This window comes from Megalobrama amblycephala, linkage group LG16 (genome assembly GCF_018812025.1).
Source record: "Megalobrama amblycephala isolate DHTTF-2021 linkage group LG16, ASM1881202v1, whole genome shotgun sequence".
NCBI classification, from domain to species: Eukaryota; Metazoa; Chordata; class Actinopteri; order Cypriniformes; family Xenocyprididae; genus Megalobrama; species Megalobrama amblycephala.
This window is the reverse complement of record NC_063059.1, coordinates 10,116,405-10,258,904: the sequence shown is the minus strand read 5'-3', so window position 1 is coordinate 10,258,904 and position 142,500 is coordinate 10,116,405. Positions and strand designations below refer to the sequence as shown.

At 38.0% G+C, this 142,500-nt stretch overlaps 5 protein-coding genes across 6 annotated transcripts in view; 4 read left to right on the top strand and 1 right to left on the bottom strand.

The window, feature by feature from the left end:
* Positions 1-22,167, top strand: part of nphs1 (NPHS1 adhesion molecule, nephrin) — a 115,622-nt gene extending 93,455 nt beyond the window's left edge. The window contains 9 exon segments of the mRNA XM_048161845.1: positions 2,265-2,446; positions 6,407-6,463; positions 9,681-9,742; positions 9,744-9,801; positions 10,464-10,509; positions 18,873-18,996; positions 19,179-19,245; positions 21,479-21,618; positions 21,862-22,167. Coding sequence (XP_048017802.1) covers positions 2,265-2,446; positions 6,407-6,463; positions 9,681-9,742; positions 9,744-9,801; positions 10,464-10,509; positions 18,873-18,996; positions 19,179-19,245; positions 21,479-21,618; positions 21,862-21,978 — 853 coding nt within the window. The 3' untranslated portion in view covers positions 21,979-22,167.
* A 20,316-nt stretch (positions 22,168-42,483) lies between these two features.
* On the top strand, positions 42,484-67,527 carry fxyd5 (FXYD domain containing ion transport regulator 5). 2 transcript variants are annotated; one of them, XM_048161529.1, is made up of 9 exons: positions 42,484-42,638; positions 50,882-50,927; positions 52,185-52,314; positions 52,673-52,792; positions 53,421-53,495; positions 54,150-54,179; positions 59,349-59,423; positions 59,530-59,575; positions 66,955-67,527. In XM_048161529.1, exons 3-9 carry the CDS (start codon positions 52,305-52,307, stop codon positions 66,977-66,979), a joined length of 381 nt encoding a protein of 126 aa, XP_048017486.1. In that variant the 5' UTR covers positions 42,484-42,638; positions 50,882-50,927; positions 52,185-52,304; the 3' UTR covers positions 66,980-67,527. The 2 variants fall into 2 exon arrangements, with proteins under 2 accessions (XP_048017486.1, XP_048017487.1); XM_048161530.1 differs by lacking the exon at positions 42,484-42,638 and adding an exon at positions 42,755-42,864.
* Positions 67,528-68,934: 1,407 nt separating this feature from the next.
* si:dkey-262k9.2 lies at positions 68,935-93,527 on the bottom strand. The gene is made up of 8 exons (XM_048161531.1): positions 93,464-93,527; positions 84,338-84,389; positions 82,309-82,353; positions 81,937-81,972; positions 81,066-81,155; positions 80,881-80,946; positions 79,793-79,835; positions 68,935-71,615 (listed from the first exon to the last, which is right to left on the bottom strand). Exons 2-8 carry the CDS (start codon positions 84,378-84,380, stop codon positions 71,570-71,572), a joined length of 369 nt encoding a protein of 122 aa, XP_048017488.1. The 5' UTR covers positions 84,381-84,389; positions 93,464-93,527; the 3' UTR covers positions 68,935-71,569.
* A 15,310-nt stretch (positions 93,528-108,837) lies between these two features.
* Positions 108,838-121,223, top strand: LOC125249269 (IgGFc-binding protein-like). The gene is made up of 5 exons (XM_048161528.1): positions 108,838-108,948; positions 112,829-112,880; positions 113,055-114,290; positions 115,833-116,134; positions 120,758-121,223. Exons 2-5 carry the CDS (start codon positions 112,835-112,837, stop codon positions 120,794-120,796), a joined length of 1,623 nt encoding a protein of 540 aa, XP_048017485.1. The 5' UTR covers positions 108,838-108,948; positions 112,829-112,834; the 3' UTR covers positions 120,797-121,223.
* A 4,720-nt stretch (positions 121,224-125,943) lies between these two features.
* LOC125249268 (IgGFc-binding protein-like) overlaps positions 125,944-142,500 on the top strand; it is a 17,472-nt gene continuing 915 nt past the window's right edge. Inside the window, exons 1-8 of the mRNA XM_048161527.1 lie at positions 125,944-126,090; positions 126,226-126,809; positions 130,007-130,206; positions 130,320-130,461; positions 130,656-130,984; positions 131,252-131,828; positions 136,009-136,607; positions 136,930-137,494. Of these exons, the coding sequence (XP_048017484.1) occupies positions 126,074-126,090; positions 126,226-126,809; positions 130,007-130,206; positions 130,320-130,461; positions 130,656-130,984; positions 131,252-131,828; positions 136,009-136,607; positions 136,930-137,494 (3,013 nt within the window). The 5' untranslated portion in view covers positions 125,944-126,073. The remainder of the gene's footprint in view (positions 126,091-126,225; positions 126,810-130,006; positions 130,207-130,319; positions 130,462-130,655; positions 130,985-131,251; positions 131,829-136,008; positions 136,608-136,929; positions 137,495-142,500) is intronic.

The following is a 142,500-nucleotide window of genomic DNA, read 5'->3' as shown; positions in this document are numbered from 1 at the left end:
ATGCAGACTGCTTCTACAAACATTTGTGAAAGAATGGGTCGCTCTCAGGAGCTCGGTGAATACAAGCGTGGTATCCGTGATAGGTTGCCACTTGTGGAATAAGTCCATTTGTGAAATTTCCTTAGAACTAAATATTCCACCCTCAACTGTTAGTGGTATTATAACAAAGTGGAAGCTATTGGGAACAACAGCAATTCAGCCACGAAGTGGTAGACCACGTAAAATCACAGAGCAGGGTCAGCGCATGCTGAGTGCGCAGAAGTCGCCAATTTTCTGCAGAGTCAATAGCTACAGACCTCCAAACTTCATGTGGCCTTCAGATTAGCTCAAGAACAGTGCGTAGAGAGCTTCATGGAATGGGTTTCCATGGCCGAGCAGCTGCATCCAAGCCTTACATCACCAAGTGCAATGCAAAGCGTCGGATGCAGTGGTGTAAAGCACACCGCCACTGGACTCTAGAGCAGTGGAGACATGTTCTCTGGAGTGACAAATCACATTGCTCTGTCTGGAAATCCGATAGATGAATCTGGGTTTGGCGGTTGCCAGGAGTACCGTTTACTTGCCTGACTGCATTGCACCAAATGTAAAGTTTGGTGGAGGGGGGATTATGGTGTGGGGTTGTTTTTTTCAGGGGTTGGGCTTGGCCACTGAGTTCCAGTGAAAGGAACTCTTAATGCTTCAGCATACCAAGACATTTTGGACAATTTCATGCTCCCAACTTTGTGGGAACAGTTTGGGGATGGCCCCTTCCTGTTCCAACTGTGCACCAGTGCACAAAGCAAAGTCCAATAAAGACATGGATGAGCAAGTTTGGTGTGGAGGAACTTGACTGGCCTGCACAGAGTCCTGACCTTAATCCGATAGAACACCTTTGGGATGAATTAGAGCGGAGACTGTGAGCCAGACCTTCTCGCCAACATCACTGCCTGACCTCACGAATGCACTTCTAGAAGAATGGTCAACAATTCCTATAAACACATTACTAAACCTTGTGGAAAGCCTTCCCAGAACAGTTGAAAAGGGTGGGACAACTCCATATTAAACCCTACGGATTAAGAATGAGATGTCATTAAAGTTCATGTGCACGTAAAGGCAGGCATCCCAAAACATTTGGCAATATAGTGTATGTAACCCAGTCCACTGAGAAGGGAATGAGACACTGCGTCATGGCGTTGGTGCTATGGAAACGTCATGAAGCAGTGTTGAGTTACCTCGAAAGGGAACATCTCAGGGTTACGTAGGTAACCCGGTTCCCTGAGAAGGGAACGAGACATGCCGTCATGCCGTTGATGCTATAGGAACGCCATGACGCAGCATTTAGTTCCCTCGAAAGAGAATGTCACAGGGTTACATATGTAACCTGGTTCCCTTAGAAGAGAACGAGACACTGCATCATGCTGTTGGTGCTATAGGAACACCATGATGCAGTACTGAGTTTCCTCGAAAGGGAACATCTCAGGGTTACATTTGTAACCCGGTCCCCTGAGAAGGGAACGAGACACTGTGTCATGGCATTGGCAGTGAAAGGAACACAGTGTTGAGTTCCCTCATAATAGGGATACACATGATATATATATATGACATATATATATGAATAAGAAATGTGTGAGCACCTTGAATGCAGAAACTTTAATATTTCTTATTCATTAATTAGTTTCATGCTGGATCACATGATCATCAGGTTTTACACAAACTTGGGGAGTCATTAAAGCAAAGGTGTAACAAACCAAATATAAGAAATTCTGAAATTCCTGTTCCTTTTTTTAATTCAGCTTTTGACACAAATTACTAATGAAATGAATAATGAACTATTAATTGATACATTTATTCATATGTATTAAAAATCAAAGTAGAAAAATAGAAGCAAAATCATTTAAGAACATTAAAATGAATAGAAATAAAAAATAAATACAAGTCTAATATAAAAAAATCTATGAAAATAAATAATAAAAATAAAAGGACATAAATTGAAATCAATTGTTTTAAGTATATACATTTTTTTTTATGTTTCTTTTTACTTTTTACTTAGATGTATATGTGATCATAAATTTGGTAATAATAATAAAAAAAGAGTAAAATTAGAAAAACAAAAGCATATCTAATAGTGGTCTCAGACTTGTGGACCCAAGTCAGGTGTCATTTAAGAACACAAGATGAATAAAGAATTAAAGAAAAACATAAATTTAGTTTAGAATTGTATTAAAGTAAATAATAAAAAAAGAAACATGCAAGTATATAAACATTAGCATTTGCTTTATTGACAGGTACCAGTGGACGGGATCGGTGAGTTTCATGTATGTGGACGTGTTTCCTCCGACAGCTACTGTGTATACAGTCACGGGCCTCAACCCTTCAACTGCGTACAACTTTTCGGTCAACGCTCTCAATACAATGGGAGAGAGCAGCTATGCAGACAACAACAAAATACTGACGGTCACCACTACCGGTAAATTCAGCTCAGTCTGTCTAATAAAGTTTTCCTGACACATAAACAAAATTATTCATCATTTGGGTTCCGACCACGGTGGGTTTTCTTCTAGGTTTAGATGCAGGCTTTACTTTCCACTGATTTGATGAGCCATTCATCAATCTGACCAATCACATCTCATTTGTATGGCAAAGATCACGGCTGAGTCTCATGCAAATAAGCCGAAAGGCTGAATGTCTACACCAATCAGTGCACCAGTGTGTTTTCTGAATGCATATTTCAGTCTGTATTTTGCCCAGTGTGCGAAGGAGAGGGAGAAAAATCGAGCGATAGAGGAAGAGAGACAGAAAACAAAACCGTGTGATGTATGATAAATGATGATAAGCTACATTCCCTCTGCAAACATAATGAATTCTGCAATTGTAATGTCATAGCATTTGATTTGCAAAACAAATTAGTCATGAGCACAGGCAGCTGACGGAAGTACAGAAAGCACAACATGGCTCTGCCACAGAGTTCACTGACAGTAGAACTGACAAATCTTAGTTATTTAATAGTTATGAGTAATTTAAAGGGAAATTTTACTCACTCTCATGTCATAACGAACCCATATTTTTCTCTCTTCCATGGAGCATAAAAGGAGATATTTTAAGAATGTCCAAGGTAATCTTTTACTTAGAAAAAAAACATAGAGTGGCTGTCATGATTAAAAAAGGACTATGGCTTTCTGTGAAAAACAGACCAAAATTCATTTAAGTCTCTTCTGCTCATAAAGGCTGCATTAATTTGATCAAAAATACATTAAAAACAGTAATATTGTGAAATATTATTAGAATTTAAAATATCTGTTTTCTATTTGAATATACTTGAAAATGTAATTTTATATGCATTGTCAGCATCAATACTTCAGTCTTCGGTGTCACATGATCCTTCAGAAATCATTCTAATAAGCTGATTTATTGCTCAAGAAACTTTTATTATTATTATCAATGTATAATTTTTATAGTGCTTTTTTCCAAGATTATTTGAAGAGTGAAAGCTGCAGTCCCCATTCACTGTAATTGCATGAATATTTCAAAAGCATTTTTGTCTGAACTGTCACTTTAAAGTAGGGTTAGGCAAGTTCGGTCCTAGGGAGCCGCTGTCCTGCAGAGTTTAGCTCCAACCCTGAAAAAAAACCCGCACCTGTCTGTAGCCTTAGTAATCCTGAAGAGCTTGATTAGCTTGTTCAGGTGTGTTTGATTAAGGTTGGAGCTAAACTCTGCAGGACAGCGGCTCTCTAGGACTGAACTTGCCTACCCCTGCTTTAAAGGATTACTTCACCCAAAAATGGCCTTGTGCCGTTCCACATCCATAAGACCTTCGTTCATCTTTGGAACACAAATGAATATCTTTTTGATGAAGTCTGAGAGCTTTCTGTCCCTCCATAGAGATCCAACGCAACTACCAATCCAAGGTCAAGAAAGGTAGGAAATGACATCATTAAAGTACTCCATGTGACTCCAGTGGTTTAACCTCAATTTTATGAAGCGACATGAGTGCTTTGTTTGCGCAAAAAAAAAAAAAAAAAAAGATTGTACCACTTTATTTACAAAGTAATAATATTATCCAATGCATGTTAATGCAACAATGTCAGCTCTCATGTGAACACAAAACGTGCGTTGAGTTGAGTGTTGCTGAAAAAACGTATGCGTCGTGATGTTCTCGTGAACACTCGCACATGTGCATTGAGTTGACGTGCGAGACTGAAAACACATATGCGTCGTGATGCTCTTCGTGAACACTTCGGGCATGTGCGTTGAGTTGACGTGCGAGACTGAAAACACGTATGCGTCGTGATGCTCTCGTGAACACTCGCACATGTGTGTTGAGTTGACGTGTGAGACTGAAAACACATATGCGTCGTGATGTTCTTGTGAACACTCGGGCATGTGCGTTGAGTTGACGTACGAGACTGAAAACACGTATGCGTTGCGATGCTATTGTAAACACTTGCGCATGTGCGTTGCGTTGACACGCAAGTCTAAACGCATGCGTCGTGATGTTCTTGTGAACACTCGCGCATGTGCGTTGAGTTGACGCACGAGTCTGAACACGCATGCGTCGTGATGCTTCTCATGAACTCTCGGGCATGTGTGTCGAGTTGACACACGAGTCTGAACACAACACGCATGCGTCGTGATGCTCTCGTGAACACTCGCGCGAGTCTGAAAACAACACACATGCGTCAGAATGCTCTCATGAACACTCGCGCATGTGTGTCGAGTTGACGTGCGAGTCTGAACACAACACCTGTGTCATGATGCTTTGTGAACACTCGCGCTTGTGTGTCGAGTTGATGTGCGAGTCTAAACACAACACGTATGCACTCGCGCATTGAGTTGAGTTGACGCACGAGTCGTGATGCTCTCGTGAACAACATGCTCGCATGAACATGCGTGTGAGTTATGCAAGTTGAGTTGAACACTCGCACACTCGCGCTTGTGTGTCGCGCAAGTCTGAAAAAACTCGCGCTTGTGTGTCGTATGAATCTAATCACAACACGTATGCATTGTGATGCTCTTGGTGAACACTCGCACATGTGCAGTTGAGTTGACGCACAAGTCTGAACACGCACGCGTCGTGATGCTCTTGTGAAAACTCGCGCGAGTCTGAAAACAACACACGTGTCAGAATGCTCTCATGAACACTCGCACATGTGTGTCGAGTTGACGTGCAAGTCTGAACACAACACACGTGTTGTGATGCTCTCGTGAACACTCGCGCTTGTGTGTCGAGTTGACGCGTGAGTCTAAACACAACACTTATGCGTCGTGATGCTCTCGTGAACACTCGCGCATATGCGTTGAGTTGACGTGCAAGTCTGAAAAAACACGTATGCATTGTGATGCTCTTGTGAACACTCGCACATGTGCAGTGAGTTGACGCATGTGCGTTGAGTTTGAACAACACGCATGTGTTGTGAAACTCTCATGAACATGCGCTGCAGATCAATATTTTTGCAAGTAAAGTGGTAAATTATATATATATATATATATATATATATATATATATATATATATATATATATATATATATATTTTTTTTTTTTTTTTTTTTTGCGCAAACAAAGCACTTCGCGTCGCTTCATAGAATTGAGGCTAAACCACATGGGTTACATTTAATGATGTCATTCCTACCTTTCTTGACCTTGAAAGTGGTAGTTGTGTTGGATCTCTATGGAGGGAACAGAAAGCTCTCAGACTTCATCAGAAAGATAATTTATGTTCCGAAGATGAACAAAGGTCTTACGGATGTGGTACGACATGAGGGTAAGTAATTAATGACAAAATTTTCATCTTTGGGTGAACTAACCCTTTAATGGATAAATAACAACAAGTAGAACAGGTTAGTTTGTACAGTTTTCTCTAAAACCCCAATAAAAAAAATCCATGGCGAATGCTTTTGCTTGAAAAGCATTCAGCAATAACTAGACTATGAAAAAAAGCATTTGGCAGTTTCATAGGTATATGTACTGCTTTCTGCAATCAATCACCTTATTTCAACTCACTTTAAGCCGAATGTAATTTAATGCAAATGAAAACAAGGGTGTAAGAGTACAGTCCATTAAAGTACCTCATTTCGTTTATCAAATTAAATATGCCATTTACTCTGACACAAGTCTTTACATATTACAATGGCACTTTTCAGGCTAGACTAAGTCTATAATCTTTGATTTTACACATTGGTACCTCTGTGCCTTTAGTGGAATTCATTATTTTCCACTTTATACTTGCCATCCACTGTAATGGACTCTAATGCCGACTAGTGTTTTAGGTGCTACAACATGTTTTTACATACATTGCAAACAAGAAAAATGCTTGAATCAATATTTGGTTTGATTTTCTGATCTTAGACTCATGGTCAGAGCAGAGCAAAGTGACTGCACTCTGTAACCTCTGCATTAAGTGATTTACCTTGTCTCTGTCTTGCTCTCAGATGCGGAGGAAGCTGACGACGGGGTCTCCACAGCAGACAAGGACCCAGCACTTGCAGGTGCTGCATTTCCTCCTCTGGCACACTGCAGCTGCTATTTATCAAATGTAGAAAAGGCCTGACACCCCAGAATTCAGATCAATTTCTCAGCTCGTACTTCAGTTTCCATGGCCTTTACCGGCCTATTTCATGTGCTTTTATAAAGCCTTGGGGCTCAATGTTTTCTCTTCTGTGTTTTGGTGCAGTTTTGCTCAGGCTGAATGCTTTGGTGCTGTTTAATGGGACACAGTGGCAGTTATTGACCCTTGATTTGGGTATACGGAATAAACTGACATTAGCTTGCAGCAAATTCGAGGTCTGCCAGATACTGCTTTGCATTTTGATTGGGTTTGTGTAGAAAAGATTCATTAGGGTTTTCAATTTCCTTAGATAGTTCCTATGTCATCAGTTTGATCTGGGAATGATATACTGTGTGAGGAATTTTTTTCAGGGAGAGATTTATCAATGTCTCTTGTCTATGTGAATAAACTAGTTCATGCGGCATTGGAGGTATTTTCTCGTGGCGAGGCATGACTCGAGCATGTCAAATCCGTAGTCACACATTCTCTTTTAGAAAACAGTGACATATAGAATAGCAAATCCAACAAGACAGTGATGCAGTTGTGGAAATTTGAACCATGACATCTTTCAACTTCATGAACATATATATGGAACAGCTGCCATTAATATATGTACCTTCTGCCCAAAAGTATTTGAATTCTTAAAGGTGCCCTAGAACCAGTTTTTACAAGATGTAATATAAGTCTAAGGTGTCCCCTGAATGTGTCTGTGAAGTTTCAGCTCAAAATACCCCATAGATTTTTTTTTAATTCATTTTTTAACTGCCTATTTTGGGGCATCATTAACTATGCACCGATTCAGGCTGCGGCCCCTTTAAATCGCGTGCTCCCTGCCCCCCGAGCTCTCGACTATAATACAGTGCATTTACAAAGTTCACACAGCTAATATAACCCTCAAATGGATCTTTGCAAGATGTTTGTCATGCATACTGCATGCACGCGTCGGATCATGTGAGTATAGTATTTATTTGGATGTTTACATTTCATTCTGAATGAGTTTGAGGCTGTGCTTCGTGGCTAAAGCTAACATTACACACTGTTGGAGAGATTTATAAAGAATGAAGTTGTGTTTATGAATTATACAGACTGCAAGTGTTTAAAAATGAAAATAACGACGGCTCTCTTGTCTCCGTGAATACAGTAAGAAACGATGGTAACTTTAACCACATTTAACAGTACATTAGCAACATGCTAACAAAACATTTAGAAAGACAATTTACAAATATCACTAAAAATATCATGTAATCATGGATCATGTCAGTTAGTATCGCTCCATCTGCCATTTTTCACTATTGTTCTTGCTTGCTTAGTCTGATGATTCAGCTGTGCACAGATCCAGACGTTAATACTGGCTTGTCTGATGCCTTGAACATGGGCTGGCATATGCAAATTGGGGGCGTACATATTAATGATCCTGACTGTTATGTAACAGTCGGTGTTATGTTGAGATTCGCCTGTTTTTCGGAGGTCTTTTAAACAAATGAGATTTACACAAGAAGGAGAAAACAATGGTGTTTGAGACTCACTGTATGTCCTTTCTATGTACTGAACTCTTGTTATTCAACTATGCCAAGGTAAATTCAATTTTTGATTCTAGGGCACCTTTAAGTCATGCTTTAAAATGTCATTGCATTGCTTAACAAAATATCTACCGAAGTAAATGATTCTCTAACTGAGTCAGACTAACACATTTCTCAGCTGTTTTTGCAAATACCTTTAAGCAACTGGTGTCAGGGTGATTTTTAGTGGTTGTATTAAGTCTGTTCCTTTATAGTACTTTTGCACCAAAGCACTATTTGATTTGGTATTCCTTAAAAATGTAAGTTACAATCAGAGTTATCGTTGTCAAACTAAAACCATAGAAAATGCATTTCTTGAAATAAAATAAAGATCAGCTGAATTAAAATAAAATATAAAGCAATTGTAAGCTCTATAATCTCTCAAGGCAACATTCTCACTTTTGTTTAACTTAAGTTGAAGTACTAAAATAACTAAAACTAAATAAACAAAAACTAAAACTCGATAAAAACTAAATAGACATTTAAAAAAAAACAATAAAAAAAATACTAAAACTTACTATTAATTTAATTAATAAAATTAAAAAATGAAAACAGAAAATATAAAAATAAAATTTAATTGAAAATATTAACAAAAACTAATATTGACAATGATACTAAAAAACTGGTTACAATTAATTATAATTAATTTATTAAAATCTGGCTTTAGTTACGAATTAAATGCTGATGGACAAAGTAAATGAGAAATTTTTTTAAATATTAACAATAATAATAATAATAATAATAATAATAATAAATTATTATTATTATTATTATTATTATTATTATTATTAGTATTAATATAGTTATAATATAAAGTAAGTATTTATGTTATTTTTTAATAATTATTTAATTGTATTATATAAAAATATTATGCTGCACTTACAGATATTCCTGTCCAGACAGGTTTTAATTTGTCAGAAGTTAGCTATAAAATTAAAAATAAATAAATAAATAAAAATAAAATAAATAATAAAATAAAATAATAAAATAGGTCATTTATTCTGTACAACATGTTTTGAGGAAAAACACAGATGTTTGACAACCAAAAGGTGTCCAAATACTTTAGACACTTTGATCTTAATTTTTAATAGTCAACAATTATTGTTTTACAGTTTCAAAATCATACAACTTCTTTTTAAAATGTTTAGCTTAAAAAGTCAATTGTCTATCCCTAAAAAAAAAAAAAAAAAAAAAAAACAAACAAAAAAACAGTGACTGTATCTCAATTCGCATACTTATGCACTATTCTATGACGTTTTTAAGAACAAATAGTTCGAGTAGTGCGTTCAGACAAAAAATTTCAAAAAGAAAAGGTGCACTTTAGATACCCGGATGATGCACTAAATTAACAGAAAAACAAAGAGTGGAATGTTGGACACTTCATGCACTCAGCAGTCGCAGCTTTTATTACGTTGCGGAGGGGGAGGGCGGATCAAAACAAACTTTATTATTATTTTTTTAAATTTATACACTACATGGATAAGTACATATTACATAAGTACATAGTGTATAAGTGTGTGTATAGTGCATAATTTGGGATGCAACTAGTGTATATTTTTTATCTATATATTTTTGTTAATAACACTTGTTCCTCAACAGGTCATGGTCTTCCTGTCTATGCCGTGGTGATCCTGGTTGTGGGTGGCCTACTTTTATTCCTAATATCCATTGAGCTGCTTTCTATTGGCCAGGTGGAAAAAAAGAGGGTGGAGCCTGAAAGGTAACCAACAACGAAACTCCTCAGTGTGTCACCGTTTCTACTTTGCACTGTTAGACAGCGTGTCCTAGACTGGTCGTCTCTCAGCGACAGCACGCAGCGCAAAAGGGATGAACTGTCTGAATCCTAATATGACTTCTCACTTTTAAATCCATCTCTCTCTCTTTCTCTTATCTCGCTCGCTGCCTCCTCAGCCATCTGCATCATCCCGCCATCTCTCCTTTCCACGGCAGCTGTCACTTCCTCCCTTCGTCTCTCCCCTTATCTCGCCCCTTTCCCTTTCGTCCTCTGTCATTCTCTCTCTCACTCACCCCATCTGTCTTTTTTTCGCCTCGCCCCTTCCTTCAAACTGTCAGGTGTCTTGTCTCTCCCCTCTCATCTCTCGCTCCCGATTTTTTCCTTTTCCTCTCTATTCATGAACCTGTCGTCCTCTCTTCTCGCTTTCAATTTGAACGGTCCTTTTTATCAGTTTATTAAAGCTACTGTCACAACACAATTTGTAAGGAGGAACCAATAATTGAAATGGCGTATGATGAATGTTCCGTACACAAACAATCTTGTGTTCCGTCTATCTGGTGTTCTGGCTTTCCTTTCATTTCTGTCATGCTCTCCTTCCTGTGACCTTTGCCCTCTAACACCCCACTCTCCTTTTTTTTTGCCTTTAGAAGACACCAGAAGCATTTCACAGGAGACGAAAAGTGAGGAGCAGAGGTCAGTCACGTTAGCTTTCTGAATCAAAGCTCTATTGCAAGTATGCCCACTCAGTCCTGACACTGAGGTGTCTTCACACTGAAAAAATAAGAGACAAACTAGTTTCTGATAAACATGTGACCGCAAAACGTGTTGCTTTGATGCTAGGGTTACCAGGACTTTGTTACTTGGTTGCTAGGATGTTATTAGTCTCGGCCTCAGATGTCACGCCCACGGACCGTTGGCTGAACGTCTGATGTATATGGCTCACTTAACTTGGAAACACTTCAGGATTTTCGAAGTCGTCATCTGGTTGGTTGAGTTCTGCAGGATGTTCTTTATCACGTTCTTTAACGGTCCGCCTGGAAACAAATGGTGTGATGCCGAACCCCCTCATGGAAAAAGAACACCGTTGTGATTACAACTTTGACAATGAACGCTTACCAGGATCAACTTAATGCTGGATTTTCAAAAGTATGTGAAATTTGTGGCTCGCAGGCCAATAAAAGCTGTGATAGAATCCAGACCTTCTGCCGTCAGTCTGAAGGTCTGGCTACATTAGACTAGGTTGTTACTTATTGCCAAAGTGTAATACTTGGGATTAGGAGTGTGAACAAACCCCTACGCCATAATATGAGCAATAGTAATGGTGATGTGTGCCTTAGAAAGCTGCACTAACAAGCGAGACCAGCATGCTGTGATGGCTTGAAGGCATTCAGAAGAACTTGTGCCTGTCTAGATCCTTTCAGCTTCCAGTGGCTATAGAAGCCCTCCAGACAGTGTATAGAAATGCTGCTTAGCTTGCATCTCCATAAATAGACTCCAGAGAAGTACAGAGTGTTCATTTCACCAGCCTACAGGTGACAGAGTCATGAGCTACAAAAAAGCAAAAAATAAATAAATAAATAAATAAAAATGGCAGAATAGACAAAAGTTTTGGAGTTTTAGTTGAATATTAGAAAAAAAGAAATCTAAGCCTTAAGCGTGTAACTTAAGTGCAAGTAACTTTAACGGTGCACAGTGTAACTTTTTTTTTTTTTTTCCAAAATGAACACCAATTATACACCATCAATCCTTCTTCCAAAACACGTTTTTGTCTTAATCTGATTCACTATGTAAGACCTGACGGGATAGTTTTCACACAAAATTTCGAACTTATGTCACTCGTCTGTGCGTCTCATCATATCCGTATATAGAGAAATGTTGCTCCGCCTACTTTGAGGTGTGTGGGAGTGGCAGAGGTTAGCTGTCACAACGAGTGAGAAAGGTTGACATGGAGCCGCTAAATCTCCAACTTCCAGCAAATCAATCATTTTAAATAAATACAGAACAGAGGAGAGTCTGCTGGCAAAAAGACAACTTGACAACTCGTAATAAAACAAGAACCAACATTGGCTTGGCTTTTCAGAGATGCCGAGAACTGAGGGATTTGAAATGTTGTAAAAAGCGATGTGAGATGGTGTTTTTATTACTCAACAGGTGAGTAAGGAATTTTACTGAACAGATAAATTGTCATATGTAGCTCTCTAACAGAGTTCATTGTAAAGCATTATCTATTGTGAAGGGTCATTTCATTATGGTTGTTGCAACACTGTGCTGGAATTTATTTTCAAGGAAGTACCGTGTCTATTAATGGGTAAAGCTACAGTTACATCTTCAGCTAGTCAGCTTGAGATCCTTTCCATCTAAACTGGATATATCTCTTAAAGGTGCCATAGAATTGAAAATTGAATTTACCTTGGCATAGTTGAATAACAAGAGATCAGTACATGGAAATGACATACAGTGAGTCTCAAACACCATTGTTTCCTCCTTCTTATGTAAATCTCATTTATTTAAAAGACCTCAGAAGAACAGGCATACGTCCCCAATATTTACATATGCCAGCCTATGTTCAAGGCATTAGACAAGGGCAGGCAGTATTAACGTCTGGATCTGTGCACAGCTGAATCATCAGACGTTATGCAGGTAAGCAAGCAAGGACAATAGCAAAAAATGGCAGATGGAGCAATAATGACTGACATGATCCATGATATCATGATATTTTTAGTGATATTTGTAAATTGTCTTTCTAAATGTTTCGTTAGCATATTGCTAATGTACTGTTAAATGTGGTTAAAGTTACCATCGTTTCTTACTGTATTCACGGAGACGAGCCATCTTTATTTTCATTTTTAAACACTTGCAGTCTGTATAATTCATAAACACAACTTCATTCTTTATAAATCTCTCCAACAGTGTGTAATGTTAGCTTTAGCCATGGAGCATACTATCAAACTCATTCAGAATCAAATGTAAACATCCAAATAAATACTATACTTATACGATCCGATAGGCTGCATGATGAACACTTTGTAAAGATCCATTTTGGGGGTTATATTAGCTGTGTGAACTTTGTTTATGCAATGTATTATAGAGTCGCGAGCTTGGGGGCGGGGAGCGCGAGGATTTAAAGGGGAAGCACGCTGAATCGGCACATTTATAATGATGCCCTAAAATAGGCAGTTAAAAAAATGAATAAAAAAAAATCTGCACAGACACATTCAGGAGACACCTTAGACTTATATTACATCTTGTGAAAAAGCATTCTATGGCATCTTTAAGCCTAGTAGTGAATGTTTTATGAGCAGTAGGATAACCACATTCATCCGCACAAGTCACACAGAGCTGAAGAACAACCAAAACAATGTTCTTCAGCAAAATGTATGCAGTTTTGTTTTTTAACCACTAGAGGGCCAAAAGTTACATAATGTACATTTAAATTGAACAGAAAATGACATTTGTAAAGCAGCAAATGTATTAGGGGTATAACGGTTGACAGAAGTCACGGTTAGGTACGTAACTCGGTTTTGGCGTCATTTCGGTACAATAGAAAAAATGGTAACACTTTAGTTTAGCATTGTATTAACGTGTTGTATTATAAATTATATTATAAACAACTTCACCCTGCAACAACAAAAGGACAGTATTACCATCCATTTCTCTATCACTTCACTTATTGCATCTAATACTCACCTGTGTTCGACATATTCTCTACTTGTGTCAATAAAGCACCTAAACTGTGATCTTCTGTCTCCGAGCCATCTGTATTGTAACAGAATACCAGACCATCACCGACTCACATAAGTATGAGCCATCCCGATCCATTTCAAGACCTGGTGGACGCTCTGCGTCGAACACTCACCGTACAACCAGCTCCCACGCCAGCACCTCGAGCGATCACTTCCGTAAACACCACCATCATCCTTCACCGCTGTTGTACGCCAGTCCCATGGCCAAACTGGCGCCTTACTCTGGTTCGGCGGAGGAATGCAACGGATTCCTTATCCAATGCTCGCTGGTCCTGGAGATGCAACCGCACATGTTCCCCACCGAACAGTCCAAGGTTTCCTTCATAATCTCAAAGCTGAGTGGCAAAGCACTTCAATGGGCCAATTCCATCTGGTCCCAAAATCATCCAGCTATCCAATCCTACTCCGGTTTTGTCAATCATTTCAAAGAAGTGTTTGGAAAACCTGCCTGGGACTCATCTATTGGTGAGAAACTTTACAATTTGAAGCAAGGGAAAATGTCTGTTAACGAATATGCTCTTCAATTAAGAACTCTCGCTGCCAAGAGCGGATGGAATGAACAAGCACTTCTAACGACTTATCGTCAAGGATTGGACCCTCAAGTGCAGTTACATCTTGCTGCATACGAGGATTCCATCGGCCTCGAACGGTTCATCCAGCCACTCGTATGCAGTCGTGTCTCGAAGAGCACCAGGGCCAGCCACTGCGCAACACCATCCTCTGCCGACCAGAATCCGTCAGCCCTCCAGAACCAGCCCACGAACCCATGCAAACAGATACCACTCGTCTGACTCCCGCTGAACGGCAGAGAAGGCTGACCCAGAATCTGTGCTTATACTGTGGTGCTCCTGGGGGATGTCATCCCTGCATGCCCCATTCGTCCTCCTCGTCCCATGGTGAGTGCCATCTTCCCTTCTCTAAATAAGATGAAGCCACTCACCACTATTGTGAAGCTTACTGCTGCTGATGTTTCCATTCCAGTTACCGCACTTCTCGACTCTGGGTCAGCAGGCAATTTCATCTCCGGCACCCTCTGCCGTCAGCTCAACCTCAAGACCATGGCTACGCCTGCTGCCTTCCAGGTCCACTCGATAACTAGGAAACCTGTAAGCAGACGTCAAGTTAGTCGGAGTGTCGGCCCACTACTACTTCAAATCGGTGTTCTTCATGTGGAAAAGATCTCGTTGCTGGTTCTGAAGGAGTCCACTGCTGACATGATTTTAGGGCATCTGTGGTTGGAGCAGCACGATCCCATCCTCTCCTGGAAGACCGGCGAAGTCCTGAAGTGGGGCGACACCTGTTTTAAAAACTGTTTCTCTGAATTTCCCATTCCAAGTTCTTCAAGCTCCACGTCTCTTCCTGTCTGTGCCACTTCCATTGAGAGCCTGTTAGAGAAACGTTCAGTGGATATACCATCTTGTTACGCCCCCTTCAGCGACGTCTTCTGCCCCAGCTTCTAAGCTGCCTCCACACTGGCCATGGGACTGCGCCATCGATCTGCTTCCAGGTGAGCCAGTGCCCAGGGGAAGGATCTATCCCCTGTAAATCCCGGAGGAGAAGGTCATGGAGGAGTACATCGAGGAGGCCCTGGCTCAAGGCTACATCCGTCCTTCGACTTCCCCTGCTGCTTCCTGCTGCTTCTTCTTTGTTGCCAAAAAGGACGGAGGCTTGCAGCCTTGTATTGACTACTGAGCTCTCAACAACATCACCGTCAAGTTCAGGTACCCCCTTCCTCTCGTCCCAGCGGCCCTGGAACATCTCCGTGGTGCCACTGCCACTGTCACCAAGTTGGACCTCCGCAGCACGTATAACCTCATCCGGATACGTGAGGGGGACGTGTGGAAGACCGCCTTTGTCATGCCCACAGGACACTACGAATACCTGGTCATGCCCTATGGATTGGTCAACGCCCCCTCCTTATTCCAGGACTTCATACATGAGGTGCTCCGGGAGTTTCTCCACAAGTTCCTCTTGGTTTTCATCGATGACATCTTAATATACTCCCGGAGCCTGGCTGGACAACACCACCATGTTGCAGAGGTCCTGAAACGCCTGAGGGAGTTCCAGCTGTTCCTCAAAGTCGAAAAGTGCTCCTTCCATCAACCCTCAGTGCAGTTCCTTGGCTATGACATCGACAGCAGTGGTATCCGGATGGACGAGGGGAAGGTGGCCGCTATCAAGAACTGGCCAACTCCCACCACAGTTAAGGAACTTCAACGTTTCCTCAGCTTCGCCAACTTCTACAGACGGTTTATCCAGAATTAAAGTTCCATCTCCAACCCTCTCACCAGCCTGTTGAGAAACAAGCCCAAGTCTCTGTCCTGGACACCGGCAGCCGAATCAGCTTTCAACACCCTCAAGGAAGCCTTCACCACCGCTCCTCTCCTGGTTCACCCTGATCCAGACAAAACCTTCGTCGTGGAGGTGGACGCCTCCACTACAGAAGTAGGAGCAGTCCTCTCACAGCAGCAGGGGAATCCGAGCCGCCTCCATCCATGCGCCTTCTTCTCCCGCAAGCTCAACCCGGCGGAGGTGAATTACGACATTGGCAACCGAGAGCTCCTTGCTGTCAAGCTGGCCCTCGAGGAGTGGAGGCATTGACTGGAGGGAGCAAGACATCCGTTTCTGGTTCTCACTGACCACAAGAACCTGGAATATCTACGGTCCGCCAAGAGACTCAATCCCCGACAGGCCCGCTAGGCTCTTTTCTTCACCCGTTTCAATTTCACCATTTCCTACAGACCCGGATCCAGAAATGTTAAGGCCGACGCCTTATTTTGACTTCACACTCCAGAAGAGAACATTGATGAACCTGAAACCATCCTCCCAGAATCAGTCATTGTCAGCCCCATCACCTGGTCGGAGGAGACCATTCCGTCTACCAATGCCTCCACCAACACTCCGCCGGGTTGCCCGTAGGGCTTGCAATACATAACTAGAGCATGACGCACTCCACTTATCCACTCTGCCTATACATCACTTGGCACTGGCCACCCGGGGGTCAATGAAACCCTCTCGTTGTTGAAAGATCGCTTCTGGTGGCCCAACATGGCATCTGATGTCAGGAGGTACGTGCAGGGATGTAGGGATTGCGCAATCTCCAAGAGTCCACGCCATCTACCATCAGGCAAGCTCCTTCCTCTGCCCATTCCCAACCGTCCATGGTCACACCTAGGGGTGGACTTCATCACAGATCTCCCAGCATCCGGAGGCTGTACCTGCATATTTGTGGTGGTAGATAGATTCTCCAAGTCATGTCGTCTGACTGCTCTGAAAGGACTACCCACTGCCTTAGAAACGGCTGAGCTGATGTTTAATCACATCTTCCGCTACTTCGGAATCCCTGAAGAGATTGTTTCAGACCGAGGACCACAGTTTGCTTCAAGAGTATGGAAGGCTTTCTTCTCACTCCTAGGTGTGACCGTCAGCCTATCGTTGGGGTACCATCCGCAGACGAATGGGCAGATGGAAAGGAAGATTCAAGAGATCAGCCGATTCCTCTGTACCTTCTGTCACGGCCACCAGGACTCTTGGAACCAGTACCTGGGTTAGGCCGAGTACACCCAAAACTCCCTGCTTCAGCCTTCCACTGGACTCACACCCTTCCAGTGCGGCTACCAACCCCCTCTGTTCCCCTGGTCAGGGGAACCCTCGGACATACCATCTGTTGACTACTGGTTCTGAGAGAGCGAGAGGGTCTGGGACTCAACGCACCACCAACTGCAACGTGCTCTCCGCAGGCGTAGACTGACAGCCGACCTTCACCGCTCCGAAGCTCCACCTTACCAACCTGGGCAGAAGGGTGGTACTGTCACAGACACGCCAGACTCCACCGTCCACCAATCACAGCGCACCCCATCTCTGGAGTACTGATCACTCTCACCTGCACCTCATCAGCACGCCAATCTGCACCAGTATATAAGACACTCACACACTCAGTCACATTGTCCGGTCTCGTTCGCAACTAGGACTCTTCCTGTATGCTTACCTCAAGGACTCCCATGTTACTTACCTGTCTCCAGCGATCCCTCGTCGTCTCATGCGTTACCTGTGTGTGAGTGTCTCCAGCCTCTAGTGTACCTCACAGCTTTAGCGATCAGCATCAACTTCACCCTGCAACCACAAAAGGACAGTATTACCATCCATTCCTCTATCACTTCACTTATTGCATCTAATCCTCACCTGTGTTCGACGTATGACTCGTGTCAATAAAGCACCTAAACTGTGATCTTCTGTCTCCGAGCCATCTGTATTGTAACAATATGATTCTGTGTGTATATATATATATATATATATATATATATATATATATATATATATATACAACATGCATTAAAGGGTTAGTTCACCCAAAAATGAAAATTCTGTCATTTATTACTTACCCTCATGCCGTTCCACTCCCGTAAGACCTTCGTTCATCTTCGGAACACAAATTAAGATATTTTAGTTGAAATTTGATGGCTCTGTGAGGCCTCCATAGGGAGCAATGACATTTCCTCTCTCAAGATCTGTAAAGGTACTAAAAACATATTTAAATTGGTTCACGTGAGTACAGTGGCTCAATATTAATATTATAAAGCGACGAGAATATTTTTGGTGCGCCAAAAAAAACAAAATAACGACTTATTTAGTGATGGCTGATTTCAAAACACTGCTTCATGAAGCATCGGAGCATAATAAATCAGCGTATCAAATCATGATTCAGATCGCGTGTCAAACTGCCAACGGCTGAAATCACGTGACTTTGGCGCTCCGAACAGCAGATTCGATACACTGATTCATTGTGCTCCAAAGCATCCTAAAGCATTGTTTTGAAATCGGCCATCGCTTTATAAGTCGTTATTTTGTTTTGTTTTTTTGGCGCACCAAAAATATTCTCGTTGCTTTATAATATTAATATTGAGCCACTGTACTCACATGAACCGATTTAAATACGTTTTTTAGTACTTTTACTGATCTTGAGAGAGGAAATGTCATTGCTCCCTATGGAGGCCTCACGAAGCGGATTTCAACTAAAATATCTTAATTTGTGTTCCAAAGATGAACGAAGGTCTTACGGGTGTGGAACAGCATGAGGGTAAATAATAAAAGACAGAATTTTCATTTTTGGGTGAACTAACCCTTTAAGAAAGTAAATGTTGTAATTTAAACCTTCTAATAATTTACCTTAAATATTAAATTTTCCAGACATCTATGGACTGCTTTTTGGAAAATTCTCCCCGGTTGCAGAAGTTTTTCATTCTTGTCTGGTTTTTTAACTTTCATTTGCGATTTGTTGTGATTTGTGACTGTGATGTTTCTCTGTTTCTGCAGGTCCACGTCGAGCAGCTCAACACGCTATGCGAGCAGAGAGCTTATCAACGCCTCGGCACAGCGAACGCTCCTCATTGACAGCAGCTCCGAGCCTGACAGCAACATCTATGAGAGCTACGGACGGGTATATCACTGGACACTCACGCAGTCTGTTCAGGCTTTCCAATAAAAAAGGCTGTTCTAGAAAAACGTTAATGAAAGGAATGTTTGCTGCCTTGTAATGAAAAAGATCCCACCTGAATTCACAAACAATATTTATTGCTACTGAAGTTGTCCTTTCTTTTTCCTTTCCCAACATCTCAACAGCAGGAGAGTCCTCATTATTACTACAGTCCTGCACTGTATACTCACCTTGAAGGCCCTGAGGATCATGGTGAGACTACATTTAATGTGTTCATACACTTAATAGGGATTTTAAAGCTTAACTTTTGACATTTTTAGGCTCAGATCTTGCCTTTATGTCCTTATCCCTTTACCAAATAACTTCCTGCCTATTTAACAAAAATCCCCTGAATAAACTCCAGATACTTACTTCTACAGTCACTGTCACAGTGTTAGGGTGTTGTAGGTGGGGTGTTGCTATGCGACTGCTAATGTTATAATGTTTTTAGTACATTGCTATGCAGTTGTGTGTGTTTGTAACTCATCTTTATGCAGTTGCTAGGGTGTTCTGAGTATTTGTTGCCCATCACTATGCAGTTGCTAGGGTGTTCCGAGTGTTTGTAGCCCATCACTATGTGGTTGCTAGGGTGTTCTGAATGTCTGTACCCTATCACTATGCAGTTGCTAGGGTGTTCTGAGTGTTTGTAGCCCATCGCTATGCAGTTACTAAGGTGTTCTGAGTGTATGCAGTTGCTAGGGTGTTCTGAGTGTTTTTTGTCCATCACTATGTAGTTGCTAGGGTGTTCTGAGTATCTGTAGTCCATCACTCTGCAGTTGCTAGGGTGATCTGTTTGTTTATAGCCCATCGCTATGCAGTTGCTAAGGTGTTCTGAGTGTCTGTAGCCCATCACTATGTAGTTGCTAGGGTGTTTTGAGTATTTGTAGCCCATCGCTATGCAGTTGCTAGGGTGTTCTGACTGTATGAAGTTGCTAGGGTGTTCTGAGTGTATGTTGTTGCTAGGGTGTCCTGAGTGTTTGTAGCCCATTGCTATGCGGGTGCTAGAGTGTTTTGAGTGTTTATTTCTCATCGCTATGCAGTTGCTAGGGTGTTCTGAGTGTTTGTTGCTCATCGCTATGCAGTTGCTAGGGTGTTCCGAGTGTTTGTATTCCATCGCTATGCAAGCGCTAGAGTGTTCTAAAAGTTTATTTCTCATCACTATGCAGTTGCTAGGGTTTTCTGTGTGTTTGTTGCCCATCGCTATGCAGTTTCTAGGCTGTTCTGAGTGTCTGTAGCTCATCACTATGCAGTTTCTAGGGTGTTCTGAGTGTCTGTAGCCCATCACTGTGCAGCTGCTAGGGTGTTCTGGGTATTTGTAGTGTATCAATATGCAGTTGCTAGGGTGTTCTGGGTGCCCATCACTATTTGTATGTTTTGGGTGTGTATCACTAGTTGCTAGGGTGCAGTTGCTAGGGTGTTCTTAGTGTTTGTAGCCCATCACTATGCAGTTGCTATGATGTTCTGGGTGTTTGTAGCCCATCACTATGCAGCCCATTGCTGATGTAGGGCTGCACAATATATCGCATGAGATTGTCACGTGCATTTCGTCAGTAAAGCCGGTTCCCTGTACCGCTAAATCCCATCACTGCTTTCAAATAGAGCGGCATTTAATAGCCGTGATCATGAAAAGCCAGCAATTCGCGTTCTATGCAGATGAATGCCTTCGTTGAACAGATATTGCGGCTTTTCAGTGAACTACGGCTTGTCTATTAATGCCGTTCATTTGAAAGTGTTGATGTAATTTAGCGGTAATCACTATGCATGCGCGTGTTGCTAGGGTGTTTTTAGTGTTTGTAGCCCATCACTATGCAGTTGTTAGGGTGTTCCGAGTGTCTGTAGCCCATCGCTATGCAGTTGCCAGGGTGTTGAGTGTTTGTAGACCATCCATCGCTATGCAGTTGCTAGGGTGTTTGAGTGTTTGTAGCCCATCGCTATGCAGTGTTTGTGTGTCCATAGATACTGTGTGACTAGGGTTGCTCTTTCAGTGTTTGTGGGATTTGTTCACCCATTTTATTATCTGCCAGTCAAAATCACTAATAGCTAATAGCTATTATAATCACTAAAAACTAATAGCTTATCTCTCCTCAACAAGCCACATGATTTGATGTATCATTCATGCCTATTGCACAAACAGCATTTAACCTGTTTAATAGTCAGTTAGTGATTTGATCAAACCTAAGTATGAGTAATAGTAATAGTGATCCTTGCCTTAGCAGACATAAGAAATAAATATATTCTTGCTCTTTGAATGTGTGAGGGGGAGGCATTTTAAATCACTTTATCACCCAGGTTTTGTCAAAGCTCTTTTGTTTTTATGCAAAGTATTTGGTATTTGATCAAACCCCCCTAGTGACAGTTGTTTACAAATTAGTTAACAATTAAAACATCTTTGCAACTTGAAGGTACACGGCTGAAGTACTGATGTGCTGAGTTTCCTTCCCTCCAGATGGCAGACACGGCACAAGCCCTCTCGCTCATGACTACGAAGAGGTGACAGGCTGGGGGACGTACCAGGATCTGCAGGGCTACTCACTGCTGCCCCCTTCTGCCCACTCTGATCCACGAGCACTCTCCACATATCATGAGGTGGGTGTGAACCAACAACCAGCTGGAAAGATGCACTTAATGCCAAATGTGTGATTGCTAATTTACAACTGTGCATTTCATATCTAAATTCACAGTTTTAATTCAAAGGATACATGACATACAGAAGCTCTGAATTATGGTATTGCACAGTAGTGGTGCAATAGTTTTTATATAATAGATTCTGTCAGTTTTCTGTTTTTCTTTTGTTTATAGCTGTCGTCTTTTCCACTTTTTTTTCCACAGGGAAGAGTATACGGTAAAGCTGATGTGGACGTAGCAGCCGGAGTTTATGATTCTATGGTGTACAGACGCAGGAGAGACACGGACTTGCCGTTTGAGCTCCGAGGGGAGCTTGTTTAATAAGAGTGGGGCTGGTGAATGCGCCAGTCTAGACCAGCTCTATCCTGAGACTGGCTTGAGTTCATGAGTTGATAAAACGTTTCCTTTTACTTTTTCCTATAATTTGTCTAAAATATGTTCTCTTGTTACATTTTAGGCCCTAAATGTTTAATTTGTTCAATAAATATTTAATTTGTTTTAAATTTGGTCTGAGTCAGATTTTTTTTTTTTTTTTTTTTTTTTGAGATCTGCTACTTCCATACTGTATGTCCCCCCTTTAAAACATCAAACAGGGTTTCTGAACACTCCTCATATCTGTTATTGTTTGGACAAACAGATCCTCGTCCCCAAAATTATACCATTGGGTTCTCGGAAATCATCCAATGAATGTCTTACTTATACACTACTGTTCAAATGTCGGTTTTCTTGATTCTCTTATGCTTACCAAGACTACATATATTTAATCAAAATACAGAAAATAAAACTAATATTGTGAAATATCATTACAATTTAAAATCTTTTTTTTTTTTTCTATCTGAATATACTTTCTATCTGAATATACTTTTTGAATATACTGAATATACTACTAAATTACAACAACAATGACAATGTGCAATTACAAGCTACTCTAGTAATTGCATATTAGCTCATTAATTTGTATTCCTAAGAATATATATAGCATTTACTAAGTGTTCTCATCATCTACCTTCAGTAAAAAAAAAAAAAAAAAAAAAAAAAAAATGATAAGAACACAAGTGTTATGTAATGCAGCATTTTAAGTGATGAGGTACTATCAAACATCCTATTATTTATTCTGAGCTTAATCGTTTTTCCTGATGGCATGCGTTCCTCTTGGGATTCTTGGAAAGTGTGGAGCTTTGTCCCAAGAGGAAGTCTTTGAATGTGAGAACGAGGATAAAAGTCTTGAATCCTTGAGTCTGCGGAAGCCGACAACAATAACATCAACAACAGCCTTCTTCGACACACATTTGTGTTGTTATCATGTATATGTCATCACAATGAGTTAAACAGGGAAACTAGGCAAAGGGTAAATTTTTTATTAGCCTGAGAAGAAATCATTGGCTTGGAAAAGGAAAAGGTTGCCTTGAATAAATATGGAAAAAAAAAAACTCCTGATATCAATTATTTACCCTCATGTCATTTCAAAAGCATAATATTCTTTTTTTCTGTGAAACACTAGATGTTTTGCAGAACGTTCATGCTGCACTTTTTCATATAACAGGGAATAAAAGGCTGTCAAGCTCCAAAGACTTAAAATTCAGCAAATACTCTAAGAGTCTGTTTACATGACACCATTTTCAACTGAAAACTGGAAACTTTTTTATGTGTTTTGGCCATCATTTACACGACAATGGCGTTTTGTGGGCCTGAAGATCAATCTTTTGAAAACGGGTTTCAAAGTGCAAGTTTTTGGAAATGATACTGTTATTGTCTCTGTGTAAACTACAAAAACGTGAATTTGTGAAAACGGTGACGTCATAGTGTTTCTTCACCAACTATTGGCCTTGCAGCATAATACAGCACTGGATCAGTGTGGATAGGGATCGTTTTGACGACGTTGTTGTCTGTATGCAAAAAACTCAAAGGAAAAACTTTTTCATTTTTAGTACATCGTTGTCATGTAAACATACCCTAAAAAATAATAAATAACTACCTTAATTAAATATTTCAATATCACTTAAATGATTGAGTTGGACATACCAAAATAAATGACTAAAAATCCAACAGTTAATATGACATATTTAAGTTTTTGTAGAAAAAAAAAGAAGGTATTTGACCAACAGATTATATTTTTAAGATACACTTAATATTTGTGTTAAATTTGAATCAAAATATTTGAGAATGGAGAAATTATACTGACCAGTTTCAAGGACTACAATTAAAAAATATCTTTAACAGCAAATTAATTTAGTAGGAAACAACTATCACTCTCATTAACAGCAAATTAATTTAGTAGGAAACAACTATCACTCTCAAAGAGAGGAAAATTTGATTTTCCCAGAGTGCTTTGATTCAGACTTTTGAACAAAATTAATATAGAAGGAGATCTGTTAATGTTTAATGTTCTGTTATGTTGCTGTTTTGGGGGGTTACCATTGTGGACCAAATACATCATAGTTTAAGCTTTCGAATCACATGGCCTACTTTTGTGGTGCTTTTTTGTTATGTTCTGGAGCTTGACAGTCCATTGTCTCCATCTACCTTTGTTTTATGGAAAAGAGCAGCTTTTAGATTAAAAATCTTCTTTGTGTTCCACTTAAGAAAGAAAGTCATACCGGTGTGGGTATTTCTGGGTGAACTGTTCCTTTAAAATTCAGCTTGTTTCTTCTGTCTGCTTTGCTGGATGCTTTCAACTAAGCTGGCTTATCAAGAGTGGATGGTAAATTACAGGTTGGGAAGGATGCCAGTGCTTCCGTATATTGGCATAACAGCTTGTTTAATTGTAAATCAAAGGTAGTCTATAACCCATTGTCTTCTGCAGCTCTAATTTCTGAGATTTTATTGGTGTTGTTTGGCATGAGAACTAACACTGCAATCTCCCTCCCTTTTTCTCTGATGCTCCTTTAATGCTGATATTCACCTTCATGTCCATCGAGCCCCGGCCGTGACCCTCCGCCCTGGCACCGCCGTGACAGGGAGCAGACTTCCAACGCTGCTAATATGAAAACAACTGTTCAGACACCTGGCTTGAGGTGGGCTGATCTCATCTCCTCTCTTCTGTGTACCCACAATCCACTTGCCCTGTTGACCAGTTCACCAGCCATGTCAAACGCCTCAAGCAGCCACAACGTCTGGAGATGGAAAGTTATTGTTGCCATAGTTACTGCCCCTTTCCACCACGTTTAATGTCGTCTACATTGCAGGTGCTTTATGGTGGAGGAAATACCTGCATTTTTAGTATTCCATGATATATCAGAGCATTTGGGCATCTAGTTGTTTTTTCTTAAAGATTATTGCTTAAATTGGAATGAAGCCATCAGTGATTATCTTTAGCTTTCAAGCGGATGTGATTTCACCTGGGAAAAAAAGTTTATGCCTTTTCTTCTCATTCTCCTCTATAAAACTCAGATCAATAAACCACAGTCTTACAACTGTTTTATCAAAGGTAGGCTATGCAAATGAAGGATGAGGTGTTGATTATGTCAAGTAGTACAGCCGGATATTAAAAGAAGTGTTATTATGCTGTATATATTTATTGTACAATTTTCCGCTTAGTATTCATCACAAGGTTTCTTCATGCATACAACTGTATATCGACATACAGTGTAAGCCTGTATAAAGGTTCATAAATTCAGGTGTAAATTAATCACAAGTACTGTTTGTATGTACTGTAGATATTCGTGGGTAAAGTGTGCGAGAGGCAACAGTTGCCTGTATGCAATGCAACTATCTTGATTATGCTTGATTAATAGGATAAAAGACATATGCTGTATGACCAAATTTAATTTCATATTAAACAGAAAATTAGCTCTCAGTTTTCAAAGTGATGGTATGTGCTTGCAGGCAGGCAGACAAAGGCAGGAGGTACAGGTTCAAAAACAATTAATATATATCCAAGACAGGCAGGCAGGCATAAACCGTACGGTGACCGGACAAAGAGTGCAGGACAGGGAACAACTTAAGTAGTGACACAGAAGATTAACTAAAATGACGAACAGCTGATGATGATGATTAGTGTCCATGGTGACAGATTGCGGCGGGAACATAGAACAAAGGAACACATATGATCAATGATAACAAACTGAAAGTCCATAGAAACAAACTAAATGGAACTAAATGTGACATATCACCTCATTTGGACTTTGGAGGAGAACGAGGTGAAGGAGAAGGTTTGGTGAGAGGCAGATGAGGAGGGATGATGGCAGGATGAGGCGAGTGGTGATGGTGGGACGACGAGGCTCCTGCGACAATGATGGAAACACATAGACACAGACCCAGAGCTCCCTAGTGCCGACAGCCCGCGGCAAAGGGAGGAGGAGTCCAGGTGTTGATGTGGCTGATGACAGCTGGGGGATGACTGATGGAGGCGTAGCCGATGGATCCGCAGGCACAGATGGAGAGCTGTTGGTAGTGAGCGACATTGCTGGTACTGGAGACCCAAGCGATGCCGCTGCGACGACCATCAAAGGTGGAGCCAGAGTACACAAGGGCTGAGGTGGAGCCGGTGTGCTTGAGGACAGAGGGGAAGGAGGAATCCTCTGCAGCTGTAGGGGTGGAGGGCCGGAATGCAGTGGACGGCTCGCAAGTCTGTGGAGGAAGTGGTGTGACGACTGACCAAGGGGGAACAGGCGGGACGAGGGGACCCGGAGAAGCTGCAAGTCCAAGGGGCTCCGATGGAGCCAAAGGTGGGAGGAGCCAAGACGTAACCGACAGGCCGAGATGGAGCGAAGAGTTCCGAGGCCGGAGGCGGAGCCGCAGAAACCTCTCGCGCCGATGCTGGTGGTGGTGACATGACATCAGAGCGGGGCTCCCACGGAGATGGCTCAGAGCTGTGAACATCCGGCAGCGGCAGGGATGGAGGACTGGCTGAGCTCTGGGATGAGGATGGTGAGAAGAGACTGGACATGACGATGGTGAGTAGGGTGACTTCCACACACATCAGAGAAATAATTAAATTACAGTCCATGTTGGTAGATGAAGGAGATAGTTCAAATTTGAGATAGTCAATGGTGTTGTTTGCAAACAGCGATGATGGTACCGGGTGGGATAGTGTAGGAAATGACGAGTCCTCTTTGAAGTCCATCAGCCAGTCCTCTTCCATCATCACGAATCCCTTGTCTGCAGATGTTGTGGGCTCACTCCCCTGGCCAGACTCATGATGGAGCTCCACTTCTGGGGTGAGGGTCAGCCCTGGCCTCTTCTCCTTGAGCTCTGGTTGACGCATAACAGTGAGTGGTAGTTCTCCATCTGCGGAAGGCACGTGCTCTGTGGTCAAAGGTGGTGATTCATGCTCTGGGTCTAGCGGGGTCCTGGAACAGGGACGGATGCTCTCCAGACAACTAATGATGGCTTCTCTCCAGTTGAGATCGGTGGTGTCTGGGAGGTCCGCGGGATGGTGAAAGTACGCCCTGATCCAGAACATAGTTTTCAGGGTTTCGTCGTCAAAGGGGCAGGAGAGTGCAAGGTTGAAAAATAATGTGCAAAAGACAAAAAATCATGGCTCTCCTGAGCCACGACTGCAAACTTTGTGGCGTAATCCATTTGTGGTCCGGTCATCTGTAACATGCTTGCAGGCAGGCAGACGAAGGCAGGAGGTACAGGTTCAAAAACATTTAATATACAAAGACTGCAGGACAGGGAACAACTTAAGTAGTGACACAGAAGATTAACTCAAATGACGAACAGCTGATGATGATGATTAGTGTACATGGTGACAGATTGCAGTGGGAACACAGAACAAAGGAACAGGGATTGGGAATAGGGAGCATTGAACACTGTGGACCCTGTATTTGTGTCTCATTTCAAAGACTGCACCATCCAGAGGTCAAAGTAAAGGTCTGTTCAAGCAAAGAAAAAAAAATTCTAAAAATGTTCTGTTCTATTAACTGGTTCCCCACCATTGACGGAATTTTCTGTCATTAATGACACAACGGATGCTTCTCAAACAGAAGGCTGCTAGTGAGACTAGTCCAGTCCCTTCCTAGTCCAGTCCTTCTGAGGCTTGTACAGTAGCTCCTCACTGCAGTACATGAGATTCAGGGGGTGGAGACAGGTAGGTTTAGGGATTAGTGTTTGGTGTAGGCAATTAGTACTGTGATTTACATGACCAATAAAATCTTAAGAATCGTCTGCAGGGTGGCACTGGCCTTGCTTCTGACGTCACACTTGGATGTGGGCCAGTTTAACCCCTCTGGTCCTACACGCACCGCAGGCTGCAGAGAGACGCTTCTTAGCGAGACACTTCTTATATATATATAAAGTGGGAGGAGTTGGATCCGGATCCAACCTTGCCCCCTGGATTTCATGTTCTGCAGTGAGGAACATCTCAGATTATAGTCTAGAGTCCTCCTCAGCATTAAATGATCTTTTAAACTCAAATGTCCTTTGATGGACCTTGATGACGTGGCAGCCAATATATGCAGCCGTACTAAGACGCAGCCTTCCGTTTGAGAAACACTCAACGCCATTGACGGAATTTCCTGCTTTTCCACCGCATTATGGAGGTTGATCAGATATTTCTTTTAATTTTATTATTAATTTCACATTGCTTAATTAGCTCACTTGGCCAGCTACAGAGAAACTGTTAGCCAGGCAACAGAGAAGTGACCAATTGCGACGTCACTACACTTACTCTACCAGCATGGTTAGCCAACCGTGATGAGAATTTCGGGCCAAGAATGGTTTGTAATGGTAACGATGGTGGCTCGATGGTGAAAAAGCGGTAGATGTTTTCAATGCTATATGGTATGGGGCGCTATTACGCATCTTCTAAAAGAATACAGAATCTCTAGACCCAAAAACAAGTGAAGAAGCAGCAGAAACAAGTGATAGAAGCATTGAATATGCACATGTAAGCTAGCGTGAACCCACAAAGAGGTGTCGAACCCACAAAGAGGTGTAGGACTGTGCAAGCTTTTGGGTGTGCTGATTCGATCTACTCTGTTTTGATTATCGTTATGAATCTGATCCAGCTTTTTGTTCGAAATGTTTTTTTTATGAAAATTACCCACATTCAAGTGTTTATAAAAAAAAAAAAAATGCATGAAGCTAGATTAATTTCTATTTATTTATTTTTAAAGCAGAGGCTCTGTTCTTTCTTTTAATATATTGTATGTTCAGATATTCATACTTTTCTTTTCTTTTTTAAATGCTGGCGGGGAAAGAGTTACCTGGTAAGTTTGGTTAACAGAGCATTAGCCAAATGTATATTACAGTACATAAAACTCCATCTCTTGCTTGTATTTCTTAAATTATACACTATGTTCTTCTTTTGTTATCTTTTAAGAATTACTTTGAGTTGAAAAAATAATTTTTATATGAACTATCAGGTAAAAATTCTGAGAAAGATTACTTATTTATGAGAAATTATGCTTTATATGTAAACAATAGCACAGTGACGGATAAGGATGCTGCCACAGATGAGATAATCTGTACGATAAAAGAACAAATCCCATACTTTCCCTGTTATGCTCACATTCCCCCTTTGAGCTGAATACATGAGAGCATAGAAAAGTCACAAATTCTACACACGCACACAACAAAAACACCACACAGAGCCCTCACTCCAACTTCCCCTCTTGAGCTTGTACTGTATGTTGTAATCTGTCACATGATAATGAGTCCTACACAAACACACCCACATGCTCACGCACACAAACAAACTCAATCAATGTTTGTGTTCTCACGCCAATTGAAAAAACACAATCTGAACCGCTTCTCCCTTCATTTGGATCATCATCTGGCCAGCACAGTGAAATGCTGTTTTGCCGTAGGGTAGATCCTCTCAGATCTCTATTGTCTATCCATCTAATGATGGTGAAAGTGCCAAAACTCTTTTAGAGGTTCTTTTAGATTTACAGCACAGTCACAGTTCAATATATCTTAACAAATGGGAAATGTTCATTTTAATTAATTTGTTAGTGAACTTCAAATTTTCTGAGAGGTGTGCTATTACTTTTTAAATGGTTAGTTCACCCAAAAATGAAAATTCTGTAATTTATTACTCACCTTCATGCCGTTCCACACCCATAAGACCTTCGTTCATCTACAGAACACAAAATAAGATATTTTTTGTTGAAATCCGATGGCTCATTGAGGCCTCCATAGCCAGCAATGACCTGTACTAAAAACATATTTAAATCAGTTCATGTGAGTACAGTGGTTCAATATTAATATTATAAAGCAACGAGAATATTTTTGGTGCACCAAAAAAACAAAATAACGACTTATATAGTGATGGCCGATTTCAAAACACTGCTTCAGGAAGCTTCGGAGCATAATGAATCAGCGTATCGAATCATGATTCGGATCGCGTGTCAAACTGGCAAACTTCTGAAATCACGTGACTTTGGCGCTGATTCATAATGCTCCAAAGCTTCCTGAAGCAGTGTTTTGAAATCGGCCATCACTTTATAAGTCATTATTTATTTTTTTATTTATTTTTTTTGCCGCACCAAAAATATTCTCATCGCTTTATAATATTAATATTGAACAACTGTACTCACATGAACTGATTTAAATATGTTTTTAGTACATTAATGGATCTTGAGAGAGGAAATGTCATTGCTGGCTATGGAGGCCTCACTGAGTCATCGGATTTCAACAAAAATATCTTAATTTGTGTTCCAAAGATTAACGAAGGTCTTACAGGTGTGGAACGGCATGAGGGTAAATAATAAATGACAGAATTTTCATTTTTGGGTGAACTAACCCTTTAAGGGATCAGACATAGGATTTTTACCTCATGGGTAATAAAATAATTTATAGGCTAGTCTTAAAGTCACAATGAAATCAAAATTGACAATTCTTATTTTTTTATGGAATATTGCAGTATTTATTATAAATGATCTATCTGTGTACAACTCTTTTTTTTTTTTTTTTTTTTTTTTTTTAATTCACATGCCTCATAATCTTTAATCAAAATAACTCCCCCTCCCTCTTGCAGTGACATCTCTTCTCTTTTCTGATGATGTGTTTACTGGCAGAAGGGCGGGACAACCTGTCACTCACATGACATCACAGCAATAGCAAACCACAACCATCGATTCACTTCCCGAAGGACAAAATTAAGTCCCGTCCTACATTTTTTTTTTTTTTTTTTTTTCGAGAAGCCGTTTCACTTGGATATACATCACAATAAGGAAGAAAAGATGATCGCAACTTCCGTTTCATGCCGACTTTAAAGGTTCAATGTGTAAATTTTACCGGCATCTAGTGGTGAGGTTGCACCCCTCCCTTTCGAAACACAGAGAAGCTACGGTGGCTGGCACAGGACAAAAGTTGTCGTGTGCCAGCCAGATGAGAGTAGCCAGTCAAGCAATGAGCAGTTTGTCCGTTTAGGGCTATTGTAGAAACATGGCGGCGCAAAATGGCAACTTCAATGTAAGGGGACCCGCGGTGTATGTAGATAGAAATGGCTCATTCTAAAACATATTCTAAAACATAACGATTTATTATGTAAGGTCTTTATATACCACTGAAAACATAGTTATGTATATTATACTGCATTTCTGTCAATAGATCCTCTTAAATATTACTTACTGGATCTTTAAAAAATGTAATTCTAGTTTATTTAATTATTTTTCAATAAGCTCAGTTAATTATTTATTTAATGTATTATTTATGAATAAAACAATGAATTAAGTGAATTGCAGTCTTTTTAATCCAAAGTAAATCTTATTGATACTAATTTGTGGTCATCATACAGTATGAAAAATTAACAAGAGTAGACTATTGTCTTGAGAGACCTGAGGAAATTAGATTTTGATAAATTTCCATATAAAAGGCACAGAGAATTAATGAATATTTCCTGCAATTAGTCTTGTGTTATATGTGCATGTTGTCATTTTCTCATTTCCAATGAAGCATTACCTCAAATCAGGATTGGCGTAACACAATAAAGCAGTTTATTTCAATGCACTGAGTACATTTAACTCTGTCTGCGTGGTCAGTGATAGCTAACCAGCTTTCATGCACAAATCTGTCGCAGGTAATTTGGGTAGAGCGCTGTAATAAACTACATCCAGTAGGTTTACTGTAGCTGCAGCTGTGCACACATAGATTATGTCACCGCTGTTAAAGGCCCACAGAACAGTTGACTCTGCACTTTTTTTTTTTTTTTCCTAACTTTGAAAAGTGAAAAATTACTTTTCTCTGCAGAGGACAGATTAATCTATTTTTTATATGTGTATATAAAAGATGACTAGTCATTAATCACTATCCCAGGTTATTCATCAGGGGACAGGAAAGCAGGGGAATCCGGTTAATTTATGGTGTATCTTTGTCACTTTTGGGTTGATATAAACTGTTCTGTCTATAGGCTACAATGTATGTTGCTTTATTCTTGCCTTAAAGATTTGTTTTGAGTGTCAAATGTTTCATTTTAGTCGCATGTCCAGCTTGTTTCTGCTGGTCACAACTCACATCCAAGCTGTAACTCTCTCGTTCTGGCAGCGGGTTGCTGGAAAACAACCTTTTACTGTTTGCCGTCGGCTCATAAGCACTTCAGCGCAAACTAGCAGCATTTTATAATGGAATTTGCATGCTGAACTTTTCTATCAAAATTGCCTTTTCACACTGCAGATTTTAAAATTACATGAATAATAAAGCAACACGAACTAAGGTAATAAGAATTTTGATTGAATTTGGCTTGCAGTCTATCTTCCATTACTCTGCGGCCGCAGTATGTTTTGGTTCCTGGTTTCTGCTCATTTACCGTTTGAAAATGACACAAAACGCAGTACATTAGCAATCAGAGCATTGTGGAGTTGGCCAAAACAGTGAGCAAACACAATTTATTCCGTAATCACAGATGATAAAGTTCTGCAAATATGGTTATTCTCCGACATTACCCAGGAGGCTTTGCGCAGGTTTACTGTGACATTTCCAAATGCAGCATTTCAGCCTCGTTTTCTTAGACAGCCGCCCTATGTTCATTATGTAATACCAGACTTCATAATATATGATATACTTGATATACAAAACAAAATGTGAATTACTTTTTTGTTGTCTACCAGGTCAAAATCATATCACTTTGAAAAGTACTAGCACACCTCTCCTTAACAAGCTGAACAATTGAAAGTATAATTCATTTTTATTGAAAAAACAAATGCGAGAGCCAGCAATTAAAATAGTACCATTAAAGAAAGTGAGAGTGATTGAAACTGACAGACTATGGCAGACTAAACTCTCTGACAGCTTTATTTTCCATTTAACGTCCATCATCTTTTTTTTTTTTTCTCTCTCTCTTTTTTTCATATCTTTTTATAGGACACTTGACAACCAGAAAGACGTTTTTGCACAGGCGCTTACTGAACACCTCAAAAGATTTCAATCAGGTAATTACCTCTAAAACATGCAATAATAACCCAGGCATGCGTTTCAGCCAAATTGGTGTAATCAAAGACTCATCTGGAGAGGTGTTTTCTTTTCCAATTCTCCCATCAAAAGCAGTTTTATTTGTGCATTGTACACATTTGTAATGTTTTTCTCTAATTATATTTATTATATTTATAAGAAAAAAGTCTCATATATGAGTTATTGATTATATTGATTCACAGATGTTACTTCTGTCAAAGCTTTCAAGCAGCTGCAAAGGGAAAAATATGGAAAACAATGGAAATTTTATAATTTATTTCAACAAAAGGAATAATGTGAATTATGTATATCTCACACTTTTTCCAAAAAGCATCATAAAACTTCTGTGGACTATTTTCAAGACGTTTTTCTGAAGTTATACTATAACTTTGTTTGAGGAACAGACTTAAATTTAAGTCATTATTTATTTAAAGGGGTCATGACATTTTCCTTGGTCTTTTGGCATATAAGAGATCTTTGTATCATTATTACATCCTGCAAGTTCCATAACTTAAAACGTCCTCGTCATCAATAAAATTGAATTATTGATTGTTGGAGCAAAACAACAATGCCTACTTTCACATCATCACATCATTGTCCCCGCCCACTGGTGTTCAGCCAATGTGCAGCGAGTGGATCTAAAGTAGGCCTAGTTGTTTACGATAACATTGCAATAATAACAAGATTGCGATGCCACGCAGATGTTGTGCTCTTCCTGGCTGTGGAAAAAAGATAAACAGCTGGTTAAATATTTGTCAAAGTATAATCACCTATTTAGCTAGCAAATTTTAATCTCAGAATAAACCATCAGCAGCTCGCTCTGGCACATGTATAATTGTTACGGCTGTAAAGCACTGGGCCGATTACGTGCTCTAAAACTTCCTGGTATACAGCTGCGTTGACCTTGGACCTCAGAAAACACAGTGGACCAACACCAGCAGATGACATGGCACCCCAAACCATCACTGACTATGGAAACTGGACCTCAAGCAATGTGGATTGTGTGCCTCTTCTCTCTTCCTCCAGACTCTGGGACCCTGATTTCCAAAGGAAATGCAAAATTTACTTTCATCAGAGAACATAACTTTGGACCACTCTGCAGCAGTCCAGTCCTTTTTGTCTTTAGACGCTTCTGACGCTGTATGTTGTTCAAGAGTGGCTTGACACAAGGAATGCGACAGCTGAAACCCATGTCTTGCATACGTCTGTGCGTAGTGGTTCTTGAAGCACTGACTCCAGCTGCAGTCCACTCTTTGTGAATCTCCCCCACATTTTTGAATGGGTTTTGTTTCACAATCCTCTCCAGGGTGCGGTTATCCCTATTGCTTGTACACTTTTTTCTACCACATCTTTTCCTTCCCTTCGCCTCTCTATTAATGTGCTTGGACACAGAGCTCTGTGAACAGCCAGCCTCTTTTGCAATGACCTTTTGTGTCTTGCCCTCCTTGTGCAAGGTGTCAATGGTCGTCTTTTGGACAACTGTCAAGTCAGCAGTCTTCCCCATGATTGTTGTAGCCTACAGAACTAGACTGAGAGACCATTTAAAGGCCTTTGCAGGTGTTTTGAGTTAATTAGCTGATTAGAGTGTGGCACCAGGTGTCTTCAATATTGAACCTGTTCACAATATTCTAATTTTCTGAGATACTGAATTTGGGATTTTCCTTAGTTGTCAGTTATAATCATCAAAATTAAAAGAAATAAACATTTGAAATATATCAGTCTGTGTGTAATGAATGAATATAATATACAAGTTTCACTTTTTGAATGGAATTAGTGAAATAAATCAACTTTTTGATGATATTCTAATTATATGACCAGCACCTGTATATAGTAGGGAAGTATGCGATTTCGGACGCAGCGTCTGTCATCTGCTCAGTGCTCATCACTGCAACCTTCCATGAATAGATCTAAATACAATGCAATAATAATGTAGTAAAAATATTCGAAAGGATTCCACATGTTTCAATTGCAAAGATGTCAGCGAATCACAACAGTGGGAGTTTACACTGAAGTCTCACAGCAGACACGCCCCTTCAAACAGAGTGTTCAAATCAGAGGGCTAAAATCAGGGTAGAAAATAGCCATTTATTTCTTAATTATGACAATTATTTGATGTCAAATTCATATTAACATTATAAGTGCACCTCAGGAAACATAAAATAATAATTTAAAAAAATCCATTTCATGACCCCTTTAAAACGTTCTTTTGTGGTTAGACTTGTGAATGAATCTTTTGATCCAGTTCATAAAACTGGCCTGGAATATTATTTCACAAAAAACTGACATGAGGCTATTCTAATGATAGAATTATGAACTATTCCTTTAAAGAGAAAAAGGAAGTTTAAAATGAGTTCACAAAATCTGGACCTGAATCAGTCCAAATGTTAATGCACTTGAATAGATTTACTGGGCCGACACACTAATATGCATGCTCAACAGATCATTTTGTTTGTGTTCTCTGTTGTTTTATAGCTGGTTATTTTTTATCATTTCATAATGATAGGCCTGTCCCATCCTCTGATGACCAGTGACAAATTATGGCTACACTGGTCCCTAATTGCCACTTTTTCTGTCAACTGCAAGGACATGCACTCAAAGCTAAGTGGTGCTCAAACAGCCTTGTTAAAACTCTGTTCTCTTCATTATGCTAGGTAGTGCTAGAGTGGGAAAAAATTAACTTGATCTGTCCCACTTCAGTTAATAAAAAGCTTTTGGGGAAATTACACTTTTTTTTAGGCAGTCTGAATAACTTTTAGTGGAATGACACAACGAGACCATTGAGTCCTTGTAAAAACCTTTTTATTTTTTTTTCGAAATTCTTACCCTAATTAATTCATTAATTAATTAATGAAACAGAAGTTACGATAGTCTTTTCTTCACTTTAATGACGTATATCCAAGAGAAACAGCTTCTCGAACAAGAAAAAATGTAGGGCGAGACTTTATTCTGTCCATAGTGAATTGATAGGAGTGTTGCCGTTTTTTTAATGCGCTTTCATACTTACAAATTTTCCATGGTGAATGATAAAACGGTTGAAAAAATATCACAGAGTAAAGGTCTGTTCATGCCAAGAACATTAACTATAAAGATAATAACAATAACTATTTTAGAGTCCACACCAATGAATGAACATTGTTTATGCGTGCTGCAGTTATGGCGTCGGTCACTTTAAATTCTGAAGCTCTTTAAAACAGGATGGATTCTGATTGGTTATCAGTGTTTTTTTTATTAGTATTATTATCAGCTGGAAAAAAAAACATTACATTTATTCCAAGGATATCGTTCCCCTGTGGTGTTATCGTTATAGTTGTAGTGTAGACTACTATTCTTTTAGTTTTTAGAGGGATTATTAAAGCTTTATAGTTATCATTATTCAACCTGAATTCCGCAAAAGTTGGGATGTTTTTTAAATTTGAATAAAATGAAAACTAAAGGACTTTCAAACCACATGAGCCAATATTTTATTCACAATAGAACATAGATAACATAACAAATGTTTAAACTGAGAAATTTTACACTTTTATCCACTAAATGAGCTCATTTCAAATTTGATGCCTGCTACAAAAAGTTGGCACGGGGGCAACAAGTGGCTTAAAAAGTAATACATTTTGAAACGATTCAGCTGGGAGAACATCTAGCAACTAACTAATTAATTGATATCAGGTCTGTAACATGATTAGCTATATCTTAGAGAGGCAGAGTCTCTCAGAAGTAAAGATGGGCAGAGGCTCTCCAATCTGTGAAAGAGTGCAATTTGATGTTGAGGAACATTGTTTTTAAAGTACTCCACAATCTTTTTACACAAAGGCTTTGCAAATATCATCACCTATAGTGCATGACATTATCAAAGATTCAGAGAAACTGGATAAATCTCTGTGCGTAAGGGACAAGGCCAAAGACCTTTATTGGATGCCTGTGGTCTTCGGGCCCTCAGACGACACTACATCACTCATCTGCATGACTGTGTCAATGACATTGCTAAATGGGCCCAGGAATACTTCCAGAAACCACTGTTGGTAAACACAATCCGCCGTGCCATCTGCAGATGCCAACTAAAGCTCTATCATGCAAAAAGGAAGCCATATGTGAACATGGCCCAGAAGTGCCGTCTTGTGTCCTAGGCTCAATTAGGCCAAGGCTCATTTAAAATGGACTGTGTCAAAGTGGAAAAGTGTTTTATGGTCAGACGAGTCCAAATTTGACATTCTTGTTGGAAATCACGGACGCCGTGTCTTCTGGCCTAAAGAGGAGGGAGACCTTTCATTGTGTTATCAGCATTCAGTTCAAAAGCCAGCATCTCTGATGGTACGGGGGTGCATAAGTGCATATAGGATGGGCAGCTTGCATGTTTTGGAAGGCACCATGAATGCTGAAAGGTATATAAAGGTTTTAGAGCAACATATGCTCCCCTCCAGACAACGTCCATTTCAGGGAAGGCCTTGTGTATTTCAGCAGGACAATGCAAAACTATTACAACAGCATGTCCTTCTCGTAGAAGAGTCCGGGTGCTGAATTGGCCTGCCTGCAGTCCAGATCTTTCACCTATAGAGAACATCTGGCGCATCATTAAACAAAAAATATGTTAAAGATGACCACAAACTCTTCAGCAGCTGGAAACCTATATCAGGCAAGAATGGGACCAAATTCCAACACCAAAACTCCAGAAACTCATAACTTCAATGCCCAGACGTCTTCAAAATGTTTTGAAAAGAAGAGGAGATGCTACACCATGTAGCAGGTACCTGTAGCAGGCATCAAATTTGAAATGAGCTCGTTTTGTGCATAAAATTGTAAAATTTCTCCATTTAAACATTTATGTAATCTATGTTATATTGTGAATAAAACATTGGTTCATGTGATTTGAAAGTCTTTTAGTTTTCATTTTATTCAAATTTAAATAAACATCCCAACTTTTCCGGAATTCGGATTGTAGTCATTGTCCTTGGTGTGAATGTGCCTTAAAGGAATAGTTCACCCAAAAATCAAAATTCATCATTTATTCACCTGCAAGTTGTTCTAAACCTGTATGAATTTCTTTCTTCTGCTGAACACAAAAGAAGATATTTTGAAGAATGTCGGTAACCAAACATTTGATGGACCCCATTGACTTCCATAGTATTTTTTTTTTTTTTTGTCATACTATGGAAATCAATGGTTTGGAATTCTACAGGTTTGGAACAACTTCAAGGTGAGTAAATGATGACACAATTTTCATTTTGGGGTGAATTATCCCTTTAACCTGTTCCATATCCAGAAAACAGATAATATAATGACCAGTAAGTAATCCCCTAGAAACCACCCAAGGAACCCTAGCAACTACATGGCAACACCCTGGAAACCACCCGTAACATCCTAGCATCATATCCATGACTTTTGCACAAGCAAGCTCTCTTTTCTTCAGAGAATCAAAAAACGTTTTTTCTTAAATATTAAGTCGTATTTTCAAATTGACAAGACAAAGGGACAGAGAATATTGCGACAATATGCAGCATTCTGTGAAAGGGGAAGGAATCCTGGGATTGTGGGGTCAGTGTTGAGAACGTGAGGCGAGGACGAGGCGGTCTGAATTATGGAAATCTTCTATTGTTTATTGTTGCAGAACAGACAGTTTACAGTGTGATTTATATAACATGTAGGTGTTTAAGTATGGAGGACATACAATAGCAGTGGTCTATTTATACCAGGTGGGTTCAGTCAACCGTGCTTATCCGCGCACTATTGAATCAGAGGGACAGATGAGTATGTTGATCATTTGAGAACTGTGCAATTAAATTTCTTTCTCAAGAAATGTTGAAGTGTGTAGGAGGAGGCTTTCCAGAGATTGTGTGATGTTCATTACAGCTCTTTTGAGGAGGCTAAAAACATCTAAAAAGAAACAAAAGTTTCAATAGTTTTGTCATTGTAATCTGACCAAATTGTAAGAATATGAGGCCTTGCTGTCATGACAACATTTGGAACATATTGTTCTATTCCGTTACCACATATCATTGTGGTTACATGGTTTCCTTCCTCTCAATTTCAGAGAAGTTTGTATATTGCTGTATGTCACTCTCAGGTAATCCCAACATTTAAAAGAGAAGAATGCAAACTAAGAGAGACAATTCACAAATATAACATATACAGCAATGTGACTGAATGCAGAGTAAATGAGACTTTTGTTTAAGTCTGCTGCTTCACAAAATGTTCAAATTATGAGGATACTAAAGTGTGCGATCAAGTCAGATTTCAATGCAAGAAAATTTCAAATAATATTCACTCAGAAATTGCTATTAAATTTTACAAATAATTATAAAGAATCAGCATGTAACACATTGAATTATACATGGAATTTTGAAGTAGAAAGACTGAAAGAGTTTTTTTCTTCTAAAACATACCACAATAATATGTTTTATTTACAACTTTACATTTTTACAGTGAATGAAATAAAACATTTTTCAAATTCTCCTTCAAATACCAAATGATCTGAATGGTGTGTATTCAACATTAATTTTAGACCTTTATAGTCTTACCTGTATCAGCAGTTATCTCATGTGTTTCTTACATGAAGTTTATTATTTATATTAGAAATTAGATGAGAAACAACTGAGAAGTAATTTTTTTTATTTCCTAAAATAAATGTGAGTGACGCTTGCTATGCAGTTGCTAAGGCATTGTTGGGTGGTTGCTACTGAAGCCCTGTTCACACCGCCAGCGACTTTGTCGCTGCATGTCGCTAGTCTCTGTACTGTGAAGTCGCTTGTGGGCGTTCCTAGTGCTGTCTCTCTTTGTCATTGGTAGACTGCACATCTGATCATATCTATAGAAAATGCAACCACAAATGATATATAAAACTAAGAAATCATTCTAATACGACTAGTAATTAGATTTAAAAGAATTAAAAGTAACATTCTGCTGTTGTAGAGTGTACTGACTGCAGAGCTCAGTGCATTAAATCATTAACTAGATTAATGATAAGTCTATCAACAAATTAAACTCATTCATACTGTCAAACGTCATTCGAATTTGACAAATAATCAATTTTCTTGTCCCTAATAATCAACACAATGCAGGGGAAACTCTAATATGAACTGCAGCAGTGCTAAACTGCTCACATCATCATATAATTAACAACACAAACTATCAATGTATGAATCAAACTCAGAAGACCGCCGACAGTTTCTTTTCCACGCATCATTTTATTATATCCATGTATGTAGTTACAGTCAGATCAAATAAAACAGTGAAATCGCTCCGGAATCCGGTCTTGCCTGCACTTAAAACGTTGATATAAGCTCCAGAGAGTCTTTACTCCTATTGGTTGTCGCTCGTGAAATTCGCTTCTCATTTGCATAAAGTTGCAATTTCTGAACTTTTGTTGCATCTCTCATCATTTGACACGGCTACATTCTGTCGCCAATGGTCACTGTCGCTCGTGTTGCCGGAAGTCACCAGACAATATTTGACCCACATCTGAATAGCAGAACTACAGAAACGTGAGTTAGCCGGTTAGCAGGAGACATACTGGTGAGGTTGTACGTTACACAACATAATATACAAAACTGCGAATTTTAAACGATCGCTAGAAAATATAAACATCAATTATTAATCATACTTACAGGTTAAGATTCAGAGGAGCAAGCTGGTCCAAATAAACTCGGCATCGATCCATATTTAAAGACCAAGCATTTTTTGAATCCTGCGTTAAACTCCCCGAGCTTTAAGAAAAAGTCGTCAGTAAAATGATGGGAACACAACAAAAGATTGTACTGCTGTGGTATTGCTGAAAAAATTAATTTTCGCTGGAGTCTGCGCGTGCAATAAGTGGGCGGGCAATATGCTAATGTTTCGTTGTGACATCACAACGAAATGGCTTAGGGTTCGTTTTTACAATCGACTCGTTTAATTGATTCAGAGTCGACTCTTACTTTTGAGAGACAATAACTTTATATACGGTGCACTTTCAGATTTAAAACTTTGCAGGATGTTTTCATTCACTTAGAGCTATGTTACACACTACATGAAAAGTAATTTTCAAAAATCCATAATAGGGGCACTTTAAGTCTGTGGTCCAAAGCATTCAATATTTGCGACAGTTTAACCCTTAAATGCATACCTCGGGTCTTTAGTGACCCGGGACGTCATTCACTACCCTCCTCCTCGTTCATTTTTTAAAGTTAGACATCAACCTTCTTGGTATTCCTCAATCAATTCATTATAAATAATATAACAAGAAAATAAGTCATAAAATTATAAAAGAATGCCTATTTTTGTATAAATTTTTTGTAAAAATTGTATAGGGTCGCAAACGACCCGAGGTGTGTATGAGTGTACGTATATTTTTTCTGCAGAACAATAATTGAATCTTAGATAACGGAATAAGTGCAATTCACCTTTATTCCACAAGGTGGCAATGTCTGATACACAATGCTGAAGTGACGACTCATTTAGACAGAAAATGAAATAATAAGAAAAACATGAAATGGCTCAGCGATTTACTGCAGAACAAGTACTGAACGCAATCAAATATGACTGTAACTGTTACAGGATGAATCTGGTGAAGCTGTTAGCGATCGAAATATTGATTTTAAAGATGTTGAAAATTATATCGTTTTGAGAATACGTTTGAGATCGCGAATGGGCTCATATTCATGACCTCAAACATAAAACTAGCCCATTATTTGCTGAATTTACTGGGAAATAAGCTCTGATGAGGACAGTGATGATGGCATAAAACATCTGCTCAAACTGAACCCTTTCAAGCTCCAAAAGGTAACAAAATATGATTTATTTTATTCTTCTGTAATTGTTACTCTAATATCAGAGTAATTTTATATTATCGCGACAGGTAGAGATCCTTCCGTGTTAGATATAGATCCGGGTCGATAAAGACCCGAATATGTAAGAATGACTGGCGAAACAGTCATGCATTTAAGGGTTAAGTTGGAAATTGTATTTTCAGCTCTATGCTCAAAAAGTGAATAAATGGATTGTAACTACTGCATAAATATATGCAAAAATAAATAAATAAATAAATAAATAAATAAAATCATTATCAAACTAAAATACAGTGCATCAATTTCATTGAAATAATAATTTTTAAAAAAATTTGACCGCCACGCGAAGAGCACCAGAGGCTTAAATTCAAGTCTATGGTTTTTACACATTTTATCCACATTTTATTGACCGACAAATTAAATTTGCCTGATAAGCAAATATGTTGTTGTTTTTTTCTACATTGGTATAACAATAAAAATTTAATAAAATAATTTGTATTTGTGTATTGCATATACATACAGACTTTATTTTGATCTCAGGGTAGATTTTGAATGAACAGACACAAAGAGCTGCTTAGGCAATGAGCTACAGTGCTGATACACACACAATGTGAGAGGCTGGCATTAACACAGTTTGAACTGTAGACAATAGCTGATGAGACGGGCATAAAAGAGGACTGGCAGATGTGGATGGAGTGAGGGGCTGAGGGGCCTCAGCACCAGTGAGAACGACAGACTGTGAGAGGAAGTCTGAGGACAAGGAAGTTTGACAAGGGCGTGGTCAATCATCTGCCCAACTTACATTTCCTTTCCGTTACAAGGAACTGACAGATGCTGCACTCTGTTCAACTCTGATTGGATGTGATACGCAAGATCAAAATGAGCATCAAGGTAAGTGAAACAAAACAGTTAATATTTGAAGTTAGACTTATTTTAAGAGATTTTGAGCTTGTTGAGTATTACATACAAGGTAAGCATTAGAGAATGAGAGAAAAGTAAAGATATAGAGGGAAGGCACACGTGCTCCAAGCATGTGAGGTCACTGTGGACCAGCCTTATCGTTTATCTGATCCATCGATCATGTAAGACCCAGAGGACGATCTGTCTTTAGAAACAGGTAAACATACTCACTCACCTGCAGTTACACAGCCACAGTTCAATACAGACTTGCCCTCACATATATCAAAGTGGCTACTTCTAATGAAAAAAGGTCTCGGAGGCCACAAAATAAAAGATTAGAATTTATGGAAAAGGGGCAAATAAATGTGTAGTATACTTATTTATTGTTATTATGAATGTTTGGAATGGTTTGAAAAGACAAAGGTCAGGAAAAGCTGTATTTCATGTAGAAATGTTATAGGTCATATTTCACCCCAAAATCTGAAGAAAATAATTTTGCATGAAGAAAATGAGCCATATTTTAGTGCATATAAAAATAATAAAAAATTTTACTTTATGACACAATAATGTAATGTCACAAACACTTTACACAGTATCAGCTTATGAAGTTGTTTGAGTTTGTATTATTTTAATAGTTAATGCCATGTTAGGAATGTTACTTTGAAAGCTGTTGCACATTAATGGATAGGTCCGTTGAGACATTCACTCTATTTCTTTATGACTCGAGTCATCTCTGCATTAAATTGGTGTTATACACGATACAAACTATTGGCTTGATCTAAACGTTCAACTGTAACTTAAATTGAATGTTCAGTGATAACATGTGGACAGCAGTACTTTACAGGAAGTAATGCATAGTAAAATTAAAACAAAATGGCACCACATCCCTTCTTATTTGTTGTTGTAGGTGAAGTGGAGATAACTGTATCACAATTTGCTCATTTATTCAGAAAATGTTTCGCTAGCCTAAAGCTGTGATATGATGCTTTAATTATCTTTGACATGTCAACAGTCATACTTGTAATTAAATTTATAACTTAATTGAATCTGATACAATTTAACTATAAGGATACAAAGGTTTCCTGCTGCGTTGCATTCTCCATGTGCAGATTTTAGCATAGGGCCACATTTCTGCCGGCTTACAGGAAGCTTTTCCTCTCATGCAGATCATTGCACAATGTGTTGCAATATTGTTACCAAATCAGACCAGATAGCATGAAACTATTCAAACACTTGTGGAGGTTTTTTTTTTTAAATCTATTTAAAATTATTTTTGTATGATTTAAATGATTATAAATTAAATTTCAACCCTTCAAAAAATAAAACAAATTAGTGTTTGTTACTAACTGCCTGTTATTTGTGATATTATTATGGTGAGTGCATTGTGCATTTAGTAATGTTACATTTACTCAACGGTTTTACACTGTTTCTCCCTCGGATTATTAGAAAGATTGACCCCTACTTGTCAACAAGATGAATGTAACAGTATTTCTTGCATTTGAATGCAAATCTCAGTATTACTATAAATTTTGATGCTGGCACAACTTACCCCGAAGCATCTGGCATAGTTTAGATCACAGCTAAACTACCATTCAAAAGTGTACTTTTCTCTTTTTTTTAAAGTAATTGATACTTTTATTGAGAAAGAATGCATTAAAATGTGAAAAGTAAAGAATTTTTTTGCATTGTTACAAAAATTTCTATTTCGCATAAAGGTTTGTGCACACCGGCACGATAATCGCATGCGCTTATCACCATGATTAACGCCTCGTGACTAAACAAAGGGCGCCAATGTGAGTGTGCACACCAACATGCCAAACGCCAGGTGTAAAAGCATAATTTAAAAAAAAAAAAAAAAAACACCTTGGGTTCGTTTTTGGGTTTGACATGCCGTGTTAGTAGGGCTGCACGATTAATCGCATGCTATTCTCACGCGCATTTCGTCAGTAAAGCCGGTTCCCTGATTACCGCTAAATCGCCATCACCTGTTTTTAAACGCAGCGCCTTTTAATAGACGGAGCCGTAGTTCACGGACAAGCCACGCAATATCGCGTTCATTATCGCAGGCGACGCCATCTGCGATATGAACGCGATATTGCGTGGCTTTTCAGTGACCTACGGCTCTGTCTATTAAATGCCGCTTCATTTAAAAAAAAACCAAAAAGCAGGTGATGGCACCTTGGGTAATCAGGGAACCGCTTTACTGACGAAATGCGCGTGAGGATGCATGGATTAATCGTGAGCCCATGCCGTGTTAGTGTTAAAAACTGGCCAACCAATGAGATTGGCTTTTTTGTTCACGTGCTTGGAGCTACTGAAGTTATAGTAAAACACAAGTTGGTGGCGCTCAAGCACAAAACGGTCTTGCCGAGCACACATTGATAAGAAGAAGACGACAAAGAGGAAGTAAGTAGACTAGGTGCTAGGGTTGTCACGATACCATAAAAATGTCTTATGATACTATACCAGCTGAAGTATCACAATACCAAGTAGTATCGCGATACCATGCAGTATACAAAATGAACCAAACTTTCATAAAAACATGAAAACAGATCAGATTTTTCTCCGAATACTTCATTAATGAGAATGGATAACAGGCTTTTATTACCAATCAAATGAATCATTGTAAACAAAATTCATCTTAGCACTGCACAGAAGCTTTATGAACTGACATTACGATGTAGCATTTATGCATTTACACTTCAATTACAATTGCATAAATAATGTTATGATATTAATGTTTCAAATATAAAAATTTGAATATAGAAATAAAAATGTTGGCAGAAAAAAATGATAGAATATACCTACTTTTAGATGGTAAAAAAAGATAGAATAGGCCTACTTTTAGATGGGAGACTAAAGTTGCCAGTAGGTGGCAGCAAGTGTTAATGATTAAGTCAATGAATCATTCAACCGATTCCTTCAAAACGGCTGATTCATTCAGGAACGAAGCAAATGACTGTCTTAATGAATGGATTAGTGAGTCAGTGACTCGCCCAATTTGTTCAAAAACAGATTAATTTAGGGTGCGTTCACACTTGTCATGTTTGGTTCGATTAAAACGAACCCTGGTGCGATTGCTCGGTTAGTGCGGTACATTTGAGCATGTGTGAACGCTTCCATCCGAACCCTGGTGCGCACCACTTCGGTAAAGTCGGTTTTATATTCACGCATTCGGACTTCTGATAAATTCAGACTTTCCAATAAATGTGCAATAAATTAATGTTTGCGAATTTTAAGCAGCGACATGATATTGACAACCAACGATTGGCAACTTACAACATTTTTTACAGTCGATCAAAATAGGCAAACATTGTTTTAATGGCATATTTACTTGTGAATGTCCACTTAATGTCCAATGTAGTGTGATTAACAAGGCTATTGAATACTGATGTCTGAATGTGCGAATATAAAACCAACTTTACCGAAGTGTGCGCACCAAACAAGCAGACCGAGACCGCTGAAAAGATGGGTCTCGGTCCGCTTCCAAACGAACTCTGGTGCGGTTCGAATGATTATGAACGCAACACGGACCAAAGACATGTAAACGAACCAAAAACAGGAAGAGGAGACCCTAAAAAGGACAGAATACTCACGCATGTCGGTTTTTCTCGTCATAGTCGCGAGTTTGCCCATCACAGGCATCAGACGCGCGTCTCCACGCAGCAGATTGTTTGTGTGTGACGGAGGGATTCCCGCCGCTGTTTTGACTACTTTACACATTTTATAAGCTCTTCACGAGTTCCCAGCTGGCCAAAATACCATCACATGCAGGCTACGCACCGCTATGCACACATAATGAGCGCATTTACATCAGCACACAGCATTGAGCTTGTTTGAGATGCATCGGCGCTGCGCAGACCGATCGGTGTATGACATCAAAGTACCGCGAGAGCGATTCAAAAGCATAAGGAATCATATGCTCTCCAAACGCTCTCGCAGGAGTTTGATGTCATACGCCGATCGGTCTGCGCAGCGCCGATGCATCTCGAACAAACCTATTGTTTTGGATGTTCGGTAAGTTCCGTCTCAAAATACGTCATAAAATCCGACCAATCACGTTGTGTATGTATCCCTATGCCTTTAGGTTTGGTATCTTTTGGTTCAGTGATTGCCAATCTGAACGCTAATCGAACCAGGACTAAATGTTTTTTTTTTTTCTTCTTCTTTGGTCCAGACCAAATTAACCAAACGAACTGAACTACAAGTGTGAACGCACCGTTAGAAACGAAACAAAAACAGCGCTCTTGCTTGTGTCACGAACTATCAGGAGCATTTTTGCCATCTTGAAATATCTAACCCTGACTGGAGAGCAGTATGTATATTAAAACATATAATACATTTATAATAATAAATTCACCATTGATATGATTGATAAGAACCGAGTGCAAAGCTGCTATAGCTTATTGATGAATGGAATTGCAGTTATCTGAATCGTGTTCGCAAAGATGTTTCTAGAAACAAACTATTTAATCTTTTCTAGAAGTGGTCAAATGAGCAATGGAAAAACTGTGAGAATTCATTCTTATATAAAGATTTTATGATGTTAATTAAGTGAATTTCAGACCCTTTCTCCAGATAAAATGCACTGCGAACAACAACGTGCAAGTGCAGCTTTATCTCATTGCAAAATTAACTGAAGCATCAGAAAACAATAAGGCGCTAATTCTACAGAGCATTTACTACACAGGGCACAGCAGACAGTCAACGGCAGTCTCTTGTAATGTTTTTGCAAGGCACGCATGTTCAATTTAAGTGTACCTGCCGCACATACAACATTCCTTAAGGTACTGACGATACTACCGTTTAAAAAATACAATGGCATCGCCAGTATTTTGAAGCTTTAGTATCGCGATACTACCGTAGTTACCGGTACACCGTTCAACCCTAATGGGTGCTCTGCCAGTTCTTGGCCACACTAATAGATGTGTAGGCCATTTTATTTCTGTATTTTTATTGTTTTTTTTTTTTGTTTTTTTTGTTTTTTGTTTTTCCAGAAATACAGTTGAGAATGTTATTTCATATTTATGTTTATTTGCACTACCGTTCACTTGCACTACTGTCATTGTGAGTTATTTGCACTACCGTTTCTGACTACCATCTCCACATGTCATGTATATGCCATATATGCCATTATATATCTGTATTTTTATTGTTTTATTTACATTCAAGAAATATTATTTAGAATGTCTAATTCATAAATATTTTATTTGCACTACTGTTCACTTGCACTAAGCACAAGCGCCATATACTGTCAGGGAGTGAATCTGTAGGTGATCACCAGTGAAAATCGCTTGGATATGAACACAAAGATGCGTCGAAAAAACGCTGGTGATAAGCGTGCGTGATAATCATCCCGGTGTGCACGAGGCTTAATGCTGTTATTTTGAACTTTCTATTCATCTAAGAATCCTTAAAAAAGTATCATAAGAAATATTAAGCAGCACAACTGTTTTCAACATTGATAACAATAATAAATGTTTCTTTATCATCAAATCATCATATTTTCATCAGATTTCTGAAGGATCATGAGACACTAAAGCTTTGCATTACAGGAATAAATTACATTTTAAATATATATCAAGACAGAAAAAAAAATCTTTTAAATTGTAATAATATTTCACATTATTACAGATTTTACTGCATTTTTAATCAAATAATGCAGCCTTGGTGAGCATAAGAGACTTCTTACAAAAACTTACAACATTTACCAACCCCAAAATTCTTGAACAGTAGTGTATCATTTTGGGGAAAAAATGTTAATTTTATTAATTCATTGCTTTTTTTATCAACTTGCATGATTATAGAAAATCTGACATGGAAAATGTCACATCATTCTCATGTGCATCCTTGTAATGTATCTTTTCTAAATATATGTGCACAGGGGCGACAGTTTACCCAGTGACACATCTTACCCCGCTTTCCCTGACACACTATTACTCTGCTATCATTGGTTCATATTTAAAGCCATGAGTTTTGGCTGCAGCAGTCTGTTCTCCACACCTACAGGATTGCAGTATTTTGGTCCTGCTGTTGTTTGATTATACTAATGGAGAGCTTGGTGACTGTAATGCCGGCCTGTCATCTGATGTGTCATAATCCAGTGTTTGTATTATGCGCTTGCTCATGTCACTGTTGCTAAGTAACCCCTCCCATCAGAAACACTGGCAGTCTTCTATTGTTTGGCTTTAATGGATCAAAAGGCACAAATTTCTAAAACAACCATCTCAGAATTGATTGGCTAATGGTAATGTTGGGAAATGTCAAGACCTTTCATCTCAAACACCCTCATTACACGGGCAGAATGTTTACGGCAGTATGAGAAGATCGTAAAGCACCATGACATACGCAGTTGCTAAATATTCAAAATTAAATCTTAAATGACCCTACTTACTACCTTTCAAAAGTAAGTTTTTTTTGTTGTTGTTTTTTAATGTTTTTGATAGAAGCCTTATGCTCACCAAGACTGTATTTATTTGATCAAAAATACAGTAAAAACAGAAATATAGTGAAATATTATTACAATTTAAAATAAATGTTTTCTATTTTAATATATTTTAAAATGTAATGTATTTCTGTAAAGCATAGCTGAATTTTCAGCATCATTACTCCAGTCTTCAGTGTCTCATGATCCTTCAGAAATCATTCTAATATGATGATTTGCTGCTCGAGAAACATTTCTTATTATTATCAATGTTGAAAACAGTGCTGCTTAATATTTTTGTGGAAACCATTATTTTTTTTAGTTCAACAAAACAGCATTTATTTGAAAAAAGAAATCTTTTATAAGAAAGACTGGTAGTACATTTAGGCATTGTCTTGGCAAACTCTCATTCTGGTAACACACTTTTCTACACACACAATTCGTAACATACTTTTCTACTATCCAACTATGCAATTAATCACCAATGAATAAGCATAAAACATTTGGTAACATTTTAGGGGCTAATTTTCACTATTAACTAGTTATTAACACATATTATTAGCATATTGGCTGTTTAGAAGTATTTATAAATCACATATTAATGTCTTATTATGCATGACTATTCTACGTCCCTTAATCCTACCCAATGCCTAAACTTAACAACTACAACTTACTAACTACAAGTACAATGAGGAGAAAGTTGTAGTTAATAGTGAATTTGTTCCCCAAAAAGTGTGACCAAACTTGTTTCTGCAATATTAAAGGGTTATTTCACACAAAAATGATAATTCTGTCATTAATTACTCACCATCATGTCGTTCCACACCTGTAAGACCTTCATTCATCTTCGGAACACAAATTAAGATATTTTCAATAAAATCTGATGGCTCAGTGAGGACCTCCATTGCCAGCAAGATAATTAACACTTTCAAATGCCCAGAATACTAAAGACATATTTAAAACAGATCATGTGACTACAGTGGTTCAACCTTAATATTATGAAGCGACAAGAATACTCTTTGTGTGCCAAAAAAAACAAAATAACGACTTTATTCAACAATATCTAATGATGGGCAATTTCAAAACACTCCTTCATGAAGCTTGAAAGCTTTACAAATCAGTGGTTTGGAGCACGTATCAAACTGCCAAAGTCACATGATTTCAGTAAACGAGGCTTCGTTTTGTCATAAGTGTTTCGAAATTCCAATGGTTCACCATTAGGGGGCGTGACTTTGGCAGTTTGATACACGCTCCGAACCACTCACACAATCGTCTATCTCTAGATATTGTTGAATAAAGTCATTATTTTGTTTTTTTGGCGCACAAAAAGTATTCTCGTTCGCTTCATAACATTATGGTTGAACCACTGTAGTCACATGAACTGTTTTAAATATGTTTTTAGTACATTTTTGGGCATTTTAAAGTGTTAATTGTCTTGCTGGCAATGCAGGTCTCACTGAGCCATTGGATTTTATGAAAAATATCTTAATTTGTGTTCTGAAGATGAATGAAGGTCTTACGGGTGTGGGTAATTAATTAATGATTGCGTAAGTAATTAATGACAGAATTTTAATTTTTGGGTGAAATAACCCTTTAAACAATTCACATTATAGAAAGTAAAATTGGTTGCAAATGGCATTTCATATTGCTTTAAAGGTGCGATAGAATAGAAGAGAATAGAATGCTAAAGTAACAGCAGAACTTTGTGGGAAAATCTCAAAGTAATTTTGTACATGGAGAACATGGAGACATTCTTTCTAAGTATAACCTGTTTGTGTATTTGTGATTGTGGGTGTTTTCTCTTTTTCAGATCATGTTGCGAGAGGTGTCCTTTTTTCTGTTACTTGTCTTCAGATGTGAGTTTTCACTATCCTGCTCCTTTCTCTCTTTCACACACACACACACACACACACACACACACATTCACTCCATCTTTTATTACGTTACACATAGGCTATACACTATAAACATTTGTCAGCATAATCTAATAAAGCCTATTTTTAATAAAATCCTACATTACCAAAAACCACAAATGACCAGCAGGTCTAATATGTGGGATTTTTCACATGAATATTTCCGATAAAAGATTGATTATAGTCTTTCTGCAAGTAATCACAGTGTTTGCCAGAAGAATTGCTCAGTCTCATGTGGCCATTCATCTTGTGAAGAGATTCATTGGAAAAACTGTGTGTAGCCGGAAAATGCATACAAAAATGCTGCGACTCATCTCTGCTAGACCACAATTAGTCCTTGTTCTGTGGCAGGGTCTATGAGAGGCCTGCCTTCATTACAAACCACTGCACTCTACATCACCACACTGTTATTATGCCAGACTCAGAATACATTTGCATTCATCTGCTGCATGTGTAATCTTGAACTCTGAAGTCAGCCATGATCATTGTGCTGAATGTGTTCTTCAAACACTCATAAGTTATAATGGTGTCAGGAGGAGAATGTTGGTTATGCTCTAAAAATTCCTCAGGTCGTCTTGTAACAATCTCAGATATTTGTCTCCACAGCCTTAATGAGAGTATCAGTGATTGGACAGTGCCACAGAACACAGCCAATCACAATCTAACTCACTCATTCTGTAGTTTTAATAATAATAAATCTCTCCTTTATTATCTTTATCTTTTTTATATGGTGTCTTCATATTTAATACAAACTTCCTTTCTCACTGTTACTTTGAAATACATTTTTTTTTAAGCCTAAAATTATAAGTCAGTTCATCTATGCAATAGATATTGTCCATTTTAAGCGGGTGTGTGTTAATGCCATTTTCTGGTCTTTTTATACACTATAAATAATATCATAAGATACCCATCAGCCTTTAAAATAATATTTGAAAACTTGCCAGGGCACATTGTTGAAAATTCCCCTGGGAAATCAATATCCCAAGATCTTGAACAGTATGCCAGAAAACTTACTTTACAGCAACTCTAAAATATGTGAGAGTATGATCAGCATCCAAATGACCACGTATAGGTAGTTGCTTACTCTATATTACTTAAAGAGAAACACAAGATTTCTTTATCCAAACTTTTTCTGTCTTTAAAGAAGCAGATGATGTCTTTTACTCCAAAGCCAAAATGTGTCTTTTTCTGTCTGTAAAGGTTACGCAGTTGAGAATGTGACAAAAACAGATACCACGACACTACCGGAAAGCTCTACACCTCCTGGAAAGCTCTACACCTCCAGAAAGTTCTACACCTCCGTCCAACGCTACTAGAACCATGGGTCATGGTAGGATTTTTTTTTTTTTTTACATTTTTATTTCCCTGCATAACCATTCGGAGATTGCCTATTATGTCTTACAGAATTGTTAGTTCATGTTTTATCTGTTTATTCTATGCTATGTTTGCTGTTTTGAATCTAAGTGTTTGCAACAGAGCTAAACTGAGTTACAGATCCAGTACAAAATGTGTAGCAACATTCCCTGGTTTCCCTCACCTTGATAACATACTCTGTAAAGTTTAATCTGTCTCGGAAGGAATTGATTTCTGGTGGCATAATAAACCAGCGCTTTTTGTTTTTGACTTGTATCACCATCTCATAACTCAAATACAATTCAATCACAAAAGTGTTCTCCTTGTTCCTCCAGTTAACCAGGATGAAACAGGGGTGACAATGACCCCCACCGTACCTGCGCCGATCACAAACATCTCTACAGACTCCTCTGTGACCTCTGCTTTGACCCCCAACAAGACATCTGACATACAGCGTAAGCTTTGATGGCTATGACTGAAGTATAACTTTGGTAAAACCTCAGACTCAAACAGAAGGACTTTCAGTGTGGAATTGTGGGATTGGGGGAGGGTAACAGAGCCAGGGATTGCATGAATAGCTGAGAGGCTTCCTCTTTACTCATGCAATTCATATCAAGGGCACACATAACTTAGAAACTAATTAGCAGGTAATTAGAAAATGTTCAACGCTCTTTCCATGCTGAGAGGCTTAAAGATAATGCTGCATTTCTGCGGGATTGCGGAGCACTGTCGTGGTGAGCTGATATGCTTTATGAAGAATCAACCAACCATATATCCTGGGAGAGCGTGCCATTGAAATATGCAAGAATTGAATTTGAAAGACAGGGCCGGACAGAGAATGAGTGCTGCTGGAATTTAATTAGAAGCAATTACGGACAAATCCATAGGATTGAGATAAGGGGGAAGCGTCTGCTTTTCACACTGAAAGTCTTTGCTGTCAACCTAAATTTATGGACAAAAACGGGATTCAAAAGCTCACTCCTATTCATAATTTTGTGAATTTGAGGAAAGAATGTACATGCTAGATTAGGTTTCTCTCCTTGTCTTTCTCCCTGACCTCCCCTCCCTCTCATTTTCTCATAGCAACTGACGTTACCACCACCACCACCACCACCACCACCAGCACCAGAACCTCCACAACCTCCAAAACTGTGTGGGGTAAACTTTCTCATCTTCCTCATCTGGTGCTTATTTGACTGACTTTTCACTCATGATAGGGTGATATATTGGAGGAGGTAGTTTCCCCCTGTTTTCAAAAAGATTTTGTGACTTTTGTGTATAAATACTATCTAAAAATATACAAATATAAATATGTACATATATAAATGGTCAACATAAAAAAATTAAATTGTACTGAAATGCAAAAGAAACAAAAAAAATTAGTACTTTTCATTGCATAATTTTTGGGTAAGATATCCTTTTAAATTCCAAATGCATATATGAAATATGAAAAACCCATATCAGTCTCCATTACTTTTCACTACAAATCATTAAGTCATTTGCATAAACAGCATCTCATTGGCTCAACCCTGATTGGATCATAGGAAATTCATGTTGGAGATCATTTAAGGTGGACAGGTGAAAGGAAAAGTCCTCTGATTGTGTCATCCCATTAGAGCCATTAGAAGCAGCAGGCTCATGTATCCATCATAATGAACACAAATATGCCAGCACACACCCACACATATAATAGTAGCTTATTTTGCATATTAAGAAAAGTATAAAGTCCAATACATTTTATAGGCATATAGACTGTTTTCAGGTCTTGTTTATATGTCAAAATCTATCTAAACTGTACATTTTCCTCAACAGATAAGAGATGGGATAAGCCGTTTACTTACAGTAAGTATCTATTTAATCAATCAGTAATTAATGCTGCTTGCTAATGCAGACATCACAGTTACCACTGGAACAAACCCCTAACCCAAAGTATTAAACGTCGGCCTATAAATCATCCCACACCGTTTGTGCTATAGACATGGATGAAACTTTAAATCATGTTTTTTGGGGAAGAGTTGTGCTAGAATGTTTCTAAGTTATTGGACTTATGATTCTCACTTAATGGATGGTAAAACATCACAGTAATATAATCACAGGGTTATTTTATATTATTTATATACTATTATAGTTTTAGCAATTTGATGGTTTTTCTTCTTTTTTTAAATATTTCAGTTTCGAATTGAATTTTATTTGTTTTAATTTTGTGTTAATTCTAGTTTAATTTGTGTTCAATTCATTATGTGCTTTTGTCATTTTATTCTTTTTTTATATTGCTATTTAGGTTTAATTTCATTTTATTTCAGTTTTAATTAGTCTTACTTTTTATTTATTTCCTGTTAATAATTTTTATGCTTCTACTTATAACTAAATTGAAATTCAAAATGCTGCCTTGGCAATAAACTGAAATTTAAGTTTAAGTTTTTCAACTAATAATTACATTTTATTTTATTTCAGCTTTATTTTGATTAAAATAAATGTTTAATAGTTTTGCTGTGTCCGAAATTGCATACTGCATAGGTACTACATTTGGTTTGAAACTTACTTCACAACTGTTAAAAATGTACAGTATGTTCTATATTTTGTATGAATTAAATTCGGACATACAATATCCGCCATGTTGCCACTGTCACGTGACCTAAGCCACGTGCCACTTGAATGTTCGCCGGTTCCTGCCTCCTTCTTCCCATTTTTACGAACTGTGTTACATTGGTGCCGAAACCCGGGAGGAAGGAGGGACATGCTGTCGGAGAGCCCTCGCTGCTAAGGGGGATCGCGGTGCTGCGTAGTTCGGGCAGCGCGGGAGTGTGTGTAGACCGCGAGAGGCTGCCCGAGGCAGTGGTACTGGAGCCTTGTGAAAGGTGGGACGGAGACCCGGATGCCGTGCTCCTGGGACGAGGTGGGGTGGCTGCCGTCCTGGAAGGAGGCGGGAACCGGCGAACATTCAACAAAACTTTAATCTCAAAATAAACAAACAAAATGAAAGTAATGCCGGCAGACCTTCGCGGACGTCTGCCGGCCACACAAACATAATAAAACATAAAATAATATCCAGGCCTGGTCCTCTCTCGTCCTTCACGGTCGTCGCTCCTCCTTTTATGCTCCCGGAGCTCCTCCGTGAGAGACTCAAGGCCGGTGCGCCTCCCAGGTGATGCTCGTTATCACTTGCGTCACCGGCCTTGCGCCGTTCCCTCACGGCTCTCGCCCGCCCCTGGTCGCCACAATGAAATTGGACATACTACTAGTGATGGGAGAAAATTAGCAAATAAATGAACAAATTGCTTTGCAAAATGATTCACTGTTTCAAAACGTTCAAAATGCCTTTCGCTGGTGATGCCTGCTGGTCAGAACAGTGTAAATGCAACAAAATCTCAGGCTAAACATGAATAAAATGTCTCAGGTTACACATGTAACCGTGGTTCCCTGAGAAGTGGAACGAGACACTGCGTCCGAAGACAATATGGGGAATGCCTCCAGCGTGTGTCTGAAGCACATGATTGTCACACAATGTCATTGGCCGGCGATAGCCCGAGAAGTGACTATGTGTGCGACTGTAAGTACAATAGGGCACTTGTAGTACGTCAACAACTTCTTTGTCTGAAGGAGACGTTACCAGGTATCCCCGAAGCATGGCAGCTAGATGCAGTGTCTCATTCCACTTCTCAGGGACCCATGACTACATGCATAAACTGAGATGTGCTCTTTCGAATGAGAACTCACACTGCACCCGAAGAAACTATGGGGATGTACCTACTCCGCTATACTGAGGGAACAACTGCCTAAAAGGCTAAGATAAGCAAAAAGAGGGCTCAATAGACTTAGATGCCAGAGACCAATCCCTCACTCAGGTCAAACACAGGGCTGTCAGTGACACTATTCCCTAAGGCCACAACCAAGGCCCATGCCCTATGCAAGGAAAAACCCTTACTGGGTCAGGAAAAGAGTGCCTGCCCCAGGGCAGAGCTCAAGTTCTGGTAATGCCTGTCAGGGAATTTTCCTGTATTCCCTTTAAGGGAATACAGGAAAAGAGAAAAGTGAGTTCCCTCACCTTGTCACTATACTAGGGGGATCAGGTTAAACCCCTGAGGACCCCAGGGGAGCTGAAAAGACATGCTCAATCCTGCCTGACTAGAAATCAGCATCTCTGAGCCAAAAAAAAAAAAAAAATAGGGCCAGGGACAGGTCCAATCAAAGACCAAGGTGGCCTCACAGGGGGCCGGACATTTGATGTCACTGTCTAGCTGGAGCTCAGGTGAGCAGAAGCCTCACCAGAACGACTCTCATAAATGAGAGGAGGCCAGCCCTACTCAACCTTAGAGAGTTTACCAAGGCAGCCTCACAGAGGACCAACACTTGATGTCACAGTCCATCTGGAGCTTCAGCGTTAGGACAGTTTATCAGCATCCCGGAGGGCCGGACACTTAATGTCACTGCCTAACTAGAGTTCAGGTGAGCGGAAGCCTCAGCAGAATGACTCTCAAAAGCGAGAAGTGGCCAGCCCTACTCAACCTTAGAGACAGTTTACCAAAGCGGCCTCACAGAGGGCCAAAACCTGATGCACTGTCTAACTGGAGCTCAGGTGAGCAGAGGCCTCAGCAGAAATGCTCTCTATAGCGAGAGGAGGCCAGTCATACTCAGATCCAAAGATAGATTATCATAGCGGCCTACATAGGGCAGAACACTTGATGTTACTGTCTAACTTGAGCCCAGGTGAGCTGTGACCTCAGAAGAATGACTCTCTATAGTGAAAGGAAGCCAACCAGCTCAATATAAAAACAGTTTATCAAGGGGGCCAAACCAAGGCCCGAACACCTGATTTCACTGTCTTATTGGACAGGAGTCCAACCATGCTTAACTTCAAAAGACAGTTTACCAAGGCAGCCAGACTGGGGGCCGAACACCTGATGTCACTGTCTAGCTGGAGCTCAAGTGACTGGAGGCCTCAGTAAAACAACTCTCTATAACGAGAGGAGGCCAAACACACTCAAGGCTAAAAGACAGCTCACCACAACGGCCCACAGAGGATCTGACACATTTGATGTCACTGTCTAGCTGGAGCTCAGGAGAGCAGAGGCCTAAACAAAACAACTCTCTAGAATATGAGTTGGCCAACTACACTCATCCTAAAATACAACACATCACAGCGGCCCGCAGAGGGCCGACACACTTGGTTTCACTGTCTAGCTCGAGCTAAGGTGAGCTGAGGCCTCAACAGCTTTGTTTTATAGCAAGAGAAGGCCAACATACTCAGCCTCTGAGATAATTTACCAAGGCGGCTTCAAAAAGGCCACCAAACTGTACTACTCAATTTAAATACTCATAATTCCTCAGAATTGCATATATTATCAATTTTTCAGTTTTGTTTGTTCCATGGATGGCTCAGCTAAACAGACCAATTAAGAGAGTATTAACTACTATTATACCTTTTAATTATACTAATGTCTAATTAAAACATCTACAAATGTATAAAACTGATCAAAGATCAGGTAAAAACCATTGACACTGGGCAGCGATCTCAGTGAATCTGCATTATTTATAGGTTCTCAGAGATCATCACTCCCCAGCGGTGAAACAGTTATGATGCAACAAAGCCTCGTTTACTGAAATCATGTGACTTTGGCCATTTGATACACACTCCGAACCACTGATTCGAAACAAAAGATTCATAAAAGTTTTGAAGCTTCATGAAGCAGTATTTCAAAATAGCCCATCACTACATACTACTCAGCTCACATAATGTTTTTTCGCCTGCTATATAGTATGGAAGTAGGCATATTCGAACGCAGTGTTTTAGTTAACTATAATAACTCTGTCTTGTGTAACCCGTTGACGACTAATCAAGAAATGTGACAGTTTCATTTTTAACGTCACAGCTGTGCTGTTCAGATGTTAATTGTCTGCTGTTTTTTCTGGTACAGCGGCATACAAGCCGCTGACAGTGCGTCCGCACACAAAGACCGGAGGAACTCAATCTCCCTGTCAGTGGAAAGTATTGTGTTTATAAGAAGCACAGAGGTGCCGAACATGGGAGAACTATTACTGACTCAAGTGCTGTAATTTAAAGCTTTTGACTTGGCGACAGTCGCTGTTTCAATCACTTCCTATTGTTAGGGCAGCTACAGGGCATCTGATGTTCAAGAAATAGCCTCATTAGCCGTGACCCGTAGATGCCTCTGTTCTGCAATCATTCCCCAGGAACTGAGTTTATAAGTGCCTGAATATGTTCCAGAGTCATCAGTTAAGGGTGTTTTATGCCGATTGATGTTCACTGTTACTTCAAAGGTGTGTGGGGGGGGGGGATCAGCTACCAGACAAAAGTCCCTTAGGAAAAGGGCATACTATAATAATTACTTAATAAAAATGTTTAAGTGCAATTAAAAAAAAAAAAAAGAAAGAAAAAAAGAAATTTTACCGCAATACAATTTAAAAAAAAATCTTTGATCTTGGGGTGTGATGTGATCATGTTTGTGAGATTCACACTAAAATTTAGAGAGCTCATAAAACATTTTATTATAATGTTATATTATTATTGCTGTTTTCACCTAGTTCTGGCATGAAACTCTGACGGTGCAGGCTGATGGGTCTTTAACTCGTTTCGTAGCATCATTATCTCACAGTACAGCTGACTGGTTGCTGTTGCATCAGCGGCCAATGAGCTTGCTGCTCAAACATTCAAATATTTGGCATTGTTTGCTGTTAGCAGTCTGCAGCAAGCTTTCAGAACCCTCCTCCTTCCCCAGCTCCAACCTGTGTAGATCTGCTACTGGGGATAATTCATGTATGTTACATTGCTGAATGTGAAGTTTAAGATTTGTTAATAAAACTGACTTTTGCTGCTTCTTCTTCTGAGGGAGAGACACAGTGATTTAAGGCCGTATGTGACACCCGTCACATGAAATTAAAATTAACGTGACTTACGTATGTTTTTAGACTGTTAGACCAGATTGTTGTGTGTGTGTGTATTTATTTATGCATAACATGATTTTTTTTTTTTTTTTTTTTTTTTTTTTTTAGATTACACATCTCTGCGTCAAGTAGGGTTGACCATTGCTGCTGTTCTTTTCGTGATGGGAATTTTGGTGCTTGGTTGTAAGTTAACCCAACTTCAAGTTTCAGTCATGATTGCTTCGAACAGTCACGTTTGAAATCCTCAAACCTCTTTCCTCACTTTTTTTTTTCATCCTCCGTCTGAAAGGTGGAAAAGTTAAACGAATCCCACGGTGTCGAATTGGCAAAGGAAGGTGAGCAAAATCTCTCTAGTGTGTGTTTGTGTAATGTTTAAAGTTAAAGTCAATGGCATACTACCAAACATATTATTTCTTCAGTATAGTATAGACTGTGCAGTATGCTTATTTGACAAAATGTGCACTATGTATACAACAGAACACAGTGTGGAGAATACTGCATGCACACAATGCATGATGAATAAACTGGAAATAGTATAAGCAGCCATTTTTATACCTTTCTTGATTTATTACTTTATACTTTATTTGTCCCTGTTAAGGGAAAATTGTCTTGGGCAATTATTATTTTTTTTTTTATTGGACTGCCAAAAGGGTAATATTTTCATTCTTTTGGACTGCTTAAATATATTTTTATATAAACAGTATGCCATTCTGAATATTAGGCTAAAATAGTAGGTGGTATACAGTATATACTGCACATAATTTAATATATTCAGTAATTAATAATTGTATATAACATTTTAAACCAGTATTTATATATAATAACTAGTAAAACACCAATAAATATTTTTTTTATTGTTTTTTTATTTACACTATGTAATTGTTGGCCCTCTAGCAGTTAAAAAAACAAAACTGCAATCATTTTACGGAAGTACTTTTTTTGGTTGTGCTTTAGCTCTGTGTGACTGTGCAGATGAATATGTGACCTGTGCTGGCAAAATGAGTTGGAATGCACTACAGGCAAAACAAGTGAAAAATGTCAATTTTGGTCTAATTTGAGGTTTTCACAAAAATTTGTTCATTAAGTCCTTGTCTAGCGATCCCAATGCTCCAAATAGCAATTAAACATCTAAAAGTATCTTTATTTGTATGTTTTCTGAGAGGAGTACCTTTCCTTTGACCATGAAAAATGCAGTTTTTCTCTGCTCGCTTCTTGACGACTGGCGCTTCCAGTCTGGTATCTTTGTAAAGCGTAGCATTCCAACTTTGTGAATATTCATAGTGAATTCTCGATGGCATGAACCAATGAAATGTGATTTTCAAACTCATGCTGATGTAAACAAAATTATCTTACGCTGACTGACAGATCCAGAGCGCTCACACAAAGACACCTCAGACAGCGTGCAATCCCGATATACACATATTACAGTATTTCAAAAAATCTGTCTTGACAAGTATTCACGCAAACATGTTTTAAGTGAACGTTTGGTTAACTGTTGGGAAAAAAAAAACATCTGTTGTGTAACATCATATTAGAATTAGATCCGTGTGGTACAGTATGTCTTAGGTTGTCTGTTTCATTAAAGGCACAATATGTAAGATTTTTATATTAAAATATCCAAAAACCACTTGCACAGTGTTATATATTTCATTCAGATTATCCTAAATGTTTCCAAGAATTTGTAAATTCAGAGAAATTCACAATTTTAAATAGTGCCCGTTCCTCCCTTGTCACTTGTCACCTGTCAATGACGTAATAACTGCTTTATTTCCGCTTGTACTGCATAGTAACCAAGCTAGCGGCACACTGTTGTTCTTGTTGTTTTGTTAAAACATTATGGACCATGGCAAGCAAATTTTGGGCCAAAAGGAGAAATAAAATGAGGATCAATATCGGCGTGGCGTTTCTGAGATAGTGAGAGTTTTGCGACAAACTTTGACTTGACAGAGACGCCGCTCTTGCACGTTATTAGACAAGGTAAGCGAATGTACATAAGACGAATCAATGTTATATAGCTCAACACGATGAAGTGTTAGAATATCATCAGTATGATATTCTAATGTTGATCTAGCTTACTGTTAGTCTCATACAGCCAACAAACTAATACATAGAATAACATTACAACTTTCAACACACACAAATGCAGTTTAGTATGATAGTGTTATGTTAGACCAAGTGAAACAGCGCTGCGCTAGCTCACAATTTTAATTCATCAAATAAACTGACCTGTATTAATAGTATTTTAGCACTTGCAAGTAGTTTGGTATGAAATGTCCTCCTTCCTTTGTATCCCCTGTGACTCACGTGTGGCACTGATATCTGTCTCTGGTAACACTTTAGAATAACTCACGCTATGAAGCATTAGTTAAGCATTAGTAAATAGTTAATTCCTCATTTATAAAACATGAATAGACATTAGTAAGCCATTTATAAATACAGCTATAAATGCTTTGTTCTTGATTTATAAGCATATCTATAATGAGTTTAATAATTGTATTTTCATACTTTATTAATGATCAATTTATCATTTCTAAATTATGTATTACATTATTCACAAACCAGTAATTTAGGAGTTGTCAGTGGTTCATAAGATCATTTAGGAAGTGTCAGTAAATGATTAATAAAATATTTAAATGTACATTTATGCATCTTATTATTTAGACATATAGTATTAGTTACTCTGTGTGTTAATAAATGCTTTATTAACATATTCCTAGTGTCAAAATTACCTCGGTACTAACTTTAAAACATTAGAGAACAGCAGTGCAGAAGATCACTGAACCTTTAAATCTCATTTATAAAAGCTTTACAAAGCATAAATAGTCCTCACTTTAGATGAGCTCACAAAAATAGTTAACTGACTACTTCTAAATGTTTTATAACTACCTGAATTAATCATGAATTGCAGTAGGAATATGTGTTAATAAAACATTTACTAACACACTAAGTAACTATTACTATGTGTCTAAATAATAAGATGTATAAATGAATGTTTAAATAGTTTATTAATCATTTACTTACACTTACTAAATGAACTACTGACAACTCCTAAATAACTGGTTTGTAAATAATGTAATACTTAATTTAGAAATGATAAATTGATTATTAATAAAGTATGAAAATACAATTATTAAACACATTATAGATATGCTTATAAATCAAGAATAAAGCAATTATAGCTGTATTTATAAACTACTTACTAATGTCTATTAATGCTTTATAAGTGATGAAATAACTATTAACTAATGCTTAACTAAAGCTTCATAGTGTGCAGTTATTATAAAGTGTTACCCTGTCTCATTAGCAATCGCACCCCGTTATTGTTGGCCACGCCCTGCTTCATATCACTGTCATGTTAAAAACATGAATGCATTCACTCATCCATAAACATTATTTCCACATAAATATTATTAGATCTGTCAGCATGGCGACAAGTTCCATGATTCCAAGCTCATTCACTGCGTCATCAATAGACCCCTTAAAAGTTTGTAAACACTGCAATGTTTCCTGGTGGGCGGGGCTTAGCTGGAGGCAAAAAGAGATGCTGGACTCAATGTTGACAACCGTAAGGTAGCATGTTTTTGGAGGGATTTATTAAACATAGATGCAGAAGAAGGTTCAGAACTGTCCGAATATGTACAGTCACTGACTCTGCGGGACCGTGACAGAGCTTTTTGTAAATTAACTTAAGTTTTGGATGTTTTCTAGACAATATATGAATTACTTTCGGGTGGTTCGGGGAATTTTGTCAAGGCTTATTGTCTAATGTAACCTAATGCTGGGCTAACTATGATTATGGCTAGCAATGTGGATTATTTTAAGAGACCATTCAAAGGATGGCACACACATCTATCGCTGTATGTTTGTTTAACATTTAAGCTAGCTAGTGCCCTGAAAGTTGGCGACTTTTCACCTATAATACAGAAACTTGCTGATTTGTACTAGATAAAACCAACACACCATTAAATATGCATCGATTATTTTACCTGATATGAAGTGTGCACTGCAAACACAAGCATTATTTATGATCGTCTCTGTCCAGTCTGTACGCCGTATTGCATTCAACTACAATTATCTTTTTGATTTCTGTGAAGGAATGTCTGCCGGGATCTGGTAAAACTATAGTTTTGGACCAAAAGTCCTGTTCCTTCTATTCTGGCAGCCAAAAACACAACAAGACGACATTTTAAAGTCAAAACCTCAAACTTTTAGCGCGCCTGCTATGAGTTCTTATTTATGTTTTGCCTCCAGCTAGAGCGGTGACGTCACAGTGATGTAGGCGATTAAGGGGTCTATTTATGCCTTTGTCATTGTTTTATAGTTTAGCGACCCCTAGCGGAAAAAAAACAAACAAAAAAACATACTGTGCCTTTAATGTTAATCGAACAACTGTGGAATCAAGGAAAAAAAGTTGAATATATATATTTTTCCTTTAGATATGGGTTTTTACGGAGCCCCGCACATGACATGCAAGAAAAAAAAATTTAATCGTGGGCACGATTTACTAATTCATTCCCTCGATTTATAAATCATGTGCATGATTTATAAATCATGTAGGGAACAAATATATGGGAACAAATGGGAACAAATTTTGTTCCCATATAGGGAACAAAATAGTAAATCTTGCGCACGTTTTAGTAAATCGAGGGAACTAATTAGTAAATCGTGCGCTGTTTTTTTTCCCTGCATGTCATGTCCGGGGCTCCGTAGGTTCTGGGTTTTGTGCCAAATTTGGTGGTATTACCAGGGATTTCAAGGTATGGTTGCTTGGTGATTTTGTTTTGGAACCTTCAGAAAACTTGAACTCGATTTTTCTCAAAATTGACTTTGCTGATTCTATCGACTTCAAACAGGTGTAGCTCAGTCATTTTTTGTCGGATTCCAAAAAAAAAAAAAAAAATCATAGGCTACATAATTTTGAAGGTTTTTTTAATAGAGAATGTGAAAATAACAATAACTCATTTTTGATAATTTGCTCATTGCGACTCATTTTTCAAGCATGGGTGAGGTCACATATGGTTATCCTACTGCTCATAAGTACGCAATTTCCTGTGAAATCCATCCCGACAGGTTTAAAATATAAATACTTATAATAGGCTTACCATAGTCAATCAGGGTAAGACAAAAACACGCTTTAAAAGGACTGATGATGTATTGACTCATTATTTATATTCTGTTAATTTTGATTAAAAAAAAGTTACATGGTGTACCTTTAACAGGAAAGAAACCTTGTTCTAAAGTGTTACCTTGGCATCATCTCTTAAATAAGAGTGGTTATTTTGCTCTGTTATTTAGATTTTGTGTAAAGATGTTTTCACTTTTGGCACACTGGAAATAGATGGGGTGTATTATGGGATACATACAGTAGTCCATGCTGTTAGCTCTCCTGTAAACTGATTATTTAGGCAAATGTAGTAATTAATTCAATTTACCTATGCATATAGAACATTTGCATACTGTGCATAGAATACATGCTATATACTGTATCAACTGTAAAAGTAGTATGCTATCCATACATAGCCATTGTTTGCTGCTTGAATGCATTCAATGATTGAGCGCCTAATAACTTTTGACCTCTTTTGTAACTTTATGATGTGTCTTTATAATCATTACAGACTTCATTGTGTTTAGACGCCAATAAGGCTTTTATACAGATTGTTCCAAAGCACATGATTTCAATCTTGCCACATATGATGAATGCAAAGAGTTTAACTTTAATGTGCTTATTATACACTCTCTGTGCCATTTTAAAATGGAAATTTAAAAATGAAAATACACAGCAACTGCATGGGCAGAATGTCAACTGAATTGACTTGTGCAAGAGAGACAACAAAACAGTATATAATTTTAGTAATATAAGAGAAGAATAATGACATGCTTCTCTTTGAAAAGAGCCTTCAAATGGTCTCAGCTATTAAGGCAAAAAGGCGTAATTTTCTTTCTTTGCAAAATTGTTACAAACGTTAACACTTTACCTGGAAAAAAGCAGCTGTTGACATGGCTTTACCTCTCACAGAGCTGATGTGAAAACCCGCTAAAGGCTTTAACAGCTGATTTATGTTATATTTAGTGGAATATTTAATGCCCTATGGGCTATAAAGTTACATTATATGACTTTGGAGGGAAGGGTAAATTTTGTAAGCAAGCAGTCATTTTGCACACACTTTTAAAGTCACCATGAAATCAGAATTGACCATTCTTATTGTTTTATATATAAATTATATATCTGTGCACATCATTTTTTTTTAATCAATCTGCCCTTGTAATTTTTAATCAAAACAGCTTCCCCTCCCTCTTGCAACAACATCTCTTCTCTAATGATGTGTTTAATGGTGCAAGGGTGGGACAACCTGTCACTCACATGAGAGCGACCAATAGCAAACCACAACGATCCAACCATCCAATCAATTCCAATTCTATCCAGTCAATGGACAAAATCAAGTCCCGCCCTACATTTTTTTTTTTTTTTTTTTCTCGAGAAGCCATTTCACTCACATATACATCACAGAAAAGTAAGAAAGGACTATTGGTAACTTCCATTTCATTCCAACGTTAAAGGGTTAGTTCACCCAAAAATGAAAATTCTGTCATTAATTACTCACCCTCATGTCGTTCCACACCCGTAAAACCTTCGTTCATCTTCGGAACACAAATTAAGATATTTTTGATAAAAATCCGATGGCTCAGTGAGGCCTCCATTGCCAGCAAGACAATTAACACTTTCAGATGGCCAGAAAGCTACTAAAGACACATTTAAAACAGTTCATGTGACCACAGTGGTTCAACCTTAATGTTATGAAGCAACGAGAAAACTTTTTGTGCGCCAAAACAACCAAAATAACAACTTTATTCAACAATATCTAGTGATGGGCGATTTCAAAACACTGCTTCATGAATCTTTAAAAGCTTTCTTTTGTTTCGAATCAGTGGTTCGGAGTGTGTATCAAACTGCCAAAGTCACACCCCCCCAGTGGTGAACCATTGAAATTTTAAAACACTTAAGAGGTAAAGAAGCCTCATTTACTGAAATCACGTAACTTTGGCAGTTTGATACATTCTCCGAACCATTGATTCGAAACAAAAGATTTGTAAAGCTTCGAAGCTTCATGAAGCAGTGTTTTGAAATCGCCCATCACTAGATATTGTTGAATAAAGTCGTTATTTAGTTTTTTGGGTGCACAAAAAGTATTCTCATCACTTCATAACATTAAGGTTGAGTCATCGTATTTTATCAAAAATATCCTTAATTTGTGTTCCGAAGATGAACGAAGGTCTTACAGGTGTGGAACGACATGAGGGTAAGTAATAAATGACAGAATTTTCATTTTTGGGTGAAATAACTCTTTAATAAAACCGTATTTCAGTTGACTTGTTAAGAGCATTCCCACAGGTGAAAATCTGATCACAGTTTATTAAAAAATACATCATTCTACATTGATCAAGAATCATTTTTATAATTTTGTACTGCCGCTTATGTGCATAATGTTAATGTTGACGAACTGTTTTGTATGTTTTATTTCTGTTTCCTTCAAAGAAAAAAAAGGTGCCTTGATGAATTATCAAAATGACTTCACTTTTTTTTCTTTTCTTTTTTTTTTTTCTTTTTTTTGCTTGAGAAAATTGATAAAGCACACAAATAGCCATTCTGTCCCCCATTATTTCCTTTCTAATCTTTTTTTATTTTATATTTCTCTCTCTCTCTCTGGGTGTCTAGTTCATACCAGGTGACCAGAAGTTAACACTCTTCTCGGCATTGATCAGCGGCTCGGCAATAAACAGAAGAACAGCAGAACACAAAGGAGCCAGTCAGACCTGTTCCGACAGCAGTTACAGACTTACATTTCCCCCTTGTGAGAACAACATCATAAGGACAAGATGGAGAGGTTGTGTGTGTGAGCGTGTTCATTATTTCAAACTGATCTCCGGGTTTGTCACACCGAAGCGCCGGGGAATAAGATGTGTGCTATCGTGCGGCACTAAACGCCAGCGGTAACACAACGGCTGAGACTTCGGCAGATCCCAACGTAATCACGCGTCTCAGACACAAAATCCCTTCATCCCTCCGCTCTCCTGCACCAAACGGCTCTGTTTAAGCGTCAAACTTTGTACAACACAGGCCTGTACTTCTGTTTTATTATTATTATTTAAATTTGTGCATCCTCAGGTGTGTCAATCATTTGGAATTGGAGGGAAGCGTTGTGTAGCTCACAAGCGCCCTCAAGAGGCCTTCAGACACATTTATCATGAGTTCTCCCAAGAGGAGAGAATAAAAACCATTTGACTCTGATTCATGTATCTGAATTTATCTCCTACATCTTGTCCTTGTGAAAAAATACAGCCAAATAAGTGATAAGTTTCATATTACTTATCTCACATGAGGTCAGTTGGTCCGTCAACAGTGGAAAATGTGTATATGATGATGTCAGGGGAAAATGAAAATATCAAAACCATCTCTCTGTGACATTTACCATTAGTATATCAGTGCTGAAAACAGAGCAAGGTGTTTATGTAAATGTCAATAGTTGAACATGCAGATTCTGTCATTAGAAAGATAGCCTACATAGGGTAGAGTGGGGGAAAACACCCCCTTAAGGACTTTGTAAGTCATTTTTCCTATGAAACAAAAGTTAAATGTACAGTATAGTTATCATAGTTTTATTGACATTTACATAAATTATAAACCAAGTGGAAAAATGTCCATTTTTAGTAAGAAATAAATTTGTATCAAGGGGGTTGTTTTATGCCCCCACTCTGTCAAAACGATTTGCTTTATACATTTACAGCAAAATCAGAGTACAAACACTTACTACTATTACCACCACAACTAAAATAAACTAAATCAGCAATGAAATATGAACCATAACCAATATGAATTACAAAAAAGTACTTTTTTTAGACTTCTTATTGTAGACTATTTGAAAATTGTTAGCTGATGCTAGCTAACTAGCTAGCTGATGCTAACTTGAGGTAATTTTTAGATATAAAGTCCAAATATTTTTATTCAACCACCTAGTTAGATTACATTTGATGGAACAACAAAGGATTTGATGTTGAGGACAGAGTAACTACAGTAATTATGATAGTGAGAAGGGGTGTTTTACCCTTCGTGGCTACCCCACAGACGGTGTTTGAAAAAAAATTGTCATTTAAAAAAAATAAATATGTTTTCCTTAAATGTACTTCATAACTACAGGCCTTACTGTTCTCATATTATATATAACTGTGATGTTTTGCAAAACATCAAGCTTTAAAACTCTATTTTCGAACTGTTGAAAATTAGATGAATTACCGTGAAATTACCGTGAAGTACGTCGCCAGCGAAAGCTTCACAGTTAATACTGTGAAATCTCTCTTGTCAACATAGCCCATAGCAACAACAAAAAAGTATCTTGACTCAATCTAGTGGTTATTTTGGGAAAAACCGTAGGGGGCGTTTGACCCCAAGTGGGCGTTTTCACCCTATTGCAAGCAGATCTGTAACAAATGTCCAAGAGGTACTTTTATGAACAACATAACTGAATGACAAGCTAAATAAAACTATTAAAAATTCCGATAATTGAAATAAAGCTGAAATAAAATAAAAGAACTGATGAGTAGATGATGATCAAATTTTCATTTTAGAATAAACTTTCAGATAGTAGACCTGGTGGAAATTTGTGCCATTTCCACCTAAATCAAATACATACCAGCATAGTTGAGAACAATAATATTTATTTAAAATAAATGTCTTATACAACAAATAGATGACAGGTTGTCTTATCAAATATATACAGCAACAGGCATTAACGTTTAAACTTCAGTAGAAATCACACAAATGTCCGTGAATAACAGTAATGTTTACCAGAGGTCAAGCACTGGGAGTGTTGTATACTACTACATGATAAAAAAAAAAAACTCTGAAAGACATACGTATACCTTTTTGCTGATAGAATACCTTACATAACAAAATAAAATAAGCGCTGATGTAAACAGCCTCCATTGAAAGGAAATACAATACAATCTCTTATGATTTTCCCTTCAAAGGTTGTTGAGAGCCACCTTCAGAAGGAAAATCTACATCTGCATTTTCCACTCCGTTCTTACATCAACTAAGAGAAACTGCTAACAGAATTGAAATGTGAATCTGTGTGAGTTAAAGGTTATCTTGCATTGGGGTTTCTTGAATGGGTAAATATCGAACAGATCTTTTTTTTTTTTTTTTTTTTTTTACATAAGTATAAAGTCCCTTCACATGGAATAAAGCAACCTGCCCAAAGAGCCCAAAAGAAAGTTGTTGTAGTTAATGAAGCCCGACGGTTTTAATATAAAAATCTCTATAATATATATATATATATATATATATATATATGAAACTGGCTTTTCGAATGACTCTTAGAAGCTGAAATGTTTTTTTGTTTTTTGTTTTTGTTTTTTCCTTTTTCTTTTAATTTAGCCTGTTTTTCCAATTCCAGCTATCTGAAATGCTATTGTCTAAGGACACTTTTAGCGAATGATTTACCAGAATAGCTATATTGCAAATCTTGATTAATATTACAGACTAATGCCTTTATACACACCCACATGCATCAAAGTAACAAGCTCAAGCTGTCTAATGCGCACAAGATTGGATTTGGATTTAGATTTAAATAGAAAACCAGCAAGCACAAAAAAGCAGGTAATCAAGAAACATGAAATCCAGCTAAAGAAATGGAAACATTTTTAAATCGAGATCTGGGTTAGCAGCCCTCCACTGTTATATACAAGCCGGGAGGGCAGAGAATTATTTTTTAAGTTTTGTTATTATATACTCTAGGCCTATCCTTCATGTAATTCCAAACCTGTCTCACTTTTTTTCTTATGCAGAACACACAAAAAAGATGTTTTGAGAAATGTTTTTTTTGCCTATACAATAAAAGTCAATAGGGTTCAATGTTGTTTGGACCCCAAATGTTCTTCCAAATATCTTCTTTTGTGTTCGGCAGAAGAAAAAAAGAAAAGTCATACATACATTTTTAGGTGAACTAACCATTTAACAAGACAGTAAGAAAGCGCAGAAGAACTGTTTTTGCTAGCCTGCCGTCTTTGTGTAAATTCAGAATAAAGAGCCGAGACACTCAAGAGTCTTCAGACTCAGACTAAAAGGGCTTTGATTGATTTCCATTTTAATCTAAAAAATGGAAGAAAAAGGAACGGTGAGAGAGAGAACGAGGAAGATAAAAGTATATCTCGCTATAGTGTCTTAGTTTCAATCGATGATGCTGTAGATACAGTGCGGGGTCCAAAGAGTCCATGCTGAAGATTCAAAAATCTCATTTAAACCTGAATATATACTTCAGCTTTCACTTTTTTTTTTTTCCATTCATAATTCAACTTTTCACTCATATTTTTATGCTGATAATATAATTGCAATGGCAAGGAAAATGCTACATTTCACTAGTAGACCTTTGGACCCCATTATACGAGTGTCGTGTGTTTTTCTGTATCCGTATTTCGTCCACCCATTGGATTGTCTCCATCCCCATTAAAGCCAGCAGGATGAAACATTAATCTGCTACCCAGCATCCCAGAGCTATTTACAATCTACAGTGCTTTAGAGGAGTTGTCCGCCATGAAAGAAAGGAAAAAGAAAACAACATAATTTAAAGCGGTTGATTAATTCGCCGCTTGACAAGTGGGTGTTCAGAGCCACTTTTCCACTGACTTTTCTCTCTCTCTGCTTCTTTCTCTAGTTTGTCAAATAATCAGAGAGACAGAGCCCAGCTTTATCTTTTAACCGTCCTGATTTTGTCACTTTAGCACACTGGGGACGGCTAACATCAGAGTACTGGAACGGAAAACGGGGAGAATGTTTGCTTAAAGCTACCATTGGCTAGTCGAACAGACAGTCCCGCCCCAAACTCACGCCATTGGTTGAGCCGATGTTGTTGTGTCAGGGTGTTCCAATAAACAGAGCCACAATATTTGTTTATTCTTTTTTTTTTCTGTGTGGAAAAAACTATGAATGGCTTACTTTTTAGGAGAAAGTATTTAAAGAATATTACACACTACACCTTTAAGAACAGTTCTGTACTTGATTTAAATAAAAAAAATATTGTAAGTGGAGAGGGAAAAAGTGAGCTGTGCTACACAGGGACTTTCTCTGTGAGTGCAACATTTGGCATGTGTGCATGAACGCTATACGTTGTGCATTTAAAAACGATGAATAGAAAATTCATGATAGCAATACATTCTCGTCTACTGACGTTATAGAATCCGCTATAGATATAGATACATTTGGATGAGAAATCACATGCTTGCAGCACGTCCCTGAAAGGATCCAGCGGAGAGAGGAAATGAAAAGGCCCTGATGGTTAGACAGCAGCTTTCTGTCCTTGCTCTGCCGGCACAGAGTAGACCCTAGAGAAACACACAGAGAGAGAGAGAGAGAGATGAGAACAGTCAGTTCACTATGGTAACTTTGATTAAATCTTTAAGACTTGCTTGAGCTCATTATTTCTAACTTTCCCTTAACAGTTTTTTTTTTTCTATATTTAAAACACATAATGAAATTAATGACAAATATTTTTAAAATGACACACTAAATAAAACTTAAACTTAAAAAACGTAATAAAATATTTTTTTTTTAAATGAAGTGGGTCATGAGATTAGTCAAATATTACATGCTTTTTGTAGGTAAATTAGATATTTTTGCTGACTGTAAATACAAAATGAAAGGTTAAGTTTGGGTTATCTGGCCTTAATTTGTGTTTCAAAAGAATAACCAAAGTCTTATGGGTTTGGAGCGAAGTCTTATGGTTAAATGATGACAGAATTTTCAACTAAGTTCATTTTATTAAAGCTGCAGTCCACAATTTTTGTCCCTCTAGCGGTTAATAAACAGAACTGCACACGTCTTGCGGAAGAACATTGTAGCCCGAGCTACTTTTCTCTGTGTATGTCTATGGCGAGTCACGCAGTTACTGTGATACTCTGCGGCGAGTCCTACCAGCCCGGTCTGAAATAGTCCGAATATAAACACTTACTATAAGTGTACCATAATGATTCAGGGTAAGACAAAAACACAGTTTGGAAAATGGATTCATGTTGTATATTCTCATTATACAATTTTTGTAAATTTTGAACACAAAAAAAGTTACGGACAGCAGCTTTAAGTATACATAAAGTTCAAGCAAATTTTGAAGTATATTTTTGTAGTAAGTATACTAATATCAATGTACTAGTATACTTGTAAGTGTACTATTTCAATACTACTTGGGACTAAATTAGCCCACTTTTTAGTGTATAAAAGTATACTTTCAAGTAAACTTTAAGTGTAACAGTAGCAAACAAGCACAACTATTTTACAACAGTTTTTCGTTTGTACTGCAACTACATTATAAGTGAACTTATAGGTATACTGATAGTTTACTTGTTCATAAACTGTTTTATACTGCAAGTATACTTGTAAGTTTTCTTTAAAGCCCAAAGTATACTTTACTTTTTACGCGTACACAAGGGTCAACGTACAGTACGCGTTACACAGGACTTTGTACACACAGGTTGCACATGCGCATTTAATTTTTTTTGGCAGTAATTAGTTTGTCCACAAGGTGGCAACTGTGCCCTGCGGGTGACAATGAACAAGGTAGTCAAAGAAAAACTGAATAAACAGAACAGACTGGAACACGTGCAAGCTACAGCGACAATGGAGGCCTGTATAGACGACAGATTGTGCGAAAAGGCTAGAAAGTACCCTCATTTGTACAACTCTAGTATGAAAGAATACAAATATATTTACAAGGGTTGTAACTTGTGGCGAGAGATTGCTCAAAACTGCGCATGCGTCGAATGCCTGTGTATGCAAACGAGTCGAGTGAAGTTTACTTAGCAAGACTGTGCGTTCGACTGTGTGCATACGCTACAAAAAAAACAAACAAAACAAAGTATACCCAAGGCTTAGGTAAACTTAACATCATACTTATAGTTTACTTATAGTTTTTTATGTTTTTGTACTTTAAGTATACTACTATGTTTCCATTTAGGTATTAAGTAGATTTGAAGTAAATTCCTATGTACACTACAAATGGACTACACAAAAATTCACATACTCAGAAATAGGAACATATAGTTTATGTATAGGCTTAAATTAATATTTTCAAACAATGTAAGTTTATAAGAAGTAAAAACTGTGTATTTAATAGGCTACTCAATCAAAAGAGTAAACACAACTACAAGCCAAGTATACTTAGAATACTGCAGGGATGCCATATTTTTGTTGGACAAAACCCAGAAGCGAGTTAGCATTTTAGCACTTCCGGTTCCAGTGTTTCAAAGTCAATGGGTTTTTTGAATGGGTTTCTGGTTAAATGCCTGAAATAAGGTTTGTGGTGAACACAAGCTCAAGACATCAGTAATAACCTTGTGTGGTTTATTAAAAGCTTTTAGGCCTATTTGTCTTGAAAATGGCAGTTGCAAACAAGTGGCTAAATGGGACTAGAGAGATCGTCAACATTAAAGTCATCAGCAGAACAGGTAAACTCATTATTTTCTGCAATAATCCAAAATCCAATTGAAAACTCCTTTTGGACCCTTTTCACATTTTCAAAGTTCTCAGAAGTGGAAGTCGTCATAGTTGTGTAAATATCTATAGTGGCGAACGGGAGACAACAGCAAATATAAATTTTTGTATTTGCATTTGCCCTTATAGCAAAAGAAACAATCTGTGATAGTGTTTCCATGACTTTCCAAAAGAGGGAAAAAATATCAAGAGATTGATTACAGCAGTCAGAGGAGAAAAAGATGTCAAATTTGCTGTCACTCCCTCAGCCATTGTATTTGAAACACTCACCAGCAGTGTAAATATTAAAAAATGTACTAGATTTGCGATGTTGATAACTGTGGAAATGAGTCATGTGAAAAGGGTCCATTGGGTTTTTGATGAGGGAACCAGGGTGTTGCGAACTTCCAGTTTGGCCAACAAAAATACATCATCAGTGCTCTATTGCACCAAAACAACTCTTTAGCTCTTTAGCTCTTTAGCTTGGTTGTGTCATTTGCAAAGCTTCATGGAATTGTAGTTCTTTCCCTCATTACAGCTGTTAAGTACACAGTCTTTTTGCTTCAAAATAAAGTTTGTAATGTTGTGATTGACCTGGTTGGTTTGGTTTGTGTTTTCTAACTCTTAAACAAAGACTTTTTTTTAAAAATCCTTATTGAAAAAATGAATGAATATTAGTACATATCAGACAGCTAAATGCTGAGACTGACCAATCAGAATTGTAAATCCACAGTGCAGTGTAATCATTTTTATTTTTAATCTTATAATATACAATATTATATAATGGCCTGGTTTCACAGACAGGGCTTAGCCTAAGCCAGGATTAGGCCTTAGTTCAATTAGGGCATTTAAGTAGCTTTTATAAACGATCACTAAAAAATAAAAGAAAAATATATATATATTACAAGTGTGCATTTTGAGACAAGACAATGGCACTGACATATTTTAAGCAACTCGATCTCGTGGAAATATGAACGTATTTTACGAGGTGGCTAAATCGTACGAATTTATACGTTTTTTGCTAAATCCTACGTATTTTACGAGTTGACAAATTCGTATGAATTCGTATGAATGACCTACCCCAAACCCCGCCCCTAAACCTACCCGTCACTGGGGTTTAGACAAATCGTACGAATTCGTACGAGTGAGGTCGTATGAATTCATACGAATCAGCCACCTCGTAAAATACATACGAATTGGTCGTGAGATAGCGTTGATTTTAAGATATGTATATAAGTTACTTTCAGTTAAAACAGCTCAAACATGCATTTTAGTCTGGGACTATGCCTTCTCTGTGAAACCAGAGGAAAAAAAATACTATATTTATAGACTTATTTGTTTTCCATTTATATAATGTTGGTTTTGTGTGGCAAAAGCAATCATAATTCAGTGTATAATGTTGTGTTTCTGACATTCTAAATATGGACTTTTTGAACTGGAGATGAAGTTTAATTAAATGTTATCTCAAAAGATAAAAAAAAAAATGTGATTCCTGTTGAAGTGACTCATTTAAACAGGGTTCAGACACACCAATATAAACATCAACAAGACCTATTCAATGTCTTAAGAAAGAAAGCACTGCAGTAGCACCAACAATGGTCATATCAATTTACACAGTCAGGCTGATATCTGTAAAGAATAGGGTCAGCTATGGGTCACATTTTACTTAAGGCAATATATATACATATGTGAGAGGAGCTTATCCCTGAGTTTCATTTTGAATAGAGAGACATTCAGCTTTTAGTTCAGGAGAAGGATGAATGGAGCTCTTTGTGACATATTCATGCTGTTCAAACACATGTACATAAGCTTGCTCTCCTCATGCAAAAGCTGTTTAATTTACCTCAGTGATGAATTCGTTCACAGTTTGCCTGGCTTTATGAACTCTATGGCAGGATTTTTGCCCTGCAAGGCATTTCGGGGGGCTTTTATCGTTTTTTATTGAGTGTGCTTTCTGTGAACATGCTCAGAAAGGTTCAGTGTTGATCCACAGAGCCTGTGGTTGCTGTGTGATTAAGCCCCTTTCAGCCACCCTATCACTCAACACTAAAAAAAAAAAGCCGTGGCTCAGCTAACTGCATTCCCCTGAGGTAACCTGTAATCCTGCAGAAGAATTTAACCTCAATAAAGAAAGAGAGAGTGAGAGCGGGTGAGAGAGAAAGAAAGAAAACAGAGGATCTTTAAGCTTGCTGTTGGGAGGCAGGTGTCAGACAAACTCTGCTCCCTCCCAGCCTTCTCTCACATATCACCATACTCAGCAACTCACTGAAACTGATTACTTTGCAAAACTAGCCAAATTCAGTTACACAACCTATCAGGATGACAGCGATAGGCCACAAAGTAGAGGACAGGACGTGAGAGACAAAGAGAGAAAAATGCAGTTCTTTCCTTTTGTCTGCTTTGCAAAACAATCAGAGAGAGAGAGAGAGAGAACAGTTTTATCTTTTAATCACATTGATTTTGTCTCCTTAAAGGGATGGTTCGCCTCCAAAATAAAATTTCTGTCATCATTCACTCATCTTGGTGTTGTTCCAAACCTGTTTGACATTTTATTGCATTTAGAGCTTTTAAGCTTCAAAATGGATGCAAAGGCACTAACATATCATCATAAAAATAGTCCATGTGAGCTGTGTCCAAAATTGCATACTGTCAAGTAGGAACCTCATTTGGATTGAATTCAGAATTAATTCATTAAAACTGACTCCATAATTGAAAGGTTATATAAATGAAGCACCTGACATAACCATTTAAGGTTCTATATATAACCTTTTCTTCTAGGAGTGTACTATTTTGATGTACTGTTTTCACATACTGAAGTATTTATAGACCTTATGTGCTAAAAAATGAAAACACTGGCATCTTTTTAGAATGAAATCTGAGGTATCTGACTTCCTCCCTAGACAGCAATTTAACCACCACTTTAAAGGTCCAGAAATTTACTAAAGACATTGTTAAAATAGTCCACATGACTACAGTGGTTCAACCTTAAAGGTCCTATGACATGCTACTTTTTGGATGAAGGAACTAAAAAAATACTAAGGTGTTCATTTGTACATCCAGACACTGAGCAACTGCCATGATTTGCTCGTTTGCAAGCCATTATGTGTCTCTCGAGGAAAAAAAAAATATCGTGCTCGAATCTCACTGTAGTAGCTAATTTTCTCATGGGCGGGCAAAACAGAGAAAGGGGAGGTAACCTTTCCCCTTATGACGACATATGGGGAAGATTCGGTTTACACCCATCGCCTTTTCTAGCCACTGGGGGACCGTATGCAGGCTAGGGGAACTCATATTAATGTTAAAAAACCTCATAAAGTGAAATTTTCATGCCATGGGACCTTTAATGTTATGAAGTGACGAGAATACTTTTTGTGTGCAAAAACTAAACAAAAATAACGATGTTATTCAACAATATACTCTCGTCTGAACACTGGGTCAGTATTGGCCGACGTTGGTCACGTGAGCAGCACGACGCATGCGTGTGATGCTGACGCAGGAGCCGGCCAATAACGAGCCGGTGTTCTGACGTAGAACACGGAAGCGCTGAACTGCGTCAACTGCACATGACAACAGCTCAAATTGTTATATAATGTAGTTATTTTTGTTTTGTTTTTGCGCACAAAAAGTATTCTCATCACTTCATAACATTAAGGTTGAACCACTGTAGTCACATGGGCTATTTTTAATAACGTTTTTACTACCTTTCTGGACGTTAAAAGGTGCAATGGCGTTATGTGAGGTTCAGAAACCCTCAAATTTCATCAAAAATATCTTAATTTGTGTTCTGAAGATGAACAAAGGTGTTAAGGGTTTGGGACAACATGAGTACTTAAAGGATTAGTCCACTTATAAATACACTTTTCCTGATAAATTTACTCACCCCCATGTCATCCAAGATATCCATGTCTTTCTTTCGTCAGACGAAAAGAAATTAAGGTTTTTGAGGAAAACATTCCAGGATTTTTCTCCTTACAGTGGATTTCAATGGCTACCAACAGGTTGAAGGTCAAAATTACAGTTTCAGTGCAGCTTCAAGGCTTTAAACGATACCAGATGAGTAATAAGGGTCTTATCTACCGAATCGATCGGTCATTTTCGAAAACAATACAACCGTTTATGCTTTATAAACAAAATATCGCCTTTAACGCACTTTCCGCTTCTGCATTCTTCATAACGCTTACGCTGGATGTTCTACGCCTTCCCTATTCTACTTATGATGAATGAACGCGGCACCAGTTTAGTTTTTTTCCGTAACTTGAATAGGGAAGGCGTAGGACATCCAGCGTAAGCGTTATGAAGAATGCGGAAGCAGAAAGTACGTTTAAGGCGATATTTTGTTTATAAAGCATAAACGGTTGTATTGTTTTCGAAAATGACCGATCGATTCGGTAGATAAGACCCTTATTACTCATCTGGTATCGTTTAAAGCCTTGAAGCTGCACTGAAACTGACATTTGGACCTTCAATCTGTTGGTAGTCATTGAAATGCACTATATGGAGAATAATCCTGGAATGTTTTCCTCAAAAACATTAATTTCTTTTCGACTGACGAAAGAAAGACATGGATATCTTGGATGACATGGGGGTGAGTAAATTTATCAGGAAAAGTGTATTTAAAAGTGGACTAATCCTTTAATGACAGAAATTTCATTTTTGGCTGAAGTAACCCTTTAACCACTGTGACCGAATCATTGAGTCAGTGATTCAAACTCAAGAATCAGATTAGACCAATTTGTGAAAGAATCATTCAGACCGATATTCTGAACTGAACTTTCATTTAAGAAAGCACCAAGGAAAGCTAATCTTCATTTTTGTAAACATAAGGGTGAGAAAATGATGATTTTCATTTATTGATGAACTGTCTCTTTAAATGCACATGCTTAACTTAGAGATGTTTAGTGTTTAAAAATTAGAGACTTTTAAAATGGACCTGACCTTAACCAAATAATGAATCATTCTGAGGTGTCACAATTAACGCAATGTACAGATAAATGGCACGTAATTTGTTATATTGTTTACTGTACTGATTCGGGTGAGGACATGTGGTATGGAAGTGTGGCTGTGTTTGCACAAAGAACAATAATAATTCAAAATGCAACACCTTTTTCTTCCTTGTTCCTTCTCTCTCTCTCGCTGTCGTTATTATACTGGTTTGGGCAGTTTTGTCCCTGACTGTTTTTGTCTGATAACATCATGACAAACAGACAAGGAAAAAGTCAGTTTTCTTATTTTTTTCAAATGCAAGCTTTTCATGTGGCCATGACATATTCCCACATAAACTCTCACAGAGTTTAGCAGGTCATATCTTGTTCATGTTAGTCAACGCCTGGCTTGTTTTCTGTCCTTTTTTTTCTTTTTGTTTCAGGGACTTGTTTCTAACAGCTCAGGGCTTGAGGGGCGTTTGACAGATGGTTGGAAAGTGGAGTCATAAATGCACATGTACCAACCCGCTGCTAATGGTGGCCTATCCCTCCTGCATGCGGCCCTCTATTGTCTCGCGTACTGCTGTCGTCATGTGTTTAGCGGGTTACCAGGGATTCAGAGATCTGTTACCCATCGGACTGGTTAGACCACCCCAAAAGTTGACGGGGTGGAGCACAAAAGCTGCCTTGTAAATATAAGCACCGATGTGTCACTCAAGATGAAGTGTCAAGTAAGCTAAAGGTGAGAAAATCACTTTTTTCCACCCATTTTCCAGTAAGTGCTGCCAAATCCTTCTTAGATCCAGTATTAAGGGCGCATGTGGAGCAACTAATAAACAAGCAATAGCAGTGCAAATAACTTCAGCTTCAATATGTTCCAAATTATTAGTGCGCGTGAAGTAGATGAGATATTTCCAAACCTTTACACACAAAAGCATGCACAAATCCACACTGGATATGCGGGTAATAGATTGTGGAGTGTACACACATTTCGGTCAAATGGATTTTGCTGTATTCAACCCAGCATGAGTCTTTAATAACATTTCTTGAATATAAGTTTGTCTGATGCACAGGTCATTTGAAATTGCTTGCAAGCAAAGCTAAATCAGTCTTACCCCTGTTCTCGGCTTTGCAAGTAGCGTCTGAAGAGGACAATAGCTGTAAAGAAAAAAAAAAAAATTTGTTTTTGCATTACAAGGGATTTAGTTGTCACATCACAAGCCTCAAAACCAAATTACCTCACATAACGCCTACTGTATGAAAATTGTGTTGCTTTTTTTTTTTTTTGGTCAGGATATCCAGCACACATCACTGTGTTTGTTGTTTGGCTTGACAAGAATTTGGCCTACAGATTTAGCTCCTGTGAGTGTGTTAAGTACTTGTAAAGTACACACCCATATTAAACAACATTTTACAATGAGACAAAATTTTTAGCCACTCATTTAAAGAATGTATCCCATAAAATGTATAACTATAATTAAAAGGAAGTGTTCATGGGCTCGCATTTGCAACGTGATCTCATTAGTAGTCGTAGGTATTGTATGTAAAGTGTGTTTCTAGCACACGGATGTTTTCATACATTTGCATAGGCACGGAAATGTACTTTACTATGGAATTGACAGCATCTAAAACTGCATTTTTACTCTTTGTGAACAACTCTAGAGATGTACAAATGTTTAGGAATCCTTTAATGATTATATAATATTGAATTCAATGCATTAATTTAATGAAATTCTGTTTTGCCCAATGTTTCAGTGGAATTTATCACTAAAAATATCTATATCAGTGTGAATAAAATTGCATATTATGTGTTTTATATTGCTAATAAGTAGGTTTACAGAATAGGTGAGGTTCGGTATATAATTTTAGTACTATGCAATTTATATTTTTAAAGTAAATAAAACATTAATATTTTTATGACCCTTTACTGAATACAAGCTGTCATTATGTCCATATTGTACATTTCGCTGTACATCATGTAAACGTTATACAAATACCTTTGAATACTAAAGAGATCAAGCTGCCATTTGCTGGAATGGAAGCACAGCTCATACATCAACAAGAAACAAACACCTCGGATAGTTCATGCAAAATTCATCGAAATTCAATTGATTTTTACACACCCTTTTTTGTGAGTTAATTACACAACTTTAGCAGCACATTAGTGGTCTAGTAAATGCCTGTTCCAATGGATCCAACCTACCTACAATACTCCCAATGGCCAGAACTGTGACGCTAACGGCAGCTATGATGATTATCAAGGTTCCACCTACAAATTAACAATAAAAACAAGGAGGATGTACATTAAATTTGTGCACATATTCATTAAGGCTAGTCTGAAATATTAATTTATCCATAAATAGAAAAATTTGAAGGTTTTTTCCCAACCTGTAGCATCATCATCTCCTGTGGATCTATCTGTTCCAGGATTTTCTTTAGGACCTTCAGATTTAACAGGATCAAACATTCTACACACTACTAAAAAAAAAAAAAAAAATAATATTCAAACAGGGACCCATTACAGCTTTTTGAAATGATTTTGAAAGGCTTTTAGCCATTTTATTGAAGCTAGTGTGAATGTTTTCAGCGCCTCTAGTGGCACCACATGTAAGTGCTAAAAATAATGATTGTATTTAAGCAGGTTTCCCAAACACTCCATCGTCTGTCATTGGTCAACCAAGTTCTTTTTTTCTGTTTACAGAGTATTTGCCTTTTCAAAGTGATATCTGCCACATAGTAGGAACATTTTAAAACATTTGGGACGCAATGCATGCCAGATTTGCACTCATATGAGCAGTATAGCTCCATGTATCTAGGCCAATTCTCCGAGCCAATTCTTCTTATTAATCACTGACATTTCTTGTGCCTTTTCTAGGAAATTAGCTGGGAATGAATCACCGTTCTGATCGTGCTCATATTGGAGAGTTTTACTTTCCTCCACACCACCTCCCACCCTTCCCATCTGCCTCTGGCCAGAGCTGGTGAGCAGGGCTTGCTTTAACAGCTCAGTAATTCTATCAGAGAGCAATCATTCTGCTGATGAAGACGGACAGCTCCTCGCACAGGAGAGCTGAATGAGACTGCCAACGTCCATTAAGGGGACGGACAGTAGTGCGGACGGAGCCGGGGCTATCAGCGGCGCTCTGCTGGGAGACGCTAATTGATTGCTTTCAGGAATTAATGTGGCGGATGAGCTGGTCACGTCTTACAGTAACAACCTGTCTACATGTTACGCGTGAGACTGGAGAGGAATACCCACCATCCTTACGATAGCCATCACCATCCTCATCGTCACCTGGGTAAATAAGAATATGAAGATAGAAAAATACTTTAAAAAATAATACTCTGATGAAACATGTCCAAGTCATATTTTACCCCTCAAAATAAGGGAGGGAATATTATTTTGCATTGAAGAAACCTGTTTTTTTTTTTAGCTTTGTGATTTTTCATGACAATCAAGCACATTCACCCAACTCATTGTTACAACTGTCTGATTTTTTCCCCATTATTTTCCATAGTGATTCCCATTAGATTCTCCCTGTTATAGTATATATCACATAACAGAAATAAGAATGACATTTCTGGGGAAGAAAGTGTATTTAATTGTCAGAAAATATGAGAGATGTCATACCGAGGAATCCTGAAGAATTTCCTTCTGTGTCTTCTGATGTTGCAGCTGTTGATTCGAATGAATAAATAAATACGAGGTTAGAGCTTACATGAACCTAACCTATTATTATAAATAGGGCTTGACACTAACACCCACCAAATGTGGGTGGATTTCAGCAGTGGCAAGTAAAGCAGTCACTCCTACTAGCCAATTTCATTTGTCCTGGATGAATATTGTTGGTATTACAGGGCATGTATTTCGATGTGGGACTGCGCGAACTGAGCATAATTGTACTCATTCTCTCAAATTTTGTGCTCACGCCCAAAGTGTGCACGCATAAAGCTGCCTCTCAGTACTAAACTGAATTATTTTTCGCTGCTTATTGCGCTTAAACAATCAACTACACATAAAATAATGTCAAAATGTCGGTCTCGGCGAGTATTCACGTTAACACAGTCAGTTATGCTTTAAGTGAATGTAAACAGTTGAGAAAGAAAATAGCCTAACTATATACCTGCTGCCAAATTATGAGATAATATTAAAAATATGAAGACTTCTGAAAGTTTCTTCTAAAATGAGCATTTTTATCAAGCTCGTATGTTTAGGTTCATACGGAAGAGGATTAGGGCCAAGCAATAATAAAAAAAAATAAAACCATCGCAAGATTAAAGTTGTTAAATTTCGAGAAAAAAGATTAAAGTTGTTAAATTTCGAGAAAAAACTCGTTAAATTTTGAGAAAAAAGTCGAAATAAAATGTTGAGAATAAACTCGTTAAATTATGAGAAAAAACTCGTTAAATTTCGAGAAAAAGGTCGAGATAAAATGTTGAGAATAAAGTCATTAAATTATGAGAAAAAAAGTCGTTAAATTACGAGAACAAATTCGTTAAATTATGAGAAAAATGTCGAGATAAAATGTTGAGAATAAAGTCATTAAATTATGAGAAAAAAAGTCGTTAAATTACGAGAACAAATTCGTTAAATTATGAGAAAAATGTCGTTAAATTTCGAGAAAAAAGTTGAGATAAAATGTTGAGAAAGTCAATAAATTACGAGAATAAAGTCATTAAATTACGAGAAAAAAGTCGTTAAATTACGAGAACAAATTCGTTAAATTATGAGAATAAATTTGTTAATTTAATGACTTTATTCTCAACTTTTTTCTCGAAATTGAATGACATTTTTCTCATAATTTAACAAATTTGTTCTCATAATTTAACGTAATTTAATGAGTTTATTCTCAACATTTTATCTCGACCTTTTTCTTGACTTTTTTCTCGTAATTTAATGACTTTATTCTCAACATTTTATCTCGACTTTTTTCTCGAAATTTAACAAGTTTTTTTCTCGAAATTTAACAACTTTAATCTCGAGATGATTTTATTTTTTTATTATTGCTTGGCCCTAATCCTCTTCCGTAGGTTCAGTAATTTCACTTTAATGGCAATTAATAGGTCCTTTTCATTGCCATTAAAATGAAATAACTGAACATAAACATACAAGCTTGATAAAAATGCTCATTTTAGAAGAAAATTTCAGATGGCACTTAGAGGCTTTTGCATCTGAAGTCTTCATATCTATATGGCGGATTTTCCCCATGGTATCGATGTCAAAATTGTGGCCAGTGCAAATGATAAGTGGCTAGTAACTTTGGAAATCTTTGTCAAGCTCTGATTATAAAGGTCACAACTGAGTATCTTCAGAGATTATTCTACTGCCAGATAGTGAAGGTGAAACAGCCCCATTGTGAAATGACTATTTTAACTTTATATATATAGCATTCCATTTGTAACACATCTAAGTAGCTGATAGAGAACTGACACCATTTGATGGAATCTAAAATCTGAGTGTGTTCAATGCGTTTTGGATGAAAAGCATCTGCTAAATGGCGAGTAACAGGAGGACTGGCTTGCAAGCACTGATACAAATACTTTAGACAGACATGAGAAGAAAAAGATGGATTGAGTACAAAAATAAACATCTGAATAGGACAGATAACTTCTGATCAAAGAACGAGAGAATAATGTAAGCGTAGATAGAATGAACTTACCTGAACCTTGAAGAATCAAAAACAGAATGAGTAAACGCAGCATCTTCTTATTCTAGGAAAAGAGAGAAAGGACAATACACATTAGAACACTACTTTTAGATTTCTCAAATGCTTTGATACACAGTCAACCCTGTGAACCCGGCCTATGTGAAACCTAGATAAATTCATATTTCTCTAATCTCAAACGGATCACAGTAATCTATTACACCATAACATGGCATAGTTTAAAATATGTCAGTGTTAATAAACAACTAGGAATATAATCAGTCCTGTATAAATACCCAGACTAAATAGTACAAATTCATGAGAAGTTAGTCTGCTGGCTTTATCTTATCATGAATTTACTGAGGGCTGACTCATGGTTCATAGTTTGCCAACTTTGTGGTCTGGTGTGCACTTGTGAATGCAACTTTTTTTGTTTACCGAAGCACAGTTAACGGGAAACTGATGCCGAATGCCATGAGCTCCTATGAGGCTCATGCAGGTCAGTCATGCTAAGCAGTTTTAGTTTAGCTTTTAGTTTATTTTCCCATAACAGTCAATTCTTGCACAGTGTGGGTATTCATCATTTTTGCTCCCTTGAAATCATAAAAGTTTTATGGCTTTTAGTTCACATATATTAGCTTCAAGGCCATCTATATGCTAGTGTCCATCTAAAAGTTAAAAAGGGCCCTATTATGCTTTATGCTTTTTTTTTTTTTTTTTTCAACGTTCTCAACTGTGTAATGTCACTGTTTGAGCATGAAAAAAGTCTGCAAAGTTACAAAGCACAAAGTCACTCCAAAGGGACGCTTTGATTGTAGTCTTAAAGTTTTCTTCTGAGAATGTACGCGTCACAATATTCCTCATTTAAATAATTCCCCCAAGGGATACAGGGGGGAAAAAGTAAGGCCTAGCATTAGTAGTGTGTTGAAACTCGTGGTTATGTTAAGGGACGTGGCATTTCCGAAACACATTCAAAGCTGCTGGCCAATCACAACACACCGATCCAGCCAACCAATCAGCACAATGTGCTTTTCGGAAGGAGGGGCTTCATAGAGACAGGAACTAAACCGAGCGTAACAGAGACTCGGGCTGAGTTTCAGTTGGTTTTTTTATGCCATTCCCTCCCTAACTTCACTCGTTGAGTCTCGTTGACTCAGATGTACGTCATTGCTTACATTGCGCGAGTGCCCACTGCTAGCGAAACCTTTGTAATGGGCTGAATTGAAACGTCTTAAGCCCTTGATCACTTGGAATCCACTATGGAGTTGATTTATTATTTAATTTTTAGTCTGTCCATATCAACTTCCCTTGTCCACTTCACGAAGCGGAACACACTACAAAATTACGGCAGGGATTCCCCTGAGAGTAAGTGCTTAGGGAAGTTCGCAGGTACTTGTCTAAAACTGGAGTGGAACGCAGCCTTGGAAAAGAGGTGCTGCAACAATGTAAAATATGTGAAAAATAAGGTGTTTTTTGAATATTCAAGGAAGAAAACCACGCCAAAAACAAAATCAAGACTTTGTAAAAAGGTATAATAGGTCCCCTTTGAAATAAGCTTGTGGACAAAATAAATGCATTTAAAATGTCTTTCTTTGTGTGTGCAAGCTGTGATATCTATACTATATATATCCTGTCAACTTCCTCAAGTTCCTCACATGCAAGAAAATTGCATTTGTCAGACCATTCATTGAGCGTTAAACTTAAATTATTAAGCTCTTCCTGCTTTGAGGCGAGCCGAAGCTGAGTTATTTTAATGAAAATGTAAATAAATTTGCCCTCTCATTTCCTCTAACAGTAAGAAGTGATTCATTTCAGACTTACATGTGATTTATGAACCTGTCTCACACCTTTTTGATTTAACGGCCTTCATTGTGAAACCATCTGACAAGCTGCCAAATGATTTTAATCAATAAAACTTAAACACAAATACACATGTACAGAAGGAGGAACATAACTAATTATGTTTTCAAGACTTTACTTCCGTATGCTACCTTTCCCAGAATGGCCTGATGATCATAATCCAGGCAGATGTTTGACACACACAGCTGGCCGAGTGCGGCTTCCGCTGGCTGTTCTCTTAACAATTACACCTATTTATTTTTGTTCCCACTTCTGGCCTGGGAAATGGGAACTAGCTCGGGAATGACGTTTTCCTGAGTCCTAGCTAAAATGGTTAAATATAGCAAAGGCTTTTGCCATACATTCAAATAAGTGCTATAGTGCCCAAGGTCCAAATTCCCCTTCTGTGGCCTGCATATCAATCTCACAAACCTCTACTCTTCCTCCAGATATTGTTATTGGTGCCCATTGTGTTGGGCTTCCACTTCCTGCTGCTAATTGCTGTTATGACAATAACTGGGATCACCATGCAGGGAAATGACACCAGGACTTTATACACCTGCTTTCTGCATTGGCATTTTACTACCCCAACTGGATGTCCACTATGGACAGTTTTCCTGTAACTACATATTTTTATAAACAATAGACATATGATTTATCATTTAATCAAAGTTGTATTTTTTTGTTGACACCAAAAATAAAACGGTGAGTGTTTTTGGATGAATTAAAGGTGCTAAAGAGGATGTTTTGTTTTATACATTTTTGCAATATTACTTGAAACTGTCTTTACTAACTGATAAAAGACTATTTATTAGGTGCACTGAAAGGAATAATATTAATATACATCATCTGTGCACGAGGTAGGGCCTTAAAAACATCAGCCAATCATTTACGCGATGATGGCCCTCTGGCTTGTCAATCACTGCCGTGACAATCCTTGTGAGAGACGAGTGCGGCTGCGCGCTCCAGTAACTTTCCACACTCCACAGGCGCCGCATGCAATGTTTTTGTCAGGAGACAGGAGTAACAACTGCAGATTATGAGTTACCTGCGGTGAGTCCGACATAATGAATCCACTAACACAACACAGCGAATGCCGGTGGTAAACACTCGTGTTCCAATACGAGTGTTTACGAGTTTTGGGAGGCGTTCCTTCGAAGGAGGGGGTTGTTCTTACGCATGCGCTCTTTTCAAAAACTCAGTAACAGTCTTTGGTTTCTCAGTCGACGAAAAGATCCTCTTTAGCACCTTTAACAGTCTCAAATAGAACTGGTAAATTTAGACAAAGACAACAAAATGAACTGAATCAGTTCACTTGAATGAATCAGATATAGGACGAACCAATTCACTACAATGACTTGAGCTAAATAATGCTATAACTAACTAATTAACTTCGGATTTTCAGACACTAAATATGAGAGGGAGAGAGGGCCATTTAGGTGCGTTTCATTATTCCCTCTGTTCAGTTATTAAAATCATCAATGGCATTAATATAACATTGTTTAATGTATTTTCAAACATAAGCTATTTTTATAGAAATAACTTCAGAAAAACATATTTTCCTATTAATTTCATTTACAAGGTGTGTATATTTTAAAAATAATTGTGATTTAGCAGCACACCTGTTAAATGCCACCATCTTCGAAATGACGTCAAATGACAGTTCTTGCTGAGGTTGGGGTCGTGGATATCTGACTCTGAATGGCATTATTTTCCAATAGCAGGTGGGAAAATTCATAATTGTGAGTTGTCTGAAGCGCACCATTGTTTCTTGCAGAAGCTCAAACGTGCTGCGTAACACACAAGAATTAACCTGATTGGTTCTCGCATGTACTTGAGCTTCTGTTTACCATATCCGATGTAGCCATTGAAAGCCTAAATTAAACCTGTTTATCATATAAAGTGATCGTGTCTCTTCAGAAAATTTGGACTAAACTGCTCGATTCATATGGATTCCTTCTTCAATCTCTTTATGAACTTTTTGAAGCAACAAAGTGGTAGTTGCGTGGACTGTCAATGGAGGGACAGAAATCAGGGTTGACAGGTCTGCACAACAAAACAAGCCCAATTGCTAATCAAAACTAGCCCAATCATGGCCAAAACTAGCCTTATTGAGTGGCGTTTATATGAAGGTCAATGACGTGATGGGTCATTTTTTTGTCCAAAGGCCTTAATAATAATAAAAAACAAAGATATGACATCCAAAGTATGTAAGGTAGTACAACTAGATCTCTTTTATTGAATCCAAAAGGTTTTAATAATATTTTGCTACATATAAAGTTATTTTAAAGATTTTGAAGTGTCAAAAGGTCATTTGGTTTAACCATCCAAAGGCCAATACAGCCATTTCATTTGTGATTAAAATATATTAAAATGTAATAAATGTATTTTTTATTCTGGCATGCTTTTATAACATCATATATCAACATAGTGCAAAATGATATTAAAATTACGTGTAAAAGTCATTGCTTTGTTATGAGAAAGAATGTCCGGAATGAAAATGAATTTCATTGATGTAATTTGGAGTTACCAATATCAAGGGGCCATTTTGGATCAAGTCAGGCGGTCAATATCATGTGACAGGATGTGACATCATTCAGACACCTGCAAAGGACCACATGGTCGTGAAGCAAAGTAACTAACTCTCTCTTAACTATTTGAAAAATTAATGTTTTCACTTGTTCATACGCATGTCCTGAAACATCAGGTCATTTGGTACAACCGCTATAAAACATGGAAAATTTTGTAATATTTTAAAAACTTGTACTAAATATAAAATGTTTGATTGTCATTTCGCTAGCTAGCTATTAAGCTAACTAGCTAGCTAGATAGATATATCAGCCTGTTAGCATTGTTTGAAAATATGTCTTTCGGTAAAACCGAAATTTTGGTTAAACCGAATGACTTTTTTTGGTGACAAATTTTGTCCATCTTGTAAAAAATGACAAAAGCAGTGTTAATTGATTATAAAAAAAAAAAAAAATCACAAAATCGTATTGTTTACACTTAATAAAACTTCAAAAATAATGTTAATTATATTACTTTCGAAACAAACGTAGTTTTGGCCTGATTTTGTTCAAAATTACGTCACACGAGTTCATTCTTCAATTTCACATGAAATACATCAGGGCCTTTACTGCCCAACAGAGATAAGTGGTGGCTTTGTGAAGCTGACGTGTGAACGTCAATAAAAGCAAGATAATGAGAAATGTTGATTCTGATCAAATAAGCTTTGTTTGTGCAACAACCTGTGAAATGTACTGAGCGGAGAGGTTGCGTTGACCCTAAGAAGGCTATATTTGTTAGTCTAATTAGCAAATTATCATATTATAGTAACATCAGCTGAAAGTAGCCTGGAACACTTTGTTCTAATTACATTGTCATGTCTTCGACTGTGGCTTACATGTTTTAAATGTGTCCAAAACTGTTAATAAATGAAGATGAAAGAAGTATCATGGTAGTGATACCAGTATGTCTGTCTTAATGATAGGCTGTCTTGGCAATCTCATCATTAAGGGACTGCAGTATTTGTGCAGCAGCCAGAAAAAAGGAAAACAGGCTGGCTTTGGAAGAGAGAGAGATTGCGGTGGCTTAACTCGTCTCGTAATTTGGAATTTCCACGCTCAATTCAGGTCGTCACGGCAAGAGAGATTCTCTCAATTAAGCTGTTAATCAGAAGATGTGGGACTGGTTGTCGGAGCAAGCACAATCCAAGCTTGTAAAAATGTGACAGCAAATCTCCCATCAACAGTAACCTACAGCCGTCTGAAACCCCCTCCGACCCCCTCCCTAAATTCCAATTTGGTGCGCCCGGCTGCCTCGGAGAAATAATAAGCTGAACCAATTTGAAAATATTTATCAGTGCAGTCCAATGCCTGCGAGTTGACAGTCCTCCTGAAGCTTGTGTTGCTGAACAATTGGCTAATATATTTGTGTGTATTTGAATTCAAATTGAATTTGGTCTATTCTCCAGTTTTTGCACTTGTTTTGCCTCCACCTAATTTGTGCTCTATCATTAATACACGTAGCCCTGCGAAAGAGGCCCAACATGAGCCTGCAGCAAAGCCACCGATAAAAAACCTCTTTCATACTTCATAAAATCATAAATCAACAACAGCAAAGTATAACAGGATTGTTTTCTTTTTCTTTGTTGCATTGTCCTACAGTGTGAAAGTTCTGCATCTAACATTGTTCACACAAACAGACTGAGCTGATGGTGGTGTGACAATTTAAAGCAATGAGAAATTAGTCCACAAAAGGAGAAGGAGCATGTATTAAGAAAGCTAAGAGGATCAGCTGATTTCATATAGACTTTAGACAGATGAGGGAACTGTTGAATACAAATAAGATATAAAAATTATTCAATTATGCAGCACCAAAAAAAATTTCTTCCTGAAAATTAAGAACAGGAACAAATAAACTGGTGACTACGAAACCACCTTGCTCCGTTCTTATGGAAATTAATCTTGTCTTATTGTTTACTTAGTCTGAGTCACAAACAGTCATCTACGTCTCCAACATATCTAGGCCAGACTCACTAAAAACTCCCAGTTGAATCAGTAAGTACATTTATAATGTCAGCATTATATGTAACAATTGGCACAAGTTTCATAAGAGTATTACACAGTGTCCTAACCAGACTTGACAATAAAAGTTTATGGCTGATATGGGTGAGTAGGACAAAAACTCTTATTACATGTTTAGGTGAACTCTAAAAAGCTAAAGTTTTCTTTGAAATAAACTCAAACCTCTAAAGCGTAATGATTAAATTGTGTAAGAGGCTGATTTTTTGTTTTGTTTTTTTCAGCCATTGGCTGCCAAAATCTAATTATTTTTAACTGAACATATTGTTGCTTTATTCCCCATTATGCCAATTCGCAAAGTGTGAATAAGTTCTGCCAGTTTCTTTCTATATTTCACACACCCACATCTGGTTAAGTGACACATGTGACCTGTTATATATTCCAACAAAGATTCTAAACATAGACAACTGTCTTCTGATCTACAGTCCTTTTTGCCATCACATTGTGTGAACCAAAATCCCCAACCATACCACATGAGATCTAAACTTAATAGACATGGTTTGGGCAAATGTTTAAATTTGACCTGAACTGAAAGTGAAATACTTGTGGGATAGTAAAAACATAGTTTATATAAGACACAAACAAATGTTTCACAGGTGTGATTGCAGAAGCAGAAAAACAGAAGGGTGAAATCCTCCTGCTTTAGTACTTTCTTAAAATAGTCCATGAGAAAGACATTCAATGAAAGTACAGATCAAAATAGCAACATACAACAGAATTTAAAATAAGGTGTAAATGGAAAGTCTGATAGTTTTTGATTTAGAATGAATTTTAAAGGAATAATTCACCCCCAAATAAAAATTCTCTCATTTACTCAACCCTTTAGTTGTTCTAGGTTGGTTTTACTTTTGGCAGCGGCTATTTACACTAAGTGAAAATAGCATATTTTCTTAGCGATAGATGATATTTACTGTAGATGTTATTAAGTGCTGTAGATGTTATTTAATTATCTGTAGATGTTATTTACACTAAGTGAAAATAGCAATTTATTCTATTTACACTAAGTGACAATAGCAGCATTTTCTTACAGATATGCTATTTACACTAGGTGAAAATAGCGACAGATTCTATTTACACCATGCAAAAGTATCTGTTCTTTCTTTGCAATTAGACTAAATAGTAATTAGATGCTATCTATAATTTGAATTCTGTGTGTCTTTTTAAAAACTTGAGTGGCCCAACCAGACATTGGTGGGCGGAGCTAGTGTAAATAGCATTTGCCAACATGGGAGGCTATTTGCACTTAGTGTAACTGGACACTCCATTTACGTTTTCTCTGTGGACACAAAAAGAAATTCTGAAGACTGTGCTGGTTTTCCATGTTATTTTAATGAAGACTGAAAAAACTCAAAGGCACCATTAAAATATCGTAAAAGTAGTCATATGATTTATCTGCTATAAGATTTCTAAAGTCATCATATCTCCATCCATAGCAATTGCATGGAAAAGAGTAACCAGCACATTATTCAAAGCGATTTGCTTTTGCATTTCACAGAGGAACGAAAGTTGGAATGGCATGAGGGTGAGTAAAAGGTAGCAGAATACTTATTTCAGGGCAAACTATTCCTTTGAATATACAGTCTTTTTTTCTTTTCTTTTTTGCCTTGACAGGGTTGACTTGTTACAAAAAGCAACAATGATGATAGACAGGACCTACAGTACAATAATAGGGACATCAAACATTCATCAAAGGGTTACAGAAAAAAGCAGCACATAAAAACACAGCCTCAGACGCAAACTTAACCACATCAACCGACCGCAAGAAGCTCATATCGCTACGATATGGTTATGATTGCATAAGGTTTGTGTTACACAGTATTTGCTGACAGAGGTCCTGTTAAAAAAAAAAAGCGACAAGATACGCAAGCACACAAAAAACCCCCAAAAGTATCTGAGCATGAGACGGCTGAGGAACTGGGGAGACTGTGGAAGGGAAATTTGCTGAAAAATTCAGTACGTGAAACGAAACCTCAGGTCTAGCAAGTATTGGTTTGACATTCTCTTTAAGAGTGATGTCATTTAGGTCGCCTGTTGAAAGGGAACTCAAAACCCTTAAAACTCAACTGACAATGTTCACAAACAAGACACGTTAAAGTGTACGTTAGTGCAATCAAGACATGTTGCACAATCTTCCTTCAATATCTGAAAGCTAACATGACTGTGCAAACAGTCAAACATTTGGTCACTTTAGAAAAAACATCTAGAGAACCAAGCCTGCATACTCTGCTAGACCACAGCCTATTTTACAGAAACACACTGTTGCCTTTATAAAAAGAAACTACAACATTTTGAGAATGAATCTGTTAATGTTTCAGAAATACCCTATGAAGAGCTTTTGAGACAGAAATCTCCTTTAAGCATTATAGTTGCCATGCAGTTCACACTTTTTTATGAGTACTCATGAAAACTGCAAAGGTATGGTAGTAATGGTGGTAAAAATAATAATATTAATGAGCTTTTTTCATATATCTTCAATAACCTGGAAAAAGTAGCCTGACAACGTTTGTTTTCTACCAAAAAAAACCCCGTCTTTACATGGGAGGAAACACCTACAGCACTTTTAGTTTAGTCATTTTCAGTATCTGCACTGACCATATGGCTTTCACTATACAAATTCAAACAACAGCCAATGAAACACTGCAACTACTACAAAGGTTATAAAAGCTTCTGTTCACACATAAAATATTGATAATGAAACAAAGTTTAATTACAGACTCACCACTTCCTTGGCCCCTGCAACACTGAATAGGACAGGAAGCTGAGCTGACTGAAGCTGAGCTCTTCCTCAGAGAGCAAAATCTAAAAAGTACGCTATGTGTGTCATCTTACACGTGCAAGAAAAACTGTCAACACAAGTGGTTCTAGACCATTTTGACTGCAATGCCCCCATTTTCCAAAGCCATTTCAGAAGCTCACCATATATGTCCTCTGGTACTTATGCTGTAATGATAATAAAGCTGTTTGTTTTCAACATTTTTGTTGAAATAAACCAGAAATGTCAAGTAATTATCCGTTATTAATTTTGTGATTCCAGAGGTTTTAAGAACTACACAGTATATGGAAGAACCTTAATCGGGCTACAAGTGCCCTCGTCGTTTTGCGTCCTTAGATGCGTTATGTGGATTTGATCGGATGTAGATATTTGATTATGTATTGTGCCATATACACTTGGACAGACAGGTAAAGACTGTATGTCGACTACGCAACAATAAAAAAGGCATTTTGTAAACTTATTTGGTACGTTTTGTAGAAAACTAAAACCAAAAAAGCCAAAACACTTTCATTCCTTCGAAATGAAACACAAGAGACATGCATTTAGGACTGTGCATGCATATTAGCTTGATCCAGCCTGAAAAATACCGTTTTTTGTCATGATTCGAGCGTTTAGAAACAAAGTTTATGAGACAGTTGTTGTCAGATTTCATTGGTGATTTTAACTATGAAGTTTAATCGAAAGCTTGGCAAACAGCTTTCGAGAATTTGATGTTTCCCCATTCAAAGAGATAGGAGCTGCACTTGCATGCCCGAGAGGCGTTTCAAAGATGGCCGCCGAGTGACTTGTCTTAAAGCGACTTTGCTGGAACTCACTGAAATCTGAAGTACGACATTTATTTTGGGATATTCCTGCGTCCAACCTCATCTGGAACGCAGCATTGCCTGCTTCAGACAATATTTTTGTCGGTTGCAATAGTCAGATTATGCGATTTTGACTCCTAAAAACTTGTTGTGTCATGGACAAGAAACATGTCAACACGTTGCTTCCTGACCATTCATCACTTGCAGTCTTTAACGACGTACTGTCATCGAGAAGACGGGACTATCGACTGACAGAATAAGGTGCCATGAGCAGTGTTGCCAATTGGGCTACCTGTGTTGCCGCAGGTTGTTTTTCATGTCCGCGGGTTGAAGCAACCCCAATGATATTTACCCCCCGGAATACGATTTTTACTACTGAAACGCAATTGAGCTAGTTTTAAGTAGCAATTGACCCTTCGCAAAGACCCGCCCCCCCTAGTTACTGTTGCTTTGTCCGACAAGCCATGGCGCTGTCATGCCACACGCAGTGAAAAATACATCGCGGAGTAAAGAGGACACTGACAACACGCCGACAGACAAGACAGAGCAGGTTACTTATGATATTAAACAAAGTCCCAGCTTTCAAATTGTGTAATTTTTTTAAGAAATTCGAACAATAAAAACCATTTTGTGGCTCTTTAATGCGTTGTGACAGATCGCTGTAGCGCCTCAGCTCAAGCGACTCGTGAATCGATCATCTCTTCCTACTAGTTCATTTAAAGCATCAAACCGCTAATCGCCATCACCTGCTTTCAAATGCCATTTAACAACAGAGCCGTGTTCACTGATAAGCCACGCAAATATCGCGTTCATTATCGAAGGCGATTCATCTGCGATATGAACGTGATATTGCGTGGCTTATCAGTGAAAGACGTCAATACACACCATTTTTCAAGTTCAAGTCCACCGAGGATAATCTGCTAACTCCTGTCTGCTTTGTCGGACAAAATTGTGGATTCAGCATTCTGATTGGTTAGCTCGCTTGTCAATCAAATTCCCGGCGAAGGGTCAATTGGGTGGGTTTTGTTGTGAAAACCTGGCAACCCTGATTAAACAAACAATCGCTACCAAACGCTACCAAGTGTTTTATTTTTTTGTCATCAGAAAAGGCCAAAAAAGAAAGAAAACCTGACAATGGACTCATATCTGGATTGCAGGAAGAGGACAATATGTACTGTCAAAGAGAACTGGACGCAAGATTTGATCGCTTCAGCATCGTGACATCATGAAGCGTCGCAGACGTGGCATCGGTTGTCCGTTTACTATGACACACACGAGACAAAGTAAATGAATTTTGCATCCCAGCGCCCATTGCTATTTGACGTTTGTCGTTATTAGAAGTCACACTGCAGGACTGTGCACCAAATCTTCTGACAGAATTTTGTCGGAGGTAAAATTTGTTCATAACAGTTATTAACTGGCTGTCGGTGAACATGTCAAACTAGCGATCAAAGACTACAGATTTCTGCCTAGGATTCTCTAAATTCTCTAAAGGCGCACCCGCCTTTAGTCAAGCAGATCATGCCAAAATTGGGCTAAAATTGTGTAGTCTGAACCTAGGCGTGTTCATGTTGAAGCGGCGCTGCACAGACCGGTCGATGATGGATGTATGACATCAAGGTACCGCAAGTGATCTCAAAGTCATCTCGAAATTGTGGTAATTCGAAAACATAGGATGAAAAGCACTAGTTTCAGATCGGCGCTCACTCACGTGCACAGAGTTTTGCTTCACCTGCAACAGCAGAAGATAAATAGTGAATCTTATGTGGTGGAGTAAAGTTCAGCAGCTAGGTTAAACGAAAACATAAAAGCTTCAAATATTCTGCAGTATCAAAAATAAATCATCTTTGATGATGCACTGACACGTGAAAACGAGTCAACATAAGAGTTTCATGCGTCAAATGTTTGGAAGCAGACCACAGTATCACGAGCCGATTCGGTTCCCCGTTTGACCTATAATCGCTCCTCCTGTCAAAAAGATGCATGCATAATATTAAATGATCTTAATAATAAACACACTATTACTAATAAATGCTATGCCTGTATTAGACATTGCTGAGTATGCATGCATGCATGTGGTTGTGGCAAACACCGCTTTGCTTGTTGATAAGAGTGAAGCGTCTCACGCCTAGCTGACAGTGTGTCTCGCAACTTTCTTTAAAAGATTGCAGGCACTGAAATCCCTAAAGTGTGCCAACAGTTGGCGGTTTCATTGATTTGACCTCTTTAAACAAGAGATTCTCAAGGCTTCCGCTGTGAAGTTGAGCAGTCTGCAATTTACATCTCAACCACACACACGCACTGAAGTTTTGGAGAATTACTGTCCAGTAGAAACTAATAGCCTATATATAGGCTACAGGGAATAAAGAGGATGCTACTGTTCCTGTTTTGTAGATGACATAAGTTCCCCTTGTTGTTGTTTATTAGTCTTTGACACCCATAAATCTATGCAATATGCGAAACATAAGTTAAAAACTACTAGTAAGCTGATACTGATCTGCATGCAATTGTTTGGTCATGGAATGCAAGTGGCAACATGTTCTGTTTACAGTCACAGAGGCCACTGCCTTAATTGATGACTGTCAGCAATGTGAACGACTGACTAATTTTAACTGAGAAGTTAAACAAAGACATCTTTATTTGAACCGTCATGTCGCCTGATTACCCTTTAATATATATCCTGGTGTGTGACGAGTTCTGCGGTGCTTTGAGCACCTGCAGGTTTCTGCAAAGTATCCTACAAATGAATAAACATGCTGTCAAACAATTATTTTCCTTGTAGCTTGCTGCTATTTTATTTACTCTGTATTGCATATCATGATTGCAAATCATTTTCATTCAAGAGATACTGCTTTTTCATTTTCCCGAGGTAGCTAAACTAAATGTTTTATTAAAGAGAAATGAAAACCCCTCCTTACTTTGGAGTCATCCACTCCTGCAGTGCTTTCAGAAGCAGTGAAGAAAAAAGTCCCACTCACCAAATTTTAGTCCACTGCTGAAGGTATCGTTCACATGCGCTTATGACTGCCTCTATTCTTACATGAGCTCCTTTGTCAACCTTCCTGGCAGAATGGGAACTTCCTGACTGTCTTAACCCCTGTGCGCGTTTGACAGGGCTGTGATGTGAATGTCTCATTGGCTGACGTTCCTCATGAAACCTGACACCTGCACAAGTTTCACCTACACCATACTGACTGTAAGGAGCGGATTTGTACAGAGTGTATTATTGACATTTATGGAGGGGCCTTTTCTGTATCATATATCAGTTCAAATTCTGGTTCTCCCTTATGCAGTCAGCATTTTCGCATGAATGATTTATATAGGATGGTTGTAAATGCTGGGGGGGGGGAGATTCCATGAATCTCAAATGAAATGAATGATGTTTCGGGAGTGTTGTACTTTTGTATGAATTACATGTTTGACAAGAAGTGGGATTGGCTGGCCCCCTCAGGTGCTGAATATCATGATGAATATCACAATGAGTTACTTCTATAGATCTTTCTTCTGCTCAACATCATTTCAGGGGAACCAGCCTCTACGCTAGCCTATCCTTACCACATTGTTTTACATTTTCTTCTGTACAAGATCCAGCAAGGTTGATTTTATTGCATTAGTTTGCATAATAATAAGCAAAGCTGGTGGAAGTGTCAATGTCTCATATTTCTCCATTCACTGTTTTGATCATTGATTGTGTGTGTTTAAAAATATTCTTATTTAGCTTTTTAAAATATTAAAGTCGGCATAAAATGGACATTGCGATAGTATTTTTTTCCTCCTATTCTGATGTATATCTGAGGAAAATTGCTTCTTGAACGAGACAAAGTGTAGGGCGAGACCTAATTTTGCCCATCGGGAATTGATTGGATGGTTGGATCATTGTGGTTTGCTATTGGTGGATCTCATGTGAGTGACAGTTTGTCCCGCCCTCACCTCAGACAAGCAAAAAGAGATGTAGCTTCAAGAGGGAAGGGAATTTGTTTTGATGAAAGATTATGAGAGCATGAATATATATATATATATATATATATATATATATATATATATATATATATATATATATGTATGTATGTAATGGCCACATGTACATGTATCCTATTCATTTAGCATTTAAAAAGTAAATGTACACAATCTCGCAATTCTGAGAAAAAAATTCAGAATTGCGAGAAAATAAGTCAGAATCACAAATTTATATCAACCAATTCTGACTTTATTTCTCATAATTTTGAGTTTATATCTCACAATTCCGACATTATAACTTTATTTTTTAAAAGTCAGAATTGTGAGATAAAAAGTTGCAATTATTTATTTATTTATTTATTTTAATTTAGTGGCAGAAACAATCTTCCATATAAAACTATGCATTTAAATATAATCTTACTAAGACATACTATTGGGAGATATAGAGTGATATATGCATTTTATGTCTCTTAAACTTCTGGGCCTTATAAACAACAGCAACTGGACCAAATTGCATATTTTTGCTCAGTTTGGGTCTCTGAATAAAATGGTTTCTTTTTTTCCTTCTTGAGTGTGGGCTCCATATTCTCATAAAAGAGCCATAAAAATCTAAATGAAACATAGAATCCTTATGCAGTTTTTTATACGTTTTTTTTTTTTTTTTTTTTTTTTTTTTTTCTCCATAAAAAAAAAGGCTTTACAGGCATAAATACTGATCACAACAAATGTTGTGAAAGCTTTTTTTTAATGTCAGGTGTTTGATTGATTTCATGACTTTTGGCTACCAACAAACAGGTTAAGGGTTGGATTAATCACATGTAATCCATCTAAACTAAAGGAACAATTCTCATGTCCTTCAAATCTGCAGTCAAGCCTTGACTTGCTCAGCCAACTCCCATTATAACATGGACACAATGTCTAGGTAAATAATTGTGCTGAATCAGATCTTCAGAGGTTGTCAGTGGGAGACAGGCTTCTCTATTAAAGAGTTATTTCACCCCAAAAGGATGATTTTCTTATTGCAGTAGAACACCGAAGGAGAGGTTAAGCAGAGTGTCTGAGCTCTTTCATCCAATGAAATGGTTGTCAAAGCATCATAAAAGCAGTTCATAATATGACTTGTGCACTACAGTATATCTCAAGTCTTCCAAAGCCATACAATAGCTTTGTGTGAGGAACAGACCATTTCATTATCACAGAACATACAGACCAAGTCGTTATTCACTAAAAATCTTGCATGAAAGCTGTGGGCTGCATTTCCCAAAAGCATTATAAGCCTAAGTACATTGTAGAACCATTAAATAATTAATTTTATTCATTAATTAATTTCCACCAATAGTCTCTAGGACTCTTTCAAGAAACGCAGCTGTGGTCACAAACAATTCAATTTCATTGTATGAAAAAGCACAGCTCAGACACTCTGCTAAACCTCGCCTCTGGTGTTTTAGCAGCTTGGACATGTGCTGTAAACCTCTTCTTATGTGTTGCATGGAAGAAATAAATTCTTCCAGGTTTTGAAGCACATGAGGATGATGAGTAAATGACGACAGTATGAAAGCTTGTTTCTGCCACGGAAATAAGGTAATTGAGACGTTTTGCCTCACAGTTCTGACTTTTTATTCTATTTATACTAATTACGATTTTATATCTCGCAATTCTGAGAAAAAAAAAAGTCCAAGAATTTGGAGAAAGTCACTCATATGAATTCATACGATTTGTCTAAACTCCAGTGACAGGTAGGTTTAGGGGCGGGGTTAGGGGTAGGTCATTCATACGAATTTGGCAACATGTAAAATACGTACAATTTAGCAAAAAACTACAAATTCGTACAACCTCGAATAAACTAGTAATTTTTTGCTAAATTGTAAATCGTTAGCCACCTCGTAATATATGTACGAATTGCAGTGAGATCGGGGTGTATCTCACAAACAATTTGTACATATTTTACGAGGTAGCTAATTCGTACAACCTCACTCGTCTGAAATCATACGATCTTTCTAAAACCCCAGTGACGGGTAGGTTTAGGGCAGGGTTAGGGGTAGGTCGTTCATACGAATTCGTACAAATTAGCCACCTCGTAAAATACGTTTGAATTGCCATGAGATTGGGGTGTATCTCACGAACAATTTGTACGTATTTTACGAGGTGGCTAATTTGTACGACCTCACTCGTATGAATTCTTACGATTTGTCTAAACCCCAGTGACGGGTAGGTTTAGGGACGGGGTTAGGGGTAGGTCATTCATACGAATTTGGCAACATGTAAACTACGTACAATTTAGCAAAAAACTTACAAATTTGTACAACTATTACAGCTAAATTGTAAATCATTAGCCACCTCGTAAAATATGTACGAATTGCAGTGAGATCGGGGTGTATCTCACAAACAATTTGTACGTATTTTACGATGTGGCTAATTCGTACAACCTCACTCGTATGAATTCATACGATCTTTCTAAACCCCAGTGACGGGTAGGTTTAGGGGCGGGGTTAGGGGTAGGTTTTTTTTTTTTTATTCTATAGTAGAAACAAGCTTCCATATCAAAGAACTATTCCTTAAAAAAAAAAAAAAAAATCTCCATTTATGGAAGAATATGTGAGAATATGTGATCCTTGAAGATAAGTGATTTGTAAGCCTGACTCCTTGACGCCATGATATGATATTGTTTTGAGTATCGGTCATGCATCTGACTCACTCGCGTCTCTCTTTCTTCTAGTTGGATGAGGAAATATTGCTGAAGACCTGTAGGCAAAGGTGTTGCTCCTCAGCTACTTTACAGTGCCAAAATAACACTTACCCGTAGGGCTCTGCCCCTGCCCTTTCTAACGGATTTTTCAGCTGATATCAGCAAAGGTACGACTGGTTCTGCTGGCATTCATACAGCTGTTGAGAAGCTAAAGAACCAGTTATGCTAGGCCCACACTTGTTTTGAAAGGTGGCTTTACGATGTGCATTGTTATTTGTCACTCTTGGATACGTGACTTAAGCCTCTGAGTCACTGGTGATCTGATAAACAGTTAGTTTGAAAAGGTACTTGGCACTGTTGATCTCTTCCAAAGAAATTAGGCATATAAAGTCAATAACTTTGAGAACTACAGTATGTGAGATCTTTTCTGTATTCTCAAAATAATTAATCAATCACACTGGCCTTTTTTATAGAATTAGTTCCTGAACTTCCTGCTTGTCATGAGTTTGCCAAATTTGACAATGTTAAAGAAAAGTCTCTTTTGTCGGATTTTGTTAACTGTTCAAATGGTGTTTTAGTGTTGTTAAAATAAATAAATATACACTACCTCCAAAAGTTTAGTTTTGATCAGGTTTATTTTTATATAGTTTAAGTCTCTTCATCTCACCAAGGCTGCATTTATTTGGTTAAAAAATACAGTAATAACCGCAATATTGTGAAATATTATTACAATTTAAATAACTGTTTTCTATTTTAATATGTAAATGTAATAATTTATTCATGTGATGTAACGCTGAATTTTCAGCATCATTACTTCAGTCTTCAGTGTCACATGATCCTTCAGAAATCATTCTAATATGCTGATTTGCTGCTCAAGAAATATTTTTTTTTATTATAAATGTTGAACAGTTGTGCTGATTAATAATTGTGGAAATGGCGATACATTTTTTTCAGGATTCTTTGATGAATAGAACATTTAAAAGAACAGTGTTGATATAAATAATATAAATCTTTTGTAACATTGTAAATGTCTTTACTGTCATTTTTGATCAATAATGCATAATGCCAAATCTCATTGACTCAAAACTTTGAAATATTTAAATGTAATTATTTAAATTTAAATTTATTATAAACTTAATCTAATTAAAATCACACCTACATACTCTCATACACACCTACAAACTCTCATAGCAACAACCCAGAACAACCTAGCAACCACATAGCAACCACCCAGAACACCATGGCAACCACATAGCAACCACACAAATCACCCTGGAAACACCCCAGTAACCACCCCAAGTACCCTAGCAACCGCATAGCAACACCTTAGAAACCACCCGAGTACCCTAGCAACCGCATAGCAACACCTTAGCAACCACCCCGAGTACCCTAGCAACCACATAGCAACACCTTAGCAACCACCCTGAGTACCCTAGCAATCGCATAGCAACACCTAGTTACCACCCCGAGTACCTTAGCAACCACATAGCAACACCCTAGCAACCACCCCAAGTACCCTAGCAACCGCATAGCAACACCCTAGCAACCACCCAGAATACCTTAGCAACCGCATAGCAACACCCTAGCAACCACCCTGAGTACCCTAGCAACCATATAACACCCTAGCAACTGCCTTGAGTATCCTGACTCTATCTATCTATCTATCTATCTATCTATCTATCTATCTATCTATCTATCTATCTATCTATCTATCTATCTATCTATCAAAACTACTAAAATGAAACTTTCAAACTAAAAACTTTCAAACTGAAAACTTTTAAAACTGCTTCAAACTTTCTGGACCGGCTTTTTCAAGCCAACTTAAAGTTTGTCTCGACGAACTTTTTTCATCTAGTTATCGTTGTAATGTTACCAATTTTATTCTCAACTTTTTTTTCTGTTTTTTTTTTTTTTTTTTTTTTTTTTCATTTAGCATATCACTAAAATGCTGTTGTAGAGATGCTTACCCTTGAAGACGAGTTGTCTTGTGTTGGAGATTGTTTTCTTTCCCATATTTGCATATTTCCTATTGAAACAGGAAGTAGCCTTTAGTTTGTGTTAAAGCCATGAGCAATTATTTGCTTCCTGGTATTGCTAGTAAGAGACAGGTAGTTATAAGGACAATCTCATATGTTTGATTGGCCACAGATCTGTTTGGTTCAGGGTGAGTCATGAATCTTTATGTTCTTGGGCCCATTTCAGAAAGGAGGTTTAGTGAAAACTCTGAGTATGTTAATCCTGAAATGAGGGAAACTCTGGGTTTTCCATTCAGAATGGGAGGTATGGAAAACTTTACCCAAGAAAGCAGGGTAATTCAAGCCCATTTCTGAAAGGGAGGTAACATATACTCAGAGTCAGTTACCATGGTAACTTACTCTGTGAACCTAACCTGCTCAGGAGCAGGTTTTCTTCGGTAAACCCAGAGTTTCTTTCGGCCTCCTCCCCATTTTAAAAGTGTAAGCGATGTTTCATTAAAGGGTTAGTTCACCTAAAAATGAAAAGTATATCATTATTTACTTATGTTGTTCCACACCAGTAAGACCTTTGTTCATCTTCGGAACACAAATTAAGATATTTTTGATAAAATCCAATGGATACAAATATCTAAAAATTCTTAAATCAAGATGCATTTTCTATACAAGAAAATGATCTAAGATATTTTGTATTATTTCCTGGGGGAATCTAAATTAATTGCATTTTAGTTAAGTAAAATTATCCGCCAGTGTGCAAATAAAAATGATCAAAAATGATATGCGTGATTCACTGGCTTCATTGGTGTAGGCAGTAGCACGTAAGACGTGTAGAACTAGCTTGTGACGCGATTGATCTGGGTTCGAGACCGCCTTTTGCCGAGCTCGCTCTTCTCCCTTTTTCCAATCACATACAGTGTCACATTATAATTTTAATAAGTAATTTACACTGTTATTATTGCATTCTGTTAATGTACAACAATACTGAGGTTCAAATAGCATATATCTGCTAGTATAAAGTATAAATAGCATCTAATTACTATTTACTTATTGCAAAGAACAGCTATTTTTACATGGTAAATCGAATATATCACTATTTTCACTGTGTAAATAGCATCTACAGCTATTTGCACTTACTGTAAATAGCATTTATCACTAAGAAAGTATGCTATTTCTTACCCAGTTGTCAGATAATTTGCAAAATAAGAAAAATGCACTTAAATTAATATTATTATTTTTTATTACTTAATTTATTACTATTCTGAAACAGAGTAAGTCAACTCATAGTTCAAGTTTTAACTTAGAGTTGGTTTAACCTCCTTATTGAAACAGGCCCCTGTTCTTCCTGAAAGAGAAACAAGTTTTTTTGGTGGTTAAAGGACTACTTTTAGAAGTATATTATCATGACATCAAAACTTGCACGCAAAAAAAAAAAAAAAAAATTAAGATGTCTGCCGATAAATGTGCTAGTTCGAGCAGTTCACACTTTTTTTTTTTTTTTTTTTTTTTGCTTTGATGGACTGATAGCAGAGTACAACAGTTGTTTTGAGAGTGATCAGCATCTAGAAACTTTTCACACTCTTTTGCCCAAAGACCACATAACCATTCAAGAGGGCAGAGAGGAGTGTTGTCTGGATATGTCCCCACTGTAGCTACAAACAGAACCGAGCTCTATTGTGTGTTTGTGTGCTGTGGAGGCAGGGATGGGCAGTATTTATGATACATGTATTTCAAATACAAAAGTAGTATTTTGTAATTTGTATTTGATAGGGTTGATAAAAATGGCTTTGTATTTTGTATCAAAATACTTTAGTGTTTTGTAATTAACTAAACTAGTTGATATGAATACAGGAGCCATCAATTGTCTTCTTATGAATGACTTGTTTGTCACTGAGTCAGTGTTGCTGATGCAAAGTAGGCCCTTCATTACCAAACACCAAGTAACTAAATTAGAATACAATTATGAGTCATTCGCAAACTGTTAAAAATTAAACAGTTGGTTACTTTAAAACTAACCTTCATCTGGGAGATCACAGGGATATGTGAATATTTGATCTGTTAAAGCCACAGTATGTAAATATTCGCCATTAGAGGTCGCTTATTCAGTCACTTATCCTTGATTTTGTGGAATCATGGGATGTGTTGTTTTCATGTCTACAGCTGGTGGAAAAGAATCGGGATGGGACTTGGGCAGAAATCATATTCATGGATGAGAAAGTTGTTATAGTGCTACTCTGTGCGTTTGCTTGGAGGCTGCTATGAGACACTTGTAAGCTAGATCGATATTAATCATGGTAAAACATGGTAATCGCGGTAAATCAAGAAAACGAGATTTAAACAAGAAGCTATATATCATGATTAGTTTTCAGTCGATGAATGAATCCAAACAGTTCCTCATCTGTCTAATAAAACATCAAATGGGCCAACTGATGGAAGGTTTGCGAAGAAATTTCATGCTCCCTTGTAAAAGTATTTTTTTGTATTTTCAAAATACAAAAATACAGTAGTTTATTTTGACACATGGTGTGGCTGCTGTATTTTGTAGTTTATTTGGATACACTTAAAATTAAGGTATTTGGTATTTTATTTTAAAATACATTTTGATGTATTTTTGCCCAACCCTGTATGGAGGTGTGGGGAGGGAACTGTGAGTCTAGAATGAGGGCAGCTTGTTTACAATTGCAAGGATTGCATCATAACTAGCAGGTTCCTGCGCAAATGCACTTTAGTACATGTTGTATGTTCAAGTACACAAAGGTTTGCAGGGTCAATGAGTTTGAAAGCCAAGTTGAAAAACAGGTCACATTTTTCCACGATGCCTTGACTGAGCCCTAGGTGATCTGCACAGGTATATGCATTGACATTCAGATATTAAAGCGCCTCATTAAACAATTAGTTCACGGTTAGAGACAAAAGGATGAACAACAGCCTGAGGCGTTTCAATGGAGTTCTGAGAAGCAGAAAGCACATTTGACAAAAAATGGACTGAATATTTGCAAATTTCTAGACTTATTGGTAATTTGTATTTGAAAATCAACAGGCAGGTGTTTGTGTCAGGTAAGTTTGGTATAGGGTTACGATATGGAGTGAAATACAGCACATCCTCACACCTGATCTAACTAGGTGAACGGCCAGAGGAGGCTTGTATCAAGTTTAGAGTTTGAGGGTGTGTTTGCGATTCTAATCATCTCTAGCCTGAACCTTTAAAATTCAGCTTGCCCCCCTGTGTAAAGTTTCAGGCTGGAGATACAAAGTCTTTTTTCTTTACAGATTCTGAACATGTGTGAGACTAATAATATTTTGAACATAAATAACAAATATAACTCATTCACTGCCTTTTTAATGTAAGATTTGCTGCTTTTATTTTAACATAAAGGTGACTCAAAAGCTCCACATTCTCAGACTGAGATAAAGCGGCAGTCTTGCCCTCTTTAGCAAATACTTTGCTGCAACCTGTGGCCTCTGTGGGAACTGCAACTGTAATGTAAGAGAATCTGAAGGGCTGAACTAGTTTGTCTTGAAACACCTGTGCATTTTCAGTAACTGCTGAACAGCTGTTTGTGATTTTCACTTTTGAAATCAGTGTATTAAAATGTGCATATTAGTCTCTACAATGTTAATGTAGTTAAAAGGATATTTCCCTAAAAATGAACATTTTTTATATATGTTCCAAACCTGGATGACTTCCTTCTGTGAAACACACACACACACACACACACACACACACACACACACACACACACACACACACATGTCCAATGTTGTTTAGACACCAACATTCTTCAGAATATCTTATTTTTATGCATTTATTAAAACTGCAGGATTGTCTTTATAATTTATTTTTGATTTATTAACCTTAACCACAGGTACTTTTTATTTATTGCCTTTTTTCATATCACATAATTTAGTAATCATAGGTATCATTCAAAAGCTTACAAACTCAAGATTCAAACCTTTTTGAAATCGGATGTTGTGTTACCATGGAAATGTTACTTTAATTTCTTTTAGCAAGCTCCTCCCCTTGTGGGTTGGGTCAGGTTTCATATTACAATAATTATTTTAGCTACGTCTTCTCTTCTAATTTTGACAAAACACATATTGTCGAAAAGGTCTGAGTCTCACTATTCCATATGTGTCTGTTTTGTGATAGAAGTGATATTTGGAAAGAAATTTATAAGTTTGTAACAGGAGAATGCATAAAACAAATTCAATAGAATGTCTGTGACATCCAGTGGCTATTTTTGGTACAGCGCCTAAACAAAATTTCATAGGAACTTCAATTTTTGTGCTATCAACTTCAGATTTGGAACACAACTTGGTTAGACATATGGCTTTTATTTGATAGCAATTTTAGAGTAAAATATATTTGATAAAATATACATTTTCTATAAAATAAAAAATGCTTAGTGCAGTACATTTGATTTACAGTAAATTTAAACTTCATACTTTAATATTTTCAAATGCTTTGACTTCAGCAATAATCTGCTGAGTGTCTTTTCTTTAAAACTTAGGTCTGTACTCCAAAGCATTCTTGAATTATAATAAGTTATAAGTTTGTACAGCATTGTCATGTCTATTCTCAAAAATGGGGGTGACTTAAGGGGTTAAAGTGCCTTGATTTTGCTCATAAATCTGCACAATACACCCTTGGTTTGTCCTTGTTGCAGGTGAACCTCTATTTCATGTAGTCTGAAATTATTTATAAACAAAATGATTATTTGATTTTACCTTCCATAGTTTTGTTCATGTTTTGTCACTCATTGTGTCTATGATGACACCTGCTGAAGTGGCAGATGAATTTGCATCCAATAAAATTAGTGTTTTGGTAAAAAAGCTTTCTCATTTATAAGCCTTTTTATTCGCTATCTATGCATGATTAAATGGTTATGTTTTGTTAGTTGCATTTAGCATTGATACCCCCACCATTTTCTTATTTAAATCATTTTCAGGTCACGACCATCCAGTTGAGAACTGCTGTTTATCATATAGTGATTTTTGTATGGGCGGTCCTGGGTTTTGGACTAATGCTGGTAAAGATACTATGTATGTATTAATAGTTTTATGCAGATAAAAAGTCAATAGGTCTTATTATGGCCTATGCAGCAGATCATTCCCCTGCATTCAGTGACAAGACTTTTTTTTTGTTTTGTTTTTTCTGTTCACATTCATATTCATGCAACCCGCAGCAAGTTTGATGCATTAATTGCGGAATATTGAACTACTTATACATGGCCTGTTGCCAAATGAAACCATGTCAAAGGAAGCCTCTATAAGATGATATTGATGGCACTAGTGCAGAGTAAATGCCAGTAAGCTGTGAGTTTGGGCTATTCATATTCAGATGAGAGCCCTGGCAGCTTTGTGCAATGCATTCTTAATGCACAGCCATTATTGACGACAAGTATTTAGATTAGCAATTTTATCTTGGCATCTATTTGTTAAGCACAGAGCAGCCAATAGGGCCTAAATGGAGTTGTATATATATATATATATATATATATATATATATATATATATATATATATATATATATATATATATATATATCACCACTAGATGGCAGTATTACACCATGTATTGAGAGCTGTGTGGAGGATTAGACTCTTTACAAGTATTTAGTGTGACTGTATATATACAGTACATGTATATCCATTTGCACCGCATTTACATTGTTTTTTATTCAACAGCCTTTAAATACACATTTTAATAGCTTAACTGTATGTTTACTTTACCCTGCTGTGTTTTATCTCTGTGATAGAACACTGTGATTGAGCATCAACAACACAAACATTGTTAATTAGTAAGAATGTGCTTTCCTCACTCACCCACTGATGCTTTCGATGACAACAAACTGTGGAAAACCCAGAACCGTCATTTGGCTATTGCATGCAATTTGTTTGTGTGCGTGTGTGTGTGTGTGTGTGTATAGGAAGGTCAGAGAAAGAAGCTTTTCCTGTAGACCGATAGCAGTCTGCGTGAAAATGTCAAGCCCCAGAGGACAAACTACAGGAAGTGGTAAGGTTGCTTATGATTTTGCACAAGGAAATGGCAGCTTTCTGCACTGTTACAACACATTTTCTTTTCTATTTTTTTAAGCTACAGGAAATAACATAACAAATACCAATTAAAGAAACTAAAAAGAAAACAATTTTGGATTTTCTATAATAAGTCTGTATTCTTTACTCTAAAATATTATAGTTTTGTGTGTGTTAAGTTCATTTTAAATACTGGTAGTATGTTCCAGAGGTGGGAGTAAGTCACACATGTGCAAGTCACAAGCAAGTCTCAAGTCCTAAAATGTGCGACTTAAGTCAGACTCGAGTCAAGTCATGTGACTCGAGTCCCCCACCTCTGGTATGTTCCTTTTTATGCAAACCTTTATGAAAAAGAAGTGTGCTGTATTAGTATACTTCTTTTAAACTAAAAATAATAAAGTATACTTTTAGTCTACTTTTTATATACTTCTCAGAAATATGCTTAAAATTGCACTTAAGTAGGCCTATACTTAACTTATACTGACAGAAATGTCTAAGTATATTTGGCCTATACTGTAAGTATTCTAAGTATACTTGGCTTGTAGTTGTGTTTAATCTTTTGATTGAGTAGCCTATTAATTTTTTTTTTTTCACATAGTTTTACTGTCTTATAAACTTACATTGTTATAAAATATTAATTTATAAAGAAAACAGATATATTCCTAATTATGAGTATCTGCATTGACTGGAAATGTACATAAGAATTCACAAATCTACTTTTTCCCCTCCATTGACAGAATTTTCAGGCTATCAGTGTTTTCACAGTTTTATGGTAGGGGGCGCTATTACACATCTTCTGATAGAGTACAGAATCTCCGGATCAAAAACACAGGACAAGAAGAAGCTGAAACAAGTGATAGAAGATTGCTCACGAAATTGTAAAATAACTCGATCATCAAACATTAAACAGCATGTAAATCAAAACGTTAATGAATTGCGACCCAAGACGAGCTATAGGACTGTGAAGCTTTGGGCGTGGGCGTGTTGATGACCTTGATCTACTCCATCTATTTTGATCATTGTTCCGAATCCCATCAGAAGTCTTTGACAATAATGCAATTTTCTCAGCTTTTTGTTTAAAATGTTGCTTTTTTTTTTTTTTTTTTTAAATGAAACTTATCCACGTTCAAGTGTTGATAAAAAAGGAATCATGAAGCTAGAATAAAATGTTCAGTTAAAGGTATATTTCAAGAATTATAAAATATTACCTAAACAGGAACATAGTAGTATATCTAAAGTGCAAAAATAATATATAAATAGTAAACTATAAGTATGATGTTATGTTCACTTAAAGAAAACTTACAAGTATACTTGCAGTATAAAACTATTAAACTATTAGTTTACTGAGAGTACACTTCAGTGTACTTTCATAATCTAAAAAATGTACTACTAGTATACTTATGTTCACTTGTAGTACAGATGCAGTACAAATGAGAAACAGTTATTTAGAACTATTGTGCACTTAAAGTTTACTACTGTTACACGTATAGTACATTTAAACTTATACTTTTTATATACTAAATTGGACTATTTTAGCCCCAAGCAGTACATAAAGTATACTTAAAATATATCTGAACATTACTTAAGTATACTTCATAAAATAAACTTAAAGTATAGCCCTTCTTTTTCATAAGGGAAGCTTTGCTGTGTTCTGTCAGAGGATCACAGATCCATCAAATATGGAGGTAAGACTGAGGAGAACCAACTTATAAACTAATGTTCCTATACTAATGAATACTAATTAATTGATCAAAAGTGACAGCTTTATAATGTCAAAAAGATTTCTATTTCAAATAAATGCTGTTCTCTTGGACTTGCTATTCATCCAAGAAAAAAAATGTATAATTTTCAATTTCACAAAAGTATTAAGCAGCAGAACCTTTTTCAACATTGATAATTATAAGAAATGTTTATTGAGCAACAATTTAGCATATTAGAATGATTTCTGAACGATCATGTGACACTGAAGACTGGAATAATGATGCTGAAAATTCAGCTTTACCATCACAGGAATAAATTACATTAAAAATAGAAAAGTTGTTTTAAATTGTAGAAATATTTCACAATATTTTACTGAAGTTTTGATTGGTAAAAAAGCAGCATGGGTGAGCATAAGAGACTTCTTTTAAAAACTTTATTACAAATTTGAACAATAGTTTCTATGCATAATTAAGAATACTGTGGCAATAAGAATGATCAAGAACATTCCTGCTCAGAACCATAAACCTCTTCTATCAGAAAGTGATCACAACTACAGCACAGGTCTCCAAAAATGTGTATACTGTTGTAGTACAGGTATTTTCTTTCTACATCAGATATAATCACTCTTTGTTGTTATATAATGGGATCTAAAACTAATGAATAGTGTTACAGGAGAACACCATTGACTTTTTCTTCATCAGATCTCTTTGAAGGCAGGCGTAGTAGCCCAGAGAGTGGCACATGAGTGAATGGCCATCTGCTTGAATGGGTAGGAATCTCCTTTGACTGCTAGACTTTTGCGGAATAAAAGCAGTGAGTGAGTTAGCAAAGAAACTGCAACACGAGCAAGTGAAGCTTCAGAAGACGCTTTATCATTAAATCTGTACATTTTGAATTGGTTTTAGTGGTGGGTGCTGCTGTCCTCTTGAGCTTGGTGTAATGCATTATTCACTATGTGCTTTACCATGCTTTTTTTTGTAAATGAGGGTGAGATGTACAGTGATGTTCAGTCCATTATTCCTCTGGACTCATGGGACTCCATTGTAAATCAACAGAAACCTGTGAACTAAAGTGTTAACTGTTTATTTCCTCTCCTTCTGTCTGTCTTCACTGCGGGCGTGTTTTGTTAATCTTTCTCTTTTGCCATGCATCTCTTCTGCAGAAGCTCTGGGAATATCTTTTTACACTAAATCTAACTGGGCAGGAAGTTTCATGGTTACAATCTTGACGTCCTATCTTGTGTGGTCTGATAATAGTGTTTGTGAAGTTTGCAGGCTTTTCTGATGCTCAAAACCCATGTGGATTGTCTTTTCCCAGACTTTGTGACAGTCTGTAATAACCTGTGGCATATGGCCAGACTTCCCGCAAATTTCCCTTTAACTTTCTTCACCTTTTTTAATAAGTAAATGCAAAAACTTGTGCTATGCTTGTTCATTTCTGTCATTAACCAATGTTTTATCAGCTCAACCAGACTTGTTTGCAGGCTTTGATCAATGATTGTTAGAAAGGATTCATGTTAATGCTGTACAGATCCTTCAGGAATATCATAGACTTGAGACAGATTGCTGTAGAGGGTGTTGTGCTGAGCTGGCGAATCAAAACTAGTTTATTATGCTGATGAAAACTCAAACCCACGTAATGCATACCATCATTTTCATCATTTACCATCACAAACTCATACAGTGTTTCAGGATTAAATAGCGCTTTGTTTGCGTAGTTTGAAAAGCGTTCTCAAATTTTTTGCAGACTTGTTTATTTGCAAAAAAACAATCACTGCAATATGAGTATTTCATTTTACGTATAAATTGTTTGTATGACTATTTACATAATTTGTTGTGTGCTAGAAGTCAAACATAGATTGTTTTAAATGTTTGTAAAGGTTGTATGTTTGTTGTATGTGGAAATTATATTATTATTCATGTCCTGGGGGAGAAAATGGATCCTTTTAAATGGGTCATGTCCCCAGTTCCAGGATCTAAACTCTGATTGGTTTTAAGATGGGGATAATAGGTATTTAAAAGGCTGCATAAGATAGACTGTATATTTCTTGATTCCCATGAAGGTAAGCAGCATTAAATAGTTATTTCAATCATCCATATTTAATATTTTGCATGTTGAATTTTACTACTTCTTTATCAATTTGACACATTTATTTACAGCTAATCATGGGAGCAAAACTTTTACTGGTTTTTGTGATATTTCTGTTTTGGGGTAAGGCTCTTTATCTTTTGGATTTAATATGAAAATATCTGTTATGTAAACACATTTCGGGAAAAATAAATGAATTAAAATTATTTCAATTTAAATGATAAACAATGTCTGGTTACAAATATCTTGTATGTGAGGAAATAATTCTCTCAATCTTTCTCTCTTGACCTCTTAAAGATGGATGCCAGGCTCGATCTGCAGGACAAGAATTTGCCACTGCATTTATGCAAAACTATGTATCCCCTTTTGATTTGCCACTCTTTCAGCTTTATATCACCTCTGTGAATTCTGATTGCCTGGTGCAGGTCAATGTGCCAGGTCTTCGATTCACCCAGGAGGTGCAAATGATTGCAGGTCAGAGCATCACTGTGACCCTCCCCAAAGAAGTCGAGCTGTCTGGTACCAAGAGGTCCCGCAATACTGCCCTCATTCAAGCATCCGATGACATAACGGTTTCCTCACTAAACTCGAAACAATACACGTCGGATACATCCCTGGTCTACCCTATGAGCGAATGGGGCACTGAATATTTTGTGTTCACCCCCACTAACTCCCCTCCATCCATGCTGAAGGAGTTTGTGCTTGTCAATGGTAAAGAGCAGAACACGGTGGAAGTGTTCCTTCGAGCGGCAGTCCGGTTTGAAGGCCGCTTGTATGGTGTCGGCAGTAAACTAGCTGTGGTGATGGGTCCTTTAGAAAATATACAAATTCAAAGCCAAGGAGACTTGACAGGAACCCGCATTTCCTCGCAACTTCCCATCGCCGTGTACTCGGGCCACATGTGCACGTGGCGCTTCTCTAAGTGCAATCACGTTTATGAGCAACTCCTGCCAGTGCAAAGATGGGGAACTCACTTCCTGGTGGCTCCGTTTAGCATCCAGAGCCAGTTTGACAGCGTCTATATCCAGGCATCACAGTCAACGAATGTAACTGTTCAGTTTGGCCATACTACATTAAATGATGTACTCCAGCGTGGTATGATCATAGAGTACAAAATCCAGTTTCCAGATGGTCTTAACATCATTGCTGACAGCGGAATCCAGGTGTTTTTTCTGTTTAATGGTATGCGAACATCCTATAATGTGATACACGACCCGTTTCTTGTAAATCTTCTGCCCAACAACAATTTCTGTTCGTCGTACACACTTGATGGGATAGCTGGCTTTGACAACCGAGCCCTCCTGATTGTTCCGACCAATGAACAAGCAGGTATTCTTTTTGATAGCTTGGCTTTACCTGGAAAAATTCAGTGGAGGGTCTTCAAAAACAGCGAGTACTCCTGGACAGAGCTGGTTTACCAACCTGGGGCAGGTGGGCACAACGTAATCCATGCAAGTGCTTCTTTTGGGGTCTATAGTGTGGGAATAGACCAAGGGAATGGGTACGGCACCCCAGCCCCATGCATTGATCCAGGTATGTCACAATTAAATTCCTCCTTTTGTTTAAAAAAGCATTTACGTGTGTTGTTAATGCAGTATAGCCAGTCTTAAAGGGATAGTTCACCCAAAAATGAAAATTCTGTCATCATTTACTCACCCTCAAATTGTTCCAAATCTGTATGAGTTTTTCTTTTGTTGAACACAAGCAGATGAATGTCGGTAATCAAACAGTTGACGGTAGCCATTGACCTCCATTGTACAGAAAAAATAAAAAATACTATTGAAGTCAATGGCTACCGTCAACTGTCTGATTAACAACATTCCTCAAAATATCTTCTTTTGTGTTCAACAGAAGAAAAACTCAGGTTTGGAACAACTTGAGGGTGAGAAAATTATGACAGAATTTTCATTTTTGGGTGAATTATCCCTTTAAGCAAATAATGTCACTTGTATGGTCCAATAATGCATTTTTAATAGCTAACACAGCAGTCTTAATTACTTTGCTAAAACTGTAGTAATCTCTTAATGAACTCACTTTGCTACTTAAATATTAGTTCACTTTAATTAAAATTTCCTGATAATTCACTCACCCCTATGTCATCCAAGATGTTTGTCTTTCTTTCTTCAATCAAAAAGAAATTACGTTTTTTGAGGAAAATGTTCCATGATTTTTCTCCATGTAGTGGACTTTGGCGGCTTCCAACATGTTGAAGTTCCAAATTGCAGTTTCAATGCAGCTTCAAAGGGCTCTACATGGTCCCAGATGAGGAATAAGGGCCTTATCTAGTGAAACAATCAGCCATTTTCTAAAAAATAAAATAAAAATGTATAAACTTTTTAACTACAAACGCTCATCTTGCACTGCTCTGCGATGTCCCATGTATTACATAATCACATTGGAAAGGTCATGCGTGATGTAGGCGGAAGTACCACAGATGGGCAAAAACACCATCTCAACTTTAAAACCATCCGATATCATTGTTTTGAGAACACTGAGAACACTGTTGTGCCACTGATAACAGTGGCAACAAGCACTCAAAATGATTTCAAAAACAACACATCCCAGCACCAGATTGCCTATTATTTAACACAAACGAATGAATTGCTAATCAACTAGAGATGTTTCTTTTGTATTAGATATATCCGTGCCGCAAGATGTTTCAAAAAGTGACAGGAACAATATCGTCCCATCCGCAAATTACGCCTATGGTCACGCATGACCTTTCCAACATGATTACATAATGTGTGGCACATTGCGGAGCTAGTGCAAGACGAGTATTTGTGGTTAACTTTTCTTTTTTTTCTTTTTTTTGAGAATAGCTGATCATTTTTCTAGATAAGAAACTGAAACTGCAATTTGGACTTTCAAGCCGTTGATAGCCATTGAAGTCCACTATATGTGGAAAAATCCAGGAATGTTTTCCTCAAAAACCGTAATTTCTTTTTGACTGAAGAAAGAAAGACATAAACATTTTGGATGGCATGGGGGTGAGTAAATTATCAAGAAATTTGAATTCTGAAGTGAACTAATCCTTTAAGCATCATATATATATTTTGTTTTCTCCTTGTGTTGTAGTTGTGCCTCGCTCTCGCTTCAGCATCGACTTACCCACCAGTGTGAAGAAACCATTTGGAATGTGTTGGGCTATGGGCGACCCTCACTACAGCACATTTGACCAGCGTTATTTTGACTTCATGGGCACTTGCACTTATGTTGTCACCAGGAACTGTCAGAAAAATGACAGTCTTCCAGCTTTCGAAGTCCTGGCTAAAAATGAAAACCGCGGTGACACGAGAGTTTCCTATGTGGCACTTGTAATTGTGAATATTGGCGGTATCACCATCAGAGTTGAAGGTTCTGATCCCGGAAAAGTCAGGGTAAATTTTTTTTCTGGAAAAAAAGTCATAGTAATTGCATAGATTTAGTGCTAAACTTTTTAGAAATCTCAACAATATTGACAGTATTGTCTCATGTGAGAATAATAGTTTAGAACTCATAAATATTTAACCATTTGTTGTAAGAAATATTAAATAATTTTGTGTTATTTTATAGTAAAAATATCTAAACATCTAAACCACTCAAGAAGCAAAATTGAGATCAAGAGTTGTTTTCATAATATCTTAAAAGTTTTTTTTTCTTTTACCCATTGCCATATATCCAAGTAAGATGGCTTAGAAACAAGAAAAAAAATAGAGTGGGACTTATTGGATTGTTGTATCATTGTCGTTTGCACACTTTTTCCCCAGACCTGTTGCTATCTGCGTTTCCATCTTGGTCTAAAATATCGAGAAGATTAAGCAAATTAGTCTGGTGACATAGGACTGCGCTTGACTTTCCAGTTCCCGCTGGATTTTGTCCTCTGCATTTAAGCTTAATAAAAGCCCAAACCATTTGTAGCGCTGCCATTTAATTTAAAGTTTTAGTTCGGACGCCAGACAGTTTAAATAACTGTCGCAAAAAAAAAAAAAAAAAAAAAAGACCCCACTCAGCATTTAAAGCAGAACTAAGTAACTTTTTTACCTTCATAAAAAGTTTTCTAAGTCCTTACAATGGTTAATTGACTTGTAGTGGTGTGTTTGAGGCAAGCACTAACCCCATCTGGCACGTCTACGCCAGAATACAGCACTTGCAAGTTGAGCTGCATCGACCCAACACAATCTCGCCTCATGTTCACGTTCACGCGAGAGTGACAAAATGCTTTAAGGTAATTCAAAAACAATGTATATATTATGACTTTATAATACAATTTCGAAAATTACCCACCTCCTCTTTCTTGTACTGTATTTGCAAAATTACTGCGCTGGTGAGCGTTGTAGTCGTTGTAGTCCAGAGCTGCACTTGGAGTATTTACGACAGTATGATTCACTGAAGGAAACTGTAGGGGGATCTTTTGATCTAATACAGCCATGAGTCTTTTTGGGAAAGATAAAACAAGTTTTTCACACCTGGATTTGGGGATACTCTGCCATTCCTCCTTGCAGATCCTCTCCAGTTCTGTCAGGTTGGATGGTAAACGTTGGTGGACAGCCATTTTTAGGTCTCTCCAGATATGCTCAATTAGGTTTAAGTCAGGGCTCTGGCTGGGCCATTCAAGAACAGTCACGGAGTTGTTGTGAAGCCACTCCTTCGTTTTTTTAGCTGTATGCTTAGGGTCATTGTCTTATTGGAAGGTAAACCTTCGGCCCAGTCTGAGGTCCTGAGCACTCTGGAGAAGGTTTTCGTCCAGGTTATCCCTGTACTTGGCCGCATTCATCTTTCCCTCGATTGCAACCAGTCGTCCTGTCCCTGCAGCTGAAAAACACCCCCACAGCATGATGCTGCCACCGCCATGCTTCACTGTTGGGACTGTATTGGACAGGTGACGAGCAGTGCCTGGTTTTCTTCCACACATACCGCTTAGAATTAAGGCCAAAAAGTTCTATCTTGGTCTCATCAGACCAGAGAATCTTATTTCTCACCATCTTGGAGTCCTTCAGGTGTTTTTTAGCAAACTCCATGTGGGCTTTCATGTGTCTTGCACTGAGGAGAGGCTTCCTGTCGGGCCACTCTGCCATAAAGCCCCGACTGGTGGAGGGCTGCAGTGATGGTTGACTTTCTACAACTTTCTCCCATCTCCCAACTGCATCTCTGGAGCTCAGCCAACCCTCTAGGAAGGGTTCTGGTCGACCCAAACATCTTCCATTTAAGGATTATGGAGGCCACTGTGCTCTTAGGAACATTAAGTGCAGCAGAAATTTTTTGTAACCTTGGCCAGATCTGTGCCTTGCCACAATTCTGTCTCTGAGCTCTTCAGGCAGTTCATTTGATTCATGATTCTCATTTGCTCTGACATGCACTGTGAGCTGTAAGGTCTTATATAGACAGGTGTGTGGCTTTCCTAATCAAGTCCAATCAGTAGGGGTGTGACGAGACGGGTATCTCACGAGACGAGACGAGACTCGAGATTGAGTTCATGAGACGAGACGAGACAAGATTTTTACACACTATTTTTAAGAAATCCTCAATGGCGAAATACATGACTAGAAAAATATTCTACAGGTGTATTTGAAATGTTTTAACTAATCATCTTGTAATGAATGTCATTTCAGTTCTACTTTCTGAGTATGAATTATCATATGCAGTAAAAGACAACAATACTCAAGTACTGTAAAAGGTTTTGCCACTAACTCAACTGACTGACTTCTCTTCTGTATGATTTCAGTCTCTTCAGATCTTACTGTACATGATTTATGAGCTTCTACAACTTTAGACCTCCAAACTGAACTCCTTTCCACAAACTTATAGAAATAAAAACAGTATGAATAAAAATGGTAACACTTTACAATAAGGTCTCATTTATTAACATTAATGTATTAACCAACATCAACTAACAATGAGCAATATATTTGCTACAGTATTTATTAATCTTTGTTTATGTTAGTTAATAAAAATAGTCATTCATTGTTAGTTCATGATAGTTCACAGTGCATGAATTAATGTTAACAAATGAAACCTTATTATTTGTGCTTAATAAGATTAAGAGAAAACTGTTATTCATTTTTATGGTAACACTTTACAAGTGCAACCATAATCGTACTCAATAATCTCTCTCAATATTCAAAGTGCATGTAAGACCAATTTTTTCTTTGATACAGAGTTAAGAGATGGTTACAACTACACTGCCCAGCCTAAAATAGCTTTCATATTGAGAGATATTTGCATTCATCAGGGAGCCGCTTTCAAAATGCGGAGTATTAAAATCACGTTTGAATGCGCGCGCGCGCGTTTACTTTCACTTTCAGCGATCGCGGGTAACTCTGTATATGGAGCGGCGGCGACCGTTATCCAACTGAATTAAATGTTTTTTATTTAAATACAAAGCAAAACAACAGTGGAGGCATAATGTAAACGTAGCGGCGGCATATTCTTTCCTAATCATCCTTACCACTCTGTCATGGAAACATCACGAGACTACTTTTCGCCTCGACGAGAAATCTCGTCACATTTTAGTCTCGCGAGATCTCGTGACACGAGATCTCGTCACACCCCTACCAATCAGTATAATCAAACACAGCTGGTACTCAAATTGAAGGTGTATAACCATCTCAAGGATGATCAGAAGAAATGGACAGCATCTGAGTTAAATATATGAGTGTCACAGCAAAGGGTCTGAATACTTAGGACCATGTGATATTTCAGTTTTTCTTTTTTAATAAATCTGCAAAAATGTCAACAATTCTGTGTTTTTCTTTCAATAAGGGGTGCTGTGTGTACATTTAATGAGGAAAAAAAAAATGAACTTAAATGATTTTAGCAAATGGCGGCAATATAACAAAGAGTGAAAAATTTAAGGGGGTCTGAATACTTTCTGAACCCACTGTATGTAGTTGGGCAGGGAAAACAGCCTTGTTATAGATTAATCTTGCACATTTAGTTCGAAAAAAAGTTAGTATAGTTGGTTTCTTTTGTATAGGGGCTAGGGCCTATAATCTTTGTGAAGGGATGAGAGATCGAAGGAAGCTTTAATAAGAGTGGAAATAAGTGCCATTTGATCTTTCCTATTTTTGAGATTCAAAGAGGTATTTCGTTCAAGAATAATTAGGCCAACAGTCAAGTTAAAAGAGAGTACAAATAAAATCTTCAAACCCATTTGGCGTGCCGTGGAACTCCAGTGTATTCCATTTTTGATTGTCTCAACTCTTCCTTGTGCAGAGTATGATACATCCAAAGATTCCAAGTGAGATCTTCCTGGTGTATCCCCCAAGGATTAAAACTCAAGCGATAGCGGTTAAACTTCAAAGACGACCACAGTTCCGCCATTTCCACAGGGCTCTCACTTCCGTGATTCATCTCTACCTGTTCTTTTTGTCTCCTTTTTCAGACCACACCCTTTTTTTCATCATCATTTTTGTGATTTTCAATCAGATAAATACATGAAATAATTATCCAAATGAACTTGTTTGAAAATTTCTTATTTATTTTGCTTATTTGTTCATTGAAGGTAATAAAATTAAAGAAAATCTGACTTAGCGTCAAAGCGTAATGATCCGTTACATCTTGTCGTTGGTCCAACGGTCATACTTTTTAAACTCCATTGTTGATTTGAATAGCAAACAACTCTTACTGCATGCACCACAATAGACTTTTAAAAATGGTGGTTTAAATAAAATGCTGCGTGGGGTCAACCAATCAAAATGCTGTGTGAACTCAACTAATCAGCATGTTCAGCTCCCAAGTTTCACCCCTGAATGTTCCTTGAACTTTAAGAATGTACCCCATGAGGGGAATTTTTTTTCCCAGAACTTCATTTGGACCCTGGTCCCTGCAGTCGCAACACACAGAGTACCACCCCAAAGTCCCTAGTTACTGGGGAAAATTTTCTGCTGTGGAAACGCACTTTTAAACACACTAAATAACACTGTCCGCTTAAACAACTGCAATATTCCGTTATTTTATTTATTTTATTTTATTTTATTTTTTTTGTAATTTAATATGCAATAATTATGTTTTTATTTGTACAGATTGACCAGAGTGTGTGGAGCCTTCCTGTCATTTCTTGATGATGTTGGCGTATCCATGTTCCAGTCTGGCAGCTTCATCACTATCCTTTTTTCTTTTGGGCTGAATGTGCAGTATGGCTATAACCACTATCTCATGGTCTCAATGCCCACTGCCTTCATGAACAAAGTCTGTGGCCTCTGTGGCAACTTTCAATGGTGATCCCAATGATGATTTCACAATGCCTTCGAGCACCCAGGCTTCCTAATGCGACAAGCGTTTGGCCAGAGTTGGAAAGTTCACAACTTAACATGGGATGAGGGCTGTAGAGATGACAATAAGGGCCATGAATGTGATGTTCAAGCACTTAAACAATGGGAGGGTGAAAACTACTGTGGACTCTTAATGAAGGGGACCATTCAGTCAGTGTCATTCTGTTATTGACCCTGCTATTTATATTCAGAACTGCTTGTATGATGTTTGTATGGCAGATGGCCACAAAAACTACTTATGTAATGCCTTAGAGGTCTATTCGAGTGTATGTCAACATTTTGGAATACAACTAACCAACTGGAGAGAGCCAGCCAATTGTTGTGAGTAATAGTCTGATAAGCATTTTGCAAAACATATTTGACTTGATATTGTTCTAGAAAATCGTGATGTTTTTTATCTGAATGTGTTTTCAGCTTACAGATGCCCTGAAAACAGTCATTATGAATTTTGTGGTAGTGCTTGCCCTTTGACCTGCATGGGCCTCGGGGCTCATTTGAACTGCACTTTACCCTGTGTTGAAACATGCGCTTGTGATCCTGGTTTTGTTCTGAGTGGATCAAAATGTGTACACTCTGCCCAATGTGGCTGTTCCTACAATGGACACTACGTTCCCGCCGGGGAGGCTTTCTGGGCGGATGATGCCTGCCAGCGGCTTTGTCGTTGCTCCACAGAGGGTGGAAGTCTAGAATGCCAAGATGGAGGCTGTGGGGCTGGACAGCACTGCAAGGTGGTGAATGGCATTAGGGGCTGTTATCCTGTCTCCCAAAGCACCTGTATGGCACTGGGCGACCCCCACTACTACACCTTTGACGGGAAGTACTTCGACTTCCAGGTACCATTTTATTGACGCACAAAAGAACTGCAGTTTTTTTTCTTCATTATATATTTTCTGCAGTGTGTAATAACCAAAAATGGAGGGCGAACTGCAGGAATAATGAAAAATCACTGGGATTTTCTTTTCCCACTTTTTTTTTTTTTTTTTAATAAAGTGGGAAATGGATCTTTCTTTTATGCCTCTCTCTTCATGGCTTCTGTAGTGTAGGTATAAATGGTCACCATGATTATGCCAAGTAAGACATGTTTCTGGATCAACATATTTTGTTGATCCTGTAACAACATTTATGTCTGAAAATGTAGTCCTAATCCCTACCCCTAAACTTAACCCTAGCCATAAGTTATCCCTAAAATCTGAGGAAATGATAGGTGAACAACACTGATGTAGAACCACCTAACCTTGGTTGTAAGCCTAAACTTGACATAAACTGTAAACTTGTCCCTCAAACCTGATTGGTTGATTGGAATGTTGTTCCAGGATCAACAAAGATATTGATCCAGGAACATGCTGTGCTTGGTGAAATCATGTTCACCAGGTATAAATATTGTTTTTTCTCCCACATGTAACTACAATATTTCCTGTTTACTCAAAGTGTCCTAGCATATAGTGTGATCTTCGACAATTTGGGGACACATTGATTTTTTTTATTTGATTTTTTTACAGTTGAATTTCAAGCTATAAGAAGCTAAAATAAAATGTGTTTGGATGAGTATCCTTGGTGTAAAATGATAGCATTATTATATTCTCCCTTCAGGGCAACTGTATGTATCAGTTGGTAGGGGTTTGTGTCTCAGATCCTGGACTGGTGCCATTTGATGTGCTAGTGCAAAATGACTTTCGGGGAAGCAGAGCGGTGACATTCACAAAGCTACTGGAAATCAAAGTATATAATATCAGCATTATTATCGATAGAGAATACAGCAGTTTTGTTACCGTAAGTTCTAGTTACATGCATTTAACCACTAGAAATTTCATCTTTCCAAATAGCGGGATGTTGTCATTGGAGAAATTTAAGCAAAATTTGCTTTCTTTTTTCAGGTCAGTGGTGAGCTGTTGAATCTTCCTCTCAGTCTTATTGAAGGTCAGGTTGCTGTTTTCAGAAGTGGCTGGTCTGCTGTCGTTCAAACCTCTTTTGGTCTCAGAGTCACGTTTGATTGGAACAGCTTTGCAACCGTCACCATCCCAAGCACCTACATGGGTGCCGTCTGTGGCCTCTGTGGGAACTACAATGGAAATCCAGAAGATGATCTGACCATCAGAGGAACAACATTACCTTCCTCAGGACCAGTGGAGTTTGGTGCCAGCTGGCTTGTGGCCAAGATCCCAGACTGTGTCCATGGCTGCACAGACAGTTGTCTGGATTGTGACCCGGCCAAAAAGAGTTTGTACGAGACGTCTGATTTCTGTGGGCTGTTGCATGACCCACAGGGGCCTTTCAATGACTGTCAAACCGTGCTGAACCCTGCTCCGTTTTTTGAGGATTGTGTTTACGATGTCTGTTTGTATAACGGAAGAAGAGATATACTGTGCCAGTCCATAACGGCATATGTATCTGCCTGTCAGGTGATGGGAAAGACCATCAGCCCCTGGAGAACTGCTGAATTCTGTGGTGAGACAAACACAGGGCAATTGTACCTAGACCTTTCGGAGAAACCGTATACAATGTAATATTGTGATCGTACACAAGACTTTTTGTAGATGTAGAGATAGACTTTCATGACACTGCAGCACTAGTTCTATTCATATCAACAAAGGCCTATATAAAGCAGGGCACAAATAAAAAAAATATATGTTATGGGATAGAAGGGTGTGTTTGTACATTCAGTATAAGGGTATTGAGTTCAAAATCAAATCTGACATGTACATAATCTAGCCCAGGGGGTTTTAATCTTTTCAAGCCATGAACCCCAAATATGATCTACTTGCAATGAGAAATCAAAGATCTTATCCATTTGAGTTTAGATATTTTGAAACTAAGCTGCAAAAATTCATAATTTGAGCAACAACATATTGTATGTATACATTTTTTTGCACACCTGTGGGCATCAACTTGAAAAACCATGATCCAGCCCATCAATGAGAACAAGAATTGATAGTCATAGGTGCATTTTTACTAGTTATTAATTAACTATTTAATAATAAATGTTAAATAATTTAACCAATCACATGTCTGTCTCTTGTCAGGTGTTCAGTGTCCTATTCACAGCCACTATGAGCTCTGTGGTTCTGGTTGTGAAGTCACATGTCATAGTTTGGCTGCTCCCACTGACTGTCGTAGCCGCTGTACGGAGGGCTGTGTGTGTGACCAGGGCTACATCAAGAGTGGCGACCGCTGCGTCCCCCTCTCTCAGTGTGGCTGTCTTTATGGCAACCGCTACTACTTGCTTTACCAACAGTTCTATCCTGGCAATAACTGTGAGGAGGTGTGCACATGTTCAGCAGATGGCCAGGTAAGAGGACACGCTCAAGTGATGACAGGGAGAATATACTACTGTTTTGACATTGTAATGTGATTGGATTTGATTTGTAGGGTTATAAAGTGCCTGTTATCTTAAAGGTATAGTTCACCCCAAAATGAAAATTATCCCATGATTTACTCACCCTCAAGCCATTCTAAGTGAATATGACTATGTTCTTTCAGATGAACACAATCTGAGATATATTTTAAAATATTCTGGCTTTTCCAAGCATTATAATGGCAGTGAATGAAGGGACAGATTTTGAAGCAAAAAAAAAGTGCACCCATCCATACAGTAATCCATACAGCTCTGGGGTGTTAAAGGTGCCCTAGAACCAGTTTTTACAAGATGTAATATAAGTCTAAGGTGTCCCCTGAATGTGTCTGTGAAGTTTCAGCTCAAAATACCCCATAGATTTTTTTTTAATTAATTTTTTTAACTGCCTATTTTGGGGCATCATTAACTATGCACCGATTCAGGCTGCGGCCCCTTTAAATTGCACGATTCTAGGGCACCTTTAATAAAGGCCTTCTGAAGCGAAGCGGTATTTAAAACTTTATTAATTATAATAACTAGATTCCGGCAGATGGCTGTATGCATCGATCTGCAGTGGAAGAGTGACCTCTGACCTGACGCATGACGTAATTATGAATGCATAAGCGCAGAGGAGAGAGCAAAACAAAACATCGGTCATGAATTAGAAGTCTAAAACGAAAAATCTTAAAGAGAAATGATGGAGGATTTTGATATAAGAGAAGAGGAGCTTGAGTTTGTTGCACAGCCCTATTTGTTTGAACAGTGAGAAGCGTCTAAGTTTATGGTATACTCCTACATCCTGCGTCACACATCGTGTCACTGGTTACTCTTTTGGCTAAAGTTGACTTGTGCAGTGTGTGTACGGTCGTCTGCTGGAAGCTAGTTATTTTAGATTATGAGGTTTTAAATATGGATATTTTTCTAACAAAAACCCATCGCTTCGCTTCAGAAGGCCTTTTTTAACCACCTGGAGTACTTTTACGATGGATTACCATTATATAGCTTGGAAGAGCAAGGATATTTTAAAATATATCTCTGACTGTATATATCTGAACGAAGAAAGTCATATACACCTAGGATGGCTTGAGGGTGAGTAAATCATGGGGTAATTTTCATTTTTGGGTGAACTATCCCTTTGAAGAAGGGTTTAGAGGAGTCATATAATGAGAAATTATTTTTTTTCTTGATCTTTTGACATAAGGGGGTGGGGGGGGGGGACTTTTTTTGTAATAAAATGAAAACTTCCTGTCTTGCTTTCTATATATAAATATATAGGTAGATATGTAGATATACTTCCACCAATCAAAACATTTGAAGTGTGCAGTTAATGTTGTGCAATTTTTTGTTGTTATCTCTTTAGAGCTACATGACATGAGCTGTTTTGCTTGTGGACATGAATGCACTGTGTTTGTTTCCACAGGTGGTCTGTAATAAGTTATCTTGTGGCCCCTATGAGAAGTGTGAGCTGGTGGATGGCGTTCGCAGATGCCAGCCAATCGGGAACGCTGTTTGTGAAGCTGCTGGAGACCCACACTACACGTCCTTTGACGGGAAGCGCTTTGATTTTCAGGGCACCTGTACATACGTCCTGTCCCAATCCTGTGGCCTTGAAAGGACCAGCCTGACCCCTTTCTCCATCCAGGTGGAGAATGAGAGATGGTTTCCCAATAGCATAGTTGCTGTTACTAAGCAAGTGGCCTTAACCGTCTACGGCAGCACCCTGATCATAAGACAAAATGAGCCCCAGATCTTGGTAAGTGGAGGTTTGTCTGCTTTTGTTCTTCCGAAGCTGCTCAATGAAGCTCCCATAATGCCTGATGATATGTGATTCTGAGCTTATGTTGTTGGATTTCTGTAGTATGACTTTAATACGATGCTATTCCCACAGGTCAAGTGGGGTTTTGACTAACATCCCATACAGTTCAAACAGTTTAAATGGCTCCTTGGTCCAGGCCTATAATGACGGTAGTAACTACATCATCAAGACCGGCTTTGGCCTCCGGGTGACCTATGACCGGGTTTACAGAGTCACTGTTTCCGTCCCTGGCAACTACCGTGGCAAGACCTGCGGACTCTGTGGTAACTTTGACGGAGTTCCTTCCAATGACTTCCGTCTTCCAGATGGCAGTATTACACAGGACGTGAATGTATTCGGGAGAGCCTGGAAAGTGGACGTCCCTGGAGCAGTGTGTGGGGACGAATGTGAAAGCGGTACATGTCTGGACTGTAATCCCCGACTAAAAGCCATATTTGAGAAGCGTCCCTACTGTGGAGTTCTGATTGACCCCAGTGGACCATTTGCCACCTGTCATGCTGTGCTGAACCCTTCAGATTATATGAGCGACTGTGTCTTTGATACGTGCGCGTCTGCCGGCAGCAGCAAGGTGGTTTGCGACAGTGTGGCGAGATACGCTTTTAGATGCCTTGCAGCTGGAGTCCTTATCCAAAAATGGAGGACAGATTCTTTCTGCCGTAAGTTTGTTCTTCTTGAGGGATCATGTGACACTGAAGACTGCTGAAAATTGAGCTTTGCTAACACAGGAATAACATTACAGTTTTACTGTAGTTTTGCTCAAATAAATGAAACCTGGGTGAGCAGAAAAGCCTTCAATTAAGGAATTAAAAATCTGGGTCTAGACTTGCAATCAAGACAATCTTGCTTGAAATGTGATTTTAAAATATGCTTTAGACAATATTTATACAATTAGATTTTTTATCTATACAAAATATAGCCCAAACATTCCCAGAAAAAAAAAATCTAAATACAAAGACATCCTATAAAGAACAAAGATCTATATAACAAAGTTGTTGTTCTTTTTACAGTTTAACCAGTTTAACTAATATACAGTGGGTACGGAAAGTATTCAGACCCCCTTAAACATTTGCTAAAATCATTTAAGTTCATTTTTTTTTCCTCATTAATGTACACACAGCACCCCATATTGACAGAAAAACACAGAATTGTTGACATTTTTTCAGATTTATTAAAAAAGAAAAACTGAAATATCACATGGTCCTAAGTATTCAGACCCTTTGCTGTGACACTCATATATTTAACTCAGGTGCTGTCCATTTCTTCTGATCATCCTTGAGATGGTTCTACACCTTCATTTGAGTCCAGCTGTGTTTGATTATACTGATTGGACTTGATTAGGAAAGCCACACACCTGTCTATATAAGACCTTACAGCTCACAGTGCATGTCAGAGCAAATGAGAATCATGAGGTCAAAGGAACTGCCTGAAGAGCTCAGAGACAGAATTGTGGCAAGGCACAGATCTGACCAAGGTTACAAAAAAATTTCTGCTGCACTTAAGGTTCCTAAGAGCACAGTGGCCTCCATAATCCTTAAATGGAAGACGTTTGGGACGACCAGAACCCTTCCTAGAGCTGGCCAAAACTGAGCTATTGGGGGAGAAGAGCCTTGGTGAGAGAGGTAAAGAAGAACCCAAAGATCACTGTGGCTGAGCTCCAGAGATGCAGTCGGGAGATGGGAGAAAGTTGTAGAAAGTCAACCATCACTGCAGCCCTCCACCAGTCGGGGCTTTATGGCAGAGTGGCCCGATGGAAGCCTCTCCTCAGTGCAAGACACATGAAAGCCTGCATGGAGTTTGCTAAAAAACACCTGAAGGACTCCAAGATGGTGAGAAATAAGATTCTCTGGTCTGATGAGACCAAGATAGAACTTTTTGGCCTTAATTCTAAGCGGTATGTGTGCAGAAAACCAGGCACTGCTCGTCACCTGTCCAATACAGTCCCAACAGTGAAGCATGGTGGTGGCAGCATCATGCTGTGGGGGTGTTTTTCAGCTGCAGGGACAGGATGACTGGTTGCAATCGAGGGGAAGATGAATGAGGCCAAATACAGGGATATCCTGGATGAAAACCTTCTCCAGAGTGCTCAGGACCTCAGACTGGGCCGAAGGTTTACCTTCCAACAAGACAATGACCCTAAGCACACAGCTAAAATAATGAAGGAGTGGCTTCACAACAACTCCGTGACTGTTCTTGAATGGCCCAGCCAGAGCCCTGACTTAAACCCAATTGAGCATCTCTGGAGAGACCTAAAATGGCTGTCCACCAACGTTTACCATCCAACCTGACAGAACTGGAGAGGGTCTTCAAGGAGGAATGGCAGAGTATCCCCAAATCCAGGTGTGAAAAACTTGTTGCATCTTTCCCAAAAAGGCTGTATTAGATTAAAAGGGTGCTTCTACTAAATACTGAGCAAAGGGTCTGAATACTTAGGACCATGTGATATTTCAGTTTTTCTTTTTTAATAAATCTGCAAAAATGTCAACAATTCTGTGTTTTTCTGCCAATATGGGGTGCTGTGTGTACATTAATGAGGAAAAAAATGAACTTAAATGATTTTAGCAAATGGCTGCAATATAACAAAGAGTGAAAAATTTAAGGGGGTCTGAATACTTTCCGTACCCACTGTATATACAACGATCAGGCATAACATTATGACCACCTTGCTAATATTGTGTTGGTCCCCCAAAACAGCCCTGACCCATCGAGGCATAGACTCCACTAGACCCCTGAAGGTGTGCTGTGGTATCTGGTAACAAGATGTCAAGAAGTCCTGTAAGTTGCGAGGTGGGGCCTCCATGGATCGGATCGTTTGTTCAGCACATCCCACAGATGCTCGATTGGATTAAGATCTGGGGAATTTGGAGGCCAAGTCAACACCTCAAACTAGTTCTTGTGCTCCTTAAATGATTCCTGAACCATTTTTGCTTTGTGGCAGGATGCATTATCCTGCTGAAAGAGGCCACAGCCACCAGGGAATACTGTTTCCATGAAAGGGTGTACATGGTCTGCAACAATGCTTAGGTAGGTGGTACGTGTCAAAGTAACATCCACATGGATGGCAGGACCCAAGGTTTCCCAGCAGAACATTGCCCAAAGCATCACACTGCCTCCACTGGATTGCCTTCTTCCCAAAGTGCATGCTGGTGCCATGTGTTTCCCAGTTAAGTGATGCACACACACCCAGCCATCCACGTGATGTAAAAGAAAATGTGATTCATCAGACCAGGCCACCTTCTTCCATTGTTCCGTCATCCAGTTCTGATGCTCACGTGCCCACTGTTGGTGCTTTCGGCGGTGGACAGGGGTCAGCATGGGCACCCTGACTGGTCTGCAGCTATGCAGCCCCATATGCAACAAACTGTGTATTATGACACCTTTATATCAGAACCAGCATTAACTTCTTGAGCAATTTGAGCTACAGTAGCTTGTCTGTTGGATCGGACCACACAAGCCAGCCTTCGCTCCCCACGTGCATCAATGAGCCTTGGCCGCCCATGACCCTGTCGCCGGTTCACCACTGTTCCTTCCTTTGACTTTTAATAGATACTGACCACTGCAGACTGGGAACACCCCACAAAAGCTGCAGTTTTGGAGATGCTCTGACCCACTCCCTGAAATCCTTACACTTGCCCATTTTTCCTGCTTCTAACACATCAACTTTGAGGACAAAATGTTCACTTGCTGCCTAATATATCCCACCCACTAACAAGTGCCGTGATGAAGAGATAATCAGTGTTATTCACTTCACCTGTCAGTGCTCATAATGTTATGCCTGTAACATGTATACTATACTTCTGTGCTTATCTTCTTATCCAATAAGTATCTCATTTCTGTCTTAATCATTGTCTTCCAGCAATGCCCTGTCCTGCTCACAGCCATTATGAGCTGTGTGCAGACGCCTGCTCTGCTGCCTGCCCTGGGCTCACTACAATAATCCAGTGTCCTCAAACCTGCACTGAGGGCTGTGCTTGTGACAGTGGTTATCTTTTTGATGGCCAGCAGTGTGTTGAACACCAGCAATGTGGATGCTATGAGCAGGGACGCACGTTTAAGGTGGAGTGATTACTTTGAGTTTGTTGTAGTGATTTTGGATATGCACACATATTAGCTGTAAGTGCCTGTCTGGATTTCCTTCTCTTTCTTGTCCTGCATATTTCCTTTTTTAGGCTGGGGAGGTGGTTTTCCTGGACCAGTGTGAGAAGAAATGTCAATGTGATCCAGGGAAGGGAGTTTACTGTGAGAGAGTCAACTGTCCTAACGACACACAGTGTTTACTGAGAGCAGAAGTGTGGGCCTGCTATCACTCAGGTCAAGATAACTAGACAAAATTCTTTGTCTTTGTATAAGGAACAAGTCAAAGATGGTATTTTTTGGTTTTGACTGTTTTGTGTTCATTACTAATATGCAAATTACAGGAAAAATGCAAGCAAAAAGCAACTGTAATGTATTAGTAAATGGCAGATTTTGTCAGTCATGTTTCTTCTTACTGCTTCTGTCCACAGATCCATGTCAAGACATCCATTGTCGAGAGAAAGAGACATGCCGCTTTGAAAACGGCAAGGCCGTGTGTGCGCCCCTGTACAACAGAACCTGCTGGGCGTGGGGTGATCCGCACTACCACACCTTTGATGGCTATTACTTTGACTTCCAAGGCACCTGCAGATACATCTTGTCCGAGACCTGTGGGAATCTGAGCGGACTGGCGCCCTTCTCTGTGACACAGAGCAATGAAAACCGTGGCAACCCTGATGTGTCTTATGTGCGGGAGGTGGAGGTTATTGTACATGGCAACACACTTACTGTGGTGAACCATCAGAAGGGACAGATCATGGTAATGAGTCACTTCAGATATTTGTACTAATATTTTAAAGACACAAACTCATTCAGGTTCACCTGTCATAGTTTAATTTTAGATTCATGAATGAAATGAAAAAAAAAAACGTATTTGAATAGAATAGAATAGAATAGAAGCTTTATTGGCTCACGAAAACAGAACAACAACTTAAGAAACAGACAGGCAGTAATAAGACAATATTAGAGTAATAAAATAATAATTAAAAAGCATAATGTCTTTAATGATTCTGATTTCTTCTGTCAGGTGGATGGTTTGGTGTTTAATCTTCCACTTGATCTTTATGATGGCCGTGTGAGGGTGCAAGAGAGTGGTAATGCTGTGCTTTTGGAAACTGATTTTGGTCTGCGCGTCTCTTATGACTGGGATTCAAGGGTCGACCTGCAGCTGCCTAGCAGTTACTATGGAGTTGTGTGTGGCCTGTGTGGAAATTTCAATGGTAATGCTGGAGATGAGCTGAGAAACCCTGCTGGAAACTTACTGCCGAGTTTGTACCAATGGGCAAAGAGCTGGAGAGCAGAAGACAATGTCACATCTGCGTGCCATGATGGCTGTGAGACCGGCTGCCCTGTTTGTGCTCCTCACATTCGTGCCCTGTATGAAACAGACGCATTCTGTGGTGTCCTGACTTCTACAGGTCTGAGTGTCTTTAATGCATGTTATGCTAAAGTGAACCCACAGGCTTTCCAGCAAAGCTGTGTGTATGACCTGTGCTTCAGTAACGGAGACCAAAGAATTCTCTGTCAGGCTCTGGAGACCTACGTCGCTCGGTGTCGACAAGAGGGCGTCATTATTACAGATTGGAGAGAGAAATTCAATTGCTGTAAGTTTGCTTAAGCACTTATAAGGCACATGTTTGTATACTTAAAGTCACCATCAAATCAAAATGGATAATTTTTTTTTTTTTATGGAATATCACAGTATTTATTATAAATGATATATCTGTGCATTATTTTGCATTATTTATGAGCGATTCTACTCAGATATATGTTACAGTAGGGAAGAAAAGACTATCACAAATTCAGTTTTATTCAGTTTGACTTTAACAACCCAGGTCCGTGTACGTTTTGATAGTTTGTTTTCCAATTTGAAATGAAATACGCAGAAACGAGAAAACGGTCGTTTCCCGTTTTTTCGTTTGTTAAAAAAAAACGGAAAAACGAGATTTTGACTCGATTTTCTTTTTTTTTTCGGGTCACGGATAGAAAACGGAAACACGACTTCAAAACTCGTTTTCCACATGTGGGCGGTCATTACACGCCCCTTTCAGCCGATTGGTCTATCAAATCTGAGCCAATGACGTCATCTTCAGTTCGTTCAACAAAATAATAGTCCTCAGTAGATGTCATCAATCGGCTTTCTTCTGTGCACAGAAATATGTTTGCACAGATAAAAAAAAGTTTAAAAAACCTACAGTAAATTTAATTAAGGCTGTTTTTAAGCTGTCGTTGTGTTTTTAAAATGTAAAATGTAAATGCCTCTACATCTTTTACCAAGCGCATGACATCCTTTGGGCTACTACCACCGATCAATAGGCTATACATAATGATAGACTATTCTCTATTATAGATCAGTGGCTACTGGACTCATTTTTTTTTTCTTATTTTAATGTTTTGTTTACATTTTATACATTTAAATTCAATCATTTAGCAGACGCATTCCTTGCAGTAGACTATGCAGTCATATTAGAAAATAGGCACTAGGTGGCAACACCTAATAACGTTATCACCATCGGGGGGCTTTTTAGTTTTCCTTAGCTTATAAATGGCCATACAGATTTTATCTCTTAAATTAAACACTTTTATGAACACAGTGAACATTATTATATGTCACAGTTTACTTGCTATCCTCACTTTTTCTGTCTTTCCTTCGCTTTTGAATGAATTAGCTATAAATGGCCCTGAACATTTTACTTTCAATTTCGATTTAACGGCTATTGGCGATTCTGCGTCAATTGCTTTAGTGGACAACAGCAAAACAAAAACTCTTGTATATTAAACATAGAACTTTTATTATCTTTGTAATTATTTTATTATCTTTTATCATCTTTGTAATTATTTTATTTTGTAAATATTCGTGGCTTAAACAGCGGGGAAATTTACTGTATGCAGTTCTGTGGATGTTTTGAAAAACTTAAACTAAACGAAAATTATTGTTGCTTTGTCAATATAATTTCTGTTTTTCCCCCCTGACTTTCAACTGATGCGATCATCGTTTCATTAACCGACAAGATTATATTAAATTAGAATTAAACGAAATTTGATAAATGTCTGTGAATCATTAAAAAATCCCAGGGGTTTAGTTTTAGCCTACATGAACAAATAGCAGAATAAACAACAGAACATGAGGATTCATCATCATCACGCACCTGCCGCGCTTCTGTGAACGGAGAACAAAGGATTCAATTATATAAAAGGAATAAATAGCCTATGTCTATGCGCGAAATTTATTTCACTTAAGTAATTAACATATTACCAAAATGAAAGGGGGAAAAAATGCGACAATATGAGTGTCGGTTCATTTTTGAGAAGTTCATAGAAAGGAAACCGAGACGGCAGAACATTTATTTGTTTATTTTACGAGCAATGTTTTGTTTTTATTGTGAGTGTACAAAAATAATAGGCCTATTTAACCCTTCACAGATTCGAATGGTGTTACATATATTTGGTGTTTCCGCTTTTAGGATAAGAAAATTCAAGTGAACGCGTCGGCGCCTCACGCGCAACATCAGTTTTAGTAACTTGACATCACAGCCTGTTAACTGTCAAAATAACAGGCTACATTCAACCAAATATATAAAAAGTTATACTGCTCATTTTAAGTAGTCTGTGTAGGCTACAATAAAAGTGTTTAAATAATAAATAATAAATAGTGAATCGTGAATATTGAAACATTTGGATTTGTGTCAAATTAGAGAGGTAGTTATAACGCCGGATTCTGTTTCAATTCAGCTTTAAATTAATTCGTTTTGGCTTAACATTTATATATTATTTTTGTCATAACTAAAATAGCTATGTAGCTGTAATTTTGATCTTTAATGTTTGATCTTTACATATTCCCTCAATCTTTTAACCAAAGGGTTATTAACATTAGCCTATATTCAGCAGGCAATGTTAGGCTATATAAAATAAATAAATAAAGAGAGATGAGCTATTGTTCGTTTTTCAAAATTGCTTACACTACTTATTTATTGTGATTTATTCTATTTATTCAAAATAGAATAAAATAAAAACTGTAGTTTTTTTTTTTTTTTTTTTTTTAAATCTGTGTGGGTAGTGCAGTTTCACTATGCATATTAAACTACAAACAGCATTACAACAGTCTGTGTGCTGATTAACATTTCTGAAATAAATATTTCTGTGAAATACGCGTTATTGCACAGAAGAAAGCCGATTTATGACATCTACTGATATAGCGGCAGAGGACTGTTATTTTGTTGAACGAACTGAAGATGACGTCACTGGCTCAGATTTGATTGACCAATCGGCTGAAAGGGGCGTGTAATGACCGCCCACATGTGGAAAACGAGTTTTGAAGTCGTGTTTCCGTTTTCTATCCGTGACCCGAAAAAACGAAAATCGAGTCAAAATCTCGTTTTTCCGTTTTTTTTAACAAACGAAAAAACGGGAAACGACCGTTTTCTCGTTTCTGCGTATTTCATTTCAAATTGGAAAACAAACTATCAAAACGTACACGGACCAACCCTTTACATTGCAAGTAAATCTCACGCTAGGCATCTAAATGTCTGTCCATTAGCCACTGGCAAATACATTTTTAGATTTCAGTCTCCAGTGATGGAATTAGAAGCTAAGAATAAGTTCAGCACAGATATATATTTTTCACTCATTACATTTGAACATTTTGACTGAGTATTTGAAATTCAAGCAGCAATCTTATTGGCTAGTGCTCACCTATTACTACGTTTTGGTTTACTCCAGCAAACACAGACAGGATAATTCATATTCACATTTTGGTTTCATCAGTAGTAGTATTATTTAATTAGTAAATCAGACAAACATCACTAACACTAACTTCTTACAAAATAAAAAAATCTTACAAAATAAAAAAATGCTTTAGTTTAATTGTTATGATTTCCAATCAGTATGCCGAGTAAACTAAAAAACAAAACAAAAATTTACATTCCAGTGGCGATTCTGTTGTCATGTTGTGCAAAAAGGGTTGCTTAAATTCACCCAAAAATGAAAAGAAATCATTAATTACTCACCCTCATGTGTTCTACACCCATGACCTTTGTGTCTTGAACAAAAATTAAGATATTTTTATGAAATCCGATGGCTAGTGAGGCCTCTATGACAACAAGTTAATTAACACTTTCAGATGCCCAGAAAGGTACTAAAAATATATATTTAAAACAGGTCATGTGACTACAGTGGTTCAAAAAAAAAAAAAAAAAAAGACTTTTCAACAATATCTAGTGATGATCGATTTCAAAACACTGCTTCATGAACTTTCGAAGCTTTACAAATCTTTTGTTTTGAATCAGTGGTTTGGAGTGGCAAAGTCACGTGATTTACGTCATAAATGTTTCGAAATCATTTGACTTTGGCAGTTTGATACGCAATCCGAACCATTGATTCGAAACAAAAGATTCGTAAAGCTACTGAGTTTCATGAAGCAGTTTTTTTTTAAATCGGCCATCACTAGATATAGTTGAAAAGTTGTTATTTTGTTTTTTTTGGTGCACAAAAAATATTCTCTCGCTTCATAACATTAAGGTTGAACCACTGTAGTCACGTGTCCTGTTTTAAATACGTCTTTAGTAGCTTTCTGGGCATCTGAAAGTGTTGCTGGCAATAGAGGCCTCACTGAGCCATCGAAATTTAACCAAAAATATCTTAATTTGTGTTCCGAAGATGAATGAAGGTCTTACGGGTGTAGAATGATATGATGGCTGAGTAATAAATAGCATAATTTTAATTTTTGGGTGAACTAACCCTTTACTAACTTACTTTAACCATGAACCTCTTCTTGTTCTTCAACAGCTATGAGCTGCCCACCAAACAGTCATTATGAGGCCTGTGCGTCTCCATGTCCAGTAACATGTCCGTACCCAGATGAGCAGCATTATTGCACTGACACCTGTGTGGAAGCCTGTGTTTGTGACAACGGTTTTGTCCTCAGTGCTGGTGCTTGTGTGCCCACCAATCAATGTGGCTGTTCTTTCGAAGGCGCCTACTACCAACAAGGCCAAACGTTCTGGGCAGATGATCAATGTCATCGGCTTTGTGAGTGTGACCGTAACTTGAGAGTCGTGGTGTGTCGTGAATCTTGCTGTGCCTCTGGTGAGAGCTGTTCAGTCGTTAACGGAAGTCGCAGCTGTCGGCCAATGAGCTCTGCTGTATGTGTAGCATCAGGAGACCCACATTACCGCACGTTCGACGGACTTCGTTTTGACTTCCAGGGTACGTGTGTGTATCAGTTGGCGGCCCTGTGCATTGATAAAGAGGATCTTGTACCTTTTAATGTGACCGTTCAGAATGAACATCGTTGGAGCAGAGAAGTGAGCTTCACTAAAACTGTCAATGTGTCTGTGAATGGATTCACCATCACGATGACCAGAGAACATCCGTATCAAATACTGGTGAGTACACAATATACACTTACACACCTTATATACACTAGTGGGGTTGAGAACCATTTTTGTTCAGTATTAGTTTCATTATATAAAAAAAGTTTGGTTCTATTAGCACATGCACTTAAATCCAGAGCATTTTAGCACAAAATACCATGCTTCCGAATATTTTTCTTCGAAAATACTAAAAGAATCAATAATGGAACTATTGGAATTGGAACTGGAATTGTTTCCCTGGTCTACACACTATTCAAACGGTTTAAACAATTTAAAAATATACAATAAATCACTTTTGTAATGGTAACCAAAATGTGTTTCATTCTCTCTTTAGTTTGATGGCCAGTTAGCAGAACTTCCCTTTTTGATGCAAGATGTGTTTATAGTTTTCCGCAGTGGTAACACTGCTGTGTTGAAGACAAACTTTGGTCTCCAGGTGACCTTTGACTGGTCCAGTGTGTTGAGGGTCACTTTGCCTAACAATTACAGTGGTGCGGTGTGTGGCCTTTGTGGGAACTTCAATGGTGTTGTTCAGGATGATCTTGCAATGCGCAGTGGTACCATGGCACCCAATGCCAGTAGTCTGGGACAAAGCTGGCAGGTTGCCGCAACACCTGAATGTTCGTCAGCTGGTTGTCTTGGCATTGGATGCTCATCCTGCCCTGCAACCCAGAGGGAGAACGCCCGGCGCTATTGTGAGATTATCACAAACCAGACAGGACCTTTCAGAGAATGTCATGCCCAGATTGACCCTGGATCTTACGTAGAGGATTGCATATTCGACACCTGCCGCTTCCAAGGACATCAGGCTGTGTTGTGTGACGCAGTGGCAGCCTATGCTTCTGCATGTCAGAGTCAAAATGTCACAGTTCACCCGTGGAGAAATGCTACTTTCTGCCGTAAGTAACTGACTGTTTTTTTTTTTTTTGTTTTTTTGTCAATAAGTGCCCCTATTATGCATCAAAGGTCAAAAAAACACTTTAATTTTCTCATAATATATTGCACATTACCTCATTTCTCAAAGAGTCAGAAAACAGTTTGTTTGAAGATTCAGTCTCTCTAAACCCCTCTTTTGGACACCCTACTCTGCTCTAATTGGACAGAGGGCCCAATCTGTTGTGATTGGTCAACCGCTTACAGCACATGTTTTTCAGTATCAAAGTCCTCATCCTTTTGAAGTGCATGCAAAGTGGATTTGCAGCACTGAAAACAGCGTCTTCTTGACTTGACATGACAAGATGAGCCAAACTCTTCCAGGCCTCAGCTCCAACTGCAGTGTTTGAGGGCGGGTCAAAGTAGACATTTTTTGTGGGCAGCCAATGAAGACCATAGACTGGCATTATGCAAATCGATTCTTTATTTTAAAAGACAAGGGGCCATATCATACACCCAGTGCAATGCGGCACCAGGTGTGGCGCAAGTGTTTTTTGCTAGTTTCAGCCCGACGCAGTTGTCATTTTCACATCATGCGCCACGTTGTTTAAACAGCAAATGCATTTGTGCCCATTTGTGCTCCCATGGGCGTGCTGGTCTGAAAACGAGGTGTGTTGTTGGTGTGTTGCTATTTTGAGGCAACTGAAATAGGCTGCACCATTGACCAAGTGAAACCTGGTCTAAAGTCAATGGCGCAATTTTTTGTTTTGTTTTTGTTATTTAAAGAGCACATTAGTAATATGCGCCTATAGGTGGGTGGACAACACACGTACACTCTGCTTATTACACACACACAGGGATGCGCAGCAGCACACAATCATGCCAAATATTAAAAAAATAAATAAATTACAGTGTAAAAGATTATTATTGTGTGCATAAAGATAAAAATGCTTTGGTGGAATCCGGCTTGTCCCATAGATGATTGTCCGTTTCCTTTCTAGAGAAGCGTTCAGTTTTTCTGTTTGCAAATTCCACCATGTAATTAGTGAATCCCCCATGGTGCGAGCGCAACTGGCTTTTAAAGGGAATGGGAGATGAGACTCATTTGTTTATTGCATGTTATGCCCAAAACATACCCATTACTCATTAAGAGAATAGGGACTTCCCTTTTAGACCATGCGCCGGGTGCATCGACCGTTTTTTCTGTCATTAAACTAGCAAAATTGGATTCGGACATGCCCAGAGTACACTGAGAACTTTAGTTGTTGTGCACTTTGACCTATGACACTTTGCAGACCTTTTACATACACAAACAGCTATATTAAACACTGAATGAAAGGTAATAATAGGGGGGAAAGCATAATAGGGGCACTTTAATGTGTGTGCTTGATGAAAGTGGAATGAAAAATGAAACAAATCAGTGTCATTCTTGTCAACAAAATTACTGCCAAATGTTTGTGTTTTTTCTTTTTCTTTTTTTGCCAACTATGAAAATTAGATAAAAATGTTATTTCAAGAGCTCAGGTTTTCAAAACAGGGAAAGTTTTTTTTTTTTTTTTTAAATTATGAATTAATAAAAATCTATGAATATTTGCACTTATAACTAAAATGTTATTTACTAAAATTATATGCTGATTTATTAAAAGGACTAAATTTAAAGCATTTAAAATGACTAAAAGTGATCTTTTATTTTTATATTTTCAGTTTTCATTGTAATTTAAGTATTTTTGTTATGTACTTTTGTCATTTCCATTAGTTTTTTTTTTTTTCACTTTTAGTAATAGTACTTGAACTTAAACTTAATTATTTATTTATTTTAGTTAGTTGCAATGCTAATTGTAAATTTACAAAAACTGTCATTTACTCACCCTCATGTCGTTCCAAACCCATATTACTTTATTTTTTCTGAGGAACTTTAAAAAATATATTTTTTTTAGAAGAAGTTTCTAAGGCCGTGTGTCCACCAAAGCGTTTTTTCCAGCTCCGAGCGTACTTTTTCAATTGTTTTCAATGGGAGCGCCGCGTTTTTTAAACGCCAGGAGCGTAACGAGGCGCTGAGCGTCTTTTTCATGCTCAAGCGCTGAGAGCTGGGCGTTTTTTACTGGTCGCCTCGAGTTGAAGAATATTCAACTTTTGAGTAAAACCAAAGTTCCTTTAAGACAAGTCATTTCACTCAGCAGTCATCTTTGAAACGCCTCTCGGGCATCCTGGGCATCATGCAGCTCCTATCTCTTTGAATGGGGAAACATCAAATTCTCCAAAACTGTTCGCCAACCTTACGATTAAATTTCATATTTGAAATCACCAATGAAATCTAACAACAACCGGCTCATAAATGTAGTTTCTAAACGCTCGAATCATGACAAAAAATCTGTATTTTTCAGGCTGGATCAAGCTAATGCGCATGCGCAGACCTAAATGTCTGACTGTTTCTATAGAAACCGGTGATTCTAACGGCCGCTGAAGTGACGCAATGACTTTACCAGTCGGCGATTGGCTCTTGTTTAGAAGGCGGGACTTATTCCGCCATATTGCGCGTTACACTTTCTCCCATGCAAAACCATAGACAGTAAAAGAAATGGACACAGCGACCCCATTGGAACCATAGACAGTAAAAGAAATGGACACAGCGACCCCATTGGAACTCAATTGAGACAAGTGAAGCCCATTTTTAGCGATTTTTAGCACTTCCGTTTCTGACGCGCAGACTCAAACTAAGCTTGATGACGTAAGCAACCTGTCTGACAGATGTAAATCTTCTAGTAACTGCCATCGTTAATCTTGCAGAGACGGCAAGCTTGAGCGGGGAGTTCTTTGGCGTGAGTGAGCAGGAGTAAGTATTCTGATACATTTTTTTTGTATAGTATTTTAAAATGTAACGCCAGTACGCCATATTAAGTTAATGCATACTATTGCCTGCGAGCTTCTCCTCCTGTCTGTACGGTAATTTCTCTACTGTGCGACAGAGAGTCGAGTGGTTATGACGCAATCGTTAGCCTATTTTTACAAAAACTGTTTCTACGGGGCCATAATGTAACATAGAAGGAGATGGAGCCCTTTATACATTGTCGTGTATCTTTAGAAATAAATAATGGACAAATGGAGTCTTTGAACGCCTCAGATGTAAAGTTATTCGCTGTCAAATTGACGCCAAAATGAATGGGAGTCAATGGGATGCTAACGCAAGTGAAGTTCTGCTACAAGATGGCGGCACGCGGCCGTCTTCAACTTCCGGTCGACTTCCTTGGGCACTGATTGGAACTCAATTGAGACAAGTGATGCCCATTTTTAGCGATTTTTAGCACTTCCGTTTCTGACGCGCAGACTCAAACTAAGCTTGATGATGTAAATCTTCTAGTAGCTGTGCGTGCAAACTGCCATCGTTAATCTTGCAGAGACGGCGAGCTTGAGCGGGGAGTTCTTTGGCGTGAGTGAGCAGAAGTAAGTGACGCCAAAATGAATGGGAGTCAATGGGATGCTAACGCAAGTGAAGTTCTGCTACAAGATGGCGGCACGCGGCCGACTTCAACTTCCGGTCGACTTCCTTGGGCACTGTTCAAAACAATACGAGTGACACGTCTTGTGTTATTCTATCCACCTGTTTCCGCGGGCCGCTACTGTAAAAGAGAACGTGGGTACAACTTCCGGTGAGGCGGCGGAAGTAGCATACCAATGGTATTTAGTGTGCTAATTAGCAAAGAGGCTAAGTGTTTTTTGGATCATTGTTTACTTTGCAAAGTTGCAAATCTTTATGAGAGATGTCGTTACGGCGCTCAGGGACAACATTTCAGTTTAGTACATTTATTAGTTAATAATATCACAATACAATAAACAGTTTTCGTGCCCTTAATTGCCCTTTACTTTACTGACCTTCCACAAAAGTGCTGCTGCATGACTAGAGCATCCTGACCCTGCAATACTTGAACAACCCGCTGTCAGTACTTCACCTGTCACTGATGCACCAAAGCCATATGATGTGATATTTTACTCCTAACGTATCGTGCGTGCCAGAGCCAGTCGCGTTTCCACTGTCATATATGCGATGCTAAAGGCTAACTTACTGATGTTAACCATTGCGATAAATATACACGTTTATGGAAAATATCAGAGACTGCTAGAGGAACGAAGACAATTCTTATATGATTATAATCGTGTATTTATTTAGTTTAATGTTTTATCTGTCTCTTCCCTGTGCCTGTTGATTCCTGACAAATGCATATCTTTCACAGATTCACACACTCCGGTTAACTCGTATAACTCATAACTCCTGTTGCCTTCTCATGAGCTCCCTCTGTTGCTCTGGCTGAAAGGATCAGGATAGATAGACGGAGAGATCGCGCAAACATCCTCGGATAGCAATCATCGCATAATTTAGAGGAAAATAAATAGAAATGCTCAGAAAAGTGACGTAAACATAGGGTATGCTATCAATATATTTCTAAATGTGTAGCCTTTGGATTTAAAAGCCTTAGTGGAGTTGTTTTGTGCATTCTCGTGATCGTAAATAAATGGAAGCAGGCGCAACTGAATAGGTATGTTAGATTTAGCATGATTGATCTGCACTCCTGACATAAATTAATACTATTAATGTAACATTTTTTTATTGTAAAACATTGTTCAAATATTGATGCTGGAATCTTAAATCTTTAAGTAAAAAACAAACGTTCGCAAGTTTGGATCGTTAAATCTTGAATTACTGTCAAATGTTGAATGAACGAGTGTCACGTCCAGCTTGTTTACTTCGAACCGGAAGACGCTCCCACGTTTGACGCAAGGCCTCATGGGGCGTAGGAAACTTGTGGATAGTCTTTGGTAAAACGCAGCGCTCATCACTGTCACTTTTTAGCCAGCCGTCCAATCAGAGTGGGGGAGGGGCGGGACAAATACTACACCGGCCAACCGTCACAACATTCTTGCTGTACAACAACATCAACAAACAGAGAACGGAACAAAATGGATGAGAAATTAATATTGCTGGTCTCCGAAAATACATAGCAAAGTAATTTCACATTGTGTCAACATTTTAAGTCTG

Bases quoted from the DNA above. Each gene is read 5' to 3' on its own strand.
- fxyd5 (XM_048161529.1), top strand. The intron at 53,496-54,149 runs GTAAACTTTCTC...TTTCCTCAACAG, and splicing joins AACCTCCAAAACTGTGTGGG to ATAAGAGATGGGATAAGCCG. The intron at 59,576-66,954 runs GTGAGCAAAATC...CTGGGTGTCTAG, and splicing joins TGTCGAATTGGCAAAGGAAG to TTCATACCAGGTGACCAGAA.
- si:dkey-262k9.2 (XM_048161531.1), bottom strand. From the start codon at position 84,380: ATGCTGCGTTTACTCATTCTGTTTTTGATTCTTCAAGGTTCAG. The intron at 81,973-82,308 runs GTATGACATCTC...TTATTTACCCAG, and splicing joins AAATTCTTCAGGATTCCTCG to GTGACGATGAGGATGGTGAT. The intron at 71,616-79,792 runs GTAAGACTGATT...GTGTTTCTCTAG, and splicing joins TTGCAAAGCCGAGAACAGGG to GGTCTACTCTGTGCCGGCAG.
- LOC125249269 (XM_048161528.1), top strand. From the start codon at position 112,835: ATGGGAGCAAAACTTTTACTGGTTTTTGTGATATTTCTGTTTTGGG. The intron at 112,881-113,054 runs GTAAGGCTCTTT...GACCTCTTAAAG, and splicing joins TGTGATATTTCTGTTTTGGG to ATGGATGCCAGGCTCGATCT. The intron at 114,291-115,832 runs GTATGTCACAAT...CTTGTGTTGTAG, and splicing joins AGCCCCATGCATTGATCCAG to TTGTGCCTCGCTCTCGCTTC.